At 46.7% G+C, this 142,479-nt stretch overlaps 3 protein-coding genes, 1 long non-coding RNA gene and 3 pseudogenes across 8 annotated transcripts; 2 read left to right on the top strand and 5 right to left on the bottom strand.

Moving 5' to 3' along the window:
• The first annotated feature begins 26,156 nt into the window (after positions 1-26,156).
• SLC20A1 (solute carrier family 20 member 1) lies at positions 26,157-40,832 on the top strand. Of its 2 annotated transcripts, XM_079791987.1 has the most exons (11): positions 26,165-26,319; positions 26,548-27,173; positions 27,303-27,443; positions 27,627-27,712; positions 32,623-32,719; positions 34,891-35,010; positions 36,433-36,702; positions 36,813-37,371; positions 37,943-38,128; positions 38,874-38,958; positions 39,905-40,832. In XM_079791987.1, the coding sequence occupies exons 2-11, from the start codon at positions 26,810-26,812 to the stop codon at positions 40,058-40,060; spliced, it is 2,064 nt and encodes a 687-aa protein (XP_079648113.1). In that variant the 5' UTR covers positions 26,165-26,319; positions 26,548-26,809; the 3' UTR covers positions 40,061-40,832. The 2 variants fall into 2 exon arrangements, with proteins under 2 accessions (XP_079648114.1, XP_079648113.1); XM_079791988.1 differs by lacking the exons at positions 36,433-36,702; positions 36,813-37,371; positions 37,943-38,128; positions 38,874-38,958; positions 39,905-40,832 and having other exon boundaries at positions 26,157-26,319; positions 32,810-34,982.
• A 26,354-nt stretch (positions 40,833-67,186) lies between these two features.
• On the bottom strand, positions 67,187-70,062 carry LOC307112078 (annotated as a pseudogene). The gene is made up of 2 exons: positions 69,986-70,062; positions 67,187-67,521 (listed from the first exon to the last, which is right to left on the bottom strand). The product of its transcript is annotated as an uncharacterized misc_RNA (transcript).
• Positions 70,063-70,790: 728 nt separating this feature from the next.
• LOC307111947 (centrin-3-like) lies at positions 70,791-71,298 on the top strand (annotated as a pseudogene). The gene has a single exon. The product of its transcript is annotated as a centrin-3-like (transcript).
• Positions 71,299-74,312: 3,014 nt separating this feature from the next.
• On the bottom strand, positions 74,313-79,781 carry LOC307111623. Its single transcript, XR_013814608.1, has 3 exons — positions 79,671-79,781; positions 78,064-78,196; positions 74,313-75,298 (listed from the first exon to the last, which is right to left on the bottom strand). It is a non-coding gene; the product is annotated as an uncharacterized lncRNA (long non-coding RNA).
• An 11,042-nt stretch (positions 79,782-90,823) lies between these two features.
• LOC307112057 (MYG1 exonuclease-like) lies at positions 90,824-93,285 on the bottom strand (annotated as a pseudogene). Its single transcript has one exon. The product of its transcript is annotated as an MYG1 exonuclease-like (transcript).
• A 2,119-nt stretch (positions 93,286-95,404) lies between these two features.
• CKAP2L (cytoskeleton associated protein 2 like) lies at positions 95,405-123,967 on the bottom strand. Its single transcript, XM_079792432.1, has 9 exons — positions 123,872-123,967; positions 122,230-122,296; positions 113,975-114,026; positions 110,612-111,852; positions 108,214-108,421; positions 104,250-104,405; positions 99,916-99,979; positions 98,105-98,297; positions 95,405-97,349 (listed from the first exon to the last, which is right to left on the bottom strand). The coding sequence occupies exons 1-9, from the start codon at positions 123,900-123,902 to the stop codon at positions 97,124-97,126; spliced, it is 2,238 nt and encodes a 745-aa protein (XP_079648558.1). The 5' UTR covers positions 123,903-123,967; the 3' UTR covers positions 95,405-97,123.
• A 5,782-nt stretch (positions 123,968-129,749) lies between these two features.
• On the bottom strand, positions 129,750-139,150 carry IL1A (interleukin 1 alpha). Its single transcript, XM_079791617.1, has 7 exons — positions 139,121-139,150; positions 138,486-138,540; positions 137,450-137,498; positions 136,418-136,640; positions 134,726-134,899; positions 132,844-132,962; positions 129,750-130,642 (listed from the first exon to the last, which is right to left on the bottom strand). The coding sequence occupies exons 2-7, from the start codon at positions 138,530-138,532 to the stop codon at positions 130,451-130,453; spliced, it is 804 nt and encodes a 267-aa protein (XP_079647743.1). The 5' UTR covers positions 138,533-138,540; positions 139,121-139,150; the 3' UTR covers positions 129,750-130,450.
• Positions 139,151-142,479: the final 3,329 nt, after the last annotated feature.

Genomic DNA, 142,479 nt, shown 5'->3' with positions numbered 1-142,479 from the left:
GACCAAGGGAGCCCAATGCATCTCAAACGTTCCTGCAAACATGTCAGCGGGTGTGCTCCTGCTTGGACACTGCAAGGTGTTTTCAGCTAACCCAGACTTGTTCTCAGGGCCCTAATTCTAACCCCATCCCTTCCTGATCCTCCAGAGGAATGCAGAAGAGCCCTTTTGCCACATCACTGACCACACTGCGCACCTGATATCCCGCATACCAACCCTACGGAAGCTGACTGGATGCGCTTCAGGCTGTGATTTCTTTTCCTTCCTCCCTCCCTCCCTCCTTCCCTCCCTCCCTTCCTCCCTCCCTCCCTCCCTCCCTCCCTCCCTTCCTCCTTCCCTTCTTTTCTACCTTTTTTTTGTTAATCCTCACCTGAGGATAATTTTCCATTGATTTTTAGGGAGAGTGGAAGAGAGAGGGAAAGACAGAGAGAAACATCGATGTGAGAGAAACACATCGGCTGGTTGCCTCCTGCATGAGCCCCAACCAGGACCAGGGCCCCGGGCCGGGGAGGAGTCTGCAACCGAGGTATGTACCATTGACCAGAATCAAACCCAGTACCTTTGGTCCTCAGGCCGACACTCTATCCACTGAGCCAAACCAGCTCTGGCAGGCTGTGATTTCAGTGGGGGATGGTAGGGACCCCCACCTGGAGCTATTCTTCGCAGTTGTCCACCGTCTTCTGCTAGAATACAGTGGGCCCCCCTTAACCCTGGAAGACATATCCCAAGACCCCCATGAACACCTGAAACCAAAGATAGTGTCAAACCCTACACATACCTACCTATGATAAAGGTTAATCCTATATAATGAAGAGGTAATATGCAAATTGACCACTCCAACACACAAGATGACCACCCCTATGTGGTCAAAGATGGCCACCCCCATGTGGACACAAGATGGCCGCCACAAGATGGCTGGCAGGGGAGGGCAGTTGTGGGCAATCAGGCCTGCAGGGAAGGGCAGTTGGGGCAACCAGGCCTGCAGGGGAGGACAGTTGTGGGGGGACCCAGGCCTGCAGGGAAGGGCAGTTGGGGGGACCAGGCCTGCAGGAGAGGGCAGTTGGGGGCGACCAGGCCTGCAGGGGAGGGCAGTTGGGGGCAATTGGGCCAGCAGGAGAGGGCAGTTAGGGGCAACTAGGCTGGCAAGGGAGGGAAGTTAGGGGTGACCAGGCCAGCAGGGGAGGGCAGTTAGAGGCAATCGAGGGGTGACCAGGCTGGCAGGGGAGGGCAGTTAGAGGCAACCAGGCAGTTAGAGCCAGCAGGGGAGGGCAGTTAGGGGTGACCAGGCTGGTAGGGGAGGGCAGTTAGGGGCAATTGGGCTGGCAGGGGAGCAGTTAGACATCGATCAGGCTGGCAGGGGAGTGGTTAGGGAGTGATCAGGCTGGCAGGCAGAAGTAGTTAGGGGCAATCAGGCAGGCAAGCGGTTGGGAGCCAGCAGTCCTGGATTGTGAGAGGGGTCCCAGATTGGAGAGGGTGCAGGCTGGGCTGAGGGATATACACTCCCTGCCATGCATGAATTTCGTGCACCAGGCCTCTAGTTACAAATAAGAACTGTAAGAAATTAACAGCAATAACAGATGACAAAATAGAACAATTGTAACAATAAACTATAATAAAAGTTATGTGAATGTGGTTTTTCTCTTTCAAAATACCTTATTGTGCTGCACGTACAGCGTGGAGACCTAGACAAAGGGCCGACTCATGTCCTGGGCAGGATGGAGCGGGGCACAGCTGCATGGGGGAGAGGACAGCACGTTACTCAGATTATTATGCATTTTAAAACTTATGGAGTATTTATTTCTGGAATTTTTCATTAAATGTTTTGGACCCCGATTGCAGGTAACTGAAACTGCGGAGAGTGGGTAAGGTGGGCCCACTCTGTGCAGAGCCGATGTGATTTCAAAGGGGTGGGGGGAGGCGCCACCACCCCTGGGTTCTCTCATCTCTATGGGGGCACTAGGCAGTGCCAAACCCTACCGGGCGTGGTACCATCGTTGAAATACTGTTTTGGTCTGTGAAGCAGTTTCAGAGGCTTCCATTGGACCTTTCCACTACAACAGTTCTTCCTTGCAGGCCGACAATGTGGAAGCACCATGTCCTTCCCACTTGCAGATTTGTGGGTGGGGAAGTGACTGCCAGGTGGATCCATGGCCGACATGGACCCGCTCTGCCTGGGCCTGGCCCAGGACCCTGCCTATTACCCAGCCTCTGGAATGATGATGCTTGAAATCTCTGGTTTTCAGTGTTAACTCATATCTAATAGCCCTTAACATGTCTGGTTGTGCCCCTGTGTTCACCTCCAGTTCCTTAAGCACATGGCGCCCAGGTGACCTTGGAGAAGGACGGAGGGGCCGTCAGCACCGCGTTTGTCACAATGAGGTGGGACCTTCCTCCTGCAGCCTGGCTTCCTTTTGGTCAAAGGCCAGAAACTAGGCACCGAACGGTCATTTCCTGGGACGGTCGCCTGAGCCTTTCCTGTCCACCCAGATCCCCTTTGGTTCCAGAGATGAGCTCTGTCTTGTCCCAGGGGCACGGTGTCTGTCACCATCTCGCAGTCCTCGCTGGAAACAGACTCCTCGGGCCGCCAGGTGTGACTTCCACTCTTGCCATGTGTTCCAGTCATCCCACGCACCTGTCTCTGGCATTGAGTGCTGTCGCCTGGCTTCTGTTACTTCAGGACCCTGCCCCCCCTCAGGGTCAGTGGCACAGTTCTGTAACGGCGTCTCCCCCCAGCAGCTCCGGTCCAGAGAGGAGCCACCACTAAGCTGCTCGCTGGTGCTGGCGGCCCCTTTCACAGCACATGCCTTGGTCCTCGGGTGGACAGGTGTTCTCCAGGTCCTCCTGGGGATAAGCGCCTGGTGGCTGTCCCGTCCTCAGGAGTCTCCTCTAGCATGACCGCTTCTCTGAGCCTCTGAGCCTGTTTCCCGGCTCTGCCTCACTTCGTGGGACCATGGCTTCCTCTAAGCTTGCATGAGCCAGCCCCGTAGAGCAGCAACGCCATGCCCAGCTCCTTGCCAGGTGTTACACCTGGACCACAGGACAGTGCTCCCAAACCAACCAGCTCCCTTTCCCCAACTTAGACGGTGTACTGCTTATATGGAGAGAGGTATGACTAGTCAGAGGTGCCAGTCCTTGCGGTCCTTGTGCAGGTGTCACCAAAACAAAGGGGCCGAATGACAGCCACGTGGATGATGGTGGCTCCCACGCTAGGCTGCGGCCGTGCTCTATGGGGGATAGAAGGCAGGGTTCTAGGTGGCCCCCTGACCCCCACCCCTGCTGCAATGCCCTGCATAGTCCCTCCCCTTGAGTGTAGGTGCCACCCCTAACCTGCAGAGTGCTGTGGGCAGGGTAGCAGGTCCACACCCAGAATATGTGTTCCCTTACCCTCATTCCTGGTACCGCTGCCTTTTACACTGACCAACCAGGTGATAGTGCAGAGGCTGCAAATCTCCAGGCCTGCTTCCCACACATCTGTGTGGAACGAATGTCTGCAATGTGCCCCAGGGCAGAGAATTGATTTTAGGTTATTATTGTGGCTGTAGGAGGCCCCTTGAAAGACTCCAACTGGCCATTCTAACCAAAATAGATCTCATTCCTCTGGTCCAGGAAGCAAGACTGCAACACAGGCCAGCAGAGTGTCTGTGCGCCGGGCTCAGGCTGAGACTTGTCTCCCTCCTGCTCCCCCGAGCCTCTCTGCCCCGTGGATCACAGTGCTCCAGGGCGAGGCTCCGATAAGCACCAACACCCGCACAGTGGCTGCCAGTGAAACAAGCCCAGGCCGCTCCTCTCTTCTGCCGGGTGCTTATCAGGCCAGATGCTGAGGGCCCTGAGCCTGTTTGCTCATCTGTAAATTAAACCAGTTAACTGCCACGCGTCCAAAACGGAAACCATCCCCTCATGCCACCATATTTTGAATTTAATTTCAAAAATCAATTTGTAATGAATATTATAAAAATAAATATAGTACCATTCGGGTGTTCTTGAGTATTTTCGGCTGAAAATTCTCACGAAAAATGATTTTAAAGTTGATCAGAGCTGCCACTTAGGGAAAACATTTTTTTTTTTTTTTATAGACGCATGTGGCGTGTGGGGAAGGTCCGCCGCTTGTGTCTACAGACGTTTATGGCGCACAGTGGGTTAAAGCCAAAAACTTTCTTCTGATTGTTTGGTGTTGGCACAGATGCGATAAGTTTATATGCCAAGTGCTGTACCCACTGCCTGAACTACAGCCTAACAACCATCAATAGCATTCGCTTCTTCTGAAAAGGGTAAAGAGGAATAAAAGTATATATTACTATTTATCAGTGTACTGATAACTTATTTTATGCATTTTTTAATTAATCCTCACTTATGTCCAAATTTTGCCATTTTTTAATAATGGAATTTAGGGAAGGTGTTTAGGACCAGGTCAGCCATCAGGTTAAACGAATATTCTTACGTGACAGGTGGAACCGTCAAGGCCCAGAGGATCAAATGACTTGCTTCTCATTTTCAGGTAATTGAGCTACAAGATTTATCACTTACTTCTTAACATCTACTCGGTATCCCTTGTCTAGAATTTAATTTGGAGAAAGTTTTCAAAAATGTGTAAGACTAGAAAATGTGTGGTGACCATAGCTGACGGGCCTGTGAATTCAGGGAGCGTGTCTGCGGAGCCATGTTGAGGGTTGTTAGACCGCGGGCTTCTGGGCTCCGACCCTGCAGTTTCATCCCACAGACCTGGGTGGGGCCCGAGGACCTGCGTTCCTGCCACGCTCCCAGGTGATGCTGCCCGGGCGCTGCCGGTCCACAGAGCGCACCCAGAACCACGGATGTGTTCTGGCAACACGTAGTTAAAGCCAGAACAATGGCCCTCAATTTCAACCCCGGGCAAATGAGGGGAGCAGCCCCACCCCAACACCTGCTTGGAAGCTCCCCGTGACTGGTCACAGCCCCCACCTGGTGGCATGGGGCCAGCTCCCCGAGCACCTACCGGGGAGCCCCGTGTTCACTGAGATCCACAAGAAAAGGCAGCAGGCTTTCTGGGGGAAGAGAAATGGGGGAAGGAGTGAGAGGGGGCATAACTTTTTACTGGCTGTTCAGGCCTTTGAATTTTTCCTACCAATTGTTAAGAACAAGACAACAGCCCAAAATAGTCAGTGATGCCAAACCCCATGTCCCCAACCAAGACTTAGTTTCCACTTTCCCAGAAAGTAATCTCAAACCAGTCAACCAGGAATCTCCCGACTTCCCCGGGGAAGTGACCTTCTCTGCCTATTAGGACTCGTTTCCCTCCCTTCTGCCTATGAAAGGCTTTCATTTTGCCCAGCTCCTCCGAGTTCCTTTCTGTCTGCTTAATGGGAGGCTTCTGACTTGAATCGACTTTTGCTCACACTCTTAAAATGTTTAATATGCCTCAGTTCATTTTTTAACACTCTATATTTTATGTAGCAAACCCAAAAAAGTTAGATCCCTATTTTTAATTAGGAAAAACAAGTTGTAAGGGAAATAGGCACAGAAGGACAAAACGTAAGGAATGCAAGCTTGTGGCTGGTTAGGTCGCAGGACGGAGACCTGAGACAGGCCTGAGGAAAAGCTGCTGTTTACTGAGCAGCCTGCTGAGCGGCCCCATGGGAGCCAGGCCGCCCCAGGCCGACCCGGGCTCTCCCTCCTGGAAACCAGAGGTCTGCCCTTCCTACTGGCCCATCTTTACAAGTGCCAAGTACTGACAGGTACTTCTTACGGGGGTGGCTCAGGGAGACAGACCTTTGGCTGCTTCCAGAAGGAGAGAATATCTCTAAATCCAATGCACTAAAGGCCAGATGAGAATCCAGGTGTCCAAAAGAGACAGAGGACATGTTGTGAGAGAGGGAGAGAATGAGAGAAGGGGACGGGGGGAGAGAGGAGAGGAGAGCGAGAGACACACAGTTCTGAATGATTTGAAAGTATGTTGGTGGGGAGCGGGGGACTGGAGGAATGGGAGGAATCAGCAGCGACGCCTGGGAGAGGCAGCCTGGAGTGCGGAGAGCCTTCGGAAGCACCTGTCCGCAGAGGAATTTACGGAAGAGGCATGATAACTGTCCCTGCTCTCCGGAACAAAGCCCGAAGCAGTTTCTCCCGCAGGGAAGGGCTGACCTACTTATGTATCCAATAAATATTTACTGAGCGCACGGTGTGTCAGGCCCTAAGAAAAATCATTTTGGTTAAACACAGAAGACTTACCTGAAACTGTCTTACTAGAGACCTTTAGAAGGCATGATACCACCAGAGAGGTCACACCCTCCCGGGAAGGTGGCAGGAAAGCGAAGGCCCCCTCTTCGCCGTCCCCCTCCACAGGTGCGGAGGAGCCGGGGGAGGGGCGCCCCTCCCCGCTGGATTTTCCGGTCGCCGCCGACCCCGCAGCATCTGCTGAGTGTGCCCGGCAGAGGGCAGCCGGGGCCCGAGAACCACTTTCCTAGCCGCCTGCTTAGGAAACAGGGCCGATGGGTCCCTAGCCCCTGGCTGCCCACTGGAGGTTGGGCAGGATGCCAACTTGCTGGCAGCAGCTGCCCTAGAGAAACAGGGCGCTCTGGGAGGCTGTGAAAAAGCTGCTTTGAATCCTCCCAGAGCTGTGTGGGTCCTGCCTGGCAGATGCCGGGCCCCGGCACCCTGCCACACTCACCTGTGAGAGGATCCTGGGACGAAGGGTCGTTTGCTTCTCACCCCAGTGCAGGCTGCTGGCCCTGTTTCTTATAACTGTTCAGAATCTGTTTCTTGGCGGAGAGACTCCTGGAGCCCCAGAGCAGGAAGGGACCTGGGAGCTGCTAGTCCAGGGATCGCCATTTCAAATAACTTGCAAGGCAACAGGGACCCTAAATCGTGAAGCCCACTTAGGGTGAGATGCGGGGGGGGGGGGGGGGGGGGGCGGGGGGGGCAAGGTGGCTGCAGTGGACGGGAGAGACAAGCCATGTGCAAAAGCTCCTAAATGCAACTGCTTCTCTGACTGCAAAATGCCACATGGCCATGGCCTGGGTTGGGACACTGACTCCAGGTCGCCCTTCATATTAAACAGCAAGCTGCAATCTGTGCGGTGACGTGGGCTTCCAGGTCTGCCAGCCCCGGCTGCTGCGCTTCCTTCCTTGGCCCCCGATCCTGTTTGGAGAAAGCGGCGTCCGGAGCACAGGACACTCCTGTTCCGAGCAGTGAGTCAGCCTCCCAGCTGGCTGTGGGCAGCGCGACTCGGAGACAGGCCTCCCGTCCACTGCGTTTCCAGTGAATTCCCGCCGCTGCGCCCCCGCTTCCTCTGCCCACCTCCCTGTGGCCGGGAACCTTTATTGACTCGGGTTTTTTCCTCCTTGGAAGGAGGTCCTACTGAGAAGCACCCAGGAGCCCTTCAACCGCGACCCCTCACATCTCACCAAGTAATGACGGGAGGAGCACGAGGGGGGTGCCCATCCCGTGTGACCTGCAGGGTGCAGCATGAGGTGGCCTTTAAAAACTTCATCCCACACGCAGGCAACCTGGCTCTGTCCCCGCTGTAGGAGGATCAGCCGCCACAGGGGGGCGCAAAGTGAAGTCCCGGCCTCCTGAGGAGCGGGAACTGGGCTGTGGCCCCATTACCAGTCAGGGTGACACCATGGGGACCCAGAGCGAGTGCTTTTGGTGGAGCCAGCCACGTGAAGACATGAGCTCACCCTCACCGTGACTAACCCCACTGTCCCGCAGCTCCTGCTCGCAGCACCTCCCAAGCAGCGCGTGCAAAGGGGCCTGAAACTCTGGGCTGGAGAATCTCATTGGAGAGGAGGAGATAAGGGCATTACCCCTTCATTGAAGGAAAAAGAAACAGTGGATGAAAAGGGGGCCGCGCACTAACCCTGACAAGCTCAGGGGAGGCCTACACGTCGGCCTGACAGACTCAGAGACCTAAAGTGGCCGCAGAGGATGGTCTGAAATGAAACCTGTCTAACTAAAGCCCCTCAGGAGGCCCTGGCCGGGTGGTCAGTTGGTTCGAACGCGGTGGGATACACCGACCTTGTGGGTTTGATCTCTGGTCAGGGCACATACAAGAAGCAACCAATGAATGCATAGATAAGTGGAACAACAAATGTCTCTCTCTCTCTCAAAATCAATAAATAAAATTTAAAAGTAAATACTAAAAAAAGCAGTTTGTGTCCTAGGCCGGTGTTTTTCCCTAACAAAGGTCAATCTTTATTTTTCAACTGAGCCTGTCTGTTGTCTTTTTTTGCATTTACGATAACATACCTGATAACATACCTTTGGAATATCAAAGTAATTTCCTTTTATTCGGACTCCTGAAAGCAGAACCACCTGCACTGGAGCAGAGACCACAAATCCCCTCATTGTTGTCATTATCATGTTAATTGTGAGCTGTTAACTATCCGGTACCCACCTGTATAAAGGAAGCATTTGCCTATTCATTTTATGCAACCCCAGAGGTTTCCCCTGCTTTGCTTTCTCCCCTCCCTAATCTATCACCTAGGGATTTCACGTAACTCCTCAGCCTCCTCTTTGATTGTAATGTATAAAATAAGGTAGAAAACTGCCTTTCTCTGAAGCATTTTCTCAACCCATTGAGAAATTGCCGAGAGTTTGGCTCAAATAAACTCATAAAAACTCTTACAGGTTTGACATTTCTTACTTTGACAAGAGAAAGAAAGAAAAAACACACAGAAACGAATGAGGTCAGCCACCTGCGGGGCACGTTGGGAACAGAATGGGGAGGACAGAGGGAATGGAAGAATATTTGCTGAAATATCTTTTTGTTCTGACTTGATATTTGGAGACATTTTAAAGTTTACGTTTCAATGATAAATAAAACAAGGATGGGCAAAACCCTACAATTGAATATACACAGAAATAAGCAAATAAAAAAGAATGCACTTTGACACCTATCTTACTCATTGATAGTAAAAACAATTGGCCTCTTGCTACACGTTAAACATTTTCTTACGGTTTCACTTAACATCTGCGGCATCGCCAAGTGGTAGGTACTGTTTCTATCCTAGTTTTATGGGAGGACAGCGTGCCTCAGTGAGATTAAGGAATGTGAAGGGACTTGAACTCAGATTTTGTATCTGATCTGTATTAGGTCTCGGTACCGAGATCGATGGCAGGCACAGAAGTGTGATTTAGTGTCCCTGGGTTCCAGGAATCTACAGTCTCAGAGATAAACAATATCGGGAAGCGGAAGCCAAGGGAAAGAATAAGTCCCTTATCGGTAAAGATTCAAAGGCCACAGAGATCTTAGGAATTCCGAGCACTCTGTGGGTTGGCTTCCTGGAGGATGTGAGATCTGAACCAAACCTTAGGCAGGACTGAGGCAGGTGTGGGAAAGGGCGAAGGAATTCCAAGCAGGAGACTCCGCCGGAAGCAGAGGTGTGGAGAGGGGCCTGGTGTGCGGGAGCCAAGGAGACCAGCCTTCGCAGACGGACCACACCGAGGGCACCTGTGTAACGCTCTCGGGGACTCAAGGTGGGGGACCCTGCTGGGAGGAAGGTGTCCACATGTGGCTGGGTGCGCTTGGTGGGTTCTCAGCCCCTAACATTGGCCCTTTGCAACTGCACGTTGAGACGATATTTGCCCGTCCCTTCTCAATGCCTGGGCTCAAAGATTGCGAGGGGAGGCAGGCACTGTACTCCGGGTCTACAAAGCGGGAGCGAAAAGGAAAGGGCTCCTTTCGTTGCTCTGCTTTGCTCTTCCACCTCTACTTTCTCAGCAGAGACCAACCAGCAGGAAGAGGCCACTCCCCGTGTGCTGAGCTGAGAGTGCCCCGTAGTTTCTTTCTAAATCCCCGGAGAGCTGCCCCAGGGGTGTGAGGAGCGGGTGGGGGAAGTGCATTCTCCCGTTCTAGTCCCCTCTCCAGCCAGCCGGCTTGGTGCTCAGCAGGGAGTGTGAGAGGAAACCGAGGCAAGAGCAGGGAGACGGGCCTGGCTGGACAACCAGGCGGAAGCTTGAAGAAAATCAAAATAGGGATATTTGAACAAACCTGGATAAGTCCTTGAACAAAGAAACACTGGCCCTCAAGTGCTGCCCTTCATATCATCCCCCACTTTTTTTTTTCAATGTTAACATTTTTTTTTAATTTAACATCTTTATTATTGACAGTATTGCAGATGTCCCCCCACTCTCCCACTTTGCCCACCTCCCAGCCCGGACCCCTTCCTTTGGCCCTCCCCAACCTCTGTCTGTGTCCATGGGCTATGCATATATGTTCTTTAGCTAATCACCTCGCCTTCCTTTACCCAGGGCCCCTACAGCCCTCCCCTCTGACAGCTGTCAGTCTGTTCCATGTATCCCTGCCTCTGCTGCTATTTTGGTCATTAGATTCCACATATTAGTGAGATCATATGGTATTTATCTTTCTCTGACTGGCTTATTTCACTTAGCATAGGGTAAGAGTTCTTTTTACAGCCACGTGGTATTCCATGGTGTAAATGTACAACAGCATTTTTATCCACTCATCTACTAATGGGCACTTGGGCTGTTTCCAGATCTTGGCTATTGTAAATTATGCTGCTGTGAACACAGGGGTGCACACATTCTTTCTGATTGGTGTTTCGGGTTTCTTAGGATATATATCCAGTAGACATATGAAAAAAATGTTCGAAGTCACTAATAATCAGAGAGATGCAAATTAAAGCTGCAATGAGGTATCACCTCACACCTGTCGGAATGGCTACCATCAATAAATCAACAAACAGTGCTGGCGAGGATGCGGAGAAAAGGGGACCCTCATGCACTGCTGGTGGGACTGCAGACTGATGCAGCCACTGTGGAGAACAGTAGGGAGTTTCCTCAAAAAATTAAAAATGAAACTGCCTTTTGACCTAGGGATCCCTCATTGTCCCCATTTAAACGACAGCAATCGTCCCTGAGGATAAAGCCATCATCTGGCCCCAGTGAATCTTTTCATCTCTGTCACCAGTGTCCCTGCGCCCTCCCCTCCCCACACGCCCACTCCCTCCCCCACCAGCTCTGTGTTTCCCCTCATGGCCACCCTGCAGGACCAGCCAAGGCCACCTCCTCTGGGAGCACTGGGACCCCTTTTCCAAGGTGGCTGCCACATCCTATCCCTGTGTCACAGTCTTTTCACCCCGACTCAGAGCTCCTGAAGTGCAGAGCCCAGGCAGGCTCTTCTTTACCCAGAACAAGAGGTACAGTTTTTGATGATATTTGTAATGCTGGGTGAATGGGTGTCTGCCCCTTAAAGCAACGTTTAACTTTTTAAACCACAACCCTCGGTAAGAAATATTGTTTACTTATGACCCAGTTGACTGACTCTCTCTCTCTCTCTCTCTCTCTCTCTCTCTCTTACACACACACACACACACACACACACACACACACACACACACACAACAGAAACAAAAATGACAAGAAATAATACTCATGGTGGATGCACTCAAATGTCCTCTTTTCATTTGTTTTTTAAGCGCTTGTTGGGCCTGGAAGGTGGAAAGCCAGGCCCTCAAGCACAAAGAGGAGCTCTCATTGCAAACGTGGGGGAGTTCCCCTCCCAGCGGGTCAGACTGGGTTGAAGCTGTAAAGGAGGAAAGGCCCCGCTCTGATGTGTGATGAGTCTGGCCCTTCAGCAGCACGTGACAAGGGCCTGGGCTGCCCTCAGTAGTTTTCCTGTTTGGGCCTTTTTAAAAAATGTGTTTTTATTGATTTCAGAGAGGAAAGGAGAGGGAGAGAGATAGAAACATGAATGATGAGAAAGAATCATGGGCGGCTTTCTGCACGCCCCACACTGGGGATCAAGCCCACAACCCGGGCATGTGCCCTGACTGGGAATCAAACTGTGACCTCCTGGTTCATAGGTCGATGCTCAACCACTGAGCCACGCCACCGGCCGGGCCTGTTCGGGCCTCTGTAACTTTCCTTCACGTAGTCATCCCACCTCTCAAAGCATTCCTCAGCTGCTTGCTGCCTGCTCATGTTCTGTGCCAACCTCTCTGATGCTCATCTGGGCTGTGATGCGGGTCTTCTTAATGGACGGCTGCTTGCAAGAGCTCCGGGAGGGGAGGGTGCCCACGGCGGGGCTGGCGGGGGGTGGGGGGGGTAGGGGGGGGCCGGCAAGCCGGCGTTTGCTGTGTGACCAACGAGACAGACGGCTGCCCGGGTGGAGTCTGCACGAGCCTGCCTGCCCCATCCTTCCCCGGGGCAGAGAGGCAGGCCATGGATGCTGCATGGAGCCAGGTGACCTGTCCTTTGCTCTTGATTGGAGCTCAGGCGCACAGCCTTTCGAGATTGGCTAATTCAAAGGGAGGGGCTGGCCTTTGCTGTTTCAAGATGGCAGCCCCCAGGGGAGCTGGAAGCCATGTGGCCAACATGGTGGCTGTATAAACTGTTCTTTGACAGAAAAGATGACTTGTTTATTCTCACACAACCAACAAAGGGCAGGGCACCTTGAGCCCAAATGTGACCTTTGCCACTCCCTGCGGAGTCACCAACCGGTGCCTCGGAGCACCTTCCCTCTTGCTGGGCCTCCCCTGACTGCCCTGACCGTGTGGTAGGGTGGTCACCCCGCCCCCACCCTCCACCGCCATTCCAACGGGTCAGTATTGTGGGAGGAACACTGTCAGCAATGACAGGCCAGGAAACATGAATCTCATCACACTGGGGATGCGAGTTGTACTCCTTTGTCCTGTGATGGTAGCAGCCTCACATCAGATTCAATAACGGGCCTGCCACCTCAGAGAGGACCCAGTGTGAGAACACCCCAGAAGGTCCCCGCTGGTCTCTGCCCGCATCCGGGCACCGATCACTCGGTGTCTTGTCCTTTCGGCCTACTGCATGCCTTCCAGGAGGACAGCACTGTGCTGTCCGCCACGGGAGAGGACGTTTAATTTGTAAAGTGAACTTGAGCAGCTCCATAGGTTAGAACTAAACGAAAGACGAACAGCTGTTCCTCCGGACTGTTTTCCTAGCCCTGCTCTCGGTCGCACACACTTGCACTGTGTCACACAGAAGCCAGCGCGGCCCAGTTCCCAGGAGCTGACCTCCTCCACGCCAGGAAAGCAAGAAGGCCTGACAGCGCAGTGCAGAGGCCCATGCTGAGCTGAGCCTGAGCCCATCTGTGGAACAGGCTGACTGTGCGGCTCCCCGCAGGCTGCGGAGCACTGAGGGGACGGCTGGCACTCCCGAGGCAGGGGAAGCTGCTGCGGTGGCCTCCGCGCACGGAGGGGAGGTGGAGGTGACGAGCCCAATGGAGCCGAGTAAATTGTTCCTGTTGGGAATCAGTGGGAAATGAAGCTGGTGGGCAGAGGAGGCCCCACCCTGGATTCGCCTTGCAGGCCAAGGTTGGGGGGCAGGTGCGGGGTGGGGGGCGGGGAGAGAAGACTTCCTGAAAGCGATGGCTTTAGCAAGTGAATGTGGCCCCTGTGAAGCTGGTTGCAAAGGGGTTGAGCTGGAGGCTGGGGAGTAGCTGAGCGGTCAGGGGTAGGGGGTCCGTGCTGGACATAGAAGGCGAGGCAGCACGGACCCCCGATCGGGGTCCCCACTGCATCCTCCTCTGTCTTTGCTTTTCTCCTCCATGTCCTCTGCCCCCCCCCCTCCGCCCCCTCTCTTGAGCAGCCCGTGTCCTTCTGTCCCCGGGTCAGTGTGTCCAGCGGTTCAGCAAATGCTTTAGGTGAGGGGTGTGCAGCCGGCGTCCGGGGTGACTTACTTGGGCTGCTTTTTTGGAGTCATCACCAGGAGGGCTTTGAGGGAGTCATGAGCCCACGTTTTCTTTAGAATGTGAGTGAGAAGAGCTGCTGGTTAGACCTCACAGGATGCTAGAGCCAGTGGGGGCGCCTGACACCAGGTGTGGCACTGACAGCGCTGGGCGAGAAGCGGAAGTGACTCCGCAGGGCCCGGGGCTGGTGCTCCCGCTACTCCAGGCCAAGGAAATCGGGTCACCCTGCCCCCACTACAGCCTGCCAGACCCCAGGGACCCCCGCTGCCTCTGAGGGATCAACCCTAAAGGAGGGCCATGGAGCAGCCGTGGGCGGCCTCTGGGCGAGGACCCCAGCCTCTTCACCCTGCAGATGGGTTTTGTTTGGTCTACCCTGCCCTCCCCCATGTTACTTACCTTGCTCGGCTCCCTTTCTACCTTGTGTACTTGCCTTCCCGTCTCATCCCTGAGCCTCCCCAACCTGGCAGGCAGAGAGAGATCGGAGATGCTCCGGGCCCTCTGACATCACTGGGAAACAGCACACGAGCCAGGGGGGCTGGGCAGCCAGACCCAGCTCGGGGCAGACACCATACAGTGGAGGGGAGTTTAGATAAGCAGTCTTCTCCCACTGTGGTCCCGGCAGGCAGAAGATGCTGGAAGAGGAGGGTGAGGAGGAGCCAGGGAGGGTTCCTGATGGGAAGGTCTGCAGAGCTGGGCTGCACTCCACACACAGGGGCACCTCCAGGGTGTGCTCAGGAGTGAGGATGAAGGACAAAACCAGGAGAGGTGGTGCGGGTAGGAGCTGACAAGAGGCACCCACGTGGGAGAAATTTTGAAGGCTGTAAAATCTCATGCAGCCCTGGCCGGTTTGGCTCAGTGGATAGAGCGTCAGCCCACGGACAGAAGGGTCTGGGTTCGATTCCGATCAAGGGCACGTACCTCAGTAGCAGGCTCCATCCCTGGCCCTGGTTGATGTGTCTCTCTCGCATTGATTTTTCTCTTTCTCTGTCTCTCCCCCTCCCTTCCTGCCTCTCTCTAAATCGATGGGAAGATATCCTGTGGTGAAGATGAACAAAAAACAAACAATACAAAGCAACTCCTGCAGCGTGTGAGCTGAAGGGCTCAAAGCAAGGTCTCCTTCCCTGCCAGGCAGCTCAGCTGGTTAGAGCGTTGTCCCAATACGGCCAGTTCGATCCCCGGTCAGGGCACATACAAGAAGCAACCAATGAATGCATAAGTAAGTGGAACAATAAATGGATGTTTCTGCATCTCTCTCTCTCTCTCTCTCTCTCTCTCTCTCTCTCTCTCTCTCTCTCTCTGAAGTTTCAGAGCCTCTTAGAGACACAGGGAAATCATGGGACGCTGCTTGGGGAGGCATGTGAGAAGCTGAGACTCTGCTTTAAATGTGTGACATTTGCTGGAATTTATAACTGTGGACCGAGAGGTGGACGTGGGGATCTAGGGCAGCAGCAGGTGAGGCAGGACTGGAGGGAGATGTGGAGAGAGGCCCTGGGTGGGAGGCGGAGCCAGGGAAGAAGCCTGAGTGCAGCTGCACAGGGGCCCCCAGGCAAGACCGCCTTAAGGAGGAGGCCTGCACGTCTTCTACTCAGGCTGTGGCTGAACGGACAGAGCAAAGGTGGGGGGGGGGGGGGGGGAGCTGGAGGTGACAGGGGTTTCTGCAGGTGGGGACGGGCTAGTGTCAGGGTCAGGGGAGCGGGTGGTGAGGAAGGCAATAGGAACAGACCATTATCTCAAGGAGTGGGGGGCAGGCAGCCCCCCTTGAAAGCAGAAGGAAACAGCTGTGAGAGAAGCACTGTGAACGTGGGAACCAAAGGAAGCCCGTGGGTGTTGAAAGCAGAAGGAAACAGCGGTGAGAGAAGTACTGCCCCCGCTGAGGAGACAGGAGAGTGAAGAGAAAGGGCCAGAGGAGGTGGAGGGGAGATGGAGATGCTGGTCTTGGGTTTCTCAAAAGGCACCCCCCCTGCACCCCTCTGTCTGTGTCAGGCTCTGGGCCCGCCACGGCCTGGGTCCTCTCCTGCAGTGAGGCAGCAGAGGGAAGTCAGGCTGCTGACCAGGCTGGCTCTTTCTGGGACCCCGAGCACCAGCAATTCTGCCTTTTCCCCTTCCCCGTGGACTCCTCTCTCCTTCCCCTGTCACAGGGCCCGTCAGAACTGGGAGCTAGAAATGGGCCAGGGGGTTGTGAACATTAGTGACGCCCTCGGATGGCAGGTGGGGACAGGCCTTGTAGGTGCCAGACACAAGCAGACAAAAGGGACGTGAAAGTGGGTAACCCCGAGGAAGGGAGGGTGAGGACTGGGTTAATCACCGAGTTCTTGGCAGCCAGCGCTGAGACGCCCAGTAACTATGGACTTAAAGTTGTGAGTGAGTCTGTATCTTCAGGGTCTGGTTACCCACGCAGGCCCCATAGCAACCACTGTGCCAACAGGCCTGTGGAGGGAGGAACACCAAGGGCCAGGATATGACTGTGAGGGTGACCTCACCAAGAACTCGAACTTGCCATGCGCCTGGGGGTGGGGGGTGGAGGGTAGGGGTGCTGGCAAGCAGGCTGGAACTGTGCCGGAGTGTGAAAGCAGGAAGAGGCTGGATGGACTAAGGAGAGGACTTCATGGAACTGGGAGGGACAGTGTGAAGGGAGAGACTGGTTAGTGCAGGAAAGATAAGAACAAAGGGGGTGAGGAGGAAAAAGTCTTCCCCTCCGAGTGAGAGTGAAGAGGGAGGCTGGTGTTGACAGAGGAGCTGTGAGTGAGCAGGAGGCTCTGACCACATGTGACTCAAGGGTCTGGGCACCCTCAGCCTTGAAACTCGTCTACACGGGCTGGGTGTGTAGCTGGTATGGCTTGGCAATGCCACACAAGTGGAAACATTCACGGAGCCCGTGAACCAGCTCATGATCCTCACGCCAGGACACGCACACCTTATCATGGACTGCTGTGCAGATGTGAAGAGACAAGAATCAGGAGCTCTGTGTACAGCGACAAGCAAAAGCTTCTGAGACAAGGGCAAGTGAAAAGAGCAAGTTGCATGCCTGTGCACAGCATGATTTCATTTGATGGAAAAGAAAAATGGCATCTAGCACAGAAAAATATAAATACCTTATGTGTTGGTCTATGTGCATCAGAGGAATTTAAAAATTATTTTATTGATTTATAGAGAGAAGAGGAACACACACACACACACACACATACACACACACACACACACACACACACACACACACACACGAAGAGAGAAAAAGAGAGAGAGACATCAATTTGTTGTTCCGCTTACCTATGCATTCATTGGTTATTCTTGTATGTGCCCTGACTGGGAACTGAACCCACAACCTTGGGGTACTGGGATGACACTCTAACCAACTGAGCTGCGCAGCCAGAGAGAAAATTTTTAAAAACCACTTTACTGAGGTGTGATTGACATACAAAAATCTGCACCTATTTAATGTACAAGTTGATGAGCTCACAAGAACTGTGAATAGCTGTTTTGGGGTTAGATTAGGAAGTTGGGGTTCTAAGGAGGAGCACTTTGAACTTATATTCTTCTGTATGGTGGTGTTTTTAGCACAAGCACAAATCAGTGAGCCGTATAGTACCAGTAACTACCTTGTGTGAACTAAGAACACAAGTCGGATAAATATGCATTCTTACAGGAACAATGGGACCAAATGTTTGCAATGAGGTCATCCCAGAGAGTGAGGGACTCTCTCCTTCCTTCCTCTCTCCCTTATCTGGCCTGAGTCACTCCCATCGTTTAAATCTGGAGGCAACACAGGGCCATGGGAAGCAGGCTGGGCTTGGGGTCACTCACTCCCTGAGCGCCTGCCGGGGCCCACTGTGCCAGGCCCAGGCGACTCTTGCTCACGGTGTGGCCGCGGGCTCTCGGTGCTCACTCCCCGGTAAGATGGGTAAGAACCCTGGCTCCGCCTACATCACCAGCTGTGAAGGGAGATGGTCGATGCTTTGAAGTACCTGGAATCAGGAGGGGAAGAGCCCTATACACAATTGAAGGTTTTTAAAAATCACCGTCAGAGGCTTTATCCAGGGTCACAGTTTAAAAGCCCAATTCCCTGCCGATGGTGGTTATGGAATAAGTGAAGGGGACAGCCATAAAATGGATATATTTTGGGGTAACAATGAATTGCCCCAGGAATAAAGTCACTTTCGGAAAATAAAACTGGGAAGAATCTGCACATAGTGGATGAGACCACCAATTACAGAAGCACTTTGTCCTAAAAGGTGGTAAATGTAGTTGATAGAAAACCTGGGGACACCCAAACCCAATTAGCACCCAAATGTATTGCTTGCTTGTGCAAGGCCAGGTCCAGTACTAAGCACTTCAGTTATTTAATCCTTGTGATACCCCGTGACCTCCGCTATACTGAGGAGAAATGTGAGGCACAGAGAGGTTCTGTAATTCGCTCCAGGTCAGAGCAGTAATGGTGGAGCAGAATTCCAACCCAGAGCACGTGCTGAACCTCTGCTTAGCTAAAATGGTGGGAGTGCTTGCTCAGGGAAATAGGACTTCATAGAGAAAGGTGGTGGTTTTTCAACATTTGACTGAAAAATAATGTGGTAAGGTAGTTTCTAAACTTACTAGGTAACAAGAATCTTTATTCTTGTACAGTCATGTCATTTGGGTCAACAACTTACTGCATATACAATGGGATTACAAGGGATCTGAAAAATTCCTGCCCTAGCCAGTTTGGCTCAGTGGATAGAGCGTTGGCCTACTGACCCAGGGTCCCAGGTTTGATTCCGGTCAAGGGCACGTACCTTGGTTGCAGGCTCCTCCCCAGCCTGGGCCCTGGTCAGGGCATGTGCAGGAAGCAACCGATTGATGTGTTTCTCTCACAAATCCTTGGGTGAGGATTAAAACAAAACAAAAATTCCTATTGCCTAGTGACACCAGCCATTGTAACGTCATTGCTCCCATGGGTGTGGGGATGCTGGTGTAGACAATACAGTGCTGACAGTCGTATAAGAGTGCCGCACACACAATGAAGTGCAGTGCATAATACTTGGTAATGATAATAAACAACTATTTAATGGTTAATGTACTAACTATACTATAATTTTATCATTATTTGAACATGTACACTTTCTACTTAATAAAAAAATGTGCTGCCATGGCCCATGTTGCTCAGTGGTTATAGCGTTGGCCTCGTGCACAGAAGGGTCATGGTTTCAATTCCTGATCAAGGGCCCATACCTGGATTGTAGGTTTGATCCCCAGCCCAGGTAGGGTGCATGCTGGAGGCAACCAATTGATGTGTCTCTCTCATGTCTGGTTTTTTTTTTTTTTCCTCTCTCTCTCTTCTCTCCCTCCTTCTCACTCTCTTAAAAAAAAAAAATCAATGGAAAAAATATCCTCGGTGAGGATTAAAAAAAAAAGTGCTGTAAAATAGGATGCCGTGTTATACCAGCACACAGGAGCACTTGGCTGAAGAGGCAAGAGAAAAGGAAACTGTAGAACCCCCAAGAAAATTCACAGTAAAGGATTTCGCAGAAGCTTTTGCAGACCTCCACAAGGTCCTTAGAAAGTATGAAAACATGGACCCCAAACTGAAAGGTTTTTGTTCATATAGAGGAATGTGCATGGAGCAGTATCTGCTTATAGCAAAGCTAGGATGAGAAGGAACAAACCAAGCAAGCCACCTCCCCAGGAAGAGCCTCAGGCAGGTCCCTCAGGAGGTGTTCCAGAAGAAGGCCTAGTTTTCAGAGGAGGAACAGCTCCCAGCCTGCTACTGTGCCTGAAGACCTTCCAGTGGGACTCCTTGTGGAGGTGCCAGACAGTGACACTGGTGATCCTGACCCCGTGTAGCCCTAGGCTCATGTGTGTGTCTGTGTCTTAGTTTTTAACAAAAAAGTTTTAAAAAAGTAGAAAAAAGCTTATAAGAATATACGGTACATAAAAACATTTTTGTACAGCTGTATAATGTGTTTGCGCTTTAAGCTGTGTTATTACAAGAGTTGAAAAGTTAAAAAAATGTAAAAGTTTATAAAGTTAAAAAGTTACAGTATACTGAGGTTAACTTATTAAAGAAAGAAAACTATTTCTTATGAGTGTAGTTTAGCCTAAGTGTTCTGTGTGTATAAAGTCTATAGTAGTGTCCAGCAACGTCCTAGCCTTCACATTCACTCACCTCTCCTTCACCAACTCACCCAGCAACTTCCAGTCCTGCAAGCTCCATTTATGGAAAATGTCCTGTATAGGTGTCTCAATTTTTATCTGTTATTGAAGCATTCATCTTATATAAAAACTGCTGTTTGAAAATTTTAACCCTGCTATTTTGGTTTCTGTAAACGCTTGCTTGCTTAAGTAATAAGGAAAATAAGACTACTTCCATTCCAGAGAGGCCATAAATCTTCCCCAGACAAAGTTATCAGTGCTGGTGCCAGGCCAGGCCTTTGGTTGAGGTCTCAAAGCCCCAGCACATAGGGCTCTTTAAGAACTTGCAAAGGGGACCGGAAAAACCCTTATTTGGGAGACAAAGAGCTAGAAAAAGTATAAATAGGAAAGCTTCCTCCATGTTTCTTTGCCCAGAATTTGAAAGGCATTTTTCTCTGGGCCTGCACATAATAATAATAATAATAATAATAATAATAATAATAGTAATGTGTGACTCCATTTCTCTAAGCGTTGCTTGGTTTTTCTCTGGTTTTCTGTAACATTATATTGTATTTTATGGTACCTTTTCTACTTTTTTCTGTTGTTGCTAATCCTCACCCAAGGATATTTTTTTCCATTGATTTTTAGAGAGAGTGGAAAGGAAGAAGGGACAGGAAGAGAGATAGAGTGAGAGATATATAAGAGAGACACATTGATTGGTTGCCTCCCATTTGTGCCTCAACTGGGGCTGAGGATCGAACCTACAACCCAGATATACTAGTATGCCCTTGAGTATGCCCTGAGACCCTTTGGTGAGTGGGCTGATGCTCTAACCACTGAGAACACTGGCCAGGGCTTTTCTGTTTTTAGATACACAAATATCATTGTGTTATAGTGGCCTACAGTATTCAGTACAGTAACAGGCTAAAGGTTTGTAGCCCAGGAGCAATAGGCTACACCATACAGCCCAGGCGTGTAGTAGGCTATACCACCGAGGTCCGTGTAAGTGCACTGTGTAATGTTCACACAATGACGAAATCACCTAGCAACACTTTTCTCAGAGCATATTCGTCATTAAGCATGAATGCAATTGCTTCTCAACCTGCAATGTGCATGTGAATCACAGGGGGATCTGGTCAAAATGCAGATTCTGCTTCAGTAGGTTTGGATGGGGCCTGAATTCTGCAAGCTCCTTGCTGCTGGCCAGTAGACTACCCTTTGAGAAGCAAGGCCCAAGGCAGGGATTTCCCTATGGAAAATGAGGAAATTAGATTCTGCTCAGAACTGTAGTCACCCATGAGGCAGTTCCCAACAGCTCAAGTCCCTCCTTGAGCCCTCAAACACCAGCATTTCTGGGCCTGCAAAAGCTAAGGTTCAGGCCCAGACTCTAGTAACTCCCCCAAGACAGACAGTTTTTCTCCAGTTTTGTCCATCAAACCATGAGGGGCTGTCCTCAGAGAGCTTTCTCCAGCTGAGGGTGCAGATGAGTGAGGGACTCTGAGCTGGGTAGGGGGTCCTGTGGAGAGCAGCGTGGGTGGACTGTGGGACGAGTGCCCTGGCACAATCCCTTGTGCTCTGGAAATGTTTGCTGGGAGAGTGAAGGATAAGTAAGGATGTCCTGGAAGATGAGCTGTGTGGCTGGATTCAGGAGTGGGCGATCTGGGGGGAGAGGAAGGTTGACTTTGCCTCCTTGGCGGTGATGTTTATGGCTGGTCCTCCGTGTGACATTCCAGGTGGAAGGAGTTTGTGTTTTGTGAGGGCATGGGCTGGTCAATCTTGTTGATAGATTAAACCCAGAGCAGACTATTTGTTGAATGAAGGAAGGAGTAAATGAGTAGAAGAACTAGGGAAAGTGATGGAGTGCCTGAAGTTGTTACCCTCTACCTCCTCCTGGGCCGGCTGTGGGAATGACTCATGTCCTGCTACCCACTCACTTTCTCAGCCTAAAACCACATGTCCTGGGTGTGGTGGCAGTGAGCTGACCCGCCCTGCTTCTGCCACAGGATCTTCATTACACACAGTTCCTGAGTTTCCAGCAAGTTGCCTTTCTTCCCTCCTTTCTGAGAACCCAGGCTGGAGGAAACAGGGTCTCAGTTTAGGTCTCCAGAGAGGTCGTTCCGAAGATGTGTTCAGGAACACTGGGCTGTCCTGAAGCCGGCTCAGGGGGACCAGACGCGTCCGGGCTGTTTCAAGCTCTAAGAGCTGTGCTTCTGCCCCCTCTGTCTGGGTCCTGTGACACATCACACCCAATGTGTGAATTCAAACCCCAAAGGGCAGGGACCAGGCGATGAGCAGTCAGGGAGGAGGCACATAAAGTCTGGGGCGGGTGGGCCAACCCCCCCACGCCTTGTGTTGCTGGAACAGACCAGTTTGCCTGGCACAACCAAAACCCAGCTCTTTTTTTGCTGTGGGACGCTGGCCCGAAACCACTCTAACCAGTGAGTCTCCGCATTATAGCTTGGCTGTCTGGTGCTTGAAAGCGCCTCCCCCCACACGCTCTCTCTGTCTGGAAATTTCAGTGGACCTTCTGGGGCAGAGCCATGGACACTGGGTGCCCAGTCCTGTTTCATGGGAAGTGAGGAATGTTTGAAGACGGAGGTCGGCCACACCCAGGGCAGGTGGGAAAGGGTGGTGGTGATGATGATATGTGGTCCTTGAGACCGTAGTTTGCACCTACTGCCTGTAGGATTTGACCATAGGTGGGTACAAGGCAGATTTCCTTTTTTGAGAAGTCTCCAAAGAACAATAACTCTAAGACATGGTCCAGTAACTCTAAGACATGGTCAGGCCACTGCGTCACCTTTGCTTCCGAAGAGAGCATGTGCCCTGGCTTCCTCCCTCTTCTTCCTGGGAAACTGGGGACAACTTGGAGTCAGGCCTCCGAGAAACACCCTTTTCTATTCCAACACGGTTTGAGTGGGTTTTAAAATATAGGCTGTAAAAGCAACAGAGCAAATTAACAAAAATAAGGAGGAAAGAAGAGGAAGTAAATGTGTTACCTTAAGTGCAAATAAGAGTTAACACCCCAGGACATCACATTTGCCTCTGTTCTTACTGACACCCAAGGGGGGAAAGCACTGAGAAACTTGAACTTTGCTAGGTTCCTCGCTGGTTTAAAGGTTGCTTCATTGTCTGTGCCTGTTTCTTCGCCTGTAAAGTAAGGTAAAAGTACATCGTCAGAGGATTATCGAGAATGTCACATGAGGTAATGCACACAGAGCACCCAAAGCAATGCCTGGCACAGTAGGCATTCAATTGCATCATAGATATAGTTATTACTACCTCACTCATCGGGGGCTGCAGTCAAGTGGACAGCAGGGATGGGTATAAAGGCTCCTACCTTCTCCTCCCTGGTTATTCCTCCCCACCTCCTCCCTGCTCCCACCAGTCCTAAGGGACAGCCTCTGAATTGCCTTTGATCCTGGTCTGGCTCCACAGCGTTCCCATCCCTAACCTGGAGCAAAGTCTACTGTTAAACATTTCTTCTGGATCTTGCTTTACATGCAGTTCTTCAGAACATGACTAACATACTTTCTTCATCTTTGACTATAAGCTACATGACAACCAAAGCATTTGAAACATTTGGTTAAAGCCTATCTATAATAATAAAAGTGTAATATGCTAATTAGACCAGACGTCCTTCCAGAGGAAGCGGGGGCTGTGAAGGAAGCCGGTGCCAGCAGCTGGGGGAAGAAAGGCCTACTCTTGCATGAATTTCATGCATCGGGCCTCTAGTACCTATATGTTAACTAAGAATTAAATTATTTAATTCTAGCAGCCAAAAATACTAGGGGCATTAAAATCACAAGAGGCTTCGCTAAAGTCACATGACTAGTGAGGAGCAGAGCAGGTGGTCTGGTTTTACCGTCTATGTGTTTAATCACTAGACCAAATGGCCTCACTAAGGTGTTAGAAACAGAGAAACATACTCTTAGGATCTCTGCCCTCTTTCCCACGTTCAGCCAGGAGGTCAGAAACCAGGGTCACTGTGTCCTCAGACCTCCTCCTTTTTTCCCCTTTCAAGGCACTGTAACTGCTCTCCACAGGCAGAGCCCTACCTATCCTCCCTTAGAGGAGACGAAGGCATCCGGACCAAGGCAAGTCCAGGTCTCTAATGGCATTTTCCCTCAAGTGAGGCCGTCAGGACCCACCTCCAACCTCGCTTCCCCTCTTAGCCCACTTGGCAGAGGCATTCTGAGTTGTCCCAGGAAGGAGGATAGATCATTCTAGAGCCTGAAGACGTGGACAAAATTCACTTGTATTGCAAGGGGATTCCATGGAGTATCTCTCCCCCTGAAGCCCACCTAAGGGGCTTGGACTGCTCTCACCTTGGTGGATTACTCATTCACCTGCACGGACATTGGAATGGCTGGCTGCCCCACTGCCTCACACAGAGGTTGTCCAGCAAGTTTGCCAACTTAAGGAGTTAATACCACAGACCCACGGACAGATGAAAAAAACATACTGGGAAGAGTTCTAGGCAAGTTCCTTATACATAACTGCTTAGAAAATTGTTTTAAATGGCAGAACTCTAAGGACCTCTAACAGATGAGTCCTTTTATTCAACTTAAAAAAATATATGTTGTTTTTATTTCAGAGAGGAAGGGATAGAAACATCAATGATGAGAATCATTGATTGGCTACCTCCTGCACGCCCCCTATTGGGGACCCAGCCCCCAACCCCGGCATGTGCCCTTGATCAGAATCAAACCCAGGACCCTTCAGTCCGCAGTCTGATGCTCTATCCACTGAGCCAAACCAGCTAGGGCTCAACTTTTTCATAACCTTGAAATGAAGCAAGGGTGGAGGGAGGTGGGTGGATGCCAGAATTACATCTGAATTGCCCTCTAGGGTCAGTGATCCCAGACACGCACTTCCTTTTTCAGACATGACCTTGGGCTCTGGAACTTTGTAAATTACTCACTACAACTCCACCACAGGTAGGTCAGGGGATGCTCAGGTGGAGTTTAAGCCTCCATAGAGGGTTCAGACATAGCAACGACTTATAGATTTATGTCTTTGTTTCTGCTCCTCAGAGCGTGGCTGCTAGATATGGCAAAGGAAGGGGGAGGGCTCTAGAACATTCTAAGCCTGGTAGGTCATTCTGGTTCAAATTTCTTTAAAACTCTCTTTTTACTGATTTCAGAGAGGAAGGAAGAAGGAGAGAGAGATAGAAACATCAATGATGAAAGAAAATCATTGATCGGCTGCCTCCTGCACATCCCCCACTGGGAATTGAGCCCAGAAGCCGGGCATGTGCCCCTGACCGGAATGGAACGTGGGACCCTTCAGCCCGCAGGCCCACGCTCTATCCACTGAGCCAAACCAGCAAGGCTCTGGTTGGAATATTTTAATCTACCACCCTGGCAAGAGACCACTACCTTACTCTCCCATGGCATGATTGGTTGTCTGATTCTCAGGCTGTATGACAAAATGCCACCAAATATGCAGAGCCAATGTTATTAATGTGAAAACCACACTACAGACCACGAAGGGGTCAGAAGTCAATTTATTTTCCGCGATGGGATGCAAAGAGAACATGGCCTTCCATCCTTTCTACATCCAAAAACACGTATATTCAGGTAAAGAGAAAACGGTAATTAGCATTTACTGAACGCCGAGTTCTAGTCACTCTCAAACACAGTTACATTGAATTCCAGCCACAAGGCAGGTACTGATCCTAAAAATTCACGTTCGGGAGGGAGCAGTCGGATATTCCGGGGCTCGCTCCTGGTGACGCAGTGCAGCGAGCAGGAGCTGGGACTGGACTCCGCATTGGAGTCCTCCTCCTCGCCCCGCCCCCGCCAGAAAACATTGGCGTCCGCGGGGGTCTGTGACCCGGAGCGTCCTGGCGCCCCCGTACGCTCTAGCGGACGGCCTGATTCTCGGGATTGACCACTCTGCCTCCATCCGGTGCGCGAATGCGGGAGCGAGGCCAACGCGCCTCTCTTCTCGGGGCGGGGCAGCGCCTGTCTGGCCAAGGGCAACACAGGGGCGGCAACGTGCGGGAACTGGATTCGCAGCATCACCGACGCGGCCGGTTACAGATGCACTCGAAGTGTGGATTGGGGCGCGGCTTGCTCCATAAATCGGGGCTCGCGGGAGGAACCAGGAACGACCGTGATCGCGGCCTCAAAACCCCACAGACGACCCCCACTGTCAGCAGGCTGCAAGGCCCGGCGAGGCAGAAACCACCGGCCCAGCCCCGCCTCTCGTCTCCTCCGGGAGTGATCCGCTGCCCGCGGGGGCGTGGCCTCCGGCGCGCGACGGGCCAATGAGCGCCGGCGTCGGGCTTTTCCCGCTGGGCCAGCCCGGCGGGCGGGAGTACGTCACCGGGGGCGGAGCTCCGAGGTGGCGCGCGCGCGCGCGACGGGTCACGTGGGCCGCGCGCCGGTTATAAAGTGCGGCAGCGGCGGGTGCCATCAGAGTGATGGCCGCTGGCGAGCGTTGCTACTTTCTTCCCCTCCGTTTCTGAGGCACTGCGCTGCTTCTCGGAGGTTCCAACCCCGCCCGTCGTGTGCTCGCCGCCTGGACCTTCCCGTCTGCGTCCGCCTTCGTTTCCCGTGGTGAGTGGGGCGCCGTGCGAAGGGCGCTTTCTCTCCGGGCAGGCGGGATTCCTGCCTCGTGCGTCCGCCCGCCCGCGGCCTTTTTGGCGGTCCCGGCGCGCGGGAGCGGCCTGTTTCGGTGTCCACGGAGGGCGGGTGGGCGGGCGCGGGGAAGGGCCCGCCACGTGCTGGCCGCGCGCCCAGTCCGGGGCTGTGGGCGTGCGCCATCGTGGTTCTCTGTCCCCCCAGGATGAGCCAGTGTCCCCGCGCGTCCTCGCCATGGCCTTCCGCGCCGCGCCGCTAGCCCCCCGGAACTCGAGGCGTCCCGGACCGCAGATGCCCGCGCGCAGCGTATAGCAGTGGCCGGCCCGGTGTCTGCCGCAGTTTACAGTATTTAATTTTATATAATATATATTATTTATTAGAGTGTCTCTGATACCTCATACTCATTCTGTTTACACGCCTGAAAGCTGCGCAGTAGTTCTTGTTAGTTAAGGCCGCTGCTCCGGGGATGGCGTCCACCGCGGCCACGCTGGTGGCCAGCACCGCGGCCACGCTGTTGGTCAGCACCGTGGCCCCGGCCACCGGCCCGCTGGACAAGTACCTGTGGATGCTGATCCTGGGCTTCGTCATCGCCTTCGTGCTGGCCTTCTCCGTGGGCGCCAATGACGTAGCGAATTCGTTTGGCACGGCTGTGGGCTCGGGAGTGGTGACCCTGAAGCAGGCCTGCATCTTAGCTAGCATCTTTGAGACTGTGGGCTCCGTTCTGCTGGGGGCCAAAGTGAGTGAGACCATCAGGAAGGGCCTGATCGACGTGACCATGTACAACACGACCCAGCATCTGCTGATGGCCGGCTCGGTCAGTGCCATGTTCGGTAAGTTCTGTGCTGCGTTGTCCTCTCCGTGTTGGGGGAGCAAATGCCTATCACATGATTTCCCTCAGAATGCACTGCATACAAAATGGAATTTTGTCATTTACTAAAGAAAACTTTACTGTGTTTCAGGTTCTGCGGTGTGGCAACTAGTGGCTTCGTTTTTGAAGCTTCCCATTTCTGGAACCCATTGTATCGTTGGCGCAACCATTGGTTTCTCCCTTGTGGCACAAGGACAGAAAGGTGTCAAGTGGTCTGAACTAGTAAAAATTGGTATGTTTAATTCAGAATGACTTCTTAATTCTTGTCATGTTCCATGGCATTATATTGGGGAGCATTGTGTAAAAGGGAGGGACAGATTAAAGTCCTGGGAACAGAATACTAAAATTTAAAGTGCGTATTGGTTCCTGACTTTTGTAAGTTGTTGATATTTGTTCTTAATGTGTTCTATTCCAGTGTTGTCTTGGTTTGTTTCTCCGCTGCTTTCTGGTATCATGTCCGGAATTTTATTCTACCTTGTTCGGACATTCATCCTCCGTAAGGTAATTTTTCTTTCCCCCCTTTATGACCTTTAGTGGGTCTGGTATTCAGACCAATAGCATTCTTGGTGTGTAGGTATATGGCCTTGGACAGTTGAAAAATTCTTTGTTCTGTGCACCTTTTGTATGTTGCTAAAGTTCTCTGAAAGAAGCAAGCTTTCACCAAGAGGGTGTTCAGGAGGGAAAATTGAATGAGTGCTTTGGTGTGCCAAGGAATGGGAAAGACAGGGAGTGGAAAATTAGGGAAATGTATTTAAGGTGGTTTTGCCCAGCTATATGCAGATTACTACTTTAAACCCCCATTATGTAGACTGTTTTGAATTGTAAGCTTGGGGTTCAGCAATTCACAATGTCCCCTATGGGTTTTTCTTAGTGCCACTTAAATGGAGTAGTTTGGGTCTACATAGTTAATTCAGTAGAGCTGATTATCCTTATAACCTGTTTATAAGCTTCTAGGTGGAAACTCTGCTTCTCACTGTGACTTAGACTCTAATACCTTAGAACTGTTTTGTTTTTCTGGGCCAGAAAAAAAATCCAGAGAGCCATTTCATTTCCTGTCCACTTGAAAAAGCCTTTTCAGGGACCCGATAGCATTTCTATCATCAAGAAGTCTGATGCTGGCTCCAAGGTGGACAACAAGGGGTGTTGTCATTGGACTGAGTTACAGTAAGAATAAATGGATTTTTCTAAGAAAACAAAGTTGTCCTTTTTTTGAAGTAAATGGCTCTTAACTGTCCATTGTAAGTTCTTAAAAATGCTTCTAAGCGGAGGAAATCTGAGTGAAGGGAGATAAGTAGCTTTATCCCCAGGGGTAAGAATATGTTCAGACCCACTTGTTTGGTCCAGTTGTAGGCTTCTCTAGGGAAGGAATTGTACCTCTTCTCTATAGAAACTGACTGGCATTAGCATGGAAGAATAAAGCAGTTCAGTGCTTTGAAAACTTGAAGCATTTGTGGCCTGGAATAATTTGAGAGTAAACAGTTCATTGATATTAACTGTCTCAGAGTTTGGTATTGTTTATACTGCAAGCTAGTATGACTACATCTACCTTTCCACTTCCCATAGCTGTCTCATATGACAATGTGATGCTTAAATTGGAGGCTTGCTAGTAGTCTCAGACCAGATGTTTTAGTATTATTATTAGAGTCACACAGCTTTCTGCCATCTGAACCAGGAGAATTGATAGCTAGATAATCCCTTATTAGGGATTCCTGCTTATAAAAGGTTTACACTGGGTCTCTGTTGATTGATTATTGGGAAGCAGATGCATCTGATACTAGACAAAACAAAGTTGTCTTCTTTACGGGGAATGGTAGTGCTCTGAGGTACAAAGAGATTTTTGAGATGCCAGACCTATTGTTTGAGGAATGCATGCTAGGTACTTTTATCCCCAGTTATTGAGAGCTTCAATTAGATATATTAACTTCTTTTTAAAAAAAGTGTTTTTATTGATTATAGAGAGAGGAAGGGAGAGGGAGAGAGAAACATTGATCTGCTGCCTCCTGCATGCTCCCTACTGGGGATTAAGCCCATAACCTGGGCATGTGCCCTGACTGGGAATTGAACCCGTGACCTTTGGACCTTGATGCTCAACCAACTAAGCCACACTGGCCAGGGCTATATTAAGTTGTATGGGTATGAGGGTGGACATGATCAAGAATAATTGAAATAGTGTTTAAACCAAAATTGACTTTGAGGGTCTTCCTCACCTCCCCCTTCCCCCACCCTTCCACCCCTCCACCCTGGGGCATGCACTCATGCACATATTCTGTGTCCATTCCATCAATAACATGAGTTTTCAGGCAATGAGTGAATATTTCTGGTTAGTTAGGTTTTAAATCTCAAGAAATCATCCTTAGATGAGTAACTTTTGGGGGTCCTGGCTGTTAAAATTTTCCAGCTTAGGTTTTTGTTTTGGAAGTTGACATTGAAATTACTTTTTAAAAAGTTTCCATTCTCTGAATGTCTGTTCCAAGGGCGTTGAGTTGTCTAGTAGGAAAAAGCAGAATGGAGATAAGGTAATTCTGTTAAGGACTGGGCAATAGCCCTAGCTGGTTTGGCTCAGTGGATAGAGCGTTGGCCTGTGGACCAAAGGGTCCCGGGTTCGATTCCCATCAAGGGCACGTACCTCGGTTGCAGTCTTCTCCCTAGCCTGTCCCTGGTCAGGGCTCATTTGAAAGGCAACCAATCGATGTGTTTCTCTCACATCAGTGTCTCTCTCTCTCTCTCTCTTTCCCTCTCTCTTCCACTCTCCATAAAAATCAATGGAAAAATATCCTCAGGTGAAGATTAACAACAACAATAAAAAAGGACTGGGCAATAAACAGGAATAAGGAAAGGGGAGGTTTTCTTGTTGAGTATTTAAATTCTAGTTAAAATGAGTCTTTTAGCATTTTCCTTCCCTTCTATTAGGAATCACATTGAATATATCTAGGACATCTTTTCAAACTCAGAGAAACCTTTTTCTTCAGACAGAAGCTTACTGGAACATATATGTAAAACATGAAGTGTTCTGGTTGAAGATGGGGGATTATGGAGACCCCTTTCCCATCCCACATAAATGAATAAAACACGTTATTTCCAGATAAAGTTTTAAGGAAATGTTCAGTGGGTCATTTGGTAATAAGTATTTTATAAAATTGTTAGCCCTCTTTTTAACCAGTGGGAAGAGGAGTGACTGAAAAGTCTGGAGTAAAAGGGAGAGATAGATTGCTCAGGTCTTTCCTTTTACCTAGACTCTTATGAACTTTTTTATTTTTTTAAACCATGAGCCTGTTATTTCATAATAAACTAGTAGTAGTGTCATTCATTCCCTATTCCAGGTAATTTATTACTGATTACTTTGGCATATGTAATTGAGCTATACAGAAAAAGAAATACAGTCCTAGCTGGTTTGGCTCAGTGGCTAGAACATCGGCCTGTGGACCGAAGAGTATCTGATTCGATTCCAATGAAGGGCATGTGCCTGGGTTTGGGGCTTGATCCCCATAGGGGGCATGCAGAAGGCAGCTGATCTGTGATTCTCTCTCATCATTGATGTTTCTATCTCTTCCTCCCTGAAATCAATAAAAATACGTTAAAAAAAAAAAAAAAGAAAAAGAAATGCATGGCTACTTCCTTTTTGACCAACCTTTGTTATGAGAAGTCCCTACTTAAGTCTGTAGAACCCTAATGGGTTTTGATTGGGGGGCAGGGGAGGGGGGGTTTCTTAGGTTCCTTGGAGAGTTTTCTTCAAACCATGGATAGTTCTTAAAAGAAAAATGTATATACCCCTCAGGGTCATAACCTACTGACTGACCTTGGGGTGTGATCCCCATTGTTGAGTTGTTCGGGGAAGCTTAACAGTCCCTAGGTTCTCTGTTACTCATTGTTTTTATTTTGGCTATTTACCTGTAGATAGGGGAGCTAAAACTCAGAGTCCTTTTTAGTAAGGGCCCATCTCTACTGACTTGCTTTGTCTTGTTTCTTTGATCTTAAGCTAGTGCCTCCCCTTTCCCACTGGTTATTCTGGAAGCTTTAGGATAACTTTTGGGTCTTTACCGTTCTCTTCCTCCCGAGTGTTTCCTTTGGATTGTGATCAAGATAGTAGTAAACCTATAGGTAACATCTTTACAGGTTAGCCTTCCCATGTATTCAGATCCATGCTCTCATTCTTTAAGTGTTCAACTTCTGTCTTTTCCTGCAGAATTAATACACATTTGTTGTAGGTGGAGCTCTTCTTGTCTCCAGTCACACTGGCTTTTTTGCTGTTCTTAAACATTTCAAGTTTTGTTTCAGGGCCTTTTCACTTGCTGACATCGCTGTCTAGAATATTCTGCCCCAGCCCTCCACTCCCCACCCCCATCCCACCAGATAGCCAGGTAGCCGGCTCCTTCTCTACCCCTAAGTGTGTACATGGTTGTTGACTTAAATATTTGTGTTTTTGCTTCACTGATTCTTCCTTCCACCCCCTTCCCTGAATTAAAATGTATGCCTCCTTTCATCATTTCTCCTTACCCTTCTTTATTTTTCTTCATAGCATTTGTCAGTACTTTACATTATTCTGTGTTAGAATGTAAATGTCAGTTCTGTGAGGGCAGGGACATTGTTTCATTCACTTCTGTATTTCAGTGCCAAGAATAGTGCTTGGCACAGTCTGTTGAATGAGGGGTAATCTTGTGCACAATTGGTTTTTATCTTAGCACTTGGGAAAATCATTAATAATTGTGTATTAGATGTCTAGATAAGGTGGTTGTTATAGGTATATTCTACTACATGGTGTATTTTTAAGAAATCTTTGCAGGTGCCGAGGCAGGTTTGGCTCAGTGGATAGAGCGTCGGCCTGCGGACTGAAGGGTCCCAGGTTCGATTCCGGTCAATGGCATGTACCTTGGTTGCGGGCACATCCCCAGTAGAGGGTGTGCAGGAGGCAGCTGATCGATGTGCAGGAGGCAGCTGATCGATAGTTCTCTCTCATCAACGTTTCTAGCTCTCTATCCCTCTCCCTTCCTCTCTGTAAAAAATCAATAAAATATATTTAAAAAAAGAAAGAAATCTTTGCAGGTAAGAAATGTTCTAACATATCAAGGTCTGTTTCTTGACATCTTTTAACAAATGTCTAGTATGCCTTCAGGTGTGTGTTCAGATTTACATCTGGAACCCTGAGTGTGAACTGATTTTTCGGGACATTACTGGTATAGTTAGTCTTGTTTTGATAAAACAAAAAGCACATAAACTTAAATTCAGGTAGCTATAAATTGGCCTTGATGAACAGACTTCCAGGAGCAGATGTAGGATAAGCCCACTGGGCTTGGGAACTACTGTGGAGAAACAGTTATTGGCACCAGAATTCCTGAACCTGCCCTTTTACAAGGCTCTATAGACATGGGTTAATTTCACAGCTTTTGGGTATTGATCTTAACGTTATTTTACAGGCAGATCCAGTTCCTAATGGTTTGCGAGCTTTGCCAGTTTTCTATGCTTGCACAATTGGGATAAACCTGTTTTCCATCATGTATACTGGAGCACCTTGTAAGTATATATCAAAATATTTAGATGTGAATTTAAAGTTGTTTACAAAACTTGCATTAAATGCCCAATTTACCCCTTTTTGCTTTACAGGGCTGAAATCTCCTAGAAGGTGGCTGGCCTGCACCCATTTCAGAAGGCTGCAGGCTAGTGTATGCTGAGTTAACCTAGATAGTTTTTCAACCAAAGAGACCTGCTCAGATTCTAAATCACTACAGACCTTTACTCTTTAGTCTTCACAGGACCCAAGATAATATGGTCTTCTCCCTCCCTTTCTCCTATCTATGCCAAAAATATTGGCATTGGTACTGGCCTGAACTGCTGGCTGCTGAAGAGTGCTTAGTTATATCTGGTCTTCGATAATCAGCCATTTAGCACTGGTTTGCTTGATATTTTCATTTTCTCTCCCAAATGGAGCTACTTTTATTGTATTAATTTACTCCCCTAAACCTGCTTGAATGACAAGAGTTGGGATGCTTAACACCTGGTCTAAGTGCATGTGGAAGAAGAATTCATGCAGCTAAGAGGAAAAGTACTTTGTGAGAATGTAAAAATTGAAATATTACTTCATGTTGGGGCTAAGGCAATTAGTGGATTAAATTATGATGCATGTTTAAATTTAGCAACTGGAAAAGATTGACAACTTGTAACTTGTTGGCAGGGCTCTGCCTGCCTTGATCAGCTGTCTAGGTTCATTTGGCATGAGGGTCTTTGACCATTAAGTCAGTGCTCCTGTCCTTTGGAAGAAATACATGTACGGTGTTGCCCAGGACACACCACATAGTGAGGGAGAGGGGAATGGGAACTGGAACAGTATCTGGAAGCTACAAGACCCATGAGAATATTGATCTTCCTTAGAGCATACTAGACACCTTACCAAATGCTGCAGGCATAGAAAAGCTTGTGTGCAGCACTTCCATTAGTTTAAATTGGGTTCTTTATGCTAAGCTAAGAAGTCTCCGAGAGGCTGTCAGCACTGGGGTTTATGTAGCAGCAGCAGAGCTCATAGTTCAGTGAATTAGAAACTTAACATTTTCAGTCGTTTTTGAAAAGGGAACTTGGGTATTTTTGTTTTGCCTTTTGTGGATCATTTATAAGAAAAACCAGTTCCATTTCCCTTTTTAAACTTGGAATGTGGGCAAATTTAAATTGTGATGATATTGATTGAATTTCATGTATCTTATAGTTTGTGTGACTTTATATGATCAAGCTTGATAGTGGGAATTGAAATGAAAGGATTTGTAGTCATTATAAAACTTGCATTTTGAAGGGTTCTCAATTTACATATGACTATAAAATAGTAATTGTTTTTGAGGGGCCAATAGAATTTTCATTTTATAAGTAATTAATAATAAGCAAAAGAAAGCAGAACAACCATAGTGACTAAGCTCTTGGATAAGCTAGAAATCATAACATCTTTTATGCTTAAATAGATTCTCTGGTGTTTTGCTTCTGTCATAAATATACACTAGAGGCTTGTAGCCTATTGACATGTCAGTGGTAAGCAGATGGTGGCTAAAATTAATGATCCCTGAGCCTTATGAAAAAGTAGACAAGTTTCTAAGATACAGCTTATGAGTATAACTAATAACTACCACTAAGTTATTTTCCTTTCGTTAAAGACTCCTTTGAACTGTTCTTATCTTTTGATAGATAATATCCTTGTTTTCTGTATCTTAGTTTGATGAGTCTAAGAGATAATAATCTTGTTTTAAAGGATTTTGCTGGAGGATAGTACAATGGCTGTGATAACTCCACAGAGAATTCTATCAGTATTAGATAGGACTGTGGCACCTTCCTATGTAATGTGCACAGCCACCATCTGGAGACGGGAGTGGGGTGGTTCCATTTTCAGAGCTAGTGGATTCTCAGTATAGTAATGCCCATTGTCTAAGGCAAAGAAAGGGAAAAGGCTAGTTTGTGAAGGCACTTGGGAGATGTCAGTCTAGTAGGTATTTAAAGTGGGCCAGATTGGTGTGGGTGTCAGGTGACAACTAGATATTCCTCCCAAGTCTGTATAGCCATGAGCACAGTAGCTCCTGTGGACCTAAAGCTGGCAGCTGCTGAAGGGCGATGGGCTGGCGTGGGGAACCTGAGTCCCCACAGGAGGGTTTACACACCGTTGCAAGGGCTTTAGCCCTGGGGTTTTCAAGATGCACCATTTTATCTCCTAGTGCTGGGCTTTGACAAACTTCCTCTGTGGGGCACCATCCTCATCTCGGTGGGATGTGCAGTTCTCTGTGCCCTTATCGTCTGGTTCTTTGTATGTCCCAGGATGAAGAGGAAAATTGAACGTAAGTATCACATTGTAGCAGAAAATGTAACTTGTAATGTGCTATGTCTTTTTGTTTGGCCACCTATAAAATTCCACCATTTGGATATATTGACAATGTCAAAAATTTTAAATGAATATTTGAAGCTATGCGTTTATCAGCCAAAGTATATTCTTACTGACTTAAAATGATCTGAGACTGGTCAGAGGGAATGTTGGACCTATGCTGTGGACACAAGCTGGGCATATATTAGTGAACTGTACCTTAATCAGTTTCCGGTAATAGACAAATAGATGGTGAAGACTACAGTAAATGAGAATACTTAAGGGTACCTTAATGAAAAATACAGGTCAGGTACAAAATGCTTTCATAGAGGAAACATTTACCCTAATTCTGTGTGGAACTTCATATTTAGACATTCAAAACTATGGCTGATGTATATATCCGACTTTACAGTTTTCAGAATTATAACACAAATTCTAGAGGTGAACATTTCCAAGTGTCATTTAGGCTTCTTTTAGGCCATCGCTGCACACAGTATTGTACTGTAATTAAACACTAAGTAAATTTTGGTTAGTCTTAAATCTTGTATTCCTTTCCTTACTGGTGGAGTTCTCTTAATATAATCTTTCTCTGCCCTTTTCACTTGCAAATGCTCAGTTGGTGATGTGGTTTGCTGTTTGCAAGGGAGGCAGCACCGGCTGCAGTGGCCTTGGGAGCAGTGCTGTGTCATGCAGCTGCACTGAGCGCCTGCGCACAGTGGGAATGAGGCTCTCAGTACTTGCTGACCTCGTTTCCCCTCAGTCTGGGAGAAGATGATACAAGTCTTGCTAATGTTTTATATCCTACTCTCGCTTGACTGTGATGCCTGAATGAGCATGTAAACTCTGGGCATTGGCTTGCTAGGCAGAAAATACCCCTACCTGGTTGTGGAATTTAGTCACAGGCACATCTCTCTTTTATAGAAGTGGAAATTAGAGTTGTCATCATCAGTTGCCTGCACTGAGCTGTGTTGCTTTGCTTGAATTCATGGAGGAGCTTTTGGGGGAATTCTTTTATAAAAACATGAACTAGATGCAGTCCAATTTTCAATCCGTTGCCAGCTTTGGCTTGAGTTACCTTTCATTACAGAACAGGTCGGCAGGGAAACTAAGCATAGCTTACGTGTAAAGGATTGTAAAGGAAAGGACACGACAGAACCCACAAAGCTTTTGCTGTTTGGTCTTTTACTGAAAGACTTTGCAGCCCCTGGTACTAAGTGTCCTGCATTGCTCTTTTCCTCCCAGGAGAAATGAGATGTGGCAAATACAACAGACAGGAAGATTATTCTGAATTTGTACTGAAGTTTACATATGTTGAGATGGACTTTTTTGAAGTGGGGGAAGGGGAGATGTGGAACAAGTTGGTTTGGTCAAAACCAAACAAAAATTTCTTCTTTTCTAGGAGAAATAAAGTCTAGTCCTTCGGTAAGCCCCTTAATGGAAAAAAAGAATAGCTTGAAAGAAGACCATGAGGAAGCAAAGCTGTCTCTCGGTGACATTGAAATCCGGAGTCCCATTTCTGAGGTGGGGCCTGCCACCGTGCCCCTGCGGGCTGTGGTGGAAGAGAGGACTGTCTCCTTCAAGCTGGGAGACTTGGAGGAAGCGCCGGAGCGAGAGCGGCTTCCCAGTGTGGACCTGAAAGAGGAAACCAGCCTGGACGGGCCCATGAACGGTGAGTGGAATTTCTTTGGCGGGGAAACAGTTTCACTTTTCTGCTGGTGAAGAGGCTCACCGGTGCCTCCTGATGCTCTTTGTATTGATGAGTCCTTTGGTCTTGGCCAGGTGCCGTGCAGCTGCCTAACGGGAACCTTGTTCAGTTCAGCCAGGCCGTCAGTAACCAGATCAACTCCAGTGGCCACTACCAGTATCACACCGTGCACAAAGACTCCGGCTTGTACAAAGAGCTGCTGCACAAGCTGCATCTTGCCAAGGTGGGCGACTGCATGGGAGACTCTGGTGACAAACCCTTGAGACGCAACAATAGCTACACTTCCTATACCATGGCAATTTGTGGCATGCCTCTGGATTCATTCCGTGCCAAAGAAGGTGAGCAGAAAGGTGAGGAGATGGAGAAGCTGACGTGGCCGAATGCAGACAGCAAGAAGCGAATTCGAATGGACAGTTACACCAGCTACTGCAATGCTGTGTCTGACATTCACTCGACCTCTGAGATGGACATGAGCATCAAGGCAGAGATGGGTCTGGGTGACAGAAAAGGAAGTAGTAGCTCTCTAGAAGAATGGAATGACCAGGATAAACCAGAAGTGTCTCTCCTCTTCCAGTTCCTGCAGATCCTCACGGCCTGCTTTGGCTCATTTGCCCATGGTGGCAATGATGTCAGGTTGGTGACTTTGAATCTTAGCGCTTATTCTATTTTTAAACTGCTTATATTTTTATAAGGCTATGCTTGGGGCTGTGGTGCTTATACCATCTGTGAGACTGAATATCTAGGTAGGATGAGGTAGTAGCAATTAATTGACTTAATAAAACCAGCAGCAAAATTTTCTTTGGAGAGATATCTGTGGGTGGTAAACAGGTATTGTTCAGAAAAACCTTTTTGTCTATGGAGATGGGACTCAGTTCTCTGATAATAAATTTTGGGATGTAAGGTGGAAAACAACATCATTGCCTTGGGACACCATAGAGTTTACAGGCTATTGGCTTTAGTTCTGTGATTCATAAACTGTTGGAGCCCAGAGTTGCTTTAGACTCCCTATGAGAAGACAGTCCCCATATGCATGGTGCCCCTCAGATCAGCTCTCCTCCTCCTCTTGTGTACGTGGGTTCCATTCATTTTCTGTGAAACAGACCTATTTGCTAATTAGTTTCAGGCTTCATTCAAGACAACTATTAAGTTACTCAGTTCTTAATTCTGTCTGAAAAGTTAATCTTTGCCCTCATTTTTCTTTCAGCAATGCCATTGGCCCTCTGGTTGCCCTGTATCTGGTTTATAAAACGGGAGATGTATCTTCAAAAGTAGCAACCCCAATATGGCTTCTGCTATATGGTGGTGTTGGCATCTGCATTGGTCTGTGGGTCTGGGGAAGGAGAGTCATTCAGACCATGGGCAAAGATCTGACGCCGATCACACCCTCCAGGTAAGCTGGGAAGGGGGTCTTGTTCCTGAGGCACACACAACTGTGGTGCTGCCACACGAATCACTCTTTAGTTAAAGTGACCCAGTTTGTATAAGTTCTTGATGATCTCACTGTTGCTGTGAACTTTTTAGATTTTACTTATTGTCTGGCCCTTAAATCTAATTTTGGTCAAATATTTATTCAACTCCAGTGGTCTCACAACAATAACTTTTTCTGAGGAAGATATACTCAGTCTTTTTTTTTTTATGATGGTCTGTTGCTTTTTTTTTTTTTTTTTTTTTTTTAATCTTTCAGAGAGGAAGGGAGAGGGGGAGAAAGATAGAAACATCAGTGATGAGAGGATCACTGATTGGCTGCCTCCTGCACACCCCATATGGAGATAAGAGCCTGCAACCCAGGCATGTGCCCTGACCAGGAATTAGACTGTGACCTTTGGTTCATTGGTCAACGCTCAACCACTGAGCCATGCCGGCTGGGTGCCTTTGTTTTATTTGGAACCCAAGATGGATGTCTAACAAAAGTGAATGTTGTTCATGGGCTTCCACAAAACCTTAAAACCTCACATGTTAGAGAAGAGGGAGAAGAGAATTCCCATGGCCTGATTGAAGGGAGATTTTAAGAGTTCTAGTCAGTTAAAGAGGTCCATGAGTGGGGCACAGCACGTTGGCATTAACTTTGAGGTACTGGTAGCTTATCAAAAAAAACCAAGTTTTATTCTTAACAAGTCATCTTTTTCTGTCCACAGTGGCTTCAGTATTGAACTGGCATCTGCCCTTACTGTGGTAATTGCATCCAACATTGGCCTTCCCATCAGTACAACGCATTGTAAAGTAAGTGTTATGTCACGTGCGGTGTCATTTGAATGTTTCTGGTAATATGTAGGCTTTTAAAATATATATGTATTTTTATGGATTTCAGAGTGGAAGGGAGAGAGATATAGAAACATCAGTAATGAATCATTGATCGGCTGCCTTCTGCATGCCCCACACTGGGGATGCATCCTGTAACCTGGGCATGTGTCCTGACCGGGTATCGAACCGTGACCTCCTGGTTCATAGGTCGACATTCAACCACCGAGCCACGCCGGCTGGGCTAGGCTTTTTTTTTCTTTTTTTTTTTTTTTAATACTTTGGTTTAGAAACTTTTATGCAGTGGAATCTTGAAGAGTTGCAAGTTAAGAACATGTGTCAAGAATATAAAGCCTTACATTTAAAAATTTCTTTACTCTTATTTAAGCAGATAATACTTATTCTCCCCAAATGATGCAAAAGTCCTTTCATGTGGAGCCAGCAAGTCTGTGATGGTTGAAGGGCAGTTTATTTAGAGCCTGTCAGGACTGAAGCACTAAGAAACCTATTGAGCCCTAGGGTTGCTTGGTGGCCTATCATGTAACTTCAGGGAAAGGGAGAATCGCTTCCCCGTGAGTCACTCTTTTCTTCCAAGATCTCCCAGAAGGTGATCAGCTAATAGCCTCCCTATAGAATGATCTTGGGAAAACCTACAACTTAAAAGTAACTTATAAATTATTATTGGTGCAAGTCATTAAATTCCAGTAGCTCAGAAGGAAAAAGGAAGTGTTCTTATTCTACCATAATATACCCCAGTTAATAAATTGAATGGTTGGATTTTTATATTGCCTTCATTCTCCCATAGGTAATCTCCTTAACCTGTTATACACCAGCTCTCATGGGCTTGGTCTAGTTCAGCAGTCTGGGGCTCCTTACCAGAGTACCATTGGAACTTAGTAACCAGTTCTCTTGCCTGTTTCTCTCCTAGGTGGGTTCTGTTGTGTCCGTTGGCTGGCTCCGATCCAAAAAGGCTGTTGACTGGCGACTTTTTCGCAACATTTTCATGGCCTGGTTTGTCACGGTCCCCATTTCTGGTGTAATCAGCGCTGCTATCATGGCGTTCTTCATATATGTCATCCTCTGAGCGGAAGCTATTTGGGATGAGAATTGTGCCAGTGTTTGGACCACCGCAGCATCCCTGCTCCTCTGAACGATTACAGTGATACAGGAGACCCAGGACAATCTTTACAGTTTGGGAGCTGTGGGAGGAAGTATTACTTGTGCTACATTTGCTTTTGTGCTAAATATGACTTGTCTCAAAATTAGCTATTTAAATAGCCAGGTTTCCACTGGTTCCTATTGGCTGTGACTTCCTGTATATATTTATCTACTTTTTGTACCCGGCTTCAATTCCATTATGTTTTAATGTTGTGTCTGAAGATAACTTGTGATTTCTTTGTTTTCTTAAACACCATTCAGAGCCATTTGACATACAGTGAGTGTGCTCTGTTTGGGGGTGTCACCAGCTTCTGCCTGAACACGCACAGGGACTTAACAACAAAAACATATCTGAAACTTCCCTTGTAGTCTCTTAGACCAATAGTCATTTGCACTCTGCCCTCCTGTTGGCAGTGGCAGGATCTGCTGGCATTTGTGGCATTTGTGGGGATGAGGTTCTTGGGCACAGTAAGAATTTAAATTAGTAACTTCCTGCAAGCAGTTATTGCTATGAAGACTGACTTATTGCTATGAAGAAGTAGGAAGAAAAGCCTCTGGCAGTTGTGGTTTCTTTAAGATTTCTGGCAGTGTGGGATGGATGAATGGAGTGTGAACTTTGGGCAAGTTAGATGGGACAGCCTTCCATGTTCATCTGTCTACCTCTTAACTGAATAAAAAGGCCTACAGTTTTTAGATAATTTGTTGTCATGGTTTTTGTTCATATGTGAAGCATCGGGGCTCCTGATTAGTTGGCCTTATCCATTAACAAGTGACACCTACACCCAACTTCGAGTTCCCTACTCCTCCCTGTTACAGTGCCTGTGATCTCACACGACACATGACATCCTCCATGGGGACTATTGGAAGTGTGGCATATTTCCCTTTAAAAACATATTTTTTTCGACTAGTTAACATTCAATAATGTATTAATTTTTAGTGTATGCATTTTTCCTTATACTAGCATAACCTAGGCGTTTTCACATTGGCACATACAGATCTCTTTACTGTTTTTAACAGCCACAAAGTTCCCTGTTTGAACAGAGTATTTTTTTGTTTTTGTTTTGTTAATCCTCACTTGATATTTTTCCATTGATTTTTAGAGAGAGGAAAAGACAGAAACATGGATGTGAGAGAAACATCAATTGGTTACCTCCTACACGTACCCTGACCGGGTTCTGGGCTGGGGAGGAGCTTGCAACCAAGATACATGCCCTTGACCAGAATCGAACCTGGGACCCTTTGGTCTGCAGGCCAAAACTGGCTAGGACTGAATGGACTATTTTATAATTGTTTTCCAGCTTTGCTATTACAAAGAATGCTCAGGTGTGTGTGTGTATTGCAGGCTCAGCTTCATTTAAAAATCTTCAGTATTGGTTCCTTGTGTGTGTGTGTGTGTGTGTGTGTGTGTGTGTGTGTGTGTGTGTGTATTGCAGGCTCAGCTTCATTTAAAAATCTTCAGTATTGGTTCCTTTAGTCCTGACCATTATCTCTGTAAATGGAAAGTGTAGCTTTGCAAACTAGGTTGATGGTTTCTGCCCCGAGAGCGAGTTTTAGGAAGATGCTTTTTAGCAACCAGACTGTGCCTGCGAGATTAGACTTGTGCCTGAGGGATTAGACCACTGGTTGGGTACATGCTCCACAGAATCGCTAAGTAAATGTTCATCAGGCCCTGCACTAAGCTCTTTATGCACATTTAGCCCTGAGACTTGCAGTCGGTCTCACCCTTATTTTACAGCTGATGAAAGGGGCCTGGAAAACATCTGTGTCTTTCACAATACGCGCTAGCAGAGAGGTGGCCTTATGTGGCTTTATTTGAGGAAGGAGGCTGGGCCTGTGCTAAAGGAAACCTGGTGCTATGCCCTGAACTGAGGGTCCTGGAGGAAGCCCTCTGAGTTTTGATACTGGCTTCCTCTGCTGGAGCCATATGACCTCACAGAGCCTGACCATCTGCCCTGGGGTGAAATGAAGAATAATAATCCTCCAACATTTTCCCTGTGGCTCAGGAAAGGGGGGCGGGGATAGGGGGTGAGTTATTTTTAAATCAAGGTTGTGTGCATATTAAGGAGTCAGGTGATTCAATAAGTCTTGTAACAACAATGGATCTGCTCTCCCTGTTTTTTCCTTTCCTAAGCCTCGCCTACAACCCCCCCCCCCCCCCCCCCCGCGCTGCTTTCAACCCTCGCTCCTCTGTGTCTCAGTGATGTTAAGCCTTCCCTTCTACATACACAGACCCTAACCCCCCTCCATTACTGTATTACTGGGTCTTAATTTTGGTAAGATCAATATTCTGAGCATTGAAAGGTAGTGCTGAGCTGCTGAGTCATACGGTGACTCTACCCTGCTCACTTCCTGACATTTTGTTGTCTTGTTCTTGTCACTAACTGATCTCAAAACTCCCACTTGTTTGTCTGATTTTGTCTTGGGACCATCAAAAGCGATAGGCATGGTCTTTCTCTATCGTGGAAGGAAGCCTCCCTCACAGCTTCTTACCTCAACTGGACAAGTTGTACATCTGTCCTGAAATCATCCTCATCCTCTGGGCATTTCTTTTACCTCCTTTGTTAAATTTCCCATTTTCCGTAGCCCATTTTTTTCTTTTTTTGGCTTATTCCCTTGTTTTTGTGGAGAATGCCCTCTAGCAGCTTCCTGAGAAAGAGCCGGGGAGGAGTCTTTTGAGACCTTGTGTGTCTGAACGTGTGTTTATTCTGTCTTCACATTTCATTGATAATTTGAGTATAGAGTCTAGGGTCGAAATAATTCCCCTTCAGAGAACTGATGGCACTGCGTTAGTTGGAAGTCTGAATCCTTTCTGATGACTTGGTGCGTGTGACCCATTTTCCTTGCCGGGAGCTTGGGGTATTTACTTCTTAGTGTGGCAGACTTAACAATGCAGAGGTAGTTTACTTTTCAGCGGACTGAGCACTTCACTCCTTCGAAGCCCTGAAATCACATCCTTCAATTCTAGGAACTTCCTGAATTACGTTGATATTCTCCACACCTTTTTCTTTTTTCCCTAAGCTACTGAACAAGTCCTCTAATTTCCCAGTTTTTTGCTTAATACATTCTTATTTGACCTTGTCCTTTATGTCCTATTTCATGGATGCAATCAATACCTTTTTAAAAAATATTAATGATACTTTTAATTTGTTAAAATAGTTTCCATTTTTGGCTCTGGCTTTTGCTCTGGTCTGTGTCCTGCCAAGGCTTTCCTTGGCTGCCTGGTGCTCTTTGATCTCATATTTAAGAGCAGACGAAGTGCTGGAGGGAAGCTCAGTGCGCGGGAGGTGCTGGTGGGACTGTGGCGCCTTTGTCTCAGGCCGTGCTTTTCCACTTGTGATTTTTGTGGCAATATGTCAAAATATTGGCAATATTGAGACTTTTGGCTGTCACAGTTGGGAGATGCTACTGGCCAGAGAAATGTTGCTATGAACACCCTACAGTGTACAGCGGCCCCACAACAAAGACCCGAACTAAAATGTCAAAAGTGTTGAGGTGTAGAAACCCTGGGCGAGGGTGATCCCAGAGAAGAGTCAGATCTTAGTGTGACTCGAATCTGTGGGGCTGGTGGGGAAGAGGTCACTGTACAACTGCAAAAGGAGGTTTACAGCTGTGAGTATGCAAAACAGTTTATTCTTATTACTCATTAATTATTGTTTATTTTCCATACAAGCAACTGTAAACCTACTTTTGGTCCACTCTGTATTTCTCTGTTTCCAGCACAGGTAGTTCCTGCTTTGTGGCTTCAACATGCACAAATTCTATACCACCGTTTGGGTAAATAACCCAGTCTCCCAGCAACATGGTTCAAATTTCAGTTGCTGTGGCACATGTACCAACTCGGATGCTAGCTCTTCAGTCCAGAAAGCACATTTACAGAGCAGATGCACATCAGCACCAGTGACCTGCCCAGGTCCCTCCTCTCATCTGTTGGTGGCTGGTTGCTGCACATCTGTTACTCTGCTCACTCAAGATGACAGAGCTCTTGGCGGCGTCTCCTGTTCTCCCAGCAATGGAGAGGGCTGCAGAGATAATGCTCTTAGTGCCACTGATGGGTTAGCTCCTCGTTGTCTTAGGGACTTGAAAGAAAGTGTCAAAACTTGCTTTGTTACCATCAAACACAGCTCTCATCAATTCGGCCAGTGGACAAAGGTTATTTCCACTTTCCATGGACTTTTGGACAGGCTATTGCTGCTACGACTGGAGATTTTATAATTTCTTTAGCTGAGGCTAGGGAGAAATTGAAAGGATCGTAGCAAAAAGTGACAGTAATGCACAGTGTGGCAGAATTCAAACTGAACAGAAACTGGCTTGTATTTGACCGTGGAAAGGCTGGTGCTGCTGCTGTGAGAGGAAGCTGGCGAAGGTGACCTTGTCAACATGAGGGAGGAAAGGGTGCAGATGTCGCAGAGGAAGTGACTGACGGGATTTCACACGCAGGGACTTCTCAGAGATGGTTCCTCAGAGATGGTTCACCAGCAGTAAAAAAAGGTATGATGTGGGAAGCCCATCCCAAAACACTTCTATCCCAGTATTTCTAAAGATTTAAATCAGTGTACTAAGTAAATAGTAGCTTAACTATTTTTTTATTTCCATATACATTTATTACTGTCATTGAATGTTTTGAGAAAAAATTTTAAAGCTCATAGAACAACCATCTCACCTGTTGGTTATTAGACCACCTCGCATGGTCATATTTGCGGACCCACAGCTACTGTGCAGAGCGAGGGTGGCCTTTATGTTACTTGCCCTCAACTTTGCCTACTGCTTCCCAACCCACGGGCCCTCCATTGTGTCCTTTATAAAATAAACTTCCAGTCTGATGCCACGCGGAAGACCATGCCTGACTGCAGCGTGGGGCACAGGCGTGGTGATTTCAAATATACATGAAAATAGCAAAGTATAATGAGCCGCGGGTACCAGGTGCCCTCCATTCAGCTCCAACAACAGTCAGCATTCTGCTCTCGCACCTGCTTCTCTTCCTCACACAGTAACATTTATTTTTTATTTATTTTATTTATTTTTTATTAAATCTTTATTGTTCAGATTATTACAGGTGTTCCTCTTTTTCCCCCTCATAGCTCCCCTCCACCCGGATCCCACCCCACCCTCTGCCCTTACCGCCCCGCCCCCACTGTCCTCATCCACAGGTGTACGATTTTTTGTCCAGTCTCTTCCTGCACCTCCCACACCCCTTTCCCCGCGGAGGATTATCAGTCCACTCCCTTTCTATGCCCCTGATTCTATTATATTCACCAGATTATTCTGTTCATCAGACTTTTTATTCACTTGATTTTTAGACTCACTTGTTGATAGATATGTATTTGTTGTTCATAATTTTTATCTTTACCTTTTTCTTCTTTCTCTTCTTAAAGAATACCTTTCAGCATTTCATTTAATACTGGTTTGGCGGTGATGAACTGGCTTTTTCTTATCTGTGAAGCTCTTTATCTGCCCTTCAATTCTGAATGATAGCTTTGCTGGGTAGAGTAATCTTGGTTGTAGGTTCTTGCTATTCATCACTTTGAATATTTCTTGCCACTCCCATCTGGCCTGCATAGTTTCTGTTGAGAAATCAGCTGACAATTGTATGAGTATCCCTTGTAGGTAACTAACTGTTTTTCTCTTGCTGCTTTTAATATTCTCTCTTTGTCTTTTGCTCTTGGCATTTTAATTATGATGTGTCTTGGTGTGGTCCTCTTTGGATTCCTTTTGTTTGGGGTTCTCTGCGCTTCCTGGACTTGTAAGTCTATTTCTTTCACCAGGTGGGGGAAGTTTTCTGTCATTATTTCTTCAAATAGGTTTTTAGTATCTTGCTCTCTCTCTTCTTCTGGTACCCCCATAATTCTGATGTTTGTATGCTTGAAGTTGTCCCAGAGGCTCCTTACACTATCTTCATATTTTTGGATTCTTTTTGCTTTTCCGGTTGGGTGTTTTTTGCTTCTTTGTATTTCAAATCTTTGACTTGATTCTTGCGATCCTCTAGTCTGCTGTTGGATCTCTGTATATTATTTTTTATTTCAGTCAGTGTATGCTTAATTTCTAGTTGGTCCTTTTTCATATCCTCGAGGGTCTCACTAAATTTATCGGCCTTTTCTAGAAGATTCTTGAAAAACCTTATTAACCGTGGTTTTGAACTCTATCCAGTAGTTTGCTTTCCTCCATTTCTTTAATTTGTGAATTGTTTCTTTGTCTCTGCATTTTGGCTGCTTCCCTGAGCTGATAGAGTGGCTTTGTGTGCTAGGTGTCCTATAGGGTCCAGTGGCTCAGCCTCCCCAGTTACCTGAGGTGGACACTCTTGGTTACCCCTTTGTGGGCAGTGTGCACAGTCTTGTTGTAGTTAAGCCTTGATTGTTGTTGATATCACTGGGAGGAATTGACCTCCAGGCCAATTGGCTGTGAGGATCAGCTGTGTCTACAATGGGAGAACTTCTGTGCTGGAGACACCCTTATGAGACAAGACTTGCTTCAGTGGGGCTTTGGTGCTCACTGAGTCTGCCCCCTGAGTGTGTCCCTTATGGATCTGAGAAGTTGTAATCTGGATGGTCCCATTCTGACCACTGGCTACACTGGCTCTTGGATCTCCAAGGAGGTGCTAATTTAGCCTCTGCCTGAGGCCCCCCAGCAGGAGCTACGGAGAGATCTGCAGATTTCTCTTCTTTGTTTGGAGTTTGGAGGTGCCCAGATGAGGCCCAGCTATGAAGCAGTGCAAGCTGCTGTGGGGCCTTGGGCCTTCTTTTGGATGTTCTGGGTCTCTCTGACTCAGCTGCAGTTTGTTAGGTAAGTTTAGATTTCAAAGGACCAGGCCATTCATATGCAAAAGCCTCTGTGCACAGCTTGTATGAGGTGGAGTCTCAGGGCGGAGCAAACAGCAATGGCTTCCTGTCAGCCCTGCCCTAAGTGGCCCCCGGGTCTCGGTAATCACTGCAAGCACCTCTGAGAGAAAGCTGTGCTCACATTCCGCCCACTGCCAGACAGTCCAGTTTCTCCCCATATGAGTCTGGATCCCCAGAATCTCTCCTGGAACTGGAGTTCAGAGCAGTTGGAAGCTTGTGTCTCCCTCCGGATTGAAAAAGCCAGCCGCCTACTCAGTTGCCAGCCCTCTTTGTACACGTGCCTCCGTACCTCTGCACTTTACTTCCGCAGCTCCTGTGAGTCTCAGTGTGCTTTTCTCTTCCCTTCTAGTTGTAGAATTTCCACTCAGCCAGCCTTCCTGTGGTTCTGGATGATGTCCGTTTTGTCTTTTAGTTGTAGTTTTGAAGTGGTTATACAAAGCAGCAAGTTCAGGTGTTTACCTATGCTGCCATCTTGGTTTCTCAGCCACACAGTAACATTTTTTACCAGAATATTTTAAACCAAACATCCTCTGACCTGTATATTGCTTGAGGCTATGTCTTAAGGTAATGTTTTGTTTTTAAATGTCACCACAGGTGCCCTGACTGCTTCCTAGACTTTGAGTGACAGCCTTTCAGGGGCCAGCTTAGCCTCGGCCATCTCGGTCGGTCCCTTGTTCCCACGTGCTATCCCGCTGCCACAGTTTCGTGGTTTTGTCTCCTAGCCTGATGACTGTGATACCGTTGTAATTGACTAGTTACTAGTAATAGAAAAGGAACAAAGGGAAGACCAGACATAGACATGGTCCCTGCAAAACACGGGGAGGGAAACAGGGAATATAGATGCATCCCCAGGAAAGTCGAGATGACAAAGGGAATACAACGTGCTTGTCAGTCCACCTGGGAACAGAGGTCATTGGACAGAATGGGTGTGAGACATATAATCCCCTAAACAAAGAAACTCACTCTCTTGGTTCCTCTTGGCATGCTTGGCTCATGGCTCATGCTTGGCTACCTGGCATTCTCCCGTGTGGCCCATGACCACGCGGACCCCACACACGATGGACTAATGGACTGCAGCTAGCCTGATGCTGTACTGGACCCAGCTGCCACATGGAATGGAAGGTCTGAACACACTTTGCTTCTAGCTTTACTGAAACCCAGATTATACTTCTATAACTGGAAATAAAGCTTTCTACCATATCTCATCCTCCCATGCAAGTCTCAGAAAATTCTTTTTCTCGGGATATCATAAGAAGTCTACCTCCAGGAGCACTCAGTGGGGAAGGGGCCCCCACTTGGTCTGGTAACAACTGTGTCTCTACAATAGTCCCTTACGGCCATTTTGGTGGTGTTTCAGGGGGAGTTTAAGGTAAATGTTTCAACCTGTTTTTATCTAGGAATTCTTGACTAATTGATATTTTAGTCATTTATTTTTTTTAATCACCCGAGGATATTTTTTCTATTGATCTTTTAGAGAGTGGAAGGGAGAGGAGGAGACAGAGAGAAACCCTGATGTGAGAGACACATTGATTGGTTGCCTCCCGCATGCCCCCGGGCAGGGCTGGGAGCCTGCAACCGAGGTACATGCCCTTGACTGGAATTGAACCCGGGACCCTTCAGTCCTCAGGTGGACACTCTATCCACTGAGTACTAAACCGGCTAGGGCTTAGTCATTTTAAGTGAAAAATTCATTGGAATGTTTAAATTGAAATTTTTTTGAACAATTAAGCATATAAGGTAGAGAATGCCTTGCATGCTTTCCTGTTTCCCTGTTCCATTACCCAAAGGTAACTCAATAGGTTGCATATCTTCTTAGGCATTTTGCCTGTACATGTGTGCACCTACGTGTGCGTGTGGGCACAAACACACCACACACAGAATGTTTCTAAGAGATGAAGCTGCTGCTTCCTTGGTAAAGCCCCTTTAGTGTCTAAAAGTTCAGTGGAGTTAGAATAAGCAGGTCAGTGTTGAGCCACCTGGTTAACCACTGCAGTGGCTTATATAATCATGCTCTTGTTTACTGGCAAGTTGCCATCGCCTTTGCAGGCTGGGCTAAGCTTTAGGCTACTGGTAAGCTGGGGCTTTCAACAGTTCATTTCCTGGTTGGCAAGGAAATAAAAGGATTTGTTCTCACCCTACCTTACTCTTGACTTCAGGCAACTTAAAGCTGCTTAGAGTCCGAAGGTGACATGTTCACTGAAAGCTGGGCTGTGGTGTTTCCCATAAAATCCACTGGCCTGGGGACACCCGGTCTATTAACCCCTCTCTACTGTGTTTGTGCAGTACATATGACTCACAAATATCTTTTTTTAAAAATAGATTTTTTATTGATTTTAGAGAGCGGAAGGGAGAGGGAGAGAGAGATAGAAACATTAAAGATGAGAGAATCATTGATGGGCTGCCTCCTGCATGCCCCCTACTGGGGATCGAGCCCCAAACCCAGGCATGTGCAGGAATTGAACTGTGACCTCTTGGTCAATGCTCAATCATTGAGCCATACCAGCCGGGCCGATTTGTAAATATATTTGCCAGTGATTTTTTTCTTGTCTCACGCCTGATCTTGCTCATCGCTCTAAATTTCAATAAGGCTACTGAACTCCTATCTCAGAGTCATTTCTCTTTAGCCCTGTTCTTTTGCCTCTACTTGAGAGGCCGAAATTCTAATTCTTCAATGACCCTCTGTTTCTGCTGGGACCCTGAGATGCCTGAAAGCTTGGAAGGGTCCGCTAGCTGGAGATCGCCGAGGTGCTCCTCCCAAACTGTTACCTCTGTGGCAGATGGAGACATCAGACGATTAACCGCTGTTTAAGATAACTACGAAAATGAAACACTAGAGCTGCTGATTGGTCCTTAGCCTTTCTAACAATCGGGCTTTTGTGCAAATGCCTTCTGTTCTATTCGGACAGGATGCGGGTTTCCTCACCTCATCTGAACAGGCTGGGGTGCAGGGCAGAGTGCTGCTGCTGCAGAGGAGGGAGACGGTGGTGTTCTGGGGACGGCTGCATTTCCAGCTCGGCCTCCCCTCCCAGGGTAGCACTGCTGAAGACCCAGATAGAGGCGCCTACCTCCCATTCATTCTATTTCTAGAAGCGAGCAAATGCTCTCTAATTGCAGGCTTGGGCGAACGCCTCAGCAGTGTTTCTCACTGTGCTAATTGGTAAAATATAATTTTCAACTCACTGTGTCCTGCTTTGCAAAATAATAGTTGGCAGCTGAGTTGCCAATTTGTTTCCTAAAGTGAAACTGCTTTTTAGTTTAGCATTAGGGATAATGGGCCTTTGGAAATCCCGGGGAGACCTTGTGCTGTGTACAAGGACCATTAGAGTTCAGATTTCAGCCTTATGAGAACCAAGTGCCTATTGACTTGATGTCTTTTCCTGGGCTTTTTTATTAAATTAAATTTCAATGATGAATTTTGGGGGGCCGGCTTCTGGGAACATTAGTCAATACTGCCCATTAGTTGAGTCCTATGATGGGCCTGTGTGTTCCTTAATGATTTGGAAGGGAGGTAATTTTCTTTGGGCTAAGACCTTAGTTTCTGGCCGGCTCTCCGTCAGCCTCAATGTGGTTGGCCTTGCCAGCTTTCTGGAAATGCTGTCAGCTTGTGAGTGTAAAGTTGGTGTGGCACTTGGCTTTTCTTAGAGTGAGTGGCTGTCGTGTCCACGGAGAATCGCTATCTGGCATAGAGAAAGGCTTTCCATTCAAAGTTTAATCTCTCTACGCTTCAGTTCCCTTGTCCAAAGATTGGTGATAATAATTGTACTTATGTTACCAGATTTTCATGAGGATTAATTAAAATAATGCACATAAAGTGTGCAGTGCCTGATACTTCATAGTGTTTACTAACGAATCTAATCATGCCAGTAAAGATAGGTAACTTTTTTTGATATGGTAACGTTCAACTTGACACTGATTCCTTGACACTTATATCTTCTTTGACTGTAATATGACAGGTAATTTTCCTTAATGATACCTTTATTTCTTAAATCTGAAATGAAGAATTTAATTGAATGGATTGCCTTTGAAGGCAAGTCTATAAGACACTGCATAAATTAGGATTAGGTTAAATCTAGTGGCAGAAAATACCAAGAACAGAGAAGACAGTTTATTTCTCCCCCAAGTGTAAGAAGCCCGGTGCTGTTACAGTGGTGCCCTGGTCTTCAGGGGAGGGAGGCGGGCTCCACCTTCAGCATGTGATGACCTCCTCGAGACCCCAGGCCCCAAGCTGCCAGCTGTCAATGTTTGTAATGTTAAGTCCGCTCACTCAAGAGTCCTGATGCCTCATTAGATAAAATACACGCCAGAGGGTGGGAGATAAGCCCCACTCTTGGTACCAACCTCTGCATCAGAATCCAGTCAGAAGATGGGAATCACAGGTGTTTAATAATAAAAAAAAATTAAATATATTGTATTGATTTTTTACAGAGAGGAAGGGAGAGGGATAGAGAGTTAGAAACATAGATGAGAGAGAAACATCGATCAGCTGCCTCCTGCACACCCCCTACTGGGGGTGTGCCTGCAACCAAGGAACATGCCCTTGACTGGAATTGAACCCAGGACCCTTTAGTCCGCAGGCCAATGCTCTATCCACTGAGCCAAATCGGTTAGGGCTGTTTAACAAAATTTAGTCAAAGCGTTGTTAACTAGGTGGAAAGTGTTAACTGGGTAACTGAAGTGGCCCAAAGCAAACACTAAGGTGTCATGGAGGTGGGAACTATGGAGGCCAGGGAAACGGAAAAGATGTGGAGTTATTAAAACTTTAGGAGCTTGGCCCTAGCCGAGTTGGCTCAGTGGATAGAGCATTGACCCTCAGAGTGAAGGGTCCCAGGTTTGATTCTGGTCAAGGACACGTATGTTGCTTGCAGGCTCAATCTCAGGCCCTGGTTGGGGCATGTACAGGAGGCAACCAATCGATGTGTCTCTCTCACATCAATGTTTCTCTCTCTGTCTCTCCCCCTCCCGTCCACTCTCTCTAAAAACCAATGGAAAAATACCCTCGGCTGAGGATTAACAACAACAACAACAACTTTAGGAGCACGGAGGGGAGCCCTGTGAGGCTGATAGATCTCTGGGGAAGCGGCGCCGCATGGCTGGTGCTGGTGTCTCAGCTTGGAAGGGTCGGTGGGCCTGGGCCCATACCTGAGGAGGGAATGTGGCGGCTGGTGACTTTGAGAGACTGACTGTGAGGGCTGCCAATCTGCAAACAGGACCAACTGCTGCAGAGGAAGGAACTGCTGCATCAGAGTGAAGCAATGTGCGGTGACTTCACAGGGACAGGAAGTGGACAAGCAGGAAGTTGGTCTCCGCAGGTTCCTCTCAGCTCCCCCGTTGCAGACCACAGCAGGGGTAGTTTTATAGCTACCAGATTCATCCGGCACCCCCACTGCCCCCCAGCACTGGGCTACACGCTTAGCATAACGTGGGCCTTCATAACAATTTGATGTGAACTATTTCAGGCATAGGAAAGGTTATCTATATATAGAAAAGGCTAAGTGACCAACCGTCCATCCAACTGTTCGACCAGCCAGTACAAATGACACACACTGGCAATTTAAAAATAAATGTTGACTTGCGTATGCGCGATACCTATAAAGCTCTTGCTGGCACCAATCGCACATAACACCAGAAGAATGTATCTGAAGACCAACTATTGGTACAATGTACCTCTGAAGCTGAAAGAAAGCATTGTCATTGACAGCATATGTCTGAAGACCAACTATTTAATTTCCTTTCAATGTGCACGAATCTGTGCACCGGGCCACTAGTTTAGGAATAAAATAATGACCATTCATGTACCCACCATATAGTGTACGATTTTAGGGCCTGGATTTGCTCTCCCCTGGTTCCATTCAGGAGGAATGGAACTACTGACTGAATTTAGTGCTCATCATTTTTTAGTTTTATGATACATGTATGCGTCTCTAAGTGATACATACCACTGGTTGGCAGGTTCTCAGGCTCTATGTAAATGACCTCACACTGTATACATTCTCACACAGATTACTATAAGCATTATAGTTGTGCGATTCCTCCATGTTTATATGTGGCTCCTTCATGACCACACACATGTTTATCTGATTTACTGGTCAACACTTAGGTGGTTTCAAATTTTTGAAAATTAAAAACAGTGCTACCATTTGCCTTCTCATATTGGTTTCCTTGGGCATCTCTGCAGGGGTTTCTCTGGGTCTAAATCAAGGACTAGAATTGCTGCATTGTACTATATGTTTACCTTTAATCTTATGAGATCTTGCCAAATTGCTCTCCAAAATTGAAACATTTTATACTCTCATCACCAGTGTATCATAGTTCCAATTCTATACCTTTGTCAACACTTGGTATTTGTCAAACAAAAAATTTTTTGCCAAGTATATTATTTATTTTTTTTGGGGGGTGATGCTCACTCAAGGATATTTTTTCCATTGATTTTTAGAGTGTGGGAGGGAGGGAGGGGGAAGGGAGAAGGAGAGAGAAAGGGGGAGAAAGAGAGAGAGAGAGAGAGAGAGAGAGAGAGAGAGAGAGAGAGAGAGGAACATACTAGTAGGTGAGAGACACATCAACTGGTTGCCTCCCAAACGCACTTGAACTGGGACTGGGGTTTGAACCCTGGGTATGTGTCCTGGTGGGGAATTGAGCCTGCAACCTTTGATGCTTCAGTCAACTGAACCACCGGGCTGGGGCTTCAGCTGCTAACGTTTGAGATAGTTTGTTAACGATAGAAATCAGAGCTAAGGAGACACTGGGGACAGTATCCTTTATCCTTCATGGATATTGCAAAATATGTGTATTTAAACATTTCCCCACCTAAAATGCCTGTTTGTGGGGTTTTATTGCCAGGGTCTTGGTAAGATCTCCCATATCAATGACCCAAGGTGGAGTGTTGGACTCAACACAGCCTGACTTGAGCATAATTATAAGCATTTAGATAATGCTGGCATTTTCTGAATGCCTAGCACACAACTCCAGCATCTCAAGTGAACACAGTGGTCTCTGGCCGCCTGGTCTACCTCGACTGCAGAGAAACCTTGATGGGCTGAGCCTTGGTCTGCCTGCTTCCCACTCCCTGTGTGAGAGAGGGAGCCCCCAGCCCACCCTGTAGAATTTGCTGTCAAAGCACAGAGTTCATGGGAAGAGCTGCTGATCTGTGTGAGCACAAAACCGCTGCGATAGGCCAATGAAAACCGTGTTTTGGAAAGAGAGAGGCTGTGCGGGATGTCGCTGCTGCAGAGCTGCTGGCTGACACCAGGCTGCTGCCTCCTTTCTTGGTTCCTCCTGAGCCGCCCTCCTGGCGCCGAGGAACTGTCACCATGTTGGGGGGCGGGAGGAGGGAACAGCAGCCCTGGAGGGCCTCCTGTGTCACTGGGTACTTCTTCCTGTGACAGTTGCAAATGGCTTTCTAGACAAAACACGGTTACATGGCCCCTGTCCCTGAGAGCTGTGTGCCCCTTTATTGAGGGGCTGGCGGAGCAGGCAGCGAGGACCTGGCTCAGTGTGGTGTGGGGCTCTAGCTCCTGACATGAGTCCCCATATCCTGGGCCTGCATTTCTGGAGCCTTACCCTGGGGCTGGCAGGGTTTGAGCCCTGAGCTTGGGAAGAAATGACAAATGATGTTATGAATCTAAGAGATAAAGGACCAAGTTTCTCCAGTGACACAAGTATTTCTCTCCAGACTTCAGGGCCCGGGCTCCAGGCTGTTTTCCTTTTCGTTCCCACAGGAAGCCCCGTGCTATGGCCATGTGATATCTCAGCAGCCCCAGGTTTCTGGTGGGGACTTCAGTCCTTCCAACTCCAGCAGCCAAGACAAGCCAGTCCCACTCCCTCCAGGCTGACATATGAGCAAGTGTGGTCTCACCAGGGTGACCCTTAGGACTTCTGCTGGGGATTTCGGGGCAAGGAATGTCTGCCACGTGATGATCACACCCCCAAAGGGAAGCATGCAGCCCCAGGTATCCTCTGGGTATCCCGGCCTTTACGATGGATGCCGCCAGCCATGGGGAAGGCAGTTCTGGGCCAAGGGAAGAAACAGGTCCTCAGAACATCAGTGAGCTGTGGCAGCAAGCCTCCCCGTGCGCTCCTCTGGTACCTGGGCCCATGCATTTCTCCCACTGTTTAAGCCAGTTTGAGCCAGGTTTCGTTTCTTGCAACTGAAACCATCCTAACTGGTACCCTGGGGATGCCGATCACTACTTTGATCTGAGCCGTGGTCCCTGATATATAGAGACAACTGGGAATTACCACCTGGTCCCTTCTGAGAACCCCAGGACCCTGGGCTGTGGGCTCCGGGGGAGACTGCCCTGACCTATTTGTCCTAACAGTCCTGGCAGAGGTGGACCCTCCATCCCAGAGGTGAGGGGACCTAAGTGCCCTGTCCTGAGGGATTTACCGTCAGTCATGTCCATGCAAATATGGTCCAACACTGGGCTTCAAGGGCGAGTCCCCTATGTGGAGTCTGAATACCTTTTAAATATTCATGATGCCCTTTTCCCTTACTTAGTCATACCAGCAGTTCAAGCCATAGCCTCGCCCTGGCCCATTCGGTTCAATGGATAGAGAGTCTGGGTTTCGATTCTGGTCAAGGGCATTTTCCTTGGGTGCAGGCACATGCACTGGGCAGGGCAGATGAGGATTAACAACAACAACAGCAACAACAAAAAAGCACCACTGAACCCTCCCCCCCCTCCAAAAAAAAAAACCAACAACAACACAGCCTCCTGTTCCTTTGTCTGTTTTCTGTGGCACCTTTCCTTTGGGTCTCACCATCTGACCCTGGGGACGTGGCTTCCAGTCGTGATCAGGCGCCTTTTCTCCTATCAGCCCTGGGCAGCCAGGAGCCTGCCTGTCCCACCCGGTGTGGGCTCCTTGACATGAAGGTGGGGCCTCCCGCTCCCCTGAGTCTGCTTGGGCCTCTTTCGTTCCTTTCCCTCCTGATTGATCATTAAGGTTAAGTATCCTCGGTGAATGATTAAAAAAAGAGACTGGGCGAGCAAGAGCATAAACTGATTAAAAGTTAATACTCAGTTTAATGTTAGCACTCAGTTAAATTGCAACAGTGAGAATAGTTTGGTGGTATTTTCCATATAGTCCAAGAATAGACATCAGATCATTGGAACTGAACAGACTCAAGTATATGCGATATATAAGAATGTGTGTGTGCGGCCCTGGCCGGTGTGGCTCAGTTGGTTGATGTCCTCCCGTGCACTGAAAGGTTGCTGGTTTGATTCTCGGTCAGGGCACATACCCAGGTTTCGGGTCAATCCCTGGTAGGGGGTGTGCAGGAGGCAGCCCATTGATGTTTCTCTCTCACATCTATGTTTCTCTCTATCCCTGTCCCTTCCTCTCTCTCTAAAAATCAATAAAAATAAAATGTTAAGTAAATAAATAACAGAATTTTCTGTGTGGTGCCTCCTGTGAGATGTGGCTGGATGAGCTTTGACTCTCAGCTGCCAGCAGCTCCCAGGACCTCCCAGCTGCTGCTGCTGAGCTGACAGCCCTTGAAGATTTGGGCCCAAACTTGGCTAGTCTTTCTTTTTCTTTTTATTAAATATGTTTTTATTGGTTTCAGAGAGGAAGGGGGAGGGAGAAAGAGATAGAAACATCAATGATGAAAGAGAATTGTTTGATCAGCTGCCTCCTGCATGCCCCTTACTGGGGATGGAGCCTGCAACCTGGGCATGTGCCCTGACCGGGAATCGAACAGTGACTTCCTGGTTCATAGGTCTATGCTCAACCACTGAGCCACACTGGCTGGGCTGGGCTAATTTTTCGTATCTATTTGGAGTTGGCAGTGTGAATGGCTGTCCCTCACTGGGCCTTTGCCCCCAGGTCCAACGCCAGGCTGGGTCCCGGGAGAGGGCGGCACTGGGCTTGGTGCTCTCCCGCCCAGGGCGCGTTAGCTGGACTCTGCCGACCCCAGGCCCTTGTATGGAGCGGGAGCCAGAGCTCCTTTTTCACTGGGCCGCTGAGGAAAGCTGGGCGGAGTCTGAAGGGGAGGAAGCATCTGTTAGAAACACAGTTTCATCAGAGTTAAAGCTAATTTTAAGAGGACATTTGGAAGTGGCTGCTGGGACAGAGGTCCCTAAACTCCTGGGGACTGGATTGTCTGCCGGGTGACCATGTGGGGACGACACTTCACTAGCTCCAGGTCCAGTTTCTTTATCCCGCTGTGGGTGGCGATTCTGGGGCAAAGGTCCCAGAACCTTACAGCTGAAAACTCCAGGACCGTTAGCGTGCTGGTGCCAGCCCTTCCGCAGGCACACACTCAGGGAGAGCGGGGAAGGTGGAGGAGCAGCTGCGATGACTGTCACGCGCACTCTCTCCGTGCCCTCCTTGTTCTGACACCAGCTCCGTGGACATGCAATCCCAGCCCAATGCAATTGTAATTTTTCTTGGAGCCACATTTTAAAAAGTGAAAAGAAACAGGTGAAATTAGTTTTCATAATGCATTTGCTTTAATCCAAATATTGAAAATATGATTTCAACCAGTTATGGATAGATTTTATATTTGCTTTTGGCATTAAGTCTTTGATACCTGGTGTCGGTTCTGTGGGGCTCAGAACGGGAAGGAGCTGAAGGGCTGGGCGAGAAGACCAAGTTATCTCTCAGCCACAGGATGGCCTGGGCTGTGGGCCTTGGGTGGGTCTCCCAGATAAGCTGCCCAGACAACAGATTCCTGGAGCCCTTCTTGAGGACCCACCTGCCCATCTCCCGCGACCTATGGTGTTCACCTGTGCTGGGTATTTCAGGTTCCATGAGGTTTGGCCCCCCCAGAGAGGCTTGTAATGCCCCATAGAAAGAAGAGGAGTCACCCACAAACAGAGTGACGTGTTGTTAATATTATACCATGACAGTACATGGGCACTTCGATACGATGGTTCATATATCATATCATACGAAGACAGCCTCTGCCCAGGCAGTGCAGTGTCCCCAGCATCCCTGGGAGGCAGGATGGATGCAAGTTATTCCCCTGTTGGAGCTCCCCACCCCCACCCCGTTCTCAAGCCCAGTGCTGCCTGCAGAGGGCTGCTGTCCAGCTGGGTCTGCAGGCTGGTTTTCCCAGGGTGTGGCCAACCAAGAGTTTACTCAATGTGATCCATGAATTTAGGTGGTTTTTCTACCAAAAACTTTATTATAATGAAGGCAGTTACCTACCAACTATGAGCTCCTAGGTCTACAGCAAGCGTTTCCGCAGGAGATAGGAAAGGGCCTGGGTCACCCAGGAAGAGGCTGAGCCTTGAGGTGAGGGAGGGCGGGTGAGATGAGAGACCACGCCAGCCTGGCCCTGCCACTCTCCACGGAGACCTCCCAGGTGTCCCTGTGAACATCACAAAGACGCAGACACGCGCTGGGTGGTTTCAATAACGTGACCAGTTCCATGCACCCACGTCAAACATTCCTTGTTCCTCGTGGATGGATTAGAGCTTCGGCGTGCCTTTCTGAGTTGATACAGAATGTCACAGCATGACCTTGGTGAAGAGCCAGGATAATACGTTTCCCGCCTGCACAGTGGCTTTGAAAATCAAGTTAACAGTTTAAATGAAGACACCGTGTGAACCTGAAGGCTACAGATACATGGAGGTTGCTATTCTGAGTAATCATTACTATTGATTTTTTCTTAATCTCGCTACAATGGGTATTCATCTTGGGGCTTCTGAGAATCTTCTCACCAAAAACCCTCTGCAGCCTTCAACTCTCTGGATAAGAACATGAACTTGCCTTCAGCCCACGGCCCAACTTGTCATTCAGACATCTCATTCAGTCCAGGGGCCAGGAACTGGCTGGAGCTGGGGAACTCGCTCAACCTTTCCCTCCCCACCACTCCTTTTTTTATGACCAGATAAGAAAGGCATTCCTCACACCTGTCCTGCAGTTCTGTGTTCTGAAGTCAGGTGTTAAGGACAGTCAGGTGATCAAAAATGGGTAGGGACCGGGTGGGGACTCCTGCCCTCAGGGAAGAGGGAGCAACTGAGTTGAGGGCAGGCACCAGGGCCCCTCATGGCCTCTGTCCCCACCCACAGGGCGGAGGCCTCACAGGGAAATGGAATGTGGAGCTGCCCGCAGCTTTCATGGTTATTACTTTCCTGATGTTCCCTGTAAGGATGACTCAAGATTTTAAATCTTGAAAATAAACTGGAGACTCCTGCCAGCCCTACACCTGGTGCTGTCCTGGGGAGAGGCCAAAGTCCCGGGCGGGCAGTGGGCCCTGCTGAGTGATGATCTAATGCCCCCTCCTCTGATGCAGGGGTCAGGGAGGGGCCCCCTGGCTGCTTACCTTTGCCTGGCATCTCTGGGTGCCTGGGCTGAAGCTGTGAGGAGACAGAGGGAGGCTCTGCTACTTCTGCCTAGTCATGTCCTGAATTCAAATGGGCAACAACAGAGCTGCCCCCTCCATTATTCATTCATAAACCACAAAGTGTACGCACAGCGTAAATGCGCCCAGCATTCCGGTTCTCTCCCAAATCCCCTCCTCCACTTTTTAAAGATCCATTAAGATACCAGAGGCCCAATGCACGAAATTTGTGCAAGAGTAGGCCTTCCTTCCCCCGGCTGCTGGCACCAGCTTCCCTCGGCCCTCGCTTCATCTGGAATGACGTTCAGAATGATGTCTGGTCTAATTAGCATATTACCCTTTTAGTATTATAGATATTTTGCATATAATAAAATGCACCCATTTAAAGTATACAGTGTGATGAGTTTTGACAAATGTGTACAGTAGGGTAAACGCCAGCAAAATCAATTGTCAAAAATTCCCATCATATACAAAAATTCACTTTCCATCCCTTCTGCTTCTGTCACCGTAGTTCTCCCTTTTCTAGAACTTCATGTAGATTTGATCCAGTGGCGTGTGCTTTTTGTGTCTGGCTTTTTCAGTCAGCATAATGTCTGTGACATTCTTGTACGTTGCCACGGGTCCCAATAGTGTTTCTCTTTTCTCTGCCGAGTAATATTCCATTATATGGGTATATCACACTTTTTAAAAATTTTCACTTAGAGTTTACATTCAATATTATTCTGTATTAGTTTCATCTGTACAGCATAGTGGTTAGACAATCATATACTTTGCACAGTGTTACCCTGACACCATACATATTACAATATTATCGACTATATTCCTTATGCTGTACTTTACATCCTTGTGTCTGTTTTGTAACTACCGGTTTGTACTTCTTAATTCCTTCATTTTTTCCACCTGGACCCCCAATCCCAATGCCACCTGGCAACTATCAGTTTGTTCTCTGTATCTCTGAGTTTGTTTCTGTTTTGTTTGTTCGTTTATTTTGTTCTTTCGATTCCACATATACGTGAAATGGTGTGGTATTTGTCTTTCTCTGCCTGACTTATCTCACTTAGTGTAATACCCTCCAGGTTCATCTATGCAGTTTCAAATGGCAAGATTTCATTCTTTTTAATGGCTGAGTAATATTCCACTGTATATATGTACCACATCTTCTTCATCCATGCACTTATCAGTGGACACGTGTGCCACAATTTCTTATGTGCTCTCTTCTTTTTGACTTTGCAAGAGATGGTCTTTTCAGTCCCCTCTCAGTGGGGGTGACCCTCTGGGCCACGGAAGGTCTCTGTGTGCACTGAGTTTCACCTCCCACCTCTTCCTGCTAAACGAGGCCCTTTCTCCCACCCCTGTCCCTCCTTTGCCTTTGGCCTTCTGCAAAGCAGACCTACTCTTCTGCTGGGGGTTTAAGATTGTGTTAAAAATAATCACTTATTGCACAAATGACATAAAATAACATCAAGAGATGCCAACTAAAATCTAAAAAAAAAAGGGGGGTGGGGTGGGGTGTGTGGGGGGGGGGGGAGAAAGATGTGCAGTTCCAGCAGCCCAGCATTTAGGATTCAGAACCCACTTCAGCAGACGGCCAGTTCCTCACCACCTGCTCTCGGAAACGCTGTGCCTGTGCCAGAGGCGAATTTCACTGTATATTTCCCTCATATAGGCACCCTGTTATATTTGTAGATGAATCATATTTTAACACAATTATTTTAAACTTTTGAAACATTTAAAAATAATATATGAATACGGTAAAAAAAAAATTTGAACGGTACAGAAACAAGTAAAATGGAAAGAAATGTCTTCCTGCCGTTCTCATTGCTAAGGCAGCCCCTGCGAGCAGGTTGGTGAGACTCGCCCCCAACATTTCAACGTCCGATGTGCATGTTGTTTAAACCCGATAGAACCGGGCCCCCACGTCCTCACCTTGGCTCAGTGATAAGGTCAAAGGAAACACACAGCTGGCTGCACTTTTGACAGCAGTGCAGGTCTTTGCTCGGTCTGCACGGAAGGTGTCTGAGAGCGATAAGGAGACAGGCACTCGGCACAGGTGTCTCCGTCAGGATGCTGCTTCCTGTTAGACAACATTGGTGCTCACTCCGTCTCTCACAGCGAGAGACTCTGCAGGAGTCACAACCCCCCAAACCACCAGCTTCAGGTCGTCACTTTCCGCTGCAAACACTGGGTGAGTCCCTCCCCTGGTGGCGCCACGTGTCCGTACCCTCCCTGCCAGGTGACCTGGGAAGGCAGCTTCGGATCTCCGCTCCTGTTGCGAAGGGGATTCTGCTCTCCAAGAGGGGGTTCCCTTAACAGAAACAGAGGTTCACAAGCTGGACGGACAGCCAGAAGGAAGGCACTTGCCTTCTATGGTCCCCCTGCAAAACTCCTTTAAAAGGTCATCTCTTGTCCCAGCCGCAAATAGCCCTGCCCTCTCTTTTTTCCAGACTGTCTCCTCGATTCTCGCTCGACCTCGCTCTTCTCCTCTCCTCTCCGACTTCCTGTGGAGCCCCTTCTCCCTGGAAGAAATGCCACGCGTGTACACTGTAATAATTTGTCCCAACCATGTACACGCGAGAAGGACCAAAGCACATGTGCGATTTCTACACCAAGTGGAGGTCCCCTGCAGGGCTCGGCACCTTGCTCCCACCAGTGCACACGAGATCATTCTGTTTAGTACAGACAGAACCAGCACTGCCTCAAGCCTTTGATGGGGAGGGAATGAGCCATCATTTACTTCCATTGTTCTCAGCCTGTAGGACTCCACTGACTGCAGGTTGTTTTTTTAAACTAATGGCTAATTCATTAACAAATAAAAGGCCCCTGCCCTCCAGTAATTGGTAATCTAACAATATTTTCAATGAGAAAAAAATAGAGACTTTCTTATTGATGTTAAAATGTGAGGTTTTTAAAAAAATGCAACACATTTTTACTTTTTAAATATATTTTATTGATTTTTTACAGAGAGGAAGGGAGAGGGATAAATAGTTAGAAACATCAATGAGAGAAATACTGATCAGCTGCCTCCTGCACACCCCCCACTGGGGATGTGCTGGCAACCCAGGTACATGCCCTTGACCGGAATCGAACCTGGGACCTTTCAGTCCGCAGGCCGACGCTCTATCCACTGAGCCAAACCAGTTAGGGCTCAACACATTTTCAGTCATAAAAGTAATACACAGAATGAGGAGCAATCGGAACCCCAGTGCACTGCTGGCGGGAGTGTAAAGGCAGCTGCTGTGGAAGACGGTATGGCGGGTTCTCATAACATTAAACATAGGACTACCATCCCATCCAGCTTCTAGTGGACAGAACATCTGAAGGCAGAGACTCATGCTCACAGCAGCATTATTCACAACAGCTCAAACGTGGAAACCTCCAAGGGTCCCTCAACAGGTGAGTGGGGAAATGAAGTGTGGCAAAGCCCTACATGGAACATGATGCAGCTTTAAAGAAGAATGAAATGCCAATACATGCTACAACACGGATGAACCTTGAAAAAATTAAAGGTTAGACAAAGCATTCACAGAAGGGCAAATATTGTACATTTCCACTTGCACGAAGTATAGGATGGACAAATTTATAAAGACAGAAGATGGAATACTAGATGTCACCGGAGCTGGGAGAGAGGAAACGAGGTGTTGGTGGTTCGTAGGGACAGAGTTTCAGTTTGGGGAGATAAAACGTTCTGGAGTTGGACAGTCAGCATGGTTGCACAACAATACTTTGTGCCACTGAGTTCTACACGTAAAAATGGTTAAAGAGGTAAACTTGATGTTATGCGTATTTTATCATAATAAAAACAGAGTAATACATGCACATGGTGAGCACAGTCTATTCAAGAAGGTGATTGTTTCCCTCCTGGTCCTCCCACCTCCTCTCCTCGCCACTGTCCCCGTGTCTCGCTCCTCCGTTACCTCTGGCAGATGTCCGTGGATCCTCCCAGACATTTCCTACGGCCATGCTTGTCCCTTATTATATTTTCTTTCTACACAGATAGAATCGTGCTGTTTATTATTCTGTATAGTTGTTTTTTCATTCGCTAACATCACAGCCATCTTTCCAGTTCCACACAGACACACCCACCTCATTCTGCCCAGGTGAGGCTGCATGGAGGGGACACCGTGACTTAACCTGTTTTCTGATGATGCGCATCTGGGTAGATTCCATATTTTGTTCTATAAACTATACATTGAGTGGCCAGATTATTATGATTTCTGAATGCATAATAATTTGGCCACTCAGTGTATATCCTATATAATAAAAGGCTAATATGCAAATTGTCCCCTCAACCAGGAGTTTGACCAGCAGGCAGGCCAGCCAACCGCCCATGTCCCCTCCCCCTGGCCAGGCTGGCCGGACCCCACCCATGAACGAATTCATATATATATATATATATATATATATATATATATATATATATATACTTTCATATATATATATGAAAGTACATCTTTCATAGTAATCTGAGTGGCCAGATTACTATGCGTTTAGAGATCATAATAATCTGGCCACTCAGTGTACGTTATGCCACATTAATGGCCTTTTACTAGTACACAGCTGTGGGAATGCGTCTACTGGGTAAATTCCCAGGAAAAGGATTTCTGGGTCAAAGGGCATGGGTATTCAAAGTGTTGATAGATGCTGTAAAATTGCCCCGCAGAAAAGGTGCACCAATTTACATTCCTCCCAAGAGGCCCATTGGCCTTTCCTCCCTCCTTCCTCCTTTCCTTCCTCCTCCCTCCTTCCTCCTTTCCTTCCTCCTCCCTCCTTCCTTCTTTCCTTCTTCCTCCTTCCTCCTTCCTTTTTCTTCTCTTCCTTTTACTTAACAAACAGACAAGCAAAAACTTTTACTTTTTCCGTAGTAACGTAACAGGAATAAAAATAAAATGTACATTACAACTTCTCATAGTTTGGGGGTCGGCTGGTTCTCTGGCATCCAGTACCGTAGGCATGCTCTTCATTTCACTTTGTCACATTGCCTTCTTAGTCCAGCACTTTGCGTGTTTCTATGACTCACCTTATCTTGAAATGTTTGTCTTATGCATGCCTTTTGTCTTGTCAAAACAAAGTTAAAAGTACATCTTTCATTCTAAAGAATGACTCCTGTGCTCAGGGTATAATTTTATTTTTGGTTGCGATCATGCTTTATATGATAACTAAAGGCCCGGTGCACGAAATTCGTGCATGGGGGCGGGGGGGATGTCCCTCAGCCCAGCCTGCACCCTCTCCAATCTGAGACCCCTCTCACAATCCAGGACTGCTGGCTCCCAACTGCTCATCTGCCTGCCTTCCTGATTGTCCCCTAAACACTCTCCTGCCAGCCTGTTTGCCCCTAACTGCCCTCCCCTTTAGGTCTGGTCCCCCCTAACTGCCCTTCCCTGCAGGCCTGGTCCCCCTAACTGCCCTCCCCTACAGACCTGGTCCCCCCTAACTGCCCTCCCCTGCAGGCCTGGTCCCCCACAACTGCCCTTCCCTGCAGGCCTGGTTACCCCCAACTTCCCTCTTCTGCCAGCCTGGTCACCCCTAACTGCCCTCTCCTGCAGGCTTGATTGCCCCCAACTGCCATCCCTTGCAGGCCTAGTCCCTCCCAACTGCCCTCCCCTGCTGGCCTGATCACCCACGACTGCCATCCCTTGCAGGCCTGGTCCCTCCCAACTGCCTTCCCCTGCTGGCCATCTTGTGTCCACATGGGGGCAGGATCTTTGACCACATGGGGGCAGCCATCTTGTGTGTTGGAGTGATGGTCAATCTGCATATTACTCTTTTATTAGATAAGATAGAGGCCTGGTGCATGGGTGGGGGCCAGCTGGTTTGCCCTGAAAGGTGTCTTGGATCAGGGTAGGGGTTCCCTTGGGGTGTGGGGTGGCCTGGGCGAGGGACCTGTGGTAGTTTGCAGGCCAGCCACGCCCTCTGAAGACCCAAGTGGAGGCCCTGGTATCTGGGGTTTATTTATCTTCTACAATTGAAACTTTGTTGCCTGGAGTGGAGCCAAGCCTTCTGCTTGCTCCATGGCGGCAGCCATTTCTGTTGGGATTTATGTATCTTCTATAATTGAAACTTTGTAGCCTGGAGTGGAGGCCTAGGCTGGCCAGGGCTGTAGAAGCTTGGCTTCCTCCATCGCCGGGGACAACCCTAGCCTCCTGCTCTTCCAGCTCCGTGGCTGCCGCCATTTCTGTTTGGATCTATAATTGAAACTTTGTAGCATTGAGTGGAGGCCTAGGCCGGCGAGGGCAGGCAGAAAGCTTGGCTTCCTCCATTGCCAGGGAAACCCAAGCCTCCCTCCTGCTCTCTTGGTGGCTGCAGCCATCTTGGTTGGGTTTATTTGCATATTTGCTCCTGATTGGCTTGTGGGCATGGCTTGTGGGCATGGCTTTGTGAGTGTGGCAGAGGTATGGTCAATTTGCATATTACTCTTTTATTAGATAGGATTTCCTTGTAGTATTTAATTTAATTTTGGACAAGTAATACATTTACATGGCTCACAATTCAAAATTATGAGCCTGTGTACTTTGCGAGTGTATCTTTCCCTTATTTCCCATCACTAGTTCCTACCGCCTTCCCTCTCCTCTGAAACGCTGTTTTTAGTTTCTTATAGATTCTTCCAGAGTTTCTTTATGGAAATACAAGCAAATACAGCTATAGATTCTTGTTCTCCTCTTTTTTTACACAGAATGTCGTGCACTATCTGCCCGCCACCTTGATGAGTGCTCCTCATTAGTAGGTGGAGAATGTCCTCATTCCTTTTCATAGTTGTGTACGTGCAAGATGTTCCATTGTGGAGGGACCTTATTTATTTCACCAGCCCTTCATTGATGAGTATTAATGAGTTCTATCCACTTTACTACTACAAACAGTGTTGCAATGAGCATACTTATGCACAGGGTCATTTTGGGTGTGTACAAGTCAATCTGAAGTATAGAAGTGGAACTGTTGGGTCAAAGGATTTGTCTTAATTCTGACAGATGCTGCCAAAATGCCTTCCTAAGGGGTTGTGCTAATTTACACTATTACAAAGATCGTGTGAAAATTCCTCTTTGCCTACAGCCTTACTAACTGTGTATTATTGACCCGTTGGATTTTTGCCAACCTGATAGGTGAAAATTGGTATCTGTAGTTTTAATTTGCATTTCTCGTATGAGTTTGATGACATTCTTATACATTTAAGAGCCATTGTATTCTTTTCTTTGAATGATTTCTTCCTTTTTCTCTTTCTGGGTTATTGACATTCTTCTAGAGACTCTTTATCTATTGGGGAGATTTGACCTTTGCCTGTGACACGTTGCAAGCCTCCTTCCCTGCAGTTTGTCATGTGTTTGGCTTTGCGTGTGGTGTACTTTATCATTGGTTTTTAATTGTCATTGCTTTTATTTTTTTGACTGAAAGAATTGATCATTTTATTTTCATATTTCATAATTGTGAATCCTAAGGGGGAAAAAAGACACCTACTAAGAAGGGCTCCTAGTGGCTGATCAGGCTAAAATGAAAACAACAGCAACAAAGAAACAAAACCAGCCTAGCAGCCACTTCTGCACACGAGCCTCTCACACACACTATTCTCTCTTTGATAGAAAGAGGCAGTGAATCTTCCTTGTTAGGCTGTTAGAAAGCACCCAGAGTCACAGCACCACGCTCTCCTGGGAAGGAGAACAAGTAGCGTAAACGGATAGAAAGAGGCTCCCCCTGGCTGGGTAGCTCAGTTGGTAAGAGCATCATCCCCCATATGTCAAGGTTGCGGGTTTGATCCCCGGTCAGGGTACATTCAAGAGGCAACCAATGAATGCATAAATAAGTGGAAACAACAAATCGATGTTTCCCTCTCTCTCTTTCATTCTCTCTCTCTCGCTCCCACCTTCTCTTCCTCCCTTCTTCTGTCTCAAGGAAAAAAAAAAAAGAAAGAAAGAAAGAAAAGAGAAGAAAGAGGCTCCCTCTCTCCTTATCTGTCTGGTTGAGTCATTCCTGGGCCAGTGGGTACCATCATGGGATGGGTGGGAGGTCTGAACATTGGGGCCCCAGGCATCATTGGCATGGGTGTGGCCTCATTCCAAAAGCGGGTCCCCTGGCATCATCCCAGGAGGAGAAGGGCCCATCATTGTCATCACGGGCTCCTGCATATGGGTGCTGGCATCATACCAGGGCGAGGAGGGCCTGGGAGTTGGGGAGGTGGGGTCTTTGCCCCAGCAGGTGGAGGAGCGGAGAATGCAGTAGGAGGTGTCTTGTTGAAATGCTGCCGTTGTTTTGTCAATTAGATTTGGAGCCTGCTCTTCCATTCTTTTCTTTTCTTTTTCTTTTCTTTTCTTTTCTTTTCTTTTCTTTTCTTTTCTTTTCTTTTCTTTTCTTTTCTTTTCTTTTCTTTTCTTTTCTTTTCTTCTCTTCTCTTCTCTTCTTTTCTCTTCTCTTTTCTTTCTTTCTTTCTTTCTTTCTTTCTTTCTTTCTTTCTTTCTTTCTTTCTTTCTTTCTTTCTTTTTTTTTTTGTGTGTGTGTGTGGGTTTTGAGAGTACATTTATTAAAACTGGGGACAGTGAAACAAGGAAGGGCCTGGGATAGAGGAAGCAACAGCAAGCTAGGTGGGGCTGCTTTCTCTAGAAATGTTATAGGAAAGAATGAGCCAAGGTGGGGCTTCTATCAGCTACCTGGACAGTCAGAGAAAAGGGGGCCTTGGAGACAGGCTCGGGGGTAAGCCCAGGAGGAGCTGCCCGGCCCATTGCGCCCTGGCTGCAGGTCCTTGGATCTCCTGTGAGTTAGGAGATGCCGCCTGTGGGGAAGGAGAGGGGGAGGGAAAGGTGCAGGCTTGCTCCTGGGAGGCGGAGAGCAAGCACACTTGGTCTTAGGGTTTTAAAAGCTGGGAGTTTCGGGGAGGTTTTAGGGAAGGATCTCAATAGAATATTCCTGAGCTTTCCCAGGTGTGCCCTTTCAGGGTTGTGGTCTCCACTGGTTGGTCAGCACCAGGGCAGAGGGTCACTAGGCATTGCAGCTGGTCCTGGTGTTGCCCACCTGGTTTTGCTGCTTTTCTTGGCCTGGAATGGAAATACATTTGAGGCCTAGATGTTATTTCTAGGGAGGAAAGGTCAGGAGGCCTAAACTGTATGACCGGCAATATACCAGGGAGGAGAGGCCACCTGGGTGTGTGTGTGTGTGTGTGTGTGTGTGTGTGTGTGTGTGTGTGTCCTGGGCCAGTGTTACCTGTTGCTAGGCAACAGAGCTTTCTGTTCAGTGACCTTCTGTATGTAGCTGTAAATTTCTGGGCCAGTTTGCTTAGCTGTCTTAGTCTCCCCATCCCACTTGCCAAGGGATATTCCTAGAGTTTTACTCTCCTGCTTCATTCCTCCCTCAGAGATTTTCATCCCTGAAATCTTTTTTTAAAATATATTTTTTATTGATTTCAGAGAGGAAGGGAGAGGGAGAGAGAGATAGAAACATCAATGAGGAAAGGAAATCATTGATCGGCTGCCTCCTGCATGCCCCACACTGGAGATGTGCCTGCAACCAAGGTACATGCTCTTGACCAGAATCGAACCTGGGACCCTTCAGTCCTCAGGCCGACGCTCTATCCACTGAGCCAAACCAGTTAGGGCAATCTCTGAAATCTTTTAGGGGTGATGAAGGAAGGTGGGGAGGGCTCTGTCTTCAGTAACTGCTTTCTGCTGACAAGGGTCTTCTGCCTGATCTAAGGGAGACAGAGACTGGGATCCTTGGAGATAGGTTCAGGGGTGAGCAGGAACAGAGAGGCTATTAGCTGATCCTTCTAAAGGGGAGGATGGGCCAGGATCCCTGAAGCCTTCTCATCTTGACATGGAGTTGTTGTATCCAGAAGCGAAGTTGGTAATTGCCCCATATTTCACCGACCCAATTATTTAGTCCTGAGAATAAGTCCGTTCAGTTAAATTGTCGAGCCTCCTTTCAGGAGGTGGCAATGCAGATGGGCTCTGCAAGTGAGACCTAGGAATAGTGCGTGACCCCTGTGGATAAGCAAGGTCCCAGCCGCTCCCAAAGGGGCCTTCATCAGCTTCCAAGTCAAGCTCCATTCCTTAGAGCTTGCTGGTGACATCTGGAGTCTAGGCATGTCTCTCTACACATGACATCCCAGTCAAAGTCTGGATTGATAAAACCACAATAAGAAACTGGCTTTCTGTGTCTGAGAAGGGTGATCAGGTGCCCCGAGTCTCAGCACCATCTGTTACTGGTGTTGCTGCTGGAGAAACAGTGCCAGTTGCTACTGGTGGGGTTCCCAATTATGGACGTAGGAGAAGGGAGCCAGCGGGGCTGCGTAGGCTCAGGAAACAAGGTCCCATCTGGGTCACCAGAGAATGTTACTGGAAAAGGGACCGGCCTGGAGTGGGTCTGCCTCGGGCCAGCCAGTAGTGCATGGATTCTTGACTTCATGCAGGAAAGATTTTATAACACGAGTCCAGGTGACGTTGAGAGCACGTTAATTAAAGCTGGGGACAGTGACACAAGGAAGGGCCTGGGACAGAAGAAGCAACAGGAGAGAGACTGGGAGGGCTGCTCTGGTTCTCTAGAAACATTAGATTAGAGGGAAGAAGTGAGCTCAGGCGGGGCTGCTGTCAGCTCCCTGGAGAGTCAGAGAGAAGGGGGCCTTAGGGACAGGTTTGGGGGGTTAGCCCTTGGACCTACCACTGCTCATTTCTCTGCTGGTTGCAAGTGGGGACCCTTAGAGTTTGGGAGGTGCATGCCTGTGAGGGCAGAAGAGGGGAAGGGAAAAGTGTAGGCATACCTCCATTTCTGATAGTAGCCTCTCACATTCTTCTCGTGTTTCCCACCACTGCAGTGTGTCTTTCTCACAGATGGAGAGTCATGGGCAGTAGCCCCAATAAAACTTGGGCAGGCCTTTGGCCACTTCATTGCTTTCAAGTTTTAAAAAATTTTGAAATAATTTCAGATTTTCCCTCGCGCCCTTCTCCCAGCTTCCCCTCCTGTTAACACCTTTCATAACAATAGAATTCCTGAAACCAGAAAGCTAATATTGACTGAGTACTGTTAACAAACCTGTGGATTATATGCGCATTGCCCTGGTTTCTCAGCTAATCCTCTTTTTTTTCTGTCCCAGGATCAAATTTGGGGATCCCATTTTGCATTTAGTTTGCCTTGTCTTCTTCCATTGGTGACAGTTTCTTAGTCTTTTCTGGTCCTCATGACCTTGACAATTTTTAACAGTCATAGTTGGGTATTTTATGGAATGTCCCTCAATGTGAGCATGTCCGTGTTATCATTCGGGGGAGGATAACACAGAAATGATTTGCTTTCTCAGCCCATCACCTGTTATTAACATTGGTCATTTGGTTAATTTGGTGTTTACCTAATGTCTGCAGGTAAAGTTACTATTTCCCCCCTTTTAATTGACAAGTGTTTAGGGAACTGCTTTAAGGCTGTGCAAGTATCCTGCTTTTCCTTAAACTTTCACCTGCTTGCAGCCAGGACTAGCTGCATTATTTGTGGGGCTCATAGCAAAACGAAAATGCAGGGCCCCTTTTCCAGGAATTAAGAATTACAAGGTAGTGGTGCTACCTTGAGTAGGGGTTAAAGTCATTCTTGAGAGGAACGTCTCTGTCCGAAGAGAAAATGAGTTTAGCTCTGAGAAGTGAACTTGTAGACAAAACAAAGAGGAAAAAAAGAAGAGAACTCTCTGAAGAACAGAAACAAGAAATTAAAGATGCTTTTGAACTAATTGACACGGATAAAGATGAAGGTGACAATGAGAGCCTTGGGGTTTGATGTAAAAAAAGCTGACGTACTGAAGATTCTTAAAGATTATGACAGAGAAGCCACAGGGAAAATCACCTTTGAAGATTTTAACAAAGTTGTGAGAGACTGGATATTGGAAAGATATCCACATGAAGAAATATTGAAGGCATTTAAACTATTTGATGATGATGATTCAGGTAAAATAAGCCTGAGGAATTTGTGATGCGTTGCCAGAGAATTGGGTGATAACATGAGTGATGAAGAACGATAGAAGAATTTGATAAAGATGGTGATGGAGAAATAAATCAAGAGGAGTTCATTGCTATTATGACTGGTGACATTTAAAGAATTATAAGGAAAAACACCAAGAACGTTGCAGTTATCAACTTATATTCTACTAGAAGCCCGGTGCACGAAATTCGTGCACGGCAGGGGGTTGTCCCTCAGCCCAGCCTGTACCCTCTCCAATCTGGGACTCCTGGTGGGATCGGGCCTAAACGGGCAGTCGGACATCCCTCTCACAATCCAGGACTGCTGACTCCCAACTGCTTGCCTGCCTGCCTTCCTGATTGCCCCTAACCACTCTGCTGTCAGCCTGGTTGATGCTTAACTGCTCCCCTGCCAGCCTGTTTGCCCCCAACTTCCCTCCTCTGCCAGCCTGGTCACCCCTAACTGCCTTCTCCTGCAGGGTTGATCACCTCCAACTGCCCTCCCTTGCAAGCCTGGTCCCTCTCAACTGCCCTCCCTTGCAGGCCGGGTGCCTCCCAACTGCCCTCTCCTGCTGGCCATCTTGTGGTGGCCATCTTGTGTCCACATGGAAGCAGAATCTTTGACCACATGGGGGCAGCTATATTGTGTGTTGCAGTGATGATCAATCTGTATATTACTCTTTTATTAGATAGGATAGAGGCCTGGTGCATGGGTGGGGGCCAGCTGGTTTGCCCTGAAGGGTGTCACAGATAAGGGTGGGGGTTCCCTTGGGGTGTGGGGCGGCCTGAGTGAGGGGCCTGTGGTGGTTTGCAGGCCGGCCACGCCCCCTGGCAACCCAAGGGGAGGCCCTGGTATCTGGAATTTATTTTCCTTCTACAATTGAAACTTTGTAGCCTGGAGCAGAGCCAAGCCTGCTGTTCCCTCCCGGGCGGCAGCCATTTCTGTGGCAGTTAATTCACCTTCTACAATTGAAACTTTGTTGCCTTAAGCGGGTGGGCCCGGCCAGGGTGTGCGGAAAGCTTTGCTTCCCCTGTTGCCGCCGGCAACCCTGGCCTGCTCTCTCAAGCTCCATTCTGCTGCCATTTGTTTGAATTTGTTTACCTTCTATAACTGAAACTTTGTAGCTTGAGTGGAGGCTTAGGCCTGCAACGGCTATGCAAAGCTTGGCTTACACTGTTACGTAGGAAACCTTGCTCTCTGTGGCTGTAGCCATCTTGGATTGGGGTTAATTTGCATACTCGCCCTGATTGGCTGGTGGGCGTGGCTTGGCTGGTGGTCGTGGCTTATGTAGCGGAGTGATGGTTAATTTGCATATTACCATTTTATTAGAGAGGACTAGCGTTCCCGTTGCAGGAAAAATCCTGCAATAGGGTTTCCTGCTGCACTCTACCCCACCCTGCCTGCTCTCCTCCCTTGTCCCCCGCCCCGCGATCTCTGCCAGCCCCCCTGCTTTTCTAACTTCTCTGTCAGCCCGCTCTCCTTCCTTCTTCCCTGGCCCCGCCTCCGCTCCTCCCTTCTCCCCCAGCCCGCCTTCTCTGCCGGCCCGCCTGCTTTTCCCTTCTCCCCCAGCCCCGCCTCCGCTCCTCCCTTCTCCCCCGCCCCGCCTTCTCCGCCAGCCCCCCTGCTTTTCTAACTTCTCCGCCAGCCCCGCCTCCGCTTTTCCCTTCTCCCCCGGCCCCACCCCTTCTCCCCCGGCCCCGCCTGCTCAACTTCCTTCTCCCCCGGCCCCGCCTCCGCTCCTCCCTTCTCCTCCCCCCGGCTTGCTTGCTTCTCTGCAGCTTTGCTCCCTTCTGCAGCTCTTGGCTTCTTTCTACGCTGTCACGATATGCAAACTAGCCGCCATCTTTGTTAGGATAATTTGCATATTCGTCCTGATTGGTTGATGGGCGTGGCTTGGCTGGTGGGCGTGGCTTGGGCGTAGCAAAGGTGCGGTCGATTTGCATATTTGTCTATTATTAGATTAGATTTTTGTGCTTGGAGGCATGTAAAAACACACACCCCAACTTAGTTTTTGTTTCCAAATGGACCAAAAATAAGCATCTTATGTATTCACTAGAGACCTGGTGCATGAAAATTCATGCACTGGAGTGGGGGTCCCTCAGCCCAGCCTGCCCCCTCTCACAGTCCGGGAGCCCTCAGGGGCGGGAGGTGACCTGGTGATCAGGGGAAGGTGACACCCCATCACACCTCTGCTGCTGCCACTGCTGGCAGTGCAAGCCTCGGCCGGCCCTGGTTACCTGAGCCTCGGGTGGCCCTGGGTGGCTGGGCAGCCGCCATCTGAGGCTTGCCTGCGCCTCAGGCCAGCCCTGGGTCGCTGGGGGCTGAAAGGACTGGGGGACTCTGGAAGCAGGCACACAGAGCGGCCGGGCCCGCCTGGGGGCAGGCCCGGCCTTGCTGCGCGCCTGCTGCCTTGGCGGGGCTGAGGGGACTGGGCGCTGCTACCTTGTGGCTGTGGGCGCTGCCATCTTTGAGGGTGGGGCAGTCAATTAGCATATTCCCTCCTTATTGGCTGTGGGTGCTGCCATCTTTATGACGGCATGAGGGTCAATTAACATATTCCCTCTTTATTAGATAGGATATTTTACTACTGTTGTTTCTTTGTATGAAAAAGTATTGTTAGCACTCTAATAGCTCATAGGTTTGTAATTATAATATAGCTTTATATATATACTAGAGGCCCAGTACGCGATTGAAATTGTGTGAAGAGGCACCTAGCCTCCCTCCGTATGAGGAGGCACTCTGAGCGGGGCCGGATCCACACCTGACTCACAGTGTCCCCTGGGCCCCCTGCCTGTGGCCATTCCGGGGCTGCCCACGGCACCGTGCTGGCTTAGGAAGGCCCCCCTGTCTCTGCCTCCGTCTCCGCTCCGGGCCTCACCTGCACATGCAACCTCCTCCTGTCTGATCGTGACCCGTTAGGGCATCCTTGCCTAATTTGCATATTACCTCTTTATACATATATATATATATATATATATATATATATATATATATATATAAAGTTTAAAAAAATTGTATCATGGTGCAAATTATTTGAAGGTTTTTTTATTCGGCATTAGTCCGTTTTGTTTTGGTGTACATGTTTTTCAGACTTTCATTAATAAAATATTTATTTTATTAGTATTAAAAAAAAGAATTACGAGGTAGTGAAGCAGAATGTTAAACTAAGCACTGGACTTTAATTAAACCTGTGGGATTTCCTATTTCCCTCATTACTTCTACATTTATTAATTGGAATTCTTCCATAAGGAAGAGCTGTCCCTTTATCCTGATTTATTTATGAAGTCATTTATCCAATAGGAATTTGTGGATATTTACGGACTCTTTGGGTTATAAGTCAATACTCTTTTTTATTTTGCTGCTCACACTGTTTCAGCCATGAGCACCCTCACCACTGCCACTCTCTTGGGTACATTCTATGCTCCGCAGCTTTGCTCGTGTAACCCAGTCAACACCGAGCTCCAGGCTTGTGCAGACACGGGCTTGGTTAGTGCTCCAGATCCCGTGACATCTAGAAATCAAAGAGCTCCCCAGGATCTACCCCCTTCCTGGTAACTGTGCTCTTGTGGTATCTTTGACTTCAGCTCCTGTTCCCACGGGTGCCGTCCCTGTTCTTCTCATCCAGATGGTGAAGCTAGCCCTTCAGGTTTCTATAAAGGAACCTGCTCTCACAAGCTTGCAGGGGGCAGGGGGCATCTCTGAAGACCAGGAGCAAACGTGGGGATGTGAGGATGCACAGGAGGGGCCCCGGAAGCTTGGGGCAAGGAGGCAGCCCATTGTCTGAGGGCCCTGTTTCGGGGACCACGAGTGTCCTTGGCTCTTGTGGCTGCTTTCATGGTGTCTCCTCCTTTTCTCCCTGGTTCCCCACCTCCCTCACAGGAGCGGACTCCTGACTCACGCAAGAGAACCCAGCCCTGTCTTTGGATCCCAGCTCACTCAAAGGTGCTTATTTGGGAGGCTACAAAGCATGGCTGGAGGATGAACTTTTTCTTTTCTTTTTTTTTTTTTGCGTTATGACTGTTGCTATTTGTTCTTCTGGGTTTTCCGGAAAGTCTGCTTTATAAGGCTCTCTGTGTGGGAATCAGGGCATGTCCCAGTGTGGGAGCAGTGGAGGAACAGGCGGAGATGTTGTGACCTGAGTGAGAAAGGAATGGGAAAGGGTCGTTCTTAAAAATTTTAATTAAAAAAATTATTTTTTGTTTGGAAAAGGCAATATAAACACAAGGGGGAATAACCCAATCTGTAAAAAGGAGAATATAGTGAAAAACAAGCCTCTCCCCCACCATCAGGCCCATAGTTCACTTTCCTAAAAGCCACCATCACCAGCTGCTTATCAAGTTTTTTGAAATATTTTATGCACATGTGAGCATACGTTATATGTATTATGTGTATGTATATGTATTCTCTGCCTTTTCCAAACAAATGGTAGCATATTCCACATAAGGCTTTTCTTTTGCTTTTTCTGAACAGCCAGGTGAGCTCTGCTTTGTCTCTTTGTCCTTGATCATAAGAATGGAGATGGGGGCTGTGCCTTCAGTCTGGGTTCCAGAACAAGAAGACCTTCGGAATAAAGGCACAGTTGATCCGCATCTTCTGAGTAACATGGGTGAGAGATGAAACTTGCTTGTTGTAAGCCCTAAAATTCCAGGGATATTTGTTACAGCAGCCTAACCTAATAGAAGCTGACTTGCTCAGGCACAAAGTCCCAGATGGCTCTGAGGCATCAGTGCCTATGAACCGTGGCCTCTGAATCTACCAACAACTGATAAAAAAGTTCTGGTTATTATTTCAGGAATCAAGACATGTCACAGGCACTACGATATCCCATACTTGCTAGTGGCAGTGCCAATTGATATGAATATTTGGAAAGCCATTTGGCAATGTATAACAAGAGAACTAATAATTTTTACTTCTGAAACTCTAGCCCCCCAAAATAATCAGAGATGTACAGGAAGGTTGTTGTGGAGTTATTTGAAAAACTGGAAACAATGTAAATGCCCCATTAGTGTATGCACATTATTCTAGACTAGAGGCCTGGTGCACGAAATTCGTGAACGGGGGTGAGGGGGAGGGTGTGTCCCTCAGCCCAGCCTGCACCCTCTCCAATCTGGGACCCCCTCAAGGGATGTCCAACTGCCCGTTTAGGCCCGATCCTGGATCGGACCTAAACGGGCAGTCAGACATCCCTCTCACAATCCAGGACTGCTGGCTCCCAACTGCTCGCCTGCCTGCCTTCCTGATTGCCCTTAACTGCTTCTGCCTGACAGCCTGATCACCCCCTAACCACTCCCCTGCCAGCCTGATTGATGCCTAACTGCTCCTCTGCCAGCCTGTTTGCTCCTAACTGCCCTCCCCTGTAGGCCTGGTCACCCCTAACTGCCCTCCCCTGTAGGCCTGATCACCCCTAACTGCTCTCCCCTATAGGCCTGGGTCCCCCCCAACTGCCCTCCCTTGCAGGCCTGGTCACCCCTAACTGCCTTCCCCTGCAGGCCCGGTTGCCCCCAACTTCCCTCCTCTGCCAGCCTGGTCACCCCTAACTGCCCTCCCCTACAGGCTTGATTGCCCCAAACTGCCCTCCCTTGCAGGCCTGGTCCCTCCCAACTTCCCTGCCCTGCTGGCCATCTTGTGGCGGCCATCTTTTGTCCACATGGGGGCAGCCATCTTGTGTGTTGGAGTGATGGTCAATTTGCATATTACTCTTTTATTAGATAGGATGATGGATACCTATGCAGTGGAAAAATCAAGTAGCTGAATATTTAATGTGATGGGGAAAATGTTAGTGTTTTAGTAGTGAGTGAAATAAACAGGATTCAGAATTATATCTGTATGACAATCCTAATTTAAATAACAACATCGGGATGTGCTGTTGATACTTTGTATCTTTCACTTACATTATGTGACTAAGCATTTCCTCCCAGTGTCAAACCTGTAAATATGTATAAAGAACTAAGAAGAAAGAAGCAAAAATAGTGGTTATCTCTGGGTAGCACTCTTTTTCTGTATTTCCACATGTTCTATGATGAATATGTACTACTTTTATAATCAGAAGTAAATAACTGCTGCTTCAAAATAGGAATTATTTTGGTCACTTCTAGGGCTGTGCCTTTGCGCCGTGGCTGCCCAGGGACCTTAATTGGGCTCCTTGTCTAAGAATAAGCCCATGTATTTAATTAGGTCACTCCCCTGCCGACCTAGAATCTCTGCACAGGGCTTAGCTTGTGCTGCTGGCACAGGAGGTGACGCCCGGGAGGGGCCCCGAGCCTGCAGGTGCGGTGCCACTGCCTGCATTTAGCTCAGCCTGCCGGCTGAGGAATGTGTGCTGTCCCTGAGGGCACTGCCACCCTCATGCCTCACCGCTTCCATGACCAGGCCTAGCTGTCCCCCCCGCCCCACCCACCTTCCCTGAGGTGCACTGTTTGTGGGGGGCGGGGATGTGAGAGGAGGGGCAGGGAGAGGAAAGGCCCAGGGAGTGAGCGAGGTTTCTAGAGCAAGTCTTCCCTGTCCTTGTCCGTCGGGAGAGACGAGGATGATAGAAGAGTAATATCTACATCCCAGGCTGAGGTGAGACTCCAGTGAGAGAGAGAACTGAGGACACCGTCTGCGCTCAGAAATCACGGATGGTCCCATGAGGGACGAGATTCCCAGGCCTGAGAGGGGGCCCGGCCTTGCGAGTGCCCACAAGATCTAGTGTTGGTAGGATTTGTCAAATGTCTTTTTAAGACGGAGGTCCTGAAACGTGGTTGTACATGAGAATCCCCCATTCCCGGGCCCCACTCAGGACAGTTGCTTGTGAATCTCAGGAGGGAGGGCCTGGTCCATGCACCGGGCTGTCACTCTCAGGTCATGGAACTCCTGGGCTTGAATGGCCCTCCCTCCTGTCCTTGCCTGGCTGGTGCTCACCTGTCCAAGGTTGTATCCCTCCCTGGCTGATTCGAACATGCAAACTGGTGCTCCACCCGGTCGTCCTCAAAGGTCGGCCCCACACAGGTGATTCGGGCACGGCAGGAATGCGGAATTCTGGCCCCACCCACACCTGCTGAATCAGAAGCTACATTTTAACCAGCTATGGGGTGGGGTGGGGTGGGAGGTGGGGTTCACGTGCACACTGAGGTCAGAGCAGGGACCGGGTGCTTGCCAGCTCGTTGGTGGGTCTGGGAGGTGCGGATCCCGAGCAGGTGAAAGGTCCTGCCCCCTGGAACTCAGGCTCCTGAAGGGGGTTTGGAGGCTGCACAGCTGTGGCCTCTGAGCGGCGTCTCCCGGGGCTCAGGCCTGATGTGACGTTCGTCCATCCATGTGTCCCCGAGAGGGCACTGGGGAGCCACACTCCTCTGGGTGAGGAGCCACGGGAACCCCTGAGCCAAGGCCCCCAGTGTGCGCAGTGGCCCAGGGCAGGGCTGCCGTCCTGTGTGGTGTCATGGTTCCGGAGTTTGACCGGGGTTTTCTCTGAAGTGGGACGGAGGCAAGCACAGCCTTGTCCCTACAAAAGCCTGTTTTTGGTGAAACACAACTCTCCTGTTGTCCTGCTTTTAAATTCTGCTCCCGAAGTCCCGGATCTGGGATGGAACATTCTAGTAGGAGCTGGTCTTCCTATAGGACTCCTCACTCAAGCTCGGGGAGTGACCTCTTCCTGCCCTGAACGCCTTCCCTGCCACCCCCACAGGGGCCGGGGCTCTGGGTGAAGTCACATGTGTCCTCATGACTGGCATGTTCCTGTCCCGGAATCAAGAATCGAACTTGAGCCCTGGCCAGTGTGTCTCAGCTGGTTGGACATCGTCCTGTGCATCGACTCCCAGTCAGGGCACATGCCTGGGTCACAGGATCAATCCCCAATAGGGGTGTGCAGGAGGCAGCCGATCTATGTTCTGTTCTCACATCAAAGTTTCTCTCCTTCTCCCTCTCCCTTCCTCTCTTTCTCTAAAAAAATCAATAAAGATATATATTTAAAAACCCTAAACAATGAAAAAAACTGAACTTGAGTCTAGTACTGAGTCTCGAGCTCTGTCTCACCTTCTCATCCAAACTCATTCCAACGACTCAGGACTCCCCTGCCGCCCTGGCCTGAGGCCCGTTTCTCTGACGTCTCTCTGCCTCCTCCGTCTCACTGTCTGTCTCAAGTCACACCCGTCTTCCTGCTCTGCTCCTGGTGGTCCAGGCCTCCATGTGGACAGCGGCCTCCGTCCCTCAAGCTTCCGCCCTCGCCCTATCACTGGTCAGTCAGTAAGCGACGTGCTTTATGTCCTGCATGTTCTTCCAAGCTCATCCTTTGCCAGAGTCACTACACCAGCCTCCAAACTGGCCTCCGTGGCCCAGCCACCCCTCCAGCGTGTCCTCCTTCCCCCGGGCCAGGGAGACTGACCTCCTGTACACACGGGACGAGGCCATTCTCACAACCTTCACCTGTGGCCATCACCTCCAAGAGGACATCCTGGCTATCAACAGGGCCCTCCCCTCACTGCCAGCCACATGCCCGAGACTCCCCACGCTCACAGGCTGCCCCTCAGACTTACCTGTAAGGCTTCCTTCTCCAGGAAGTTCCCCCTGATTCCCTGGGCTCTCAGGGGCTTGGGTTTCCTTTCTCACCATCTCCTTGGACTGCGACTGACTTGACTTCAGGGCAGGTAATATGTCTTCCTCATTGAGCCCAGCACAGGCGTGGCATGAGGTGATGCCTAATGAACACATGGTGTCTGACGAGGTTGATTTATGTACTATGTGCAGGAGGCGACCGAAATAGGCACCGTTTCTGACTCTCCCGCAGCCTCCTGCTGCTCAGGACTGTGCTCTGGCCTGTCCTCAGCTTGCCCAGACCCCGGTGAGCAACAGCCCGTTCCCTGACTCAGGATTGCAGCAAGGGAGTCTGTGGTCTCTGTGGGGGGAGGTACCTGCTCCCCCGACCAGGCCTGGGAGCTGGCCCCATGGCTTCCTTCCTGCCGAGACCTGCCTCAGGCTCCTCAGCTCCTGCCTGTGCCCACCTGGATGGCCTTCCCACGTGCCTGGACACAGCCCTCAAGGGCAGGGCAGGCTGCCCCAGGCTGCTTGCCCTCCCCCCTTGCCATCCTCAGGGTCTTCCCAGACCCGTGCCCGCCGGGGCAGCACTGTAGGGAGCCCTGGATTTCCAGTTTAGGGATAAATGAAGTCTCACCCTCAGGGGCCAAATTACCTGAAAGAGGATCCCCCAAAACCTTGTATGTTGTCACTGGGAGAGCTTGGCCCCTGGCGCCCCTGCCCCCAGCCTGGGTCCTGTGGGATGGGCAGGCCAGGCTGTGTGGGCGGCAGGAGCTGCAGGCTCCCTGGTGCTCCAGTCTGAGCTCAGGGGTCAGGCCTGGTCTCAGCACTCACACTCCCACCCACCTATGTGCACGCGCGCGTGCGCGCGCACACATACACACACACACACCTCTAACTGCACTCACACCCTCTCACACTCACTCTCACACACACACACACCACAAGCTCCAGCAACGTCCATTCTTTTGATGGAAGGAGATACATTTTCTTGCCTCTCACCCCTAACCTATCTCTTCTCCTCCCCCCACCCATGGAGGGGCTGGCCGTTGCCCCGGGTGGGGCAGAACTGTCCCAATGGCCCTGTCTCAGGCCAGGCCCTCCCAGTGAGTGGATTCCAGCCTCTGGCCTCAGTCCCTGCCCATCCACACCCAGGACATGCCGTTGGCACGAGGTGATGCCTCATGAGGCAGGTGACCCAGGCTGGGCTCTGAGGGCCATTGCCCTGAGCCGGCTCCCAGCCTCTGCTGCCCTCTGTGGCCATTTCCTTGCTGTCCTCAGCACTGAGCTCGTTGCTGCTACACGAAATTCCTTCACCTCTAAACGAATAAAAATCCTACATCTAAGACTCCGCTCTGTTAAAAGCCTTCATGGTGCATTGCTCTCCCCCGGCCCCCCACAATCCGCCTGTGCCAGCTGCCCGTGCCTGTGAGGAAGCCCTGGTTTCTGGTGGCCTCAGAGGGCTTCTCCAAGCCCAGGGGATGGATGGCCCCTCTGCCCCCGGCCGGTGGCTGGAGTTGTAAGGCAGCTGTGGAATAGTGCCTCCTGCAGGTGGAGGGGAGCGTGAGGGGTGGCAGGAACAAAGCCTCCTGTGCTGGCCTGGACTCTCTGAGCTGACACAGTCGAGGTGTAGAATCAGGAGGAAACCTGCTCTTTTGCCACCACAGCCTCGGGGACGATGCTGGTGGGGGCGGGGGGAGCTGAGGGGGCTCAGGAGCAGGTGGGGGGAGAGGCAGCTCCAGGACTGTCCCCTGGGGCCCGGGGACACACACCCTCTATGGAAAACTTAGACATAATCTCAAGTTTATGAGAAGTTGTGAAAATGAGACATAGTACAAAGGACATGTGTTCTTACACCTGTGGCCAGGTTTACGTCTTGTTAATGAACACTTCACTCCATGTGTTTATCATGTATCTGGCCAGTGACGCACGCGGCTCACTAAGCACATGCACAGACCTTGCCTGGAGGTAAGTTGCACACATCACGACCTTTAGCCTAAATACTTGAGTCTTTCCAAGAACAGGGCTTTTCTGACATCACCGCAGCACAGGGTCAACTTCACAGGTTTACACAGAGACAGCACTTGAGTCCACCATCCCATCTCTAGTCCAGTCTTATGACTTATTAACATCCTTAGCATCATATCCTCCTCCCTGAGTCAGTGCCCAAATGCAGATCTTGATTCTGTTGGCCACCTCTTCAGTCTCCTTTAATCTGAACACATCCTCAGTCTTTTAAAAAATATCCTATATAATAAAGAGGTAATATGCAAATTGACCGCCACACCTTCGCACAAGATGGCCACCCCCATGTGGTCAGAAAATGGCCTGCAGTGGAAGGCAGTTGGGAGCGACTAGGCCTTCAGGGGAGGGCAGTTGGGGGCGACCAGGCCTGCAGGGGAGGGCATTTGGGGGGGAACAAGGCCTGCAGGGGAGGGCAGTAGGGGGGGGGGGACAAGGCCTGCAGGGGAGGGCAGTTGGGGGCAACCAGGTAGGCAGGGGAGGGCAGTTAGGGGCAACCAGGCCAGCAGGGGAGGGCAGTTGGGGGCGACTGGGCCAGCAGGGGAGGGCAGTTGGGGGTGATCTGGCCGACAGGGGAGCAATTAGGCATCAATCAGGCTGGCAGGGGAGTGGTTAGTGGGTGATCAGGCTGGCAGGCAGAAGCGGTTAGAGGCAATCAGGCAGGCAGGCGAGCAGTTGGGAACCAGCAGTCCCAGATTGCTAGAGGGATGTCCGACTGCCGGTTTAGGCCCGATCCCTGGGATCGGGCCTAAACCGGCAGTCGGACATCCCTCGAGGGGTCCCAGATTGCAGAGGGTGCAGGCTGGGCTGAGGGACACCTTCACCCTCCCCCCCGCCCCCCGTGCATGAATTTCGTGCACTGGGCCTCTAATATATATATATTTTTTATTGATTTCAGAGAATAAGGGAGAAGGAAAGAGAGATAGGAACATCAGTGATGAGAGAGAATCATTGATTAGCTGCTGCCTGCATGCCCCTTACTGGGGATCGAGCCCGGGCATGTGCCCTTGACCGGAATCCCGGGACCCTTCAGTCTGCAGGCCAATGCTCTATCCACTGAGCCAAACTGGCTAGAGAAGGTCCTCAGTCTTTCTCTGTATTTTATGACATTGAGGAGTTCAGGGTCCTTGAGCAGAGACAGTTTCACCCCGTGGTTAAGAGTACAGATGTGGCGCCAGGCCTCTGGGCTCAGTCCCCTCTGCCACTTACTGGCTTTGTAACAGTGGGCGGCATGCTTAACTCTCTGGTGCCTCCTTTTTGTCATCTGGAAATTCAGAAAAACAGCAGGCCCACCTCATGGGGTTGTGAGGAGGCACACAGGGTTAGCAGTGCAAGGATGCACCTACTGTTTATGACAGCATGCCTCTTCCTGAAGGGGCTCTGGAATGCAGCATGCCCCCACGTGTGCCAGTGGCACAGGGTAAAGGGCCAAGAGGGCCTGTGACAGCCTGAGGACCTCATGGCTAGACCTGCAGTCAGCCGAGGGGCTCGGGTCTGGACAAGCGGCCACATCCTGGGGTGGCAGCAGAGACCCCCAGCACACAGCAACGTGAGGAGGCGCCCCCTTCCTAGTGCCAGTGCAGGTCACACCAAGACCCACCAAGGAGTGATGGGCAGCTATCAGCCACCAAGTGCTAGTTTGGCTGGGCATAAATCCTGCACTGTCAGCTTTAGGAGACAGCTAGGAGCGTACCTGGAGAAGTCACCTGAGAAACACTGAAGTGACTGAGTGACTTCTCTGACCCCCAAATTCAGCTACAGGGACAGTAAGTTACATTTCTGCACATCTGCCATGCCAACTCCCAGTGGGAGGGGTAAGGAGCTGCCCATAACCAGGGAGTCCTCTTTCTGTTTCTGATTCAGAGGAAACATGCAATATGGGAAAGGGCACTTTTTAAAAGGTGTCCCTGAGATGAGCAGAAAGCACAGAATCACAGATGAAAGGGACTGTGGGAATCTTCCTGACTGCTGAATTTGATTCTCCTCTTACACCCTTAATAAAGGTTGCCATTTATAGTCCATCTCTCTGTTCATCCAATTATATATCCATCCATCCATCCATCCATCCATCCATCCATCCATCCATCCATCCAATCATCCATCCATCCATCCATCCATCCATCCATCCATCCACCCACCCACCCACCCACCCACCCACTCATCCACCCATCCATTGATCCCTCTGCGCATTGATTCATCCAGTGAGGGAACACAGCTCCTGCAGCCTCAAACTCTTGCTTCGCCATCCTAATACTGGTAGTTGCTCATCCGGCATTGTCAAGGAAGGAACTATTTCACTGAGTTACCCTTTTCTCAGAAAATTCTTATTCCTTTAAGAATGCCCAACTTCATTGAATTTAGCCATAGTAAACTTGTCTTTCTTTCATAAGGGGACCCGCCACTTCACAGAAGTCTTCCTGGATGATTCAGGTCAAAGCCTGGAAGGGAAGTCATAAAGCCTGGTTGTAAAGTCAGTATTGTGAGCCCTCAGGGCTGCTGACAGTGCTAGAGTATATGGTTCCATTTGTACTTTTTTTCTGTTCCTGTGGTTCTAGGCACCTGCCATTTTTTATAGCTCTTGCCATGTTTCTGAACAATTACGTCTTCAAGTGGCTGTGGGCTGGGAGAATGGATACCAAGTATGTTAGAATTGTGTGTAAAGTAAGAGTCCTGGTTTGTTTGTTTATTTACTTATGACTCTTATTTGTTAAGTACCAAAGTCATTTGCTTTTTAACCCCGATGCTTGCTTCATTCTGGGTTCTCTGCTACATTTGAGGTGGTTAAGGTCCTTGGATGCATAAGCCCTAGAAACGGAGGTGGCAGAGTATTAATGAATTGTTCTTTGATCATACCTTCTTGCTTTCTTGAAGGGAGAGGATGCCAGAGATGGACCTGGCTGACTCCTCCTCCATAGGGAGGAGATGGGGGCCCAGGGTGGGGCCTGCTGGGTCCTGGTGTCTCAAGGGTTTGAGGGAGAGGGGAGCTGCTGGGCCCCACTGGTAGCTTGCAGTGGCCGGGGAAGGGACTCCAGGTGGCGACGGCCAGTGTGGATGAGAAAGAGCAAGGGGGCTGACCCCAATGTCTGCCTCCCCCTTCCTGAGATTTTCATCAACCACAGCCTAGTGCTGGGGAAGATACAAAGATTCACTACTTCTGCTTTGACATGGACTGCACTATGGCCAGGAGGGAGGGAGGGCGCACAGGGCACTGGGGGCTTGGGGCAGGGGTGGAACCCACCTGCCTGGTCCTGCTTGCCCGCAGCCTGTAAGTCCCAGAGGCGCTGGCCTTTGAGCTGCTGCTGCAGGGCCTGGTGCATTGGGGACCAGCATGAATCCCACGCTGCGTACCACCCTGCCTTCCCACCAGGTGTGGAGCCCCCTGGGTGCACTTTACGCAGGGCTGGTGTGTGCTGGGCTCTATGGGAACCTGCTTCACGGCTTCTCCTTCCTCTTGGAGTAAGGGAGAGGGTGGACGCAAGGAAACCAGGGGAGAGGTGGGACCCAGGCACAGGACAGAGGGAGAGAAGGGGTGAGTGGCAGAGTAAGGAAGGGCAGGGCTTAACAGACCCCAGCGAGATGGGTTCTGGGCTTCCACTCCAGCAAGTGCGTTAGGAGGGAGACCTGCAGAGGTTCCACATCCTCTGCACGCTCTTCAACTGACTGGGGAGGGGGAAGGAGGGTAGGGAGCGGATACCTGGGGCCCAGCTCTGGCCTGGGGCTGCTGCCAGGGTCCCTGGGCAGCGACTGACAGGCCTCCTCACCCCAGGGACCTGCCTCTGTGCCTGCCTGGTGGACTTCTTCTCCAGCTGCTCCCGCCCGCCCAGCCTGGGTAACCCAGAGGACATTGCTGCTGCCAGGGGCCAAGCCCTGAAGTGGGGGCTCCCCTAAGGGGGCAAAGGCCCCACTGAGGAGTTTGAGGGGCTCCAGGAGCTCAGCAGGATGACCTTCACCACAGAGCCCCCAACCTTGTAACTGGTGCCCCCCAAGGGGTGACCTCAGCACAGGGTGACACCCTCCCATGACTCTAGGGTTGGTGATCAGCCTTCCGACCTCTCGGCTTGCCCCAGCTGTGACACTGGCTGTCAGCATGGGAGCCTCTTCAGTCCTTCCAAAGCCTCCTGCAGGGTGTGGCTGACACAGTGGACAACGTCTGCCTGTCGGTGAGGCGCCCAGGCCTCCAGGACTCTCGGGCATTGCCCTCACTCTCCTGGGCCAGCCCCCAGGGCTACAGCCCCTCAGTTTCCACTGCTTCCCACTGGCACTGTGGTCTGGGCTTCCCCATCTTGGACACGCACGCACACACACACACACACACACACACGCACACACTATGCACACACACATACGCACACATGCACACATACGCACACATGTGCACATGCACAGCTGTGTCCCTCCTGCTGGCTGTCTCAAGGAGAAGACACTGGAGGACCTGGAAAAACAACGTGGAGGAGGATGAGGGGCCAAAGACCCAGGGTCAGAACCAGGCCTGTCCCTGGTCCCCTCCTCCTTTCCCTGGCCTCCTACCTCAGGTTTAGACAGAGCCTACACCTGGCCTTGCTCTCCACTTCCTCCCTGCCCTGGGTCCCTGCTGGAGGCTGAGACCTGAGGGGCCCCCAGGGCAGCCCTGGGAGGCACCGACCCTGGAAGTTGCTCTGTGTTTCCTCCAGGAACAGATCCCTGTCTTGCTGGGCAGGAAGGCGGCTGGGAGTGCTCCTGGCCACCACCAGCAGCTACAACTACAGCAGCGTGAGTGCATGAGTGATGGGGCCCTCGCTTCCTTCCCAGCCCTGGGGAAACTGAGACCCTGTAAGAAACAGTGAGCGGGAGGGGAGGAGCCAGGACCCTGCTACCCCCACCATCTGGTTGGCATTTTGGGGTCTGATTCTTGGCCTCTTCAGGTCTCAATGGAATGGGTGATGATTTTCTCATTGTTTTGCTCCTGTGGTCGCCAGTGGGTAAGGGCAGAGGCCGTCAGTGGCCCCGGCCCAGCAGCCCAGCCAGGTGCTCTGGCCTTCGCTCTGTCCCTGCCAGGCCCCAGGACTAACCTGTTGGGCGCTGGTGAGGTGCGTGCCTCATGCCTGGGTGAGGTGGCTGCGCCAAGGTCTGGGAGGGCCAGGGTGCAAGGGGCCGCTCTGAGGCCCAGCCCTCCTCTCGAAGAAGAGCCAAGTGTGGGGAAGGGTTGCGTCAGGATGGGCGGGAGCAGCCGCCTGGCTGAGGACCTGTGAGCCGGGGCAGGCTTTCCTGACTGGGTGTCTGCATGTGCCCCCTGCCCACCCCTCAGGCCAAGGCCTCAGCCAGGCCCTGAGGTCCTACTTTGACCTGCTTGTGGTGGACACACAGAAGCACTGCTTCCTCGTGGAAAGAGGAAGACAGGTCAACATGGTAACGATAGGAGCTGAGGCCCCTTCCACGGTGATCTGTGGACCAGGCTGCGGGGAGAGAGCCCACCCTCAGGCTTGACCTGAGGCAGGAAAGCAGGGGGCTCTCTCAGGCCCTCTGCCGCCCTCCCTCCCACGCCATGGTCACCCTTTCTGTCCCAGCCCTGCCCTCCCAGACCAGGGTGCCCTCTACCCGCTCTGGGACTTGGGCCAGCTCTGTGTGTGTGGAGAGCGGCTACAGTGTTTGAACAGGTTCAAGCCTCGGACTAATGAGAGGGCACAGTCCTCTCATGGCCATGTGCAAGTCCCAGCTTGGAGGGCAGAGCCCGCCCAGCACAATTATAGCCAACAGCTATAGTTGTAAGCTTGAACCTATGGTCCGAACACGTGGTCCCACGTGCCTGAGTGATGTGGGCTTGATAGAGTTCAGGTGCATGTAATAGAGTAGGATTGAAACCCACAAGAATGTTGTAAACATCTTGACCACGCCCTTACTTTGCCTCGTGACATCTGGCTATAAAATAAAGACACGGCTTGTAATCTGTGGCGCTGTCTCCATTGGGAACAGTGTCCCACCTAGACCCAGCTTTTATTCTCTTGTCGTCTTTTCGAATCCTTCACCGCCCCCTCTCAGGGTCACTGAACCTGGCTGAGCAGGCGAGGCACGTAAGACGCCCTGGGGCTGAGTATGCCATGGCCGTGCCGGCTCGCCACCTGTGTGGGCACGTCAACTGGGAGCCCATGTCCCCAGCCTGCTACCGGGACAGGGAAGGGCTGCGAGGAAGCCTGTCCTCCATGATGGGCAGGCCCGTCTGATGTGTGTCTGCAAGCTGCTTGGGTGCGGAGGAAGGACATCCTGTGCATCGGGGACCACATCTTTGGGAACAGCCTCAAGTTTTAGAAGTGGCTGGGCTGGTGGACTTGCCTGGTGGTTCCTGAGCTGTCCCAGGAGCTGGGCATCTGGGCTGGAGAGAGGGGTACGCCTTGGGGTGGGGAACAGGCAGGGGCACTGGCCACTAGCCCAAAGGTTGTCACATTGTCACCTTCCCCTTTCCTGTGCAAGGTTAGCTGTGACCGTGATAACACCGTCCTCTGGTTTACGAAAGCAAGTCTATTTTATACAGGAGGGAACAAAGACCCAGAGAGGTCAAGCATCCTGCCCAAAGTCACACAGCCAGAAGGGTCAGAACTGGGACTCAAACCCCTGTCTCCTGACTCCAGAGCCGGGTGTGCTTCTGTGGTCTGGGGCTTCCTTCCTCACCTGACCCCCACCTCCCTACCTGCTCTGAGGATGCATAGTGAGTGGAAGGCACATTCCCCACTGGGAATGACCTGAAGTGTCCTTGGGATCAGGAGTTGCTGTGAGCCCAGACAGCTGGGGTTTGAGTCACTGCGTGTGACCTGACTGCATTGTCCGCAGGGCTTATGCTGTCCCTGCTGCTCTGGGCAGTAACTGATGTGAGGACACGATGCACACAGTCGCTGCCTGGGCCCCTGGTGACCTCTGCGCTCTTACCACATGGCTCAGCTGGGCCCCGGGCCGACGAAGGGGGCCAGGGCTGTCACTCATCCCGCTGTCCCCACCCATTTTCAGAGCGGATGGAGGAGCTGAGGAGGCTGGACCTGGCAGAGCTGTACCAGGGGGAGCCTGTGGACCCACGGGGAGCAGAGAGGATGAGGGTGGTAGCCCAGTGCAGGCTTGGCAGCAAGGTCCTGCCAAGGTTGTGAAGGGGTTGAGATCTGTTTCATGCTGGGCTTCCCTAGTGAACTGGACCTTGGGACCCTTCTCATTCCCTGGGGGCCACCCAGACTGTGACCTCTGAGCCCTTCCTCCAAGCCACCTAGCATGGACTTGGGACACCTACATCTCACACACGTGCACAGGCCCAACCCAGTGTCCCCACTGGGTGCCCCTCACCCCCCACGGGGCCAGGGAAGTTGTGCCGGGAGCCTGGAGGTCTGCCTCCTCCCCTCCTCCTGGGTCACATGGCCACTCACTTGTATAGCAGCCACAAGGATGGGAGCATCATGGGCTGCAAGTCATCAGCTCCACCAAGAGGGAGATTTGGGTGCCCAGTGAGGAGGGGACAGCCCAGTGGGGCGGAGGTGGGGGGGATGGGCCTCACAGCTTCCTGTCCCAGGTCCCTGAGCCCAGTCATCTGATTCTTCCAACCTCTGGGAGTTTCCCTGTCTTTGTCAGGCAGCGCCCTCTGCTGGCCCAGGTTCCCAGTGACAGCGGTGTGCTCTGCTGTGGGTGATTTGTGGAGCATGGCCCTGTCCTCCAGTTCCACCATTACTGCTCCTTGAGAAGCACCTGCCTGCTGGGTTGGGTCCTTCTGTGAGTGACAGGCAGCTCTGATCAGTCTGGGTCAGGCAGCCAAGGGGCCTGAGGTAATGGGTCCTGGGAAAAGGAGGCAGGAAACCATCCCCAGTGGCTTACTGACCAGCCACCAAGGGGATTCAGGGCACAGGCAGTTCTCCCAGCCTAGCGTCATTGTTCCCATCTTCAAGGTGCAGAGTCTGAGGTCGGGGTCTGGGCATGAAGTCCGATCCCCGGGGCTCCTGCCTGCTTTCCTTGCTTCTCTCAGCTGCCCACACGGTTGAGGAAGGTGTGTCTGAGTCTCTCCTGTGCTTCCTGCACTGGGCTCGGTGCTTTATTTTGCTCAGTGCTCAGCATGACCCTGCAAAGTGGTCCCCTGACCCTCGCTTACCACCGGCACAAAGGGAGTGCAGAGGACCTGCGGAACTCACTGTCACCTGCTGGAGACTAATGCCAGGAGTGGGCCCAGTGCTCTGTCCCCCCGTCACACTGCCACATCCTGGGGACTGAGTGGTCACTGTGCAGCTTCGTCCATTTCTGGGCTTTCAGATGAGCAGGGCTGCAGAACTCCCGAGGGCAAACCCAGGGCTGGGCATAGTTATCTGTTCTGCCAGACACTGCTGCTGAAGTAAAGACCAGACAGGAGAAGAAAGGCAACCGATTCCTGGCCGGTGTGGCTTAGTGGTTGAGCATTGACCTATGAACCAGGAGGTCACGCACGGTTCGATTCCAAGCAAGGGCACATGCCCGGGTTGTGGGGCGTGCAGGAGACAGTCGATCAATGATTCTCTCTCATCATTGATATTTCTATCTTCTCCCTCTCCCTTCCTCTCTGATATCAATAAAAATATTTTAGAAAAACAAAAGGCACCTGAGGGAGTGGGTGAAACATTTAAAGAAACTGGCTCTTATGACACGCCAGGACCTCCTTCTCTGGATCACCCCTGCCCCGCCGGTTCTGTCTGCCACCTCGCTGGGCTGGGAGCTGCAGCTGTGGGCAAGGGCTGGCGTGGGAGTCATGATCACTGAGGACCTCGGAAGGCCTTACTGATGGACCTTCTCCATCTGTCCCTGCAGATGTCCCAAGAGGTGGTCACAGAGCAAGAACTGGCCCACGTGGACCCCACCTCCTGCCTCCTTTCCTGCCCCAGAGGGTGAGTGGCAAGAAGCAGCAGGTGGCTTCTTGCACAGCAGAGCTGGGAGGAGCCATCTGGCTGTGGCTGAGCTCCGCCACTTGGGGCTGCAGTGGGCTAGAATGAGCGTTCCCAGGAGAGGGCTGTCAGCCCTAGAGGGCATTTTGGAGAATTGTGGGAACTTTTTTGTCTTCCAGTGTAGTCATTCCTGAGTATTTACATAGAAACATACTATTTTATTATAAGTTACTTTTCTTTTTATTTCTTCTATGTTATAGTGAGGATATATTTATTTTTAAATTATAATGACAATAATTGTATTATCTATGAATTTCAATTTAGGATAGAAAAGGGGAAATTAAAATACTTTTAATTGGGCATTGGGCCTGATAGGGCCAAGAACCAAGGTCTAAGGCCAGAGGAGACCCACAGTTCTGCTCAGCCAGGCCCAGCTGACTGTCGGTGCCTGGCCCCCCTCCAGCCCCCTTTTGGCTGGACAATCTGACAGACACACCCTGCTCTGGGAGAGGTGGCAGAACCACGAGAATGGGGGTCCTGCTTCCACCCCCTCGTCCATTGTGCTGCCTGAGCCCCTGAGCCGAGATCCCCGCTGTCATGGCAGGCTGGCTCCCTGGCTACCCAGGCATCCTGGGGCTTAGTGTCCCCTCTCATAGGTTCCCTTTAGCTGGTGGTTCCAGGTTGTTTGTGGAGCTACTTCCCCATCCCAACCAGCAGAGGGCTGCGCACACTCCCAGCGGCAGCTGTGGCTTCTCTGGGGATGTGTAGCTCGGCCTCTCTGCCCCTCATCTCCATCCCAGCCCAGAGAAGGGCATTTGGCACCTTTCCCACCCCCGACTGGGAGTCAGGGACCAGTTTTCTTGCCTCCCGAGGACCAGCAGAGCTGCATCAAGGCTGACCGAGTGCTGGGCCGGGGCCGGCACCATGGGTTGTCTTCCACTTGAGGTAACAGGACAAGTATGGACGAGAGAAGCAGCACCATGTTGACCTCTCCCAAATGGGACAGATTTGGAGCTGAGAACACTTCCTTCCGGGAGGAAGCACTGCTTATCGGAGGTGTCCCCCTGGCCTCTGAGCCAGGGAAATGTAACAAGTTCCCGAGCTGCATCATGCAACTTTATTTCTGCACATACCTCAAGTGGAAGACAACCCATTTCTTTCTTTCTTAAATGTAAGAAATTTTATTGGATGAGGGGATATATGGGAGGCATAGGTGCTGGTCCAAGGTGTCACCCTGTTGGGTGTGGTGACCACCAGTGAAGCCACTGGCATGGACAAAGATGCAGCCAGGAACAGCACTGACCTGGCCTTGGGCCTCGCCCGGAAGACGTCAGCATGGCTCTGGCAGGGGTCTTCTGGACAGAGACCAAACGTGGACCAGATGAGCTCCTTGGGCACACAGTCCCCGCCACTGTCCAGCCTGGTCACTGTAGATAACAAAGGCGATGGTCACCAGGGGTGACAGCTCAGATTCCAGGTGATAGAGATGCTCCTACCAGGGACAGCCACCTTTTGCCAGTTCTGTTGGGTCCACCTGGAATCTCTGGGCCAGGGCCTCTTCCACCCAGACCTGTGCTGGCCGCCAGCTGTGCTGGTAGATTAGTCTCTGCAGAAACTCCTCTTGAATCAGATGCACTGCCCACTTGAGCCCGGCCTCGTGTGTTGGTTGGGCTGCTTTCAGTTGGGATTAAGCCGGCAACCCTGGCACAGCTTAGTGGTCAGCGCACATCGATGCAGTCCCTCCTTCCAGGGCATCCACCTCCTCCACAAAGTTCTCCTTCATCTTGTCAGAGAAGGGGCCCACCCTCCTGTGTTCTTTACTACTACTCAGCATCTGGGCCCACAGTTTGTGCTGATGCAGGTAGATGAGTCCACACTGCTCAGCTGGGTTGGCCACGGCTTCCCAGGGGACGGGGAGCTCATGGTCTCTGTGAATGACCTCTGGTGATGGCCATATTGGTGTCTGAGGGTCATACTCGCCAATCATGTCTACCAGGATATCACAAGAAGCCAAGTTTTTGGGCTCTGGGTTGGCACAATCTTTGCATCCTGGTATTTTAACAGGAGATGTAGCAAGGGGGTGCCAGGCCCTCATCACACTGCAAAGGGCCACTGTGTCTGGATTCCGGGGACGCCATGGGGTGCTTTGGGTTACTTGGAGGGCAGATGGACTCCAGAGGCAGGAGACCATACAAGAAGTGGTGGCCCCCATGCAGCAGGGGGCAATTTCTTTTAAAAAACAGTATTTCTAAATTTAAGTCATGAAACCATAAAAATCCTAGAAGAAACCATAGGCAGCAAAATCTCAGATATCTCTCATAGCAACATGTTTATGGACACATTTCCTAGGGCAAAGGAAACTAAGGAGAAAATAAAAAAATGAGTCTATCTAATCTAATAATAGACAAATATGCAAATTGACCGCACCTTCGCTACGTCCAAGCCACGCCCACCAACCAAGCCACGCCCACCAACCAATCAGGATGAATATGCAAATTATCCAAACAAAAATGGCGGCTAATTTGCATATCGCGACAGTGTAGAAAGAAGCCAAGAGCTGCAGAAGGGAGCAAAGCTGCAGAGAAGCAAGCAAGCTGGGGGGAGGAGAAGGGAGGAGCGGAGGCGGGGCCGGGGGAGAAGGAAGTTGAGCAGGCGGGGCCGGGGGAGAAGGGGCGGGGCCGGGGGAGAAGGAAGTTGAGCAGGCGGGGCTGGGGGATAAGGGGTGGGGCCAGGGGAGAAGGGAGGAGTGGAGGCGGGGCCAGGGGAGAAGGGAGGAGCGGAGTCAGGGCCAGGGGAGAAAGAAGGAGAGCGGGCTGGCGGAGAAGTTTAAAAAACAGGGGGGCTGGCGGAGATCGCGGGGTGGGGGAGAAGGGAGGAGCGGAGGCGGGGCCGGGGGAGAAGGGAAGAGCAGAGGCAGGGCCAGGGGAGAAGGGAAAAGCAGGCGGGCTGGCAAAGAAGGCGGGCCGGGGGAGAAGGGAGGAGCGGAGGCGGGGCCAGGGAAGAAGGAAGGAGAGCGGGCTGGTGGAGAAGTTAGAAAAGCAGGGGGGCTGGCGGAGATCGCGGGGCGGGGGACAAGGGAGGAGAGCAGGCAAGGTGGGGTAGAGTGCAGCAGGAAACCCTATTGCAGGATTTTTCCTGCAACGGGAACGCTAGTATAAAAATAAAAGGCTTCTGCACAGCAAAAGAAACCATCAACAAAACGAAAAAGGAGTCCACTGTATGGGAGAACATACTTGGCAATGAATGATACATCTGATAAAGGGTTAATATCCAAATATATAAAGAACTCATACAACTTAACAGAAGGAAGACAAACAATCCAATTGAAAAATGGGCAAAGGACCTAAATAGACACTTCTCCAAAGTGGACATACAGATGGCCAAGAGACATATGAAAAAATGCTCAAAGTCACTGATCAGAGAGATGCAAATTAAAATGACAATGAGGACCTCACACCTGTCAGAATGGCTATTATCAATAAATCAACAAATGACAAGTGTTGGTGAGGTTGCTGGTGGGAATGCAGACTAGTATAGCCATTATGGAAAACAGTATGGAATTTCCTCAAAAAGTTAAATATGGAACTGCCACTTGACCCAGTGATCCCACTTCCAGGAATATATCCAATTAGAAACACCAATCAGAAAGAATATATGCCCCCCTATGTTTATAGAAGTACAATTTACAATAGCTAAGATCTGGAAACAGCCCAAGTGCCCATCAATAGATGAGTGAATAAAAAAGCTGTGACACATTTATACCATGGAATACTATGCAGCAGTAAAAAAAGAATCTCTCACCCTTTAAGATAGCCGGAGGGACCTGAAGAGTATCATGCTAAGGGAAGTAAGTCAGGCAGAGAAAGATAAGTATCTCACGATCTCACTCATATGTGGAATCTAAATAACAAAATAAACTGATGAACAGAGTGGATCAGAGACAAGGAAGCATGGAAATGCAGAATCTAAGAGGGAAGGTGTGTGGGTGAGATGTTATCAATCAAGGACCTTGTATGCATATATGCATGATCCATAAACACAGATGAGGCCATACATATATGAGGCAGTGAGGGCCTAGGGCCAGGGGGCGGGCTAGAGGGGGTCAATGGGAGGTAAGGGCACATATGTAATATTTTCAACAGTAAATAATTATTTTTTTTTTTAAAAAAGTATTTCTGTGCACATAATAATACATGATTGGCTGTAGAGGACCTCATTCCAGGTCATTAGGAAGACAGTAAATGCAATAGCCCAGATGTCCTTGAACTTGGTACATCAATACATATGAGAAGTTATACTTGTGCTTTAAAAACGTGATTGTGCCCTAGTTGGTTTGGCTCAGCGGATAGAGCGTTGGCCTTCGGACTGAAGGGTCCCAGGTTCAATTCTTGCCAAGGGCACATGCCTGGGTTGTGGGCTCAATCCCCAGTAGGGGGCATGCAGGAGGCAACTGATCAATGATTCTCTCTCATCATCGATGTTCCTATCTCTCTCTCTCCCTTAAATAAATAAAAATATATTTTTTAAAAAAGTGATCATACCGTACCCAGTGGTTAGAGCTTTGGCCCTTGGACTGAAGGGTGGCGGGTTTGCTTCCAGTCAAGGGCAAATACCTTGGTTGAAGGCTCCATCCCTGGCCTGCTCTGGGCGAATGCAGGAGGCAACCAATTGATCTCTCTCACATTGATGTTTCTCTCTCTCCTCCTCCCTCCACTTGATCTAAAAATCAATGGGAAAAATATCCTCAGGTGAGTATTAACAAGAAAGAACATTAAAAAAACACACACGAAAAACCATGATTATTACTTTGGTAGGAACTGCTCTGTGTGGTACTCAGACCTGGCCTGCCTTGTTCTAATGTCACTGTCCCTTGTTGGTGGTGCCAGCTAGGATATTCGGAGACTTAGAATGAGTGTCTCTGCATTTGAAATGACAGACGGACTTTTGACACAGCTCACTGGTGCCATTTTCTATGGATAAACAAGGGACACACTTAGAACATCTGAAGATAAATAAGGGGCAACAGGCCATGTGCTCCGAGTGCTCAGTCATTTTTCACATCTGCATTTCAGGTTTGGAGCCCAAGGCCTTCCCTTCTTCCTGGGTTGACTTTGCGCTAGCCCAGGCAGGGACCAGGTAGGTATTCCTGGTCCTTTAAACACTAGATTGTTATCATGGGTAGAGGGTAGCATTTTATCAGGAAAGACCCTAGGTCCCGCTTTTCTGGAAAGGTGCTGTAATATGTTCAGTATCTGAATCTACAAAAATCAACTCTTACAATTTCCTCCTGGGGTAGGGAATGCAGAAAGGGCCCGAGGACAAAGAATTTGGAAAAATAACTCCCATTTTCAGATTTTGTGATCCCTAGTAACCCCCTTGGGCATTTGGTGGTGTCACAGGTAAAGTGAGTCTGTCTAAAGGGAGGAAAGGGCTGGCTGTACACATTCCTGATTTTGGTTGTGGTAACAATCTACTTCTTAGTCTATCTGCACTTCGGCTGTTATAACTCACTTTCATGAACCTTGTTATTATAAATCTAACCTAGAGATGGATCTGCTTCTCTCACAATGAATAAGCGTGATTCCTGGGTGTGGCTGATGGTCAGACCCTGATCAAGGTCAGCTCTCCAGGGTAATCAATGTCCCGTATGCCTCTGGAGTAGCCTATTGGTGGTTCCCCAGACAAACCACTAATTCTCTAGGCCATGCCATCATCACTGTTTCTTTTGTAATAAACAAGATAAATGAAGAAGGAATAAACAACATTTAATGTTTTTTGGTTAATACTTAAATATTAAGAAAGCTATGTTGAACCAGGTTCTCTACATTATATTTACAGTGATTTGGATTTTACCTTCCCGAGAGCAGTTGCTCAGAAGGAAGAAAAGGCAACCCGTGGAGTCTCCGAGGCTCACACCACCTTCTCAGGTGGGGGTTTTTCCTAGCAGAGCAAAGAACTGAAGTGCAGAAGCAAGCATCCCCTCCCCACCTGCTCCCATTTGTGCTTTTACTTAAAGCATTTTGAATAACAAATGCAAAAATTAGGTCTGGATATAACAAACCCAACGAATATCCCAATCCAGGATTGTTTCACTAGGAGACCTGGCAGAGAAGGTTTTGGACCCCTTGTCTCAAGGACATGGTGACAGAAGGCAAAGGTCATACGTAAATCATTTATGATCTCTGAGCAAAGGCACGGTGAGTATAAATTCATCTGTAAAATGAGGGGATCTGACCAGGTGGCCTGTCATGTCCCACATGACCTAAGCTCAGACCGTCCACGCTGGGAGGACTAAGGTGGACACAGGAAGGAAGGTCTGCCTTACTGGGGCACCAACCGTCCATGTCCTTACCATACTTGTGGGATAAATTCATGCTCAATAGTGTGACATTTCTGGATGCTGTAAAACTGGCAAACAACCACCTCAAACAAGCAAGCCAAGGCTGTCCTGTGTGTCCTGTGTGAGACAGACAATTTGAGAGCGAGTCTTGCAGCTAGTTTCCAAGCCCTGGTCTGCGTCCATGAGTTTCCCCCAGGTCAGGTGGACGAGGGCATTTCTCATCTCATGGAGGCTCAAGAAATTATGATTCAAGGGTTTGAAACCCTAATGTTACAGGCAAAGCCTCATTTTTACGGAATACAAAACACTCTGTTTCTTGCACTTCTAACAGCTCGCTAAGAGAAGCCACCACTAAATCATGGTCCTGCAGCATCTCCGGGTAGCGGGACACAGCTCGCTCAATCCTCGTTGACCGCCGGACAGGAGTGATCAGCTTCATGTCCTGCACTTCCGGCATCCCACTTATTCTGAGAGACAAGAGAGGTATTCAGAACTTTATCAACTTTTTTTGAAATTCCACTTTATCCTTATTTTTTTCTTATTCTATTAATAAGACACAATAGATATTTCAGTGTAGGTTGATAGTTCTGTCTAGAGCAGCTCTCGTCCTAAGATGGCCCTTTTCTGATTGTCAGAACGAACTGGGTGGAGTCCATCTACTCTCAGATCATGAACAGAGATTGATGTGACATTAACGTTTCAGAAAATGACACTGATAACCTGACACAATCCCTTAAATTACTATGGATTCTGCCTTAAACTTACACTTGTTGTTAAAAAGCCAACGGATACTCGGAGCAGTCTGTAACCAGTACACACCCAACCGCCCTCCCTGCTGTTATGGGGCTGCTCGCTGCCCCTCCTCCGCACAGCTGCAGAGGCTGCGCCTGTTGGCACTTTGTGCTCCCCCTGCCCCCAGTCTGGGCCAGGCTGGCAGGAAAGGAAGGTAGGGTCTACAAGTGCAAGACCAGTGAGGGTGAAGAGGAAGGAGAAATCCACTCCCAGACCCTCATTACTCCAGCAGCACCTCCCTCATTGCAGGCCAGTTCTCTCAGTCCGTTCCAACCTGCCCCTCACCCTCAGCTCCTTCCCTCAACGCCCAGAATGGATTAGACTGCCTCATCTTTCTATGAGGCAGAAGATGTGAAAACACTGACAGTACTTGGATCTGTGGAGTAGAACTGGGCCCGTGAGCACGAAGCCTGCTTCAGAGAGTGCTTACCTGGGGATGGGGGCGACCTGTAATTTGATACCAGGGTGCCTATCCTGTTCTGCCTCAGTTATTTGGGGTGTTGATGGAACCTGTTCTCTCTCTTTTGCAGAAAGACAAGACTTTCTTCCAGATTCCATGTCCCTGGCCAGCTCTTCTATGGATGTTATAGTAGTTCCGGCAACCAAAGATTCAGAGGTAATTCCTGTGTACACAAGGTCAAGAAGGAAAGCAAGATTTAGATATTTAGTACATATCCAAAATCAATACAATGAAATCATTGTAACCTATATGACGACTTCCTTATGGACCCCTGATACGAAAAAAGGGAAACTGCTCTGAAGTGGGACTTACAGCCAGTCTTGCTGCTAAGCCCTGCAGCAGTGCCCAGCTACCTCAGGCTGCCTCTTGACCCCTCTTCTGCCCCACCTGAGGATGGGTAACTAAACATGGCCCCACCCTAGTCTCTTATTCACTCTCCAGAGAGCTCTCCTAGGGACTAATCAATGGCCTTTTACCCTATACCACACCTTGGGTTAATTTTTTTGACTCACTAGGGCAGTGATGGCGAACCTATGACACGCGTGTCAGCACTGACACGCGTAGCCATTTCTGATGACACGCGGCTGCTGAGGCGGCCGCATGCCGAGGATGAAACATTTGCTGCTCCTGAGGATGAAACATTTGCGAAATAATGTTTTTTCCTCAAAGTGACACACTACCCGAGTTATGCTCAGTTTTTTGGCGAAGTTTGACACACCAAGCTCAAAAGGTTGCCCATCACTGCTAGGGTTAACTTCCCTCCTTACCAAGGATGACCATATGGCTATCGCCTTGAACAGTGGGTGAAAAATATCTTGTGTTAATTCAATTTGAATGATAGCCCAACCTTAACAACCAAAATGAAAAGAAGGAAATTAGACTGAGACAGGCAAAAACTGTGACTGGAGGCTGAGACCCTAAGAAAGTTCAATAAGGGTGAACTAGTAATAAGACATGAATTCCTATCTCCTCTTTTCATCTCTTTGAAGAATACTGTCATATATTACAAACAAACATTTGAATTTTAGCATCATTCCCAGTTAAGAGTGCCACTGAGCATATCTACTCTGTAACCTCATTCTCCAAAGTAATGCGTTAGTAGCTGTAATTTCACATGACTTGTTCCCCAAAGTTAAATCTACTCTTAAAGGAAAAAGATTTGTTACCTTCTAATTTCATAAAAATAATCCATTTTATCTTCTGAAGGTAGCTTGAATGGATTAGACCACCTGGTTCTCCATTCATATAACAAAGATGACAAGCAACAATAATGTGCCACTCACTGTACCTGTACAATGTTTCTCCCAGAAGTGTCCTCTAGAGCTTCTGACCCATGACAGGAATGCTTACCTAAGTGCAGAGTCCTGCCATGGCTATTTTTGGAGGGAACATGAATTTGGATGTAAAAGTGTTGGTGGGTTTGTTATGATTAAACATGTGACTTGAGCTGAGGTATCTCTTTTATTTTTATTTTTATTGACACTATTGCAGATATCTCTATGTTCCTCCTGGTGGCATTTCTCCCTTCTGCCTTAAAAAAGCCATTTGTCTTCTCTAACCTAGGACTCTGGGGAAGCAGGACACTCATCCAGGCTGCTCTGCTGAGGAATTTATTTACTTGTAATAACAAAAATAAGTCAGCCAATGATACTGGTTGAGAGGGCCAGGCCACGGAAACCAAGGGTGACAGGCATTTCAGGACTTCTTTTACCCCTAAGTGACCCTCAATGACTTGTACTTGTAGGGCTAAAGGGAGTGAATTTAAATACAAAACACAGTACCTTCTCTGGCTCTGTTTTGGTCTTGCAAAATATTAAGAACAACTTCCCGCAACTCTTGTATTGGCTGGAAGGAAGGATGAAAAGACATGAACAATATTAAAACATTTATGAAAAAATGATCTAAGAAACTTTGGGTAACATCAAGTAAACTTCTTTTTATAATAAAAATATTTTCTTTATCTCTTGTCTAAATATAAATAACATTTAAAAAATTTCAGACATATAGTTTCATGGAAAAATATAGGAATAAAGAAAATGTCGGTTAAATGGTGGCATGCTTGACTTTAATGGAGAGATGGGTTGATGGAAAATTGTCTATAATAAAATTTATCTAAAACAAATTAATTTTCTTATTGACTTATATGATCCCATTAAAGATGTGTTCCCATATAAAGATTCTGGCCCAAAGATATAAAGATAGCCATACAAAAAATATGGCATACATTTTAAGAGTTGTCTTAGTTAATTTTGGTTTTTATCATAAAAGTCATATACCTCATTTAAAGAAAAAGTTAACAATAAGTCAAACCTAAAAAAGGAAATCACCCATAGTCTCATCACCCAATTACAACCTTTAGTTATCAGCACTTTGGACAATTTTCTCCCAGCCTTTCCCTTCTTTCATCTTTTATTCGGTAATATAACCTAAAAGCATTACACAAAGGTAATTTTCTTTAAAATTAGTTGAGAGAGCCTTCCTTTTCCAAAGTAGGCAAGCCAAGCCTTAAGGCAGAACATCACAAATGAACTGCACATCCTCATAGGAGGCTGGTCTTCTGACCTGGACTCTGTATCAAATAAATAATAGGTATGACCTGGTAACAGAGCATAAAAGCAAAGCTATCCATACATTTTTATAAAATCTAAAATGCTTTAGGCTTAAAAAGATGGAAAGAAATGTACAGATACATTGCAAAGAGCCTGAATTACACAAAACATTCATCAGGTGTCTTTCATGTTTTTACAGGCTTCTAGTTAAAGATGATGAATTGGAAATATGTTTATTTTTAAACCCCCTTGAAACTGATAAAAAGAAAGGGATTAAAAGGAGGCAATAACCATAAAAAATAGGAAGAGAAACAGCAACAAGATTTTGGAAGCTGGAATGTAGAAGGAAGAAATGGCCAACTGGATCAACTTAAAAGAGCCGACTTTGAAGCTGGCCGTATGGCCAAGAAACCACCTGATCCAGCCTCAGGGCCTCGGGAAGGCACAGGGATGGGTGGGCAGGATCACAAGGACTCTTGAACATCTGTCTCCCAGTCTACTTTGCACCCTGAGTTCCACACAGCCTGGTGACTGTGCCCCACTCCCAACAGAACACAGCGGGGGCCTTCTCCAGGTCCACGGGGAACACCCTACAAGACTGAAAGTGGGGTGCCTACTGAAAGGAAGGGATAAAGGAAAGTTTCCTGCTGAAGCTCAAGAATCCCACTCTCTTGCCGAGACCGGTTTGGCTCAGTGGATAGAGCGTCGGTCTGCGGACTGGAGGGTCCCAGGTTCGATTCCGGTCAAGGGCATGTACATTGGTTGCGGGCACATCCCCCGGTGGTGGGTGTGCAGGAGGCAGCTGGTCGATGTCTCTCTCATATCGATGTTTCTGGCTCTCTATCCCTCTCCCTTCCTCTCTGTGAAAAATCAATAAAATATATTAAAAAAAAAAAAAAAAAAGAATCCCACTCTCTTCTCCCCACAACACTGGTGGCCTGTTCCTGGCTCCCAGAAGGAAACTGGAAAAGTCTTCTCTAGAGAAGATGACTTGTCTAAGAGGAAGGACCCAAAACTACTGATAATGAGGGTCTTCAACCAATTGACCTAGCTAGATCACCTATGGTAAAACTCCACCCATGTGCCCAGGTCTTTCAAGAATCCTTTTCAAACCCACCTCTTATATGCCAACAGCCCAGTTTCACTAGCATCTGAGTAGAGCTTTTAATGAGCAATAGAAAACAAAACGAATGAGAGAGAGAAAGAGAGAGAGAGAGAGGAGAGGAGAAAGCACTGGAGAAGAAATAGACAATGCAGGAAGAAGTAAACTTGACATGGTTTCTAGGAACTGAGATGTAAGGACATAAAAGGGATCTGACGTTGAAGGTGAGAGGAGCTCCCACTATAGTTCATGAGGACTGGGGTAAGGCTAACTTGCTGAGACTGGGACAGATCAGAAGAGTCTGGGAGAAAGGGCTCAAAGAAAAAGAAATAAATACAGTGTCCGACGTTTTGAAAGTATAAAGAAATTTAGACAATTAGAGAAAAGTGTGTGAATTAATTATACAATAAGCACTCAGAAAACCAAACAATTTTAGGAAAAGTAGAAAGTTGTGCTTGAAAGGCAAAGTAACCATAGTATATAGTACATGGCTCAATGTACTCATATATTTCTAACACATTCATAACAATGAACGGAATATGGAATAGTGACCACAATTTCCATAACTCTAATGGAAGGAAGCATGAAGGATGACAGAGGTATGCCAGAGTCATAGGAATATGTGTGTATTGGGGGTCTGTGCAGGTGTGTATGAAAGAGGTTAAATCCTATTCCTCTGTATTTGGAAGTCCACAATCATGTCTAAAACTAAAAACATCAGATAATAGCAATATAAGCATGTTATCTGAAATTATAGAGGTAAATATAAAAATAATCAATTTGTTCTGGGAAGTTGGAAATGGGAGGCAAGGGGAGCAGAAGCCTTATTGAAAGAACCTTATCAAACTACTAGAAACCCATTGCACGAAGTTTCGTGCAATAGACTTTCCTTCACCTGGCTGCCAGCACCAGTTTTCCTCTGGCCACCGGCCGATGGGAGCGCCTCCAGAAGGCTGAGGGTGGGACTCAGGAGGCGCTCCAATCGTGGGGTGGCCAGAGGAAAACTGGTGCCCGCGGAAAACTGGTGCCCGCGGAAAACTGGTGCCGGCAGCCACGCCACTGGTGTCTTCCGCCTGCCCCATGGGTCCTCCCGCAGCACCAGCCGTTTAGGCTGGGCGGGAGGAGCAGGGGGCGGGGACTCGAGTCCCCGCCCCCCGCTCCTACCGCCAGCCAATCGGCCACCCTGAGTCCCGCCCCCCGTGCCTCTAGCCGGCCCAATCGTGGGCGTAGCGGAGTGATGCAATTTGCATATTACCTTTTTATTATGTAGGATTTGACTATTTAAACCAGGGGTCCTCAAACTTTTTAAACAGGGGCCAGTTCACTGTCCCTCAAACCGTTGGAGGGCCAGACTATAGTTTAAAAAAAACTATGAACAAATTCCTATGCACACTGCACATATCTTATTTTGAAGTAAAAAAACAAAACGGCAAAAACACCCGCATGTGGCCCGCGGGCCGTAGTTTGAGGACACCTGGTTTAAACTATAGGCATGTACAACTCTGATTCTGAACAATCATGAAAATAAATATATGATGACACAAAAAGCAACATGCAAGTGAAGAGCTATAAAACTATTTTGATATTTTTGTTAAAAATTATAGAGATAGTAATTTTACAATTAAAAGGAATTTCATACAATGGCTCTGAGTTATTGATTTATAGATATTGCTGTGTTGGAATTAGCATATATATAGGTTCTTTATGGTGAGGTATGACTTTATAAGTATTGAAAATTGATGTGATTTTGTAACGTGCTATGCTAATACTTTCCATTAGCGCATATTTATATGATAAGTACTATGTGAGACAAAGAAAAGTGACTCTGTTAGTTTACACAGCATAAATATTTTTTAAAAAAATATTTTTATTGACTTAACAGAGAAAGGGAGAGGAGAGATAGAAACATCAATGATGAGAATCATTGATCCCTCCTGCATGCACCCTACTGGGGATCGAGCACTCAACCCGGGCATGTGCCCTGACCGGGAATAGAACCATGGTCATTTGGTTTATAGGTTGACACTCAACCACTGAGCCACGCTAGCTGGGCAAGCATAAATATTTAAAAAAATATATATTTTATTGATTTTTTACAAAGAGGAAGAGAGAGGGATAGAGAGTTAGAAACATTGATGAGAGAGAAACATCGATCAGCTGCCTCTTGCACACCCCCTACTGGGGATGTGCCCGCAACCAAGGTACATGCCCTTGACCGGAATCGAACCTGGGACCTTTCAGTCCGCAGGCCGACGCTCTAGCCACTGAGCCAAAATGGTTTCGGCAAATATTTTAATAAAATGTTCATAAAGGACATACTGAACTTCGCATTCTATGTATAACTTTATGAAGTGAATTAGAAGTTACATTACATATATAATGTAATATAAACTGCCATATTGCAAACAATAGGACTCATATGAGAGAATTTTCAGGAAATCACCCACCCAAGACAGATACTCACTGTTGCCCCATTTCTAATGGCCTCTTCGTACAGTCCGATAACATCAAAGGTGCCTTTACTTGCCAAGAACTTTGCTTTGCAGATCCAGAATTTAGCAAATTTTTCAGCCTCAGGAATACTGGACAATATGGTAAATACCTCATTAGAAAGTACACCCTAGGAAAAAAAATACCCGGAGGAAATGATTACCATCTCACTGTTACTCATGTCTCCTATTATTAACATAGCAGTTATGCAGAAATCAGTCTGATCAATAATTATTTTTAACTTCAAAAACATTTCAATTTTACCAAGGTACAGTTTACACATAATAATATACACCCATTTAAATAGTACATTTCAATGAGTTTTGACATTGATTATTAAATTTTAAGAGTTACATGAGCCCAAAAAAACAGGAAAATGTTTATCATAGCTGAAGTAAGAAATATGTTCTACATTTTTATGTGGTGTAAAACCAAACCAAACCAAACTGAGTAATCAACATCCACAACAATGTGAACACTGAATAGTGACCATAATTTCCATATGACTCTAACAGAGGCATAAAGGATGGCACAGGTGTGCCAGGGTTATAGGGGTGTGCATGTGTGTGTTTTGGGGATCTATGCAGGTATATATGAAAGAGGGTTAAGTTCCACAAAAAGGAACTTTAAAGTGGCCTCACTGGTTTGGTACCATCCTGGCTTGTACCCAGAGCAGGGCACAGAAATGGACCAGGAGGAACATGCGCTAGGTACTGGTGTACTCAGCCAGGCAGCACCTTCTACTCCTTGTGAGATGGGGGAGGGGAGGTGGGGAGACCCAGAGGTCAGCTCATAGTCAAGAATCACCAACACTACACGAGGAGGCATAAAACTCACCACCCAGAAGAATAGACACTGCAGCTAAACGGCTGAGGGAGGGAAGATGACTAAGTTTTAAGAGCACTGCAGTTATCTTCAGGGTGGTATGAGAATATTGCCTTCATGAAACCAGAATGGGCTGCTGTGGAAGAGAATCAACACAAGCGCAGAACGGTGGCTTGATGCTGCTGAAGAATAAACAGTGAGCTGAAAACCCGGGTGTGGGATTCTCCCAGAATCCAATGCAACAACAAAGAAATAGAGAGTGTATGACAAGAAAAGGTAAGAGTTCTGGAGGATATGTCTATTATGCAGGAATTTCAATATTGCCCAAGAGAACTTCTAGGAGGAAAAACAGAACAAAGCTGAACACACACTCAAAGCAGTTGTAGACGAAAATCTCCAAGAAATGACCAAGGAAGCATGTATTCAGACTGAAAGGTCCTTACTTAGAAAACTATACCTAGAAAACAAATGATAAAAAGAAAACCCTAAGCACCTCTAGAGAGGGAAACCAGGATTATCTATAGAGGATTAGATTGACACAAACTTTAATAAATCAACAACCCCAGATGGAAGAAACAAAATGAAACACTAGCTTCAAATTTTCCAGGGAAAACTATTTGAATTTAGAAATTTCCCCCAGCCAAACTATGATTTCAGCATGTAGGTGAAATAATGACATCTTCACAAGCGTAAGGACTCAGAAAGCTCACCATCCAAAAATCATGAAGTAACCAGTGAATAAACGTGAGAATTCAAGTAGAGGACTTGAAACAAAAGAAACTATAAAAAAATATGACATGTAACTTGCACACCATGTTTGAGCCTACATCTACCACTATCTTTTGTGATTTTAACTTATATGCTTTCTTTATGGAAAAAGGTAAATTAAATCAAACACAGAAATGAGGGAAAAGAAAAAAGAATTTATATAAATTGAATTATAAAATAAAATGACAGATGTAAGTTTAAGCATATGAGTAATTACAATAAATGTGTGTGGGCAAAATGTGCTTTTTTAAAAGCAGAGAATTCCAGATTTGGTTAAAAAAATTCAACTGTATGTATTCACATGAGATATACTAGAAATACAGGGCTGGAAAAAGATTTACCCTACAAAATCTAACAGAAACAAAAAGCAGGTGTGGCAAGATTAACATAAGACAGAAGGAAAATGAAAGCAAGTCCTGAGTCTTTATGTACCTAACAAGAGAACTGGAAAACATGGCGAAGGGAGGAGACTAGACTTCGGGTGGCGAGCACACAATGGAGTACGCAGATGTCATGTTATAAAGTTGTATACCTTAAGTTTATATAATGTTATTAACCAATGTTACCCCAATAAATCTAATTTAAAAATTAGGCAGTAAAAGTTTGACAGAAATACAAGGAGAAATCATCAATCAAAGTACCAGTGAGAGACTTTGGCATATTTCTTTTGGAAAGCAACAAATGAACTAACAAATACAAATAATTGTGCTATTAATATTTTCTAAGTTTGTTTTAATGGATACCCATGTAGAATGTTCCATTCAACAGAGAATATATTTTATTTTCAAACACTTTTGCAACACTTACCAAGACTGATCAGACTAAGGCCAGAAAGAAAATGTCAACAAATTCTATGCAGTATATTAAATATTAAAATAGCCAAGAAAAAAAATTAACACATCTGGAAGTTAAAGGATACTTTTGAAGATAACTCTGGAGTTAAAGACCTGTTAAAAATGGAAGCCTCAAACCTTTTAGAAATGAGCAAAAAGAAGAACACAAGGTTACTACGCTATGGTGTCTTAGCTCCAAATCCTTCATTTCTTCTTGGCTTTGTGACCCTGGGGCTAGAATTCTGTAAACCACCTGCAGACAACAGCTCCCTACTGGGCTCTGCCAGTGTGGGGCGATGAGGGAAACTGCAGGGCGGGAGAGGAGAGGGGACCTCTTCTTCCTCTCTGCCTTCCTCACACAACAATGGTCTTTTACCCTGGCAGCAGCAACTGGTTCTACCTCCCCCTTTTTCCTGGTATTCACAAACCCTGCCCACACCAATGGGGAAGCAGCCTTTTCTCAAGGTCTGACCCAGCCTTGCAGGGCCTTGTCCAGCTCGGTGGCACCAACCTCTGCTGGGCAGTATGCCTCTTTAGAGCTAGAGTCCCAGTCTCACCCGGGTTTGTCTCTCCTAGCTTTTAGGTCTGTACCCCCAAACATGATATTCTCCTGGACCTAGAGTTATGGCTGCAACACCAATATCTCCCTTCACCATTTTTGCGCACACATGCTCACAAAGTGCTGTCATGTCCAACAGCCAGCACCAGCACCTCTTAGTATGTGTCAGAGTCACAAGTGCCTGGGACTTTTTGTCCCCCAGGGGCAGCCATTAATCAGTGCAGTGCCCCTGATCAGGACCGACTCTGAGATGCATGGCTCGCACTGTCCCTAGAGCTTCCTGTGGGACTGTGCCAGTCACCCTCCGTGGACTTTGCTTGGTCTCCTTCCCTTTCTGGCCCCACATCCCACTCCCTTTTGTTTTCCTGGGAGCCTCTTCCTAATAAATTACTTTCACACAAATTCTCCTTAGTGATTGCTTCTAGGGAACTCACATAAGACTCTGTGTAACCAATCCTAACACCACATTCTATCTATTACAATACCTGGTGTGGTTTCTGTGTTTCTGACTCGATTCTGACTGATAAAGGACATTACCTATAAAACCTGAAGGCCATGACCAAAGCTAAATTCAGAGACAAATGTAGCATTAAATGGTCCAAACTTTCAATGAAAAGACTAGAAAAAGAACAATAAACGTAAAAATAGATGTAGACATTGATATAAGAGAAAAATAATCAATACAACTCAAAAGACGGCCTTTTAAAAAGATTAATAGAGAACTCTTTAACAAGTTTGATTTAAATAAAAGGCACGAAATTAGTGAAACTGGCCCAAGAAATACAAGCCCTAAGCAGACTTACAACCACAGACAAAACTGAAAAGATACACACAAAACTATCCCCCCACAGCGAGTAATGAAATTTCTGTTTAGACAGAGGTTACCTCCCCAACACTTTATTTAAGAAAAATGTCTCTGGGTCAAAGCTTTGGAGATTACCCTCCTCACTCACCCCTTCGATGAGCTGCAGACACTCGGTCAGAGTGCTGTTAATTTTATTGGACAGTTCAAGCTGTGCTTTCCTTTCTTCCTCTTCTTTTTCCATGCTCTTCCAGAACGAAACATTCATTTCCTCTATTATTTTTCTTTTTGTTTTAAGTTCCATTGGAGGCCGCTTATACATTTTCCCCTTAGATTTCTGCCATTCTTCTAGCTGTTTCCTGTTATGCAATTAGAGGGGAGGAATGGTTTTAGGTTTTTGGGTACATGGTCAAGCTTCAAAGTATATGCTATGCATGGATTTGAGTACCATCACTGAACACCTTCAAGTACAAAGTCAGGAAACTGGAATTAAAAGCAACTTGCAAATGGGCAATGGCAGCAGTGGTTGCCCCTCCTCAGAAGGCAATTTAACTTTTTAAGGCGGGAAAATTTGAGAGTGAGTTGTTAACAGTGAATTTTTTGCATTTCTTATGGTTCCAGGGGCCTCATATACAGTATATAAATATATATTGTGACATATTTATGCATTTCTCTGTTATATGTTTTGAAACTTTATTTGCTATTTTTCATATCACTTCACATTATTATTTTTTTAAACAATTTCTTAGTGATTTCTTCCTCAGTACTTCAACTTCCTTTCATTCTTTTATTTTTCTCTTTCATGGATGCCATGTTCTATGGAAACTTGTTTAGACCTAGTTAATGGCCTTTTAGGCTTTCTCCATGTGAATAGGAGTTCACTTTTTTTTTCTTTCAGAAAAAGGAAAAAAGGAATCGATTTATTTACACTTTGTACAGTAGTTTCAAATAAACTTGTAGAAAAGATGGTATCTGGCTGCCCCATGTTGCCTTGAATCCCTTATAATTATTTTTTTTAAAACATTTTATTTTCCTTATCCCCCCATTATCCCCTGTATCCCCCCCATGCATGCCCTCACCCCCCTGTTATCTGTGTCCATTGGTTAGGCTTATATGCATGCATATAAGTCCTTTGGTTGATTTCTCCCCCTTACCCCCACCCTCCCCTACCATCCCTCTGAGGTTTGACGGTCTGACCGATGTTTCTCTGTCTCTGGATCTGTTTTTGTTCATCAGTTTATGTCGTTCTTTATATTCCATAAATGAGTGAGATCATGTGATATTTATCTTTCTCTGACTGGCTTATTTCACTTAGCATAATGCTCTCCAATTCCATCCACGCTGTTGCAAATGTGAACTTCTTTTTTACTGCAGCGTATTATTCCATTGTGTAGATGTACCATAGTTTTCTAATCCACTAGGCGTTCACTTTTTGAATAATAAGAATTATATGTCACAGTGAGGGGCACCAGGTTTTAGAGATGCGTATGTGAGGCATGGCCAAAAGAAGGTTGGGAACCACTGCTCTAGAAGCTCTGGTGTCCTTTTAGTCTTTTGACCCAAACTCATCCCTGCCTCGGGGGTCTGGCATAATCAGCCTTCAGTCCTTCCTGACTAGGAAATTATCCTGTCTTATTTAAACAACTAGAAGCCCGGTGCATGAAATTTGTGCACTTGGGGGGTTCCCTCAGCCCAGCCTGCACTCTCTCACAGTCTGGGAGCCCTCGGGGGATGTCCGACTGTCGGATATCCTTAGCACTGCCGCAGAGGTGGGAGAGGCTCCTGCCACCACCACTGCACTCGCTAGCTATGAGCCCGGCTCAGGGCTTCTGGCTGCGCAGTGCTCCCCCTGTGGGAGCACACCGACCACCAGGGGGCAGCTCCTGGGTTGACTGTCTGTCCCTTGGTGGTCAGTGCATGTCATAGCAACCCGTCATTCTGCCATTCAGTCGAACTGCATATTAGCCTCTTATTATATAGGATGTGTTCACTTCCTGTCTTTTCCACTAGAATGCAAGCTGTAGGAAGGCAAAAATCCTGACTGTCCTGGCACAGTACCTAAAATACACAAGTGTTCAATAACATGCAGTAAAATTTACCTTTTGAAGAGTTCAGTTCTGTGTTTTAACAAATGTAGTCATGTAACCGTAACTATGACTACTCCTCTCTGTCTTACTGACTTTCCAAAACTTTGCCCATTCCTTCTTCCTCGATAGCTTTTCTGGACTTAACCCCTGGTCTGCTTGACAAAGGACTAGCATCTCCCCACCTCCTCCTGGCCCTCTTCCCTTGCTGCTCAACCTGAAGGGACTTCTTGAGCGAGTCATGTATACCTGCAACCACAACTCTTTACTCAACCATCCTGCTTCAAGCACACAGAAAGTTAGAGAATATTTACTATATTTGCTTCCAATATTCTTTTTTTTTCAGAGTTGAAGCTAAGAGGAACCCAGGAGCCATTATTTATGGCCTATTTTCTGACCAAGTACTCCTGATGGTCAATTTGCCTAATCATCTTAAACTGCAATTTTGGAATTAAAGCAACATACCTTCGATCCTCTGCTGTGATCTTCTTCTTAACATCCGGGTGAGTCTGGGTCCCATTTGGGATTCCTCTTCCATTTACGACTGTGCCTCCAGCTTGAGTTTTGGGAGCTGTCTTGTTTAGAAAGGGGTTTTGGGGAAGAGCCCTTTTCAACTTGGAGTCCAGGGTCCGTGCTTTGTGTTGGCAGCTGCTGCTGTGTTTATGCCCCTTGGCTGTACTTACTCTTACGCTTGGGGTGTTGGGAATGACTGACGTGAAGCTGCCAACAGCCAGGGCAGGCCTTTGGCTCACAGCCTTGGATTTCTGCTGCACACATGACGTCTGAGGTCTAGAACTAGGTTGAGTGGGTTTCTTGTCTTGCTTAAGGCGGTCAGGTCCTCCTTGAAGTAGACTGGGGCATGTCCTGGGTCTGGTAAGTTCTGGTTTTTGTTCAGTAGCAGCGTGTGACTGTAACTTAGCTGCACCTGGTCTTTCATATTTACCCCTATTAATATTTATATCCTTCAGGTCCTTGACCCCTGGTTTCTTCGATGCTTGAGTCCTACTCAGGGTCTGAACAGAGTGAGAGGGAACTGTCTTTGGGGGTTTTCCTCCTAGTTTCACAAGAGCTGCTCCCCTAGGGAGCTGCTGTGACTTTCCTGGTGGAATCCTGGTTTGTGTTTCTCCAACAAATTGTTTATTAGCTCTGTCTTTCAGAACAGCACGATTCAATGAACTTTTACCCAAGGCTTCTTTAGGGGTCAAAATGCTCTTGGTTTGATTATAAGAGCTAGTCTTTGGCTCACTTTTGGTCCATAACTGAGGATGTGGTGTCTTCTCAGAGTCCAGTACAGTTTGGGACAAGTTCTCTTTGTTCACCTCTTTTAGAAAGTTGTGTGAGGACTCACTCTCACCACGGACATTGTCCACAGAGTTTGCATGTGCAGTATTTCCTTGATCTGTCACCTGCTGCTTTGCAGCTTTCAGTTCCTGTATATTAAGGGACCCTACAGTTTTCCTCGACAGCTCTCCAGAGGATGCTCCAGCTTTGTGCTGTTGCTGACGGTTGCTGGAAGGCTTACAGTTTGGGAGAGAAGAAACACATCCTGAAGTCAGCCTTTTGCCCAGAAGTTTTGGTGGCTCCAACTTTGGCTTCTGGGACCCTGGGATAATGGCAGCTCTGGGCTGATGTTTAATGCTGATGGGTCTTGTAGCTTTGACAGGCAAAGCAACATGGTTGGCAACATCCTTTTTGGGTCTAATAGTCTAAAAAGACAAAGAAAAATATAAAAAAGAAAAATTTATGAGAGAATAACTAACTTTAAAAAAAAATTAGTTACTTTATTTAGAATTTCACCAAGGAAGTTGAAACCTTAGAAAATAAAGGTTCACTAATAGAGGATTTTAATAATGAGTTCCTAAAAAATATATCAGAATCTTTTAGCTTGATAGAATTAAGGAGAGATGCAGTGAACATACAAAACTTGCTGTTTAAAAAACTATGCCTCAACCAAACAAGTACTTGCTGAATGCATGCCCATTAGGTCCCAGTGAAGTGTTCCTTTGAGGGACCCTGGAAAGATATACACACAGTATACTTACGTTAGAATACCACTCAAGTTCTTCCTAGTCATTTGTACAGCTACACTAATATTTTAAAGACAACACTGCCTTTGTAAAGGCCACAGTGTCACTCAAGAACCTTTGTCTCATCACTTGCAAGGACATATAGTAGATGCTGGGAGGCCTGAGAAACTTTTAACAGCTCTCCATAAGCATCTAACATCACAGAAGTCAGTCATATTTGTGAATTCAGGATGGGTTTTAAGGTTAGATTCTATGTTATTAATAAGTAAATGTTTCAGTCATGTGACTTAATTTTGGATAAGAAAGGTAGGACTAGAGTACAGAGAACTTTGAAAAATAGGGAGGGTAGTTAGAATTGATATGGTAAAGAAGAGGAGCATCAGTACTTAGCAATTACACAGGAAGGTTAATTTGGCAGACATTTGTAAAGCATAGGTTTCCAGGGGAAAATATGCTAAAGCTACTACTCTTTATGTTTCATTCAATAATATTGTCAAGAGTTCCTATGTAAACTTTGTGAGTATGTAAAGAAGTCTGAAACCAGAGCCACTTGAAACTAAGGGCGAGGCAATGTCTACTCAGAGCATTGTATGGGTATGTGTGGTGTTGCTGGGGTGGGGGCAGAAATAGATGGTACACCCACATGGCTATAGCTGGGTTACTCCTTGAGCCGCAACATTCATATCCACCTTTGATCTCTCCATTATCACTTACTGCTGAGGCATGGAGATTGGTATCAAAGTGTGCTGTTCTTTTTTGTACATTAAAAAAAACTTATTTGCTCTTTTTTGTACATTAAAAAAAACCTGAGATATAATTTGCATCCCCTTAAAATTTAAAGTGTACAATTCAGTGGGTTTTAGGTACAACCATCGCCACAAGTTCCAGAACATTTTCAACACTCCAGAAAAAAAATCCATATTTGTTAGAAGTTACTCCCTATTTCCCTCTCCCCTCAGACCCTGGCAACCACCAACCTACTTTGTTTCATAGAGTTGCCTATCCTGGACATTTCATATGAATGGAATCACACAGTATGATATGATGTGGCCTTTTGTGTCTGGCTTCTTTCACTTAGCATTATGTTTTCGAGATTCACCCATGTTGCAGCATGTATCAGTACTTTATTTTTTAATTAATAAACTTTAATTTTTAGAGCAGTTTTAGGTTCAAATCCAAATTGAGTGAAAAGTACAGAGAGTACTACAGACTCCTTATACTAACACATCTAGTACGTAACTTTTTATGGCTTTATTCTGTTAAACCCGAAGTATGTTGGGATCCTTTTCCATTATATCCACAATCTAGCTGAATGGAACTGATTAGGGAGCATATTCTTGTTTAACAGCATTCCAAAGTAGTTGAGACCAATAGCTCTCAGCTCTGTCATTTAATAGCTGTCCTCTGACTCAGTTCCCTTATCTGTAAAATGGGTACCTATCTTATAAGGCTACAAGGACCTGCAAGTGAGACACATAGTAGGTGTTCAAAAATTTTTGCTATGAAGAGACCAAAGTGCACTTAAAGATTTTTTTTTTTGTTAACAAAATTGAATTACAACATTTTGTACTTTTCAAAAAACAATTCTGTCCTGTCCCTTATACACTGTTCCCATATTTATGAGAAATATTTGTGCAAAACATTTTCTTTAGGTTGCTAACATCTTTATTATTTTTAGTACTAACCACCCAAAATGAATATTTTTTAAAAGGCTAATTTCTTAATGGAGGGGTGAGGACACATATGTAATACCTTAATCAATAAAGAAATTAAAAAAAATAAAAGACTAATTTCTACTTACAGATTTAGAAGATGGAGGATTTGGGCAATTATTCTTGGCTTTTAGATAAGGCCTATAAAAGAAAAAATAAGATTAATTTTTAGTACAGAAAGATCAACAAGGCTTAGAAAGTAGAGGCATTAACCCTTTGCACTCGCTTGCTTTTTTCTCGATTCCTTTATTCTACTTGGGATTTAATTTTTTAAATACCCCAGATTTTACAAAGCGCGGCAGTAGAATAAAAAACTGGAGTTTCTTTTCATACAAACTTATTTATTTGGATTTTTTTATATTTCAAATTATTGATACATTCAAAGAGTAATTTTAATCTCGACATCCGAGTGCAAAAGGTTAAAAATGAAATTTTAAATCATTAAAATGTCTGTATATGGTAAAATAATTAAAAATTATATTCAATGAAGTCTCCTTAATCTCATTATTCTACTCCTCAGAAAACAAAACTGCTCTTATTCACTACCTGTGATCCCTTCAGAGATGTCCTACACATACACATAATATTCCAACAATATTAATGCACTGTGCCAGGCACTGGAGTAATAATGCCTAACAAGTTTAAAAAACTTGTTTTAAATATCTCCAAATAGTGAGATACCAGGGGAAAAAGTGATACAACTAAAGAAAGAAATAGGATATAGAGAAAAAAGATGGCGACCGGCAGGAAGGTAGGGAGAGAGAGAGTGTGAGTGAGGAACCCATAGAGGAGAGTGTAGACGTGTGTGGTGTGTGTGTGTGTGTATGAGCTAGGGTCAGTTAGATTCTGCGGGTCTTCCAAGGGGCTCCCGAACAGGGCAGCCCTAGATGGCGGAGCCCCGCGCACAAAGCGGACACTTCTCTGCGGCTGGTGCGGACGCGGAGACCACGCCATCTTGAGAAACAGAGCTGCCTGAGACTCGGATCCTGGCTTCTGACACAAACCAGGACCCTGCAGCCACTGGGGACAGAGAACTGCTATCACAGCTTCAGACCAACGGACAACAAGAATCTAGACTTCCCCGCAGATTTCCGTGAGTCAAAGAGCCTATCCCCCTCCTCGCAGGTGCGCTGATAGCGCCATAGTAACTGATAGACCCGCCCCTCCCCCAAGCTGCTGAGCGCCCACAGGCTCGCGGAAAGCGCCATAGTAACTGATAGACCCGCCCCTCCCCCAAGCTGCTGAGCGCCCACAGGCGCGCGGAAAGCGCCATAGTAACTGATAGACACGCCCCTCGCCCAAGCTGCCGAGCTTTGCGCAGGGACGCGCTCCCCCTTAGGGAATTTGGCGCGCGCTCGCGCGCGGGACAGAAGCAGCTCCCCGTCGGGGAAATCTGTCAGTGCGCACAGAGGGCTCCCCTTCGGGGAATTTGGGGGAATTTGGCTCGTGGGTCACAGCTCCCCCTTCGGGGATTCTTAGAGTGTGCACAGAGGGGCTTCCCTTTGGGGAATTTGGCGCGCAGGACGGACTCCGCCCCCCTTCCGGGACTTTGGGAGAGTGCACTGAGCCGGCTCACCTTCAGGATTTTAAGAATGTGCGCTCTAGCCCGTTTGGCTCAGTAGAGAGAGCACACACAGGACGCAGCTCCACTTCAGGGAATTTGGCACGCCGGACACAGCTGCCTGGGATCCCTGACTCACAGCGCATTCACACTAAGAGCCAGCGACCCCAATTGTTGGTGCGTGCACACACAGGGACCCTGATTCTCAACGAGAAACCGCACAAGGCAACAGAGACTTTGACACTCGAGTCTTGGTGCAGACACAGGGAAACTCTGACTCCTGGCACATGCTAAGGATCTCATTCTCGGCACATACCAACAGTGTGGTGCAGACAGGGCCCCTGATTCTAAATGTGCACACGAGACCACATGGAACACTGGGGACACTGATCCTGGGCAAGTCTGGTTCCCACCAACCAAAGACAGCCACACGTCCTAGTGTCAGAGCACTTCAGTGAAACTAGGGTGGAGCGAAGTCCCCACAGCATACGGCCCAGGTCCACGCAAACGGAAGCTTGAGCTTTCTGGTAATAGCCAGAATGGGGAAACGAAATAACTCACAGAGGAAAGAAAATGTGGAGTCGCCAAGAAAGGAAATTAGTGAAACTGAAGCTTGCAACATGACCGAAAAGGAGTTCAGAGTAATGGTCATGGAATTTATACATTGGATGGATGAGAAAATCAACAACTTATGCAAGAATCAGGAAGAAATGAAAAGTGATATAGCTACAATCAAAAACACCATGGAAAGTTTCAACAGTAGACTACAAGAAGCAGAGGACCGAATTAGTGTGTTAGAAGATCAGGTACAGAAACAAGCTCAATCTGAACAGCAATTGGAGAAAAAAATTAAAAAGCAGGAGGAAAGCCTAAGGGAGCTTCGGGACAACATGAAACGAAGTAACATGCGTATAATAGGGCTGCCAGAAGGACAAGAAGAGCAGCAGGGATTAGAAAATCTATTCGAAGAAATAATGACAGAAAACTTCCCGGATATGGGAAAGATAAAAGTTACGCAAGTACAGAGAGTCCCAAGCAGGATCAACCCCAAAAGACCCACACCAAGACATGTCATAATTTCAATGGCAAATATAAATGATAAAGAGAGAATCCTAAAGGAGGCAAGAGAGAGACAGAGAGTTACCTACAAAGGAACACCCATCAGATTGTCAAATGATTACTCAACAGAAACACAACAAGCTAGAAGTGAATGGAAGGAGGTATACAAAGTGTTGCAAAGCAAAGGACTGAATCCAAGAATACTATATCCAGCAAGACTATCAATCAAAATTGAAGGGGAAATCAGGAGCTTTGCAGACAAAAAAAGCCTCAGGGAGTTTATCACTACCAAACCAGCAATGCAAGAATTGCTAAAGGGAATACTGTAAAAAGAAGAAATAAACAGGTAAGAAGGAATACAGACACAAAAATAGATATGACTACAAACAAATACCTTTCACTAATAACTTTAAATGTAAACGGACTAAATGCTCCAATCAAAAGACATCGAGTAGCTGAATGGATAAAAAAACACGACCCATATATATGCTGTCTACAAGAGACCCACCTCAGAACAAGAGACTCACACAGATTGAAAGTGAAGGGATGGAAAAATATCTTTCAGGCAAATGGAAATGAAAAAAAAGCTGGGGTAGCAATACTTATATCTGACAAAATAGACCTCAAAGTAAATGCCATAACAAGAGATAAGGAAGGCCACTTCATAATACTAAAGGGAGAAATCCAACAAGAAGAAATAATTCTGGTAAACATATACGCTCCCAATATAGGAGCACCCAAATACATAAAAAAACTCCTGGAGGATATCAAGGGAGAGATTAATAGCAATACAATCATAGTAGGAGACTTTAATACCCCACTATCACCACTGGACAAATCCTCTAAACAAAAAATCAGCAAAGAAACAGCAATCCTAAATGACTCACTAGACCAGATGGAATTAATTGACATCTTCAGAACATTTCACCCCAAAGCCACAGAATATACATTCTTCTCAAGTGCACATGGGTCATTTTCAAAGATAGACCATATGCTGGGTCACAGGCAAAGTCTCTTCAAATTCAAGAAGATAGAAATTATATCAAGCATCTTCTCAGATCACAGTGGCATAAAACTGGAAATCAACTACAATAAATACAATCCAAAGAAATCAAACACATGGAGACTAAACAGCATGCTATTAAACAAGGACTGGGTCACCAGAGAGATCAAGGAAGAAATAAAAAACATCATGGCAACAAATGACAATGAAAACACAACAATCCAAAATCTATGGGACACAGCAAAAGCAGTCTTGAGAGGGAAGTTCATAGCTCTACAGGCCTATTGCAAAAAACAAGAAACAATGGTAATAAATTACTTAACCCTACAACTCAAAGAGCTAGAAAAAGAGCAGCAAGAAAAGCCCAGTGTAACCAGAAGGAAGGAAATAACAAAGATCAGAGCGGAGATAAATGACATAGAGACCAAAGAAACAATACATAAGATCAACAAAACCAAGAGCTGGTTCTTTGAAAGGATAAACAAGATTGATGGACCTCTAGCCAGGCTCACCAAGAAGCAAAGAGAGAGGACCCAAATAAACAAAATCAGAAATGAAAGAGGTGAAATAACAACAGACCCCGCTGAGATACAAAGGATTGTTACAAAATACTACGAACAACTCTATTCCAACAAACTGGACAACCTGGAGGAAATGGACATATTCCTAGAAAAATATAACCTTCCAAAAATCAATCAAGAAGAATCTAAACAGCTCAATAGGCCAATAACTATGGACGAAATTGAAGCAGTCATCAAAAAGCTTCCAGCAAACAAAAGCCCGGGGCCTGATGGCTTCACAGGAGAGTTTTACCAAACATTCAAGGAAGAACTAAAACCTATCCTCCTCAGACTATTCCAAAAAATTCAAGTGGAAGGAACACTTCCAAGCTCCTTCTATGAAGCCAGCATCACCCTAATACCAAAACCGGATAAAGACAACACAATGAAAGAGAATTACAGACCAATATCCCTCATGAACATAGATGCCAAAATCCTCAACAAAATTCTAGCAAATCAGCTCCAGCAGTACATCAGAAAGATCATACACCATGATCAAGTAGGATTTATCCCAGGAATGCAAGGATGGTACAATATCCGCAAATCAATAAACGTGATACATCACATAAACAAATTGAAAGATAAAAATCACATAGTCATATCAATTGATGCAGAAAAAGCATTTGACAAAATCCAACACCCTTTCTTGATAAAAACTCTCAACAAGGTGGGAATAGATGGCTCATACCTCAACATAATACAAGCTACATATGATAAACCCACAGCAAACATCATACTCAATGGACAAAAACTAAAGACATTTCCCCTAAGAACAGGAACAAGACAGGGATGCCCACTCTCACCACTCCTGTTTGACATAGTACTGGAAGTATTAGCCATTGCAATTAGACAAGAAGAAGAAATAAAAGGCATCCAAATTGGAAAAGAACAAGTAAAGCTGTCTTTATTTGCAGACGACATGATATTGTACATAAAAAATCCGAAAGACTCCGTCAAAAAACTAATAGACTTAATAAATGAATTTGGCAATGTAGCAGGATACAAAATTAACGCCAAGAAATCTATGGCCTTTCTATACACCAATAGTGAACTTACAGACAGAGAGACTAAAAAGGCAATCCCATTTACCATCGCACCAAAAAAATTAAGATACCTAGGAATAAACTTAACTAAGGAGGTAAAAGACCTATACACGGAAAACTACAGGACACTGAAAAAAGAGATAGAGGAAGATGTAAACAGATGGAAGAACATACCATGTTCATGGATTGGTAGAATCAACATCATTAAAATGTCCATACTACCCAAAGCAATCTATAGATTCAATGCACTCCCCATTAAAATACCAACGGCATATTTCACAGACCTTGAAAGAACTCTCCAAAAATTCATCTGGAATAAAAAAAGACCCCGAATAGCCACAGCAATCCTGAGAAAGAAGAATAAAGTAGGAGGGATCTCAATACCAGATTTCAAGCTGTATTACAAAGCCACTGTTCTCAAAACAGCCTGGTACTGGCACAAGAACAGACATATAGATCAATGGAACAGAATAGAGAATCCAGATATCGACCCAAACCACTATGCTCAATTAATATTTGACAAAGGAGGCATGAACATACAATGGAATAAAGACAGTCTCTTCAATAAATGGTGTTGGGAAAATTGGGCAGATACATGCAAAAAAATGAAGCTTGATCACCAACTTACGCCATACACAAAAATAAACTCAAAATGGATACAGGACTTAAACATAAGACGGGAAACCATAAAAATACTAGAGCAATCCACAGGCAGCAAAATGTCAGACATATGCCAAAAGAAATTCTTCACTGACACTGCCCCTAGGGCAATGGAAGCTAAAGAGAAAATTAACAAATGGGACTACATAAAAATAAAAAGCTTTTTCACAGCAAAAGAAACCATCAACAAAACAACAAGAAGGCCCACTGCATGGGAGAACATATTTGCAAATGGCATCACTGATAAAGGTTTAATCTCCAACATCTACAGGCAGCTTATACAACTTAATAAAAGGAAGATAAATGATCCAATAAAAAAATGGGCAACAGACCTAAGTAGAATCTTTTCAAAAGAAGACAGAAGGAAGGCCAAGAGACACATGAAAACATGCTCAACGTCACTAATTATCCGAGAGATGCAAATCAAAACAACAATGCGGTACCATCTCACACCTGTCAGAATGGCTATCATCAACAAATCAACAAACGACAAGTGTTGGTGAGGATGCGGAGAAAAAGGAACCCTCGTGCACTGCTGGTGGGAATGCAGACTGGTGCAGCCACTGTGGAGAACAGTATGGAGTTTCCTCAAAAAACTGAAAATGGAACTCCCATTTGACCCAGTAATCCCACTCCTGGGAATATATCCAAAGAAACTAGAAACACCAATTAGAAAGGATATATGCACCCCTATGTTCATAGCAGCACAATTCACCATAGCTAAGATTTGGAAACAGCCTAGGTGCCCGTCAGCAGATGACTGGATCAGAAAACTGTGGTACATCTACACAATGGAATACTATGCTGCCATAAAAAAGAAGGAATTCTCATCATTTGCAGCAACCTGGGAGGAATTGGAGAACATTATGTTAAGTGAAATAAGTCAGTCAATGAAAGAAAAATACCACATGATCTCACTCATTTATGGATAATAAAGAACATTATAAACTTGAACAAAAAGATAGATACAGAGACAGTAAAGCATCAAACAGACTGTCAAATTACAGGGGGAAGGTTAGGGAGAGGTGGGGGAGATAAGAGATCAATCAAAGGACTTGTATGCATGCATATAAGCATAACCAATGGATGCAAAACTCTGGGGGGTGGGGGCATATATGGGAGTGGGGTGTGGGGAGGGCAATGGTAAGATATGTACACATATAATACCTTAATAAAAAAATTGGGAAAAAAAAAGAAAGAAATAGGCATATATAAAATCTAGTTAGTGAGACAGAAAATGCAAAAAAGGAAAGTAGAGGAGAATTTAGAAGGATTTAATCTCCATGGATCAAAAGCAATTGCCAAGCTAACAGGAACTTCAATCATGACTTGATCGTGAATATAAGCCCTGGGAGGGCGGGACTGCTGTTTTGTTAAGCAGCATGTCTTCAGAACCAAGAGAGATACATTACACAGGTATTAAATAAGTATCTATTGAATAAATGCAGTAGGTTTACTTAAAAAAAGAAATAAAGTTGAATAAAAACCCAAAGTAAAAATAAAATAAAATGTGAAAGCTAAATTTGTAAAAATTTGTTTTGTAAAAAAAAAAAGAAGGTTTAGCACCCCAAGCGAGCAGAAAATTGATCAATGCTCAGAAGAGGGATAAATAACATTGCTAAGATGTTGACAAAAGATAAAAGTGAATCGGTCACATCATGTCCACCTCAAGAGTAAGTGCTGCTGGCTGATGTGGCTCAGTGGTTGAGCGTCAACTTATGAACCAAGAGGTCATCGTTCAATTCCCAGTCAGGGCACATGCCCAGATTGTGTGCTTGATCCCCAGTGGAATGTGAAGGAGGCAGCCCATCAATGATTCTCTCTCATCATTGATGTTTCTATCTCTCTCCCTCTCCCTTCCTCTCTGAAATCAATAAAAATACATTAAAAAAAAAAAGAGTAAGTGTTAAGGCAGCAATTTTCAATCAGTGTGCCACAGCCAACACAATAGCTGTCTGGTGTGAATGAATCAAAATTACATTTTTTTGGATCAGATCAGCAAAAATATAGTTTTCTTGGTGCAGCAGAATTTTGGTAATTAGTCTATGTATGCCAGGAGATGAAAAAGATTCAAGTCGCCGAGCTAAGAGAATGACCAAAGAGCAGGATGTTCATGTGCAGCTATGGAGGCCTGATCATTCAGCTCTTGACCAAACACTGCCTTCACAAGAATTACGTTCCCAGGAAAAAAGCCGGGATAGAGGAAGCTTCCAGCAAGGTAGGTGATATTGTAGATCCTCCCCTCCTTCCTTTGGAGACTGTCACAGTAACAATGCCTACGTCTTTGACAATGTACCAGATACTGCCCAGAGGTTTTTGTCATGCTGGAACTGAAACGCCCTCTTTGAGTTACCACAGGATGCCAATGTAGTCAGAGCAGAGCACAAGCAAAAGGGCTTTCCATTGCCGTTAGCAACCAGGGCAACGAGAGTCCCCTAACTGTGGGAGACAAACTCACTTGCTGTTCTGGCACTTTAGTCTTCCCTTGGCTGCTAGGTACTCCTGGAGCTTTCTCTGCCGCTCTTCTGCAAAACAGGCAAGCAAAGAACAGAACTTCAGCGCGGGGTCTTAGCCAGTTCATTTGTATTCCTTTTCTTTATTTGGTTGTTAATCCTCACCCAAGGATATTTTTTCCATTGCTTTTCAGAGTGGAAGGGAGGGAGGGAGGGGAAGAGACAGAGGAGAGAAGAGGTTAGAAAGGAAGTGAGAAATATCCATGTGAGAGAGAAACATCAAATGGTTGCCTCCTACACACCCCCAACCAGGAATCAACTCAGGTACATGACCTTGACTGGGAATTGAACCCGAGACCTAAGGCGGTCTGGCAGATGCTCTAACCACTGAGCCCACCGGACATAGACCACGCCTCCAAGTGAATATCAACATTAACCTTATCATTTATATGTCAGGCCCTACAGTCTGAAATTTAAAGAGGGTAAATGATATGCCCAAAATTACCCAGCTAATAGGTGGCAAAGCCAGGATCTGAAGCCAGTTTTATCCAACCCCAGAGCGCTTGCTCACAGGCACTGTTCTAGGCTACAACATACCTTGCATGAGGAAATTCTGTTACTGGCCCACCTGAGCTGGTGAGCCAGGCCTGGTCTTATTATATTTTCCCCAACAGGGATGATGATCTTTGCCTACAAACCCTTCTTGGTTTCCTTTGGGACTAAGGACAAAATAGGCCAGGTTAGGGGGTTCATGGCAAACATGCCTATGGTGATTTTCTAAGCAAGACATCTATGAGGGGTAAAAGTCAATATTTCTGTTTTTAAATTTCAGCGCAGTAGTGGAGATAAAATAAACAACAATAATTACAACACAAGGCAAAATCTAGGAGCCATGAGAGAGGGTTAAAAGAAAGAATTAAGGGAGTTCAGAGGCAGGGACTGAGGGAAACAGGTGGTTGGAAAAGGCTAATATTCAATAATGGCAAACAAAACAAAACAAAACAAAACATTACAGGGTGCAAATCTGCTCTCCGCCTCCCTTAACCCGAGCTGCTCGCGTGGCCCTCTGGCTCTGAGGCAGCCCTGGGCGCCGGACCGCGCAGGCAGTGCAGAGCAGGGGCTGTGGGGCCCGACAGGCCGGCGGGGCCCCCAGTTCTGAGACGTCCAGCACGTTAACAAACCTGCCGCAGCTGAGCCATAACATGGGGACAGAGGCGCCCAACTTTAGGCGTTGGGTCGTTTAATGAAGCGCCCGGGAGGCGTCAGGTCAGCAGATGTCATCGCCAACACCGTCCAAACGCCGGCCCACCCAGGAGGTGGGGCTCGGGACCCGCGCCCTCGAGGCGCTGTGGCCGCACGCAGTGCAGGCTCGGGCCGGCGGGGGCCACTCCGGGCCGGGGGTGGGAGGTAGGGGGCGCCTGGCTCCTCTGGGACGCGCAACCCCCGCCAACCGGCCAGGGGTCGGTGACGCCCCCGCATTGCTGCTGCAGAACCTGCTGGGTTAGTGCCTGCGGGGTCTCGGGACTCCCTGCGCGCGGACGTCTCCCAGGTGTCCCAAATGCCGGGTGGGGACAACGAGGCAGGCAAGGGGGCCAGCAGCCTCCGCGGTACCGCCCGCCCGCCGCGCCCGCAGGCCGGCACACTCACCCGCAGCGGCGGAGACACCAGATCGCACCATAATGGTCCCTCCGCGACAGTTGCTCTTCAAGGGCCGCGCCCGCAGTTGAGGACCGGCTCGGCGCCTGCGCCCGCTCTCATTGGTTCCCCAGTGTTTGAAACCCGCCAATAGGAAGCGGGAGAGGGCGGGACGAGGCGTGTGGCTCAGAGCTTTTTGATTGGAGGAGCGGGTGCCGTTTTGATGATAGAGCTTCCGGCCTCTGCAGCGCAGGCGAACTTCCGTAAACTTCCCTCCTCCTGTCAGAACCGGAAGGAGAATAGGATAAACACCAAAAATAGATGCAGAAAAAGCATGACAAAATTCAATAGCTATTCATGATAAAAACTCCCAACAAAATGAGTATAGAAGGAATGTCCCTCAATATAATAAGCTCATAAATGACAAGCCCACAGCTAACATCTAAACAATGATGGAAAGTTTAAAGCTTTTCTCCTAAGATCAGGAATAAGACAAAGATGCCTGCTCTCATCACTTTTATTCAACATAGTAATGGAAGTACTCCAGAGCATTTAGGCATAAGTAAAAGGAAACCAAATAGTAAAGGGAAAAGTAAAATTGTGTCTATTTGCAAATGACATGATTTATATAGGAAACTAAAGACACCAAAAAACAAACAAACAAACAAAAAACACAAACCACAGAAAAACAAAGCCCCAAAAAACTATTAGTTTCAGTAAATTCGCAGGATAAAAAACCAATATATGAAAATCAGTTGCATTTCTATAAACCATCAGAAAGAGAAATTAAGAAAACAATTCCATTTACAATTGCATAAAAAATACTTTGGAATGAATTTAACCAAGGAAGTGAAACATCTGTAGACAGAAGCCTATAAATAAATGGAAAGATAATCTGTGTTCATAGATTGGAAGAATTAATATTGTTAAAATGTCCATATTACCTTAAGCAATCCACAGATTCAATGCAACCCCTATCAAAATTTCAATGGCATTTCTCATGGAAATAGAACAATAAATCCTAAAATTTGTATGTAATCACAAAAGACTCCAAATTGCCAAAGAACCATTGATAAAGAATAAAGCTGGAGTCATCACACTTTCTGATTTCAGACTATATTACAAAATGATTGCAATAAAAAATATGGTATTGGTATAAAAGACACATAGATCAATGCAACAAGACATAAAATGCAGAAATAAACCCATGCATATATGGCTAATTAATTTTTGGCACAGGAGTCAAGACTATACAATGGAGAAAGGACAGTCTCTTCAATCAATGGTGTAAGGAATACTGAACAGCCCCATGCAAAAGAATAAAACTGTACCCCATCTCACACCATATAGAAAAATCAACTCAAATGGATTAAAGACTTAAATTTAAGACTGGAAGCTGTAAATCTCCTCAAAGAAAACAGAGGGTAAGCTCCTTGACATTGGTCTTGGTAATAATTTTTTATTTTTTGGATTTAACAGTAAGACAGATTCAACATGCAAATATAAACAAGTGAGACCACATCAAACTAAAAAGTTTCTTCACAGCTAAAGAAATCATTAACAAAATAAAAAGGCAATCAATGGAAGGGGGAGAAAATCTTTTCAAGCTATCTATCTGATAAAGGGTTGATAGCTAAAATATATAGAGAACTCACACATTTCAACAGCAAAACAACAACAAACAAAAAAGAAAACAATCCAATTAAAAAATGGTCAGAGAAGCTGAATAGACATTTTTCAAAAAAAACCATTCTATGGCCAACAGGTACATGAGAAGATACTCAACATCACTAACCATCAGGGAAACGCAAATCAAAACTACAATGAGATATCACCTCATACCTGTGAGAATGGCTGTCAGAAAAAAAGACAAGAGAAAACAAGTGTTGGTAAAGATCTGGAGAAAAGGGAACCCTCCTGTACTGTTAGTGGAAATATAAATTGATATAGCTACTATGGAAACCAGTATGGAGGTTCCTAAAACAATTAATAATAGAACTACTATATAACTTAGGGTTTGTATTTCTAGGTATTATATCCGAATAAAATGAAACAGGATGTTGAAGAGATACCTGCATGGTCATGTTTATTGCAGCATTATTTATGATAGTCAAGTTATGGAAACAACTGAAGTGTTCATGAGTGGATGAATGGATAAATAAATTAAAAATATATAATAAAATATGTATATACATGGAATATTATTCAGACATGAGAAAGAAAGAAATCTTGATGTTTGCTACAATATGGGTGGACCTTTAGGACATTATGCTAAGTGAAATAAGTCAGACAGAGAAAGATAAATATTGCATGGTATTCACTTACATGTGAAATCTAAATAAAAGTCAAACTCATAAAAGTCTTTGTATAAATTGGTATTTTGTTATGCAATCATACATTCATTTAAAAAATCAGAAAAATATATAACCAAAAACTCTTATAAATCATTCAATCACTCAGAGTAAGATTGTTAATATTCTTTCAATAATCATTTAAATATAGATTGTAGGTATTTTAAATGAAGTCAGGGATACACTGTAAAATCTTTGTAGTGCATTCTTTATACTCAACAATATGGTGTGAACAAAATAAAAATATGCTCATCCAATTACAGATGCTACAAAACTGAGGAGAGGAAAACCCAGTGTTTATAAAAATCAGAATCTGGAACAATCTAAAAAGATCTGGGGTCAAATTAACAAGATTAAATTTAACAGAGATAAATTTAAAGTTTGAAATTAGGTTGAGAATTGGTCTAGGTCTTAACTGCCTACAAATATTATAGGAGTCACCAATTTCACTTGCTTTCAAAAAGCTAATGTTGCTTCCTAAAAAAACCGTGGGGTCTAAACAGGAAGGACAAAATCCTATTCTGGTTTCTGCTGGTCTGACAAAATTTTAAATACTACATCTAATTCTGGCCTACAAATTGTATAAAAGATATTGACAACATTGGTCAAAACTCAAGAGGACAATTTTGACAAGTGTATCCTATCTAATAATAGACAAATATGCAAATTGACCATACCTCCGACACACCCACAAGCCACGCCCACAAGCCACGCCCACCATCCGATCAGAGCGAGCATGCAAATTAACCCAAACCAAGATGGCTACAGCCACAGAGAGCAAGGTTTCCTAGGTAACAGAGGAAGCCAAGCTTCCCGCCTGCCCTTGTCAGGCCTAAGCCTCCACTCAAGCTACAAAGTTTCAATTATAGAAGGTAAACAAATTCAAACAAATGGCGGCAGAATGGAGCTTGAGAGAGCAGGCCAGGGTTGCCGCTGGCAACAGGGGAAGCAAAGCTTTCCGCACACCCTGGCCAGGACCACCCGCTTAAGGCAACAAAGTTTCAATTATAACCCCAACACAAATGGCTGCCGGCCTCGGAGGGAGCCCCAGGCTTGGCTCCGCTCCAGGCTACAAAGTTTCAATTGTAGAAGGAAAATAAATTCCAGATACCAGGGCCTCCCATTGGGTTGCCAGGGGGCGTGGCCGGCCTGTAAACCACCACAGGCCCCTCACTCAGGCCGCCCCACACCCCAAGGGAACCCCTACCTGATCTGGGACCCCCTTCAGGGCAAACCAGCTGACCCCCACCCCTGTACCAGGCCTCTATCCTATCTAATAAAAGAGTAATATGCAGATTGATCATCACTGCAACACACAATATAGCTGCCTCCATGTGGTCAAAGATCCTGCCCCCATGTGGACACAAGATGGCCACCACAAGATGGCCAGCAGGAGAGGGCAGTTGGGAGGCACCCTGCCTGCAAGTGTGGGCAGTTGAGAGGGACCAAGCCTGCAAGGGAGGGCAGTTAGGGGCGACGAGGCTGGCAGAGGAGGGAAGTTGGTGGCAAACAGGCTGGCAGCAGAGTGGTTAGGGGGTGATCAGGCTGGCAGGCAGAAGCGGTTAGGGGCAATCAGGAAGGCAGGCAGGCAAGCAGTTGGGAGCCAGCAGTCCTGGATTGTGAGAGGGATGTCCGACTGCCAGCAGTCGGACATCCCTCAAGGGGTCCCATATTGGAGAGGGTACAGGCTGGGCTGAGGGACAAGCCCCCTCCGTGCACGAATTTCATGCACCGGGCCTCTAGTATAGTCATAATACCACCATATGATCAAGGAATAGATATAGATACACAAACATATTTATACATACACAATAATTATTACTATTCCAACTATTTTCATCACCTCAAAAAGTTTGAGTGTAGGTATTTTTAAATGTCTGGGGATGACTTAGTGGGAAGAGGGCTAGGGAAATGTCCTTTGGATTTTTGTTTCTATACCTTGGACTTAAAGGTGGAGATTTGGCTTTTCTCTCATCAATTTGAAAACTGACTTATAAAGACCATCATAAAAAAAACAGGGTCTAACAAGTTCAGTGCCAAGACTGTTGAACTCCATCATGGTGACCTTCTTATCATTTAGGCAGGGGAGATGGCAATTGCATGAACAAACAAGTGTTCACCATATGCTTCTCTTCTCTTCTTTCTCTGATGTCACTTTTAAGATTTCACCTACTGTACACCTTCTGTCTTCCAAATCTATATCTAGTTCTAACTTCTCCTGGGTTCCAGGCATATTATCATCTATCCATTCCACATATACACCTGGGCGTCCTGCAAGTAGCTCAAATTGCATGCCTAAAATGGTACTCATCATACTGCATCCTGGTAGTGAGAAGAACTCCATATTTCTACCAAAAGTACTGATTGAAACAGTCATTCACCTACTTCCCAGTAACAGGAAACTGAGAGTCATCTAGAACTACTCCTTCCCCATTATTTCCAACATCTAATTCCAAGTTCCCTTGATTTTAACTTGCATTGGTTAGTTATTAATCTGGCTCTGTATGTGTGAGTTTGTGTGGATAGATGAACACATGTGTTATAAATTTGTAAAATAAACCTGAAAATATTATCATTTTTAATGCCAGTTATGCTACTGGCTAGCTAACAAAGGGAGAGAAAAAAACATAAACTCATGGTTTGGTTTGTAATGTAGCACTATAGTTATTTATGTGAACTTTTACTTTTTGTTCCTAGTTACCATCTATATATATAAAAGCCTAAGTGACCATTACGACAGAACAACAGGAACGACTGGAACAACTGATCAAACAGTCGCTATGATGTGCACTGACAACCAAGGGGCAGATGCTTAGGCAGGAGCTGCCCCCTGGTGGTCAGCGTGCTTCCACAGGGCAAGTGCTGCTCAGCCAGAAGCTGAGCTCACAGCTGAGCTGGCGAGCGCAGCTGCGGTGGCAGGAGCCTCTCCCGACTCTATGGCAGCACTACCAAGCAGTCAGACATCCCCTGAGGGGTCCTGAATTGCGAGAGGGCATAGGCTGGGCTGAGGGACCCCACCCCCCATGCACGAATTTCTGCACTGGGCCTCTAGTGCAGTAAAATAATGATTAAGACAGTAATTATATGTCATATTTACTTTTTTGTAATTTTTATTCAATTGTGATTGATAATGTGTCAGTTCTTATTAGTGATAGTAATGTGACACTGTGGCTTTAGCCCAACTTTTAGAACCTAGAAGTAACATTGTTTATGTTCCAGAAAGTTTAGATAACAGTTGTCCCATGGTTGCCAAAGTCAAGTTCATTCATTTTAGCTAGCAGGAATTGATAGCAGGTGAAATATAATGCCACACGAATGACAAAGCAAGTTTAAAGGCAGAGGAGTGAAGGATTTTGGCCAATTATCAGCTCAAACAAAGAAAATAATTAAAATATAAATTTATTATCATAATTGCAAGGATCCCAGAATACAGAGCCTCATGGCAATGGAAAGAGCACAACTTGGACCAAAGTGCCTTAGTGTAACTACATCAAACTCACTCAGCCTGGAGAACACTGTCTGTTGTTGAAGATACCTGGTCACTCTCACAAATAAAAAAGAATTGACATAAATATAATAATATGTTATAATTATCTTAAATTATATTTATAAATATTTATGTATATATAAATAATAACTTAACATTCCATGCTTTGCTTTATTCTTGAGGCTCAGTTTCAAGAAGCGTTTTACTGAAATGATTTCATTGGTTGTCATAAAATACTGTTGAGGCAGAAAGGACATTCCCTCCATTTTAAAGATGATCAAAATGAAGTCCAAGAAACTTACAGTATTTGATTAAGGATCTATCAGAAACTTAAAAGCAGAAGGCAAGCAGATGGAATGAAATCCTGGGTCTATGGCTTCTCATTTCAACTGCCATTGTGCGCCTTTCTTAGTTTTTTTTTTGTGCCTTAGTTAACCCGTATGTAATATAGGTAGAGTCTTTTTGATAGTCAGGAGCCCAGTTCCTCCCAAGATTGTGATGAATAATAATAATTAAAATGATTGGTACTTGCATAGTATAGGGTGTTCCTTAAATAACAAGCAATATTATATATTAGTGTTGGTTCCCTAGATCGTACTCCCTCTCTTACAAAGAGAGTAAACATTCATTTAGAATTACAAAGGCTTAGCACATGCTCAGCAAGTGACTAAGAGTAAAGGATTTGACTGCTTCATGTACATGGTACAAATGGACTGTCAACATTTCACACATAAGTAGACTCCAGAGTCAAGGCTAGTTTTCCACTATCTGAAGGTCAATGATAGAGGGATTCCCACTTGCCATGTGCACCTGGTATTCTTGCTTTGTGGCAATAAACAACTTTGGATGGGCAACTGACTCGAAGTAGTCCTTAGAGCCTCGACTTTCCCAGAAGAAGAGGAGGTTGGTCTCATCTGTGATGGTTTTGGGTGTCTCAGGCATCTCCTAGGATAAGGAGGACAGAGTTGTTAGAGAATAAGATGCTAGAACAAAAATCAAAGTTCAATCCCTTTGGCATGTATCCTTAGTGAGAAACATAGCACTTTAGGATTCTTACTCTGTAATATTATGTAGGTTCTTCATTCATTTGTTCATTCAGCAAGCATTTATTACATGCCTATTAGATGTATGACATCACCTATTCATAATAGTCGATTTCCATAGTTAACTGGAGAGAAATCCAAATTAGTCATGCAGATTGCCAATGACACCAGTGTCTCTCTGTATCCTGGCAGGTGGAGTTAAATGCTATTTTTGTCTTGCCTCCAACACAAACATAAGATGTTTTGCATCAAATTTAAGCACTAGCAATTCTAAGACCTCTAAAAATTTTGACCTCTAAGTGTGTAAATCATATCTTTGGGGAAACAATGTATAATGTAGAGATGTTTATGTATGTATTTAAATCAACAATTAAAGGTTGAAAAAATATCAAAACACACGCACACACACACCCCTACATCCACCCCTCCCCCCACTATACAGGTATATTAGCAGCTGAATTCTTTCTATAAAATTGTTGATGATTGTGCTCTCTTTAGACTGTATCCTTCTTGTGGTTATGAATAGAATTTAGCAATACTTTTAGGAAAAAGTAAAATTCAAATGCTAACTTGAGATACTTCTCTACTCTTTTTAATCTAAAGGAACTAAATATTCTTTTTGAGGTTCCCTTGGGGTTTTTAATGTCAATAAAGATTTTATTACCCAAACCTATTCCTTTCCTAATTTTTCTCATCTCAACAAGTGGAGTTTCTCCTCTTGCTCTTTTAAATTCTGTCTTCAAAATGTAATGAGATTCTGTCTACTGCTTTCCACCTGTCTCAGCACTTCCCACCCCATGACAGTTATTGCCTCCTAGTGGGGCTGTCTGCTTCCTCTATTGCCTTCCTTCTGATCTATTCTCCATTTTAGAAAATATAAATGAATTCCCTTTAATGTCTTTTTATTGCACCTCAGATGAAATCCAAATGCAAGGCTCCACCAATACCAGCCTCTGCCTTTCCTCCCTCCTCCTCTTGGTGCCCAGCTCCTAGAGTGTCCTTCTGATCTTTGAAGCTAGCCTTTAAGCTCTTAAAGATCTAGGGCTGGGAGCAGTCAGACCCCTCTGTTTACAATGCCCTTCTCCCCCCACTCCGCCTTGTATGATGGCATGCTCCCCGCCCCCCCCCCCCCCCCCCCGCCATAAGCAGCTCTCATCTCACAGGGAACTCTATTCTTGACTCTCTATCTAAAGAGAACTCCTACTTTTCTTTATCTCAGTACCTTGTCCATTTGCTTTACAGCATCTTGCACGTTGTGCTGGTTTCTTGGTTTGTTTATTGACGGTGTCCCCCAGGAGACTAAGTTCTATATGGTTAGGGACTTTGGTGTACCACTGCCTATACCGCTATTGGCACTATGCTTGACAGACAGAAGGCTGTCAGCAAATAATGTTTACTGAATGACTTCATGAATGAAGCTACTGACACCGCTTTTATTTCACTTGATCAAGTAGAGAAACACATGCACCACATGAATTCTAGTGGGGCTGGATTATAAATTTACTGAATAAGAGTCACCTATTTATTAGTGGAGAAAACTCTAAGACCAAAGTGGGCATCTGTGTATTTTTGGTAGTGGAAATGGGGCTGAGATGAAGGATAATGTGGGCACCAATGAAGAGAGAGAGGCGCTAGAGTCAGAATGCCAGGGTTAGAGTGTTGGCTCCAGCTTTTCCCCTTGTGCCTAGTGGCACATGATTAATCCTCTCTGATCTCAGTTGACTTGTTTGAGTTTCTTGGAGGCAGGCCCATCATCCTAATGCCTAAATAATGTAAGCCAGATAGTAGATGTCAGTAAGGATCAAAGGTGGATTGAATAAATGGATGTCCTGGGATGGGAGGTGAACAGGATCAGGCAGAGAAAGGAAAAAGAAGGAAGAAGGCAATTTATCTCTTATATACTCTTGCACCTTCATTTTACTCTCTCACAGATTCTGCCTAGAATTGCCCCTGGGGATGGGTGAGAAGCAGGATGGGGCCAGATGAGCAGGTGGGGACTGTGGTAGGAAGAGAAGAGGACTGTGCACCCTGCTAAGGGTGTCTGCCATTTGGAGTCATTTACAAATGTAGGAGAAGGTAAGTTAGAGACAGAGGACAACTGACCTTTAGTAAAACGGGTTCGCCTTCGTTTTGCGCACTCAAAAACAGTCGTGTGTCTGAGATTCTTAGAGTCACAGGACGTTTAAGATCATCTGATTTATAACCACCCATGTCAAATTTCACTGTGAAGAGAAAAGCCAAAAAGAAAGTAAATCTATGGTATTTGTATAGAATCAAGTGTTTATGTAGATACTCTGTATGTGCCTATGTGTGCCTGTGTGTGTGTATTAGGTCCCTGATTATGGTGTAAGTGCCAGAAATGGAACCTGGCACATTGTTGTGTCCTTTATAATGTCTGCCATATTTACTAGGCAGATAGATACTTGGTTAATATCCTTAGAATCATCTAAGTTGAACGAATGCTTGGGGGCTGAGTATTTATTAAATCTCATGTAATTACATTAGTGGGATAAGACACTGCAATTTGTGAGGTCATGAGTTCATAATGACTTAAGATGGAGGGGTTTAAAGAAGCTGATACCCATGTTGCTAGTGTTAGTGACAAGCAATTAATTTTTTCTTAGAGAATAAAGCTTAATAAGAGTTGTAAAATTATATATGCCTAGAAACCCAGGAGTTTCACTTTTGGGATATGCTCTTCTAAAGAAATAACCTCATAAGAAAAAATGTATATATACAAAGATATTTGCAACAGAATTTCTTAGAGAAAACCCAACTCTCTCTCTCTCTCTCTCTCTCTCTCTCTCTCTACACACACACATACACACACACACACACACACACACACACACACACACACACACACTGAGTGGCCAGATTATTATGATCTCTCTCTCTCTCTCTCTCTCTCTCTCCATACACACACACACACACACACACACACACACACACACACACACACTGAGTGGCCAGATTATTATGATCTCTAGATGCATAATAATCTGGCCACTCAGTGTGTATATATATATATTAGAGGCCCAGTACATGAATTCGTGTATGGGTGGGATCCAGCCAGCCTGGCCAGGGGGCAGGGACATAGGCAGTTGGCCAGCCTGCCTGCTGGTCGAACTCCTGGTTGAGGGGACAATTTGCATATTAGCCTTTTATTATATAGGATATACACTTGAGTGGCCACATTATTATGCTTTCAGAGATCATAATAATCTGGTCACTCAGTATATATATATATATATATATATATATATATATATATATATATATAGCTAATATATAGAAGAATTGGTGAAAATAGAACACAAATGATTTGTAACTGTCATAGCATGGGAAGTGTGCTAGCTGGAGTCCAATCAGAGAACCCTGCTATTTACTGCAGAGGATCCTCTGTGGATCTTGGGAAGTAATTTTGTATATGATGACATATCTTGAAGCTAACCATGTACACCATGGAAATGGTGTGATAAAACTTCTTAGACACTAAGTTTCATCCTTCAGAACATATTTGCATCCTATTGGATATTTTGCCTCCAATTATGTTATATACTTGAGATAATGGTTCTTTCTAATTTGGTGTTATTTGTAAGTTTGCTTGCCAGGCTTTCTAATGAAGCATGATGGCTCCTCATTGGTTCTGGGTAAACTGGGGTGAGTAATTTAACATGTTTGAGCCTCAGTTTCCTCATCTTTAAAAAGGAGGATAAGACTGAGAGAACCAAAGGAGAAACTACATCAGGAAGCTGCACACTGCACTTAGTGCTCTCAAGGACAGGACACCTGCTTGTGGGGCTCCCAGGTTTGGTTGAGGCTCCTGTCTTTGCTGGGGGTTTTAACTGGGGTAATATGCATCCTTCTGTTCTAGAAAAATTGTGCAAAGCCAGGAGTCTAGAGAGCTGTATTCTTTGAAAGTAGAAAGCTTGAAAGAAATACAGAAATAAGAGGAGGGAGGATGACCGCGTTGTCTGTTTACCTGCTTGGTCCAGATTATTTAATGCGGCAGCCATGAGGAAGCGACCCGATGTATCTCGAATGATACTTTGATGGAGGTTGTCATTCAGGATGAAATGCCTTTTGATGACCCTCATGAAGGGGTAACTCACATTGCCCTGGAAGCTGTAAGGAACTGACGTGGGCTGGAGGATTTCTGCAATCATTAGCACAAGCTCAGATTAGTGTCTGGGTGCAAACACATGACATGTCTGCTCTAATACAAGCACAGAAATGAGGAAACAGAGAAGTGGAATCACCCAGCAGTAGCAGAGTGGATTCTAGCATCATTTCTTTTTAAACTTTGATGCCTCCAAATTTTTTAAACAGAGATTATTTGTGCAATATCTTCATTTTTGGTTGTTTGGAGGTTTCTAAGTAACTAGGAAAGTTCCTAATATCCCCATCTATATTTTCAAATGAATGCACTCTGCGTAAAGAAATACATACATTAAGAATTTTGTATGTTACTGAGGGAGCAGGTCTAAATGTCTGTCCCCCTCTGAGCAGTGATATAAATCAATATCTTCACAAATTTTCATGGCTCTGCATAATTCTACTTCTAGGAGTCTATTCTAAGGGTGTAAATGGTGATAGAAATGATGGCTTATTGATATGGATGTTTGATGTTACATTATTTATATTGGTGAAAAATTGCACTCTAAAATGCCCTTGATATATTGCTACTTGAAAAAACACACCTAGATATGAAATTGTGTATAGTGTGATGCTAACATGGTCATGTGTATGTATATATATATAGAAAAGACTATCATAGTACTGGCAGCTGTAAACTCTTAGTAGCAGTATGAGTAATTTTTATTTCTTTCTTACATTTTCTTCTACTTCTTAATTTTCTAGGTGAACATGTATTAGTGTTTAGCTGTTACCTTAAACATATTTGGTTTTTGTTTCACATAGAGGGTTGTAGAATAGAGGCATGGGAGAAAAATGGTTTGTATGGTTAGAACCGAATTTTGGTTAAGGCTTTCCCATTGACACATTGTGTGACTTTGGGCAGGTGACTATCTCACTGAGCTTAGTTTCCTCATCTGTAAAATGAGAATGTAGATTTGTTGCAAAGTGTAGAGATAATGCAGCCATTAATCAAGTGGTATTGTTGGTAGTATTAATAAAGGCAGTAGCAGCAGTAGTAATAGTAAGAATAATAACAACAGCAATAGCTGATATTTACTGGGTCTTTTCTATGTGCCAGGCATTATTCTAGTCAAGAAGCTTGTAAGTATTGATGCATTTAATCCTCACAATGAGTAGGGGCTCTGATGATCTCCATTTATAGTAGGGGAAACTGGAGCACAGAGGGGTGAAGTTATTTGGCTAAGGAGGCATAGTTAGCATGTGGAGGAACGCAGCTTGTAAGTTTATACCCACTAACCGTGTATAAATGCTTTCTGCCAAAGGCCTGAAAGTCACACGACCTTTACAATATGGCCATGAAATGAGCATGTGAGCAAATATTTTAGATACAGGCCACTTCTGCTTCCTCCCTGCTGGAGAAGGATATAATTTAATCTTCCTTCCTTATAGTTACCAGACTAGTGCCTGGTTGCCTTCTTGTTACTCTGACTTTAGGTTTTATTTCCCCCCATACGCTATTGTCCCTACATTTGCTTAAAAATGGAAAACAAGGATATTATTGTACTTGACTCCCTACCTTCTTCTGGATCATTGGCAATGGTTTCCAGGTCATCATCGGTAATGAACTGATTGAAACTCAACCGTCTCTTCTTCAGAATCTTCCCACTGGCTGCCACCACCACCATACTCTCCTTGTAGGTAAGCTGGGATGTCTTAGAGGTCTCAGAGGTACTCAGAGACAGGAATTGATCCATGCGGTCCTTGGGAAGTGGGTCGTAGCTTGCATCATAGAAGGATTTCTGTGAGAAAGGGAAATAGAACCTGAAAGGCTGCCCAAAGCCACAGAATGAGAGGCCTTTCAGCAGCAGTTTTATTCCACAGACTCAGTGAGAAGGAGCTGCATTTTGGCCTTGAATAACCCATGTTTCATCAGTCTTCCCCTCTCCCTCCCGCCTCCCTTCCTCTCAGGATTTCCCTGAAAGTACGTGACCTCTTGGCTGGTTATTGCCATCCATTGGCTGACTAAAAAATGAGATGTAATAAAATAGGTTTACAAGCGAGACCTTTGTGAGTGGTGGCTCTCCATTTAGTTCTCTCTCAGGAAGTTAGACTTTCACTGGTAGGGTGCAAAGAGTCTAGAAATATTCCTCTGAGAACAGCTTTTAGAGCCAGTACCTAGTGTACACAAGCAGTACTTGTGTGGTCTCCTAGCAAAATCACACAGGTGGTGTGTGGCCTGCTTCCTCCAGCTCAGCCTCATGGGCTGTTCCATTGCAGGGCTCTCACTAATTTCTGGAGCTGGACTCAGAGAGGATGACTCCAACACATCTCTTTAGGAGACAGATCCCAAAGGGGCTGCCTCAGGATGGCATAATATTCTGATGAAACCTGGCCACGAGTCTTCAGTTCTTGGGGTTCAAGGTAGTTCTGCTCTGTTCTGGGAAAATATAGTGAGCATGATGAAGGTCATCAACTCTCAGTGCACAGAGGCACATACATGTCAGGGTATGACAGAAGCATCTAGGATTTGAGCCATTGCGGTTTTCTTCCGGCAGAGAAAATACGAGTGTCAGGATAGCAATCCCATAAGAATCAGTCATTGGCTTACCTGATTCAGAGAGAGTTGGTCAATTTTGGAACTGTATTCTTCATTTTCACTGTCAAACAAGATGATAAGAATGTAATTGTTTGTTATATCATTACAGTCACTGGGCAACGTATTTTAATGACCATATTATCTTTGGGTAATACACACACACACACACACACACACACACACACACAGCCACTACTGTCATCTTAGAAAACGGAAGACTTCTATAATAGACATCCATACAGTGATTTGTCCCTCACTAATTTGGAATTACTGTAGTAATCATCAGGGCAGGCTTTGAACTTTACCTGGGTTTTATCAACAAAAACAGAGTTTGACTAACAAATTGAAGAGTTGCAATTAAATTTCAGAGAAAAATGTTAAGCTTCTCAAGAGAATAGAAATACTTTGGAAGCATCTCACTTTAATTTTAGCCAAATAGATGTTACATGCTGCTTTAATGTATTCACTAAACTGGATTTAGTCATTTATACTTGGCAGCACATTCAAATAACATCTGGATGGCCTAGTGTGTGTTAGTGCATATTAAAAGGTAATGGGAGCACCATGCTAGCTTAAGGCTCTATAATGTTACCTTCTTATTCATTTATGTTTCTCCTATGTCTGGATGAGGTTGGACTGTGTGGAAGCACTCAAGTGCTCAGACTGCTGTGGAGCCATTTCCCATTCCAGATTGAGATCAAGAACTTTTCTGAGAATGGTTTCCCTCTCTGAGAGTCCATTAAAACCTATTACTGTCAGACATGGGAACCCAGCTGAGGCTGTGTCAGAGGAGATGTTGAAATTCACTAGGACTCATCAGGCCTTAAAAATAATTTTTCTATAATAGCTGTCTCACAATGTCATCTCAGCTTAACATGCTGGATGCTTAGTTGCCCTGGGTCTTTGCTGAACCTGCCCTGATTTTGGAGTTAGGACACATCTCTTTAGTGTCTGCTAAGTCTAGCCTCATGCTAGTCACTGTAACCCCTAGCTGAATTCTAATGTGCCTTGATCCCCTCATCGAATCACAAAAGAATCTATTTCCTACCTGTAGCAATTCTTCAGGTCTTCAAAGAGGTCAGGAACCTGAGCCATCTTGACTTCTGAAACAGAGAACACCAGGGGCTGTCAGCCCAGCCAGTTCCTCAACCAGATGCCTTCATGGGGAACCACCTCCGCTTTGTGCTTCTTGAGAAACGTAATGCATGACTTAGCCCACGCTCAGCATTTTCCCCATTCTTCTTTTGACTCCCTTAAATGATTTGCATTGCATCTGCCTCCTCTACTAGATTGTAAATTTCTTTTAGAATCTTAGTATCCCTTATGTGTCTAACTCAATGCATGCACATAGGCATTCAGTGAACTTTGGTTAAGTTAAAACACCACAAGAATGAGGTATTTGCCTTACACAGATGCAAGAGAGAGACAGTTTTTGGGAGCAGAGTTCCCTTAGAGGAAAGGCTTGCTCTTATATGAGACCAGTTCCTCTGTCTCCCAGTTCTCCACTGGGAGAAAGAATCATTATCTGAAATCTGACTGTGATTCTAACTCCCACTCCAAATCAGGAAAGGACAAGAAAGGAAGGAAAAGGCTTTAGCTCCAGAGAAGGCAGTTTGAGAAATAACAGTTAAGGACAAAAAGAAAAAAATATTTTAAAAGCCAAAGATGTGATAAGGACAATACCTTTGCTACTCAGCCGCCAGTGCAGTGACTCCTTCTCTGGCTGGAGACTTAGCCTGAGTCCCGTGCCTTTGCCTTTTGTCTTCTGTGGAGTAGGCGTGGCCATGGGTGCGTCACAGGGAATTCACAAGGAAGAATCTGCTTTGTATGCTTTTATGTTCCTTTGCCCTTATAATGGCAGATGATAAACTTGATAATGTTGTTTGCAGAGATTACCAGGGTTTTTGACTTGCTTTGTGTATGTATTGCTCTGCTCTAAACAATTATAAACACACAGTCTTAGAAAAAAAAGGAAGAAAACATAGGACATGTAACAAGTTTCTAAAAATATATGATGGAAGAGGAAAGAGAACTCCTAAAATCAGAATTATAGGTGGCTAGAGTTGGAGGGGAGCTTCGGAGCTGTGGTTTGTGTTTTGGCTTAATTTGTTTATTGTCCCCTGTGGCTGAGTATGAATGGATGGAGTACTTGGCAGCCCCTGGCAGCTGAGGGGTGGTCCTTAAGGGAAGAAGATCTACTTTTTTTCTGAAGAAGGAGTTTGTTTGAATAGGGATAAATCACTCAGAGTATGGGGTGACAACGTGCTGGTTAGGGCAGGTCAGAGGAGGCAAAAGTGACATTCAACTACAAAAGTCTTCATCCTCTTACTCCTTTGAATACCATCAACTCATTTCCTACAGAAGTGACAGATTCAGGAGAGAACCCTGGGCTCTTGCATGTTACAGCCTCCACCAGAGACCAAAGAATGGTCTGGTCTTTTCCAGGACAAACCCAAGGAGTGTGAGGATAGCTGCAGACTCAGGGAGGTCTGGGCAAATCCCCGGCCAGAGCCAGAGCCCAGCGGCTAGACTCAAGAATAGAGGTTGGGGAAAGGAAGGGACTCATGTCTGACACTGACAGACTTTCTCAGTATTCTGAGACAAGCCCAGTTCCGGTGGTGCAACACCAGAGCCTTAGCAGATATATGTTTTAGGTTTCCTAGTTGGAATTGAAGCCACATAAATTTTAAATAAAGGAAATGGATGGAAGAAGGAAGAGGAAGAAAAATAAGGTAAAGAGAGAAAGGTGAGGCATGGCAACATGGCATAAAAACGCATTCAAGCACAGAACTGGGAGGAAGTGGCTTGTGTGAGTTGGGTAAAGCATTCTCTCTGGTTCTGTGCCTTAAGGAGTTGGTTAGGTGATCATTATGGTCTATCCTAGGTGCAAAATGTCTGGTTCTGATTCCTTTGCCCAGTTCAGTTCCTCCTGATCATAGACTTGGTATTTCAATAGCCATAAACAAGAGCTACAGAAATAGCTGGCATCTTGAATTAGGCAGTGTAAATGTAGGGCCAAATTGGGGCAGAGGGTGGGTGTCTCAGTACCATCATTGTAAAAATGGTGTTGGTAGCCAGTTATCTATGTCTGTGGTTCCCCTTTAGGCAACACAGAAATGTTAACCCTAGTCACTCGTTTGCCTCACAGAGATCTTGTGAGGACTATTACTAAGAAGCGATTGCAAAGCACATTGTGAATGTAGGCTGTTATGGAGATGCAGGGAAACAAAAATAATAGCAATGCTAATGATGGCTCTGTCACTTGGGAATCTGTATAGTCATCATTGTAATGCCTTGGTTCACCAAAGGAAAAATAGTTCTTATGAAAATATTGGTTTAAAATCTTCAACGGGGTTGGGGGGGGTGGGGGGGGACATTTTCAGATGAAGATCTCCATTGAAACCATGAAGATATTTAGTTTCTGGGAATAACATGCAACACCTCTTTGGTAATCCAGGAAAATACTGTTGGTTCCATTATCAGTGGCAACGCCCATCCTGGCCAATGGCATTCTCTGTTGCAGAGAATTCCTCATTGTGGTTGTTGAATTTCTCAAGGAGAGCTTGAATTTTTTTTTCTGGACAGACAACTTAGGTTGGGGTCTCATCTAACTTTTTTCTTCATGTGACCTTGGAAACCAGTTTTCAAACGACAAACTATGCGGTTGAGGTCACTGCTTGGTTTTGGGGAGCCTACTGTTCTGTGAGTGTGAACAAAGGTTGACTTGTAAGGAAGCCTCTGCACCAGGCCCTCTCCTTCTAGGGGACAGAAAGAGGAACATACTAGGTAGAGCTCCACTGGAGCCACAGTATGTTTGGGGCTGTCCTGTGACAGGAACTTTGGGTAGCTTCATGCATCTACCTCCTGATTCTGAGGAGACCTCAAAAACCCTTCTTTAGTCATTTTTACCTAAATATTTCAGAAAAAATTCTGTGCACTTATTCTGTGCCAGGGGTTTTGCTAGGGTCAGTGTTTTTCTTTCTTGATTCACAAAATTAGATATTTGAGATGAGATGATATATTTTGGTAGGTGAGTGGATATGCTCTATAAGCTCAAAGGTTGTGTGTCCAAAGAGTCATGGCAATGCTTTTCCTTTGAAAACTCCTTTACTGTTCACAAAGAGCTCTCACCTGCATGGTCTCACTGGTTCTTTACTCCACCTATGAGAAGTACTGAATACTGTCCTCTTTCATATCTGGGGACCCCTGAAGAGGTTAAGTGACCAACCTATGGCCATAAAATTGGCAGAGCTAGCAATGGAACTCAAGTTTTTAAATTCCAAGTCCAATCTTCTCTTTCCAATGAATATAGATGCTCAAGTCTCTTATCACCACTAATGCCAAGTGACAGGGCTGAAATAGATAATCCTTAAAGGTATTTCCTGCCTCAAAACCCTACCATTCAGTGATTCTAGGATACTTTGTAAAGAGAGAGAGAGAGAAGAAATGGGTTAAAATATTTTCCCTCCCTCTCTTCCCTCCTCCAAAGAAATCTCATGTTTTTCTTTAAAATATATTTTTATTGATTTCAGAGAGGAAGGGAGAGGGAAAGAGAGATGGAAACATCAATGATGAGAGAGGATCATTGATTGGCTGCACGCCCCTCATTGAGGATCGAGCCCACAACCCGGGCATGTGCCCTTGACTGGAATTGTACTTGGGACTCTTCAGTCCACAGGATAATGCTCTATTCATTGAGCAAAACCAACTAGGGTCTCATGTTTTTCTGTGACATACAGGAAAGGGTGAAAGTGACCAGTATAACTGAGTACATGGTCAGTGGTAGCTGAATGGGGACTTTAGTCATGCTCTTGCCATTGTATCATGAAGACAGAAAACATCTGCAAACATCTTTGGAACAAACTTTAAAATCATTGCATGTAGTTGAACCTCATAGGATTGCTTGAATGAGGAGAGAAACCCAACTCTGTGAATCTTCAGGGATGCAAAGTTTGTTTGTTTGTTTGTTTGTTTTAAGTGGTAGAAAGCCTCTGCAGAGGAATAAAGTGTGCAGGAATCAAAACATGCAGAGACAACTGAGC

The sequence above is a fragment of the Cnephaeus nilssonii genome (assembly GCF_951640355.1).
Source record: "Cnephaeus nilssonii genome assembly, chromosome: 15".
Lineage (NCBI taxonomy): Eukaryota > Metazoa > Chordata > Mammalia > Chiroptera > Vespertilionidae > Cnephaeus > Cnephaeus nilssonii.
Note: the sequence above shows the minus strand (reverse complement) of the source record. Positions and strands in the feature narration are given on the sequence as shown.

Excerpts from the sequence above, each read along its gene's own strand:
- SLC20A1 (XM_079791987.1), top strand. The coding sequence starts at position 26,810 with ATGGCGTCCACCGCGGCCACGCTGGTGGCCAGCACCGCGGCCACGCTG. Across the intron at positions 27,444-27,626 it reads GTCTGAACTAGTAAAAATTG|TGTTGTCTTGGTTTGTTTCT; the intron begins GTATGTTTAATT and ends GTTCTATTCCAG. Across the intron at positions 32,720-34,890 it reads CATGTATACTGGAGCACCTT|TGCTGGGCTTTGACAAACTT; the intron begins GTAAGTATATAT and ends TTTATCTCCTAG.
- CKAP2L (XM_079792432.1), bottom strand. The coding sequence starts at position 123,902 with ATGGTGCGATCTGGTGTCTCCGCCGCTGCGG. Across the intron at positions 122,297-123,871 it reads TGGTGTCTCCGCCGCTGCGG|AAGAGCGGCAGAGAAAGCTC; the intron begins GTGAGTGTGCCG and ends CCTGTTTTGCAG. Across the intron at positions 99,980-104,249 it reads CCATTAGAAATGGGGCAACA|CCAATACAAGAGTTGCGGGA; the intron begins GTGAGTATCTGT and ends CCTTCCTTCCAG.
- IL1A (XM_079791617.1), bottom strand. The coding sequence starts at position 138,532 with ATGGCTCAGGTTCCTGACCTCTTTGAAGACCTGAAGAATTGCTACAG. Across the intron at positions 136,641-137,449 it reads ACCAACTCTCTCTGAATCAG|AAATCCTTCTATGATGCAAG; the intron begins GTAAGCCAATGA and ends CCTTTCTCACAG. Across the intron at positions 130,643-132,843 it reads GCGAACCCGTTTTACTAAAG|GAGATGCCTGAGACACCCAA; the intron begins GTCAGTTGTCCT and ends TCCTTATCCTAG.